A 112,866-nucleotide genomic window follows, 5' to 3' on the forward strand; every position below is an offset into this window, starting at 1 on the left:
CTGACTGCTAAGGACATCAGTGCCTAGGAGTCTCTGGCCCTTGATTTCCTCACAGATAATATGGGAGAATGATGGTGTCTAAGCCCCCAGATGTCTTTCAGACATTCCAGAACCATAGACCCTTAGTTATTCCAGAATCCTAGGGTCTCAGTCATTCTAGAACCACAGACCTTCAAAAGCTCCAGAATACCAGACCTTCAGATTCTAGAATAGAAGGGCCTGAGATATTCTGGAAATCTAGGTCCTCAGATGCTCTAGAACCCAAGATGGTAAAATAGTCTAGAACCACAGATCTCTAAACATTCTAGAACCCTAGAACCTATCATCTTCAGATGTTCTGGGACCCCCAGATAATTTGGCTTCCCAGCCTAGAAGCTATTCTAGAACTACTTTGTCTCTTCATTTTGCCACAAATTCGTGCTCAAAGTCTTTGGGCTCACAGTGGGCCACAGCTTCAATTGAGCAGTCTCTGTTTATGGAGTGTTGGCCTTGCATTATCTCATTTATCCTTCTGACAGCCCCGTGAGGAGGTGTTTATTATGAATGGCTTCCTCCTTTTTTTTTTTTTTTTTTGGCTGTGCCGGCATGTGGGGTCTTAGTGCTGGCACGTGGGATCTTAGGTCCCTGACCATGGATCGAACCTGTGCCCCCTGCGTTGGAAGCACGGAGTCTCAACGACAGGACTGCCAGGGAAGTCCCTCCTCCTTAATATAGAGGAGACTGAGACCCAGAGGGGGGCAGCACAGCAAAGGTCACGACAGAGGGTGGGAAGAATCCAGTGTCTTTGGGAACACCTAGCTAGTTTGTTCATCTCCACCCCTAGAGGCACCTCCCTCTGTTGGAGCCGGGTGGTGGTGAGGGGTGATCATAACGAGGGCTTCCCGGGTGCCAGGCTAAGCGCTTTCCATCAAGATCACACATGCTCCTCCCACCAGCCCACACAGGCAGGTATTGTAACCGTCTCCGTGACACAGATGGGACTCTGAACTCACGCCAGAGCGCAGCCCAGGCTCTTACCTGACCTGTGCGCAGGCTCCTCGGGAGGGCGCCGCGCCTCGCCTTGTCCCCGACACGGTGATGTCAACGCCCCTCCCCCGCGCCGCACGCCCAGTCTGGCCGAGTTAGACTTGGGTGACTGACGTCCTCCTGGGCATCTCCCCAGACGTCCTTCCCCTCCACTAAGGCCTGAGTCCTGCCCTATTCCTCCTCCTGGGAACACTCCCTAGAGCCTTTCTTTCATCACCTCCATGGTTCAACCACCAACCAAGCAGTTCTCCTCCATCGGACCCTGAATTCCAGCCTTGGGCAGCCACCTGCTCCTGGGAGACACCCACCCCTGCCCGGGGTCTCCTCTCACTCACTGTGACCTAACACATTTCTCTCTTTCCCCAAACTCTCCTCCCGCTTCCTCCCACGTTTCCCATCCCACAGCCCCCACTGTCCACTCAGTCGTGTGGCCGGATCCCCGAGGGTGCTGTCTCCACCCCTTCCCTCCCCTCATCCCCTACAGCCCAGCGGTACCCAGCCCTGTCCCTCTTCTCTGTCCCCTCGGTCTATTCCTGGACCCTCACCCCAGCCTCCACGGCGGCCTCCCACCTTCCGGTCTGTCCCCTCCTGTCCACCACCAGTTGGCTTCAGAGGGTCTCTCTATACACTCAGAGCTGACCCTGCCCCTTCCCTGCTCACAACCCTTCCATGGAGATGCCCCATCACCCCCGGACAAATGCCTTCGGCCTGGTGTTTGAGCCCCTTTGGATCCCCCTGCGGGAACAAGCCTCATCTGGAACTCTTGCCCCAGGGAGACAGTCACTGCATCCTGCCCACCCTGGGAGGGGGACTGGACTCTTGATGCCCCAGGGAACTCCTCGGGTAGTGTCGGCCCTCCTCTAATTTCATCTCACCACAACCCCCCCTCCCCCTTCATTATGGAACCAGTCAAAAGTGGAGTTTCAAGGGTCCTGCGCTCAGACCGCTGCTCCACTACTTGATGTTTTGGAAATTCTGGTAAGTGATTTCAGGTTCTCATCTTTAAAATCAGATAATTTTTTTTTTTTTTTTTTTTTTGCGATACGCGGGCCTCTCTCACTGCTGTGGCCTCTCCCGTTGCAGAGCACAGGCTCCGGACGCGCAGGCTCAGTGGCCATGGCTCACGGGCCCAGCCACTCCGCGGCATGTGGGATCTTCCCGGACCGGGGCACGAACCCGTGTCCCCTGCATCGGCAGGCGGACTCTCAACCACTGCGCCACCAGGGAAGCTCCCTCTGGTCAATTTTTATAAAGGCTGTGCAAAGTTTTTTGTTGAGGTATATTTTTAAAATTGCAGTATACACAGTGCAAGGTATAGATTTCAAGTGTGCAGTCCAATGAGTTTTGATAAATGCATGCACCCAGGTAACTCTCAATCTTGTCAAATTATAAAAAATTTCGGCCTACTGTATAGCACAGGGAACTCTACTCAATACTCTGTAATGACCTGTATGGGAAAAGAATTTTAAAAAGAGTGGATATATGTTTATGTATAACTGAATCACTTTGCTGTACAGCAGAAACTAACACAAATTTGTAAATCAACTATACTCCAATAAAAATTAAAAAACATTTTTTTTGGTCATATCACTTCCCATTGTCTCCGCATCTACTCTTCCCTTCCCATCCCAGCAACCAGGCAACATTGATTAATTTTGCCTGTTCTAGAATTTCGTACATAAATAGAATCATAGTATATATTTTGTGTTTGGCTTCTTTCACTCAGCATAATGATTAAAAATTTTTTAAAAAAATTTTATTTATTTAGGCTGTGCGGCAGGTAGGATCTTAGTTCCCTGACCAGGGCTTGAACCTGCGCCCCAGGCAGTGGAAGCGTGGATTCTTAACCACTGGTCCGCCAGGGAAGTCCCTATTCACGTCATGATTTTGAGATGTCCTTAGATTGTTGTGTATATCAATACTTCTTTGTATTACTGAGTAGCATTGCATTGAGTGGATAGGTCATAGTGAGTTTGGCCATTCACCCCTTCATGGACATTTGGGTTGTTTCCAATTTGGCTGTTGTGAATAAACCTCCTATGAACACTTCTGGCCGGTTGCCCCCTCCACCATTGCTCTAACATGAATACCTAGGAGTGGACTTGCTGGTCATGGGATAGACATATGTTTATCTTTCTAAGAAACAGCCGAACTGTTTTCCAAAGCGGTTGTACCATTTTATACTCCCCCCACCCCCCAAGAAATGTGTGAGAATTACAGCTGTTCTACATACCAACCAATACTCAGTGCTGTCCATCTTTTTAATCTTAGCCATTCTGGTAGGTATTGTGTTTTGACAAGATTGTATATTCTTCAGATACTGGGTGCAATGTTCTATATATGACCATTAAGTAAAGTTTGTTAATCATATTGTTCAAATCATCTATGTCCTTATCCATTTTTATCTTGTTTGTTCTATTATTTTTTTGAGTCACCTTAAAATCCTCTTTTTAACATTTTTTTCATTAAAAAAAATTTTTGGCCACATCTCGCCACTTGCGGGATCTTAGTTCCCCAACCAGGCATCAGACTTGCTCCCTTGGCAGTGAAAGCACCAAGTCCTAACCACTAGACCGTCAGGGAATCTCCCAAATCCTCTTTTATGAGTGGGGATTTGTCTATTTTACTTTTAGTTATTTCACTCTTTATATATTTGAGGATACATTAAGAGATACATAAAAATTTAAATATTTCCTTAAGAATAGATTCACAGTATATTTATGAATATATTTATGAATATAAATTCTCATCAGTATATTCTGTTTAGTATAACAATTATTATGGTATAATAACAATTCCTTATATTCTTGGGTCCCCAGTCTCCCTTCTTTCTGTCCTCAGACCCCCCCTTCCCCTCCACCTCCCAGATTCTTCCCACTAGTCTCCAGCTACAGCAGCAGGGTCCTGAGGCAGCTACAAATCAAGAATTCTTAAAATGCATTTAAGAAGACCAAACCAAAATAAGTCAGTGAAAGCTACATAAACTAAATAAGTAAATCCCATTAATTTGCCGTTTGCTGATTTGACTTTTCAGAAATTGGACAGCATCCACAGAATCAGTTCTCTTAACCTTCCAGCTATGTCTCGTTCCTTGGGGATCCTGTGGCGCTCCTGGTCAAGGCTCCCATTTCCCGGATGGGGAAACTGAGGCACAAGGAAGGAAAGCTATCTGCTGGAATCCCTTGGATGGGAAGGGAAGTAAGGAGGAGAGTCTGAGCCGAGCCCGTGCTTCTCTTAGACTTTATTTCTAGGCTTAGAGGAAGGGACAAATGACGGTGAAAACCCAACTTTCTCTACCAATGGTAAGGCGGGGTCAACATTGTGCCACCAGGGGGCACTGTGTACAGGAAGATACTCTTAGCAGGACTGGACTACTGGGGATGGGGGAGGAGGGGGTCTAGACTCCTGGGTCTGAAAGAGGAAGGCACTGGGAACCCAGATTCCTGAATCTCTTCAGCAGCTTATATTTGGGGGTTCAATTTCATGGGTCCCAGTCCCTGGAGTTAACTGGCCTGGATGGTTTTCTGTATCCAGTCTGTGAACTTGCAGAGGTTGGTGTAGACGCCTGGCACGTTGGGCTGGCCACACGGGGATTGTCCAAAGGTCACAAGGCCCTGCAGGGACCCGTTGCAGACCAAGGGGCCCCCAGAGTCACCCTGTTGTGGAGAGACAGAGAATGAGAATCCAAAACACAGAGAGATGGAGATAGATGTGAGATCAGAAAGGAACCAGATGAGGAGAAGAAATGCAGGAGAGGGGAAAAAAAAAAAAGGTAGCAACATATTCCTTAAACGTTCCGTTCTAGAGCCCTGACCGCACCAATCCTGCTCCCCTACATCCTAACAGCTGGTAGATTCTCTTGGGTTTGTTACTGTTCTGTCTCTGTTTGTGTCCCTCCTTCTTTTTCGCCCCCTGTAGCTTATTTCTCTGTCTCAACGACTCCTGGAGTCTCTGTGCCTCTCTGCATCTCTTTGTATATTCTATTTTTGGTTTTTTTTCCTATTTCACTTGGCATTTCATCTCTATGTGTCTGTGTATCTGTTTCTCTCTGGGTGTGCGTGTGTGCATGTGTGTTTCTGCCTGACTGAATCTGTCTTTCTCTATTTCTGTTTCTGTCTTTCTTTGCTTCTCTTTATTCCCGTGTCGATTTCTCTCTTTCAGCCTCTCTCCCCGTTTGTCACACTATCTTCCCGTATCTCTGTTTCTCACCACGGTTCCCTGTCCCCTCCCTTCTCCATCTCTCCCTGGATCTTCTCCCCTCTTCCCTTCTCCCGTCTCTCACATGGCAGGAGTTCTTTTGGTCCTGGCCTCCACCAGCGCAGAACATGCTGGGGTGGTACACGGGGGCATAGAGTTCACTGCAGATCTCCTCCGACACCACTGAAATATTCACGCATTGGAGCACTCTGGGCAGTCCGCCTGGGACGCAGAGCATCGGATTAGCCTCTCTGGCTGGGCAGAGAAACCCCTCAGAGAAGCCGGACACAGCCACACTCCCGAGCTCACCATTCGCTAGCCGACCCCAGCCGGAAATGAGGCAAGAATCCCGAGCGGTCGGGCACTGTGAGGCGATGCTGATGCTCTGGATGGTGTCAGACTGGGGCACCAATTCTTCCAACTTGATGAGCATGAGGTCGTTGGCAAAAGATGCTCTGTTGTACTCTGGGTGCTGGATGGAGAGGTGAGCCTCCATCATCTTACAGCCTGGTTCATGGTCGTCCTCAAGACTGTGCAGGCCCAGCCCGATGGTATAGGAACTGAGGGCCACAGGGTGGGGGTGGCGTGGGGACAGAAGAGCTCTGTGGCTACTACACCGTTATCTCCATTCTTGCCTTCAACCACAGCCCCATCTCCAGCCCCTTACCCTAGCCCCGTCTTCCTTGCTAAGCACTGCGCTAAGAGCTACCCAACCTAAGGCACAATCAATAATCCAGGGACAAGAACTTGCCTTAAGTCACTAGTAACTCAGCAGTTGAGCTGGGATTTCAACCCAGGACTCTGGAGTCCTTCCAAAGCAACACATAGCTCCCGCCTCCCTCGCAGAACCTTCCTTCACACTGGTTTTCACTTTTAGTACCCAGAGATTGAACCTATGAAGCGCTTCCCCTCAGCTCACCATACATCCGGGTCCTCCCTAGGACCCAGGCCCCGCCCCCGTCCCCGCCCCACCCTGCACTCACTTCTGGAAACAGTGTGCGGCTGACAGCACCCATTGAGGATGCACCAGGACGCCCCCGCAGAGAAATTCCTTTTCCAAGAACAGTGCCGCCTGCCAAGGCTGCGAGTGCGGGTGGCAGTCCTCGCCGTTTATGATGTGGCTGCCTCCACCCCAGGCGAGGGATCCTGAGGGCGGATTCAGGGTTGGGGGACGGGCTCAGAGGGGAACGGGGGCTTCTGGGGGCGGGGCTCGGTGCAGGGGCGTGGTCAGGCCTGGGGAAAAGGCCCAGAAGGCTGGACACTTACTCCTGGGGGCGTGGTCACGGCTTTCGGGGGCGTGGCCACAGACCAGGGGCGTGGCCACGGTGCAGGAGCTAGATCAGGGCTTCCGAGGTCAGGGGGATGGGCTCAGGGTGGAACCAGGGTGAGAGCTTGGTGGGGGGTGGGGGGGAAACCTCGGTCCAGGGGGGCGTGGTCAGGGCTGGGGGACAGATTCAGGAGGCAGGACTAGGCCACTTGGGGGCGGGGTCACAGTGCAGGCGGTGTGGTCAGGACCGCAGGGATGGAGTCAGGGATCCTGAGGGCAGTCAGGCTCTTAGGGGCGGAATCAAGAATGAGTGAGGAGAAGGGGGCGGGATCACAGCGCAGGCCTTTTACTCCACGGATCAGATTCCTTGGGGTGGGTTAGGATTCAAGAGGCGGAGATCAGGGTATAGGAGGCGGGGTCACTTGTCAAGAGGAGACTTTCAGCTGTAAGTGTGTCACATAGATCTCTGGGACCCACATGTCACCTCTCTCTCTCTCACACACACACATACAGACACACGCGCGCGCGCCTCGACAGTGCACTACTGGGGCTACGAGCCTCCCAGCACAAGTAGACCCCCTCACACCTCACAAGGTGGCAGAGGCAAGGCGACACAGCCAGACACTCGAGGCCGTGCCACACTCTGTGGCCCTCCAAGTCTCTCCTTCCCTGGCTCAGCCTCCACCACAGCAGCAAAAAGCCGGCTCACACAGAAACCCTATCACACCGTCCCGTGATGTGGCTGTCTGGGGGCCCAAGGATCGGAGACCCAGGAAGCAGGCACAGATTGCCAGCGATGGGTGACTCCCCCAGAAGCACCATGTCCCTTTCAGCGGCACCCCAGGCTCCCCAGGTCCTCACAGCATCAGCACTCAGGTCCTCACAGCATTGCCACTCTGCAGGGTATTCAGAGGCACAGATTGTCAGAGTTGTTCACCCAATCACGCACCGACTCTCACGGGCACGACCACACACCGTGTCATACTATGTCCCACACAGAGGCATGCAAAGCCACACCCACCCAGTACACAGGCAGCACACATGCAAACTCCCTGTGATACAAGGAATCCCAGGTGTGCATCTGGAGAGCAACGGTCACACAGTACTGTCACCCACGCAGCTTCAGGCACATCCAGCAGGACACTGAGTCATGGCTGCACCGTAACAAACACTGCGCCTCAGGCACAGACAGACAGACAGACACACACACACACACAGATACCTGTGACACTGAGGAGGAGGTGGCCCAGGAACCAGCCCCAGGGCTTTCCTGCCTTGGACATCCTTCAGCACCTGCATGAGGGTCAGTCTCAGGTGAGTCTGGGGGCCGTGCATGTGTCTCTTTCTTTCTCCATTCCTGCCCTCCCAGGATATTACTGGGCAAACAAGGACCTATACCACCCCTCCCCCGACACACACATGCCATAGGGTCTGTGATCATGGCCCAGAGACCCACAGCCCAGAGAGATTTAGAGGCTGAGAGAGAAAAAGAGAGAGGGAGAGTGAAGTGGAAAGACAGAGAGAGAGAGGACTAGGTGGAGAGGAAGGGATGGAGAAAGTGTCTCTCCGTCTATAAACGGGGCGAGGTGGGAGGATGGAGGAGACTGGACTCTCAGGGATGGAGGGAAGGTGGAGCACTTCAGAGAGATCATCGGAGACAGGCTGAGAGGCAGAGTCAGGGAGAGAGAGATTCAGGGAAGTAGAGAGACCAGGGGAGACAGAGAACTGGAGAGACACTCCTAACTGGAGACCTGTTTGGAGAAGAGACCTGGAGACCCAAGGTCCGGATGCTGAGAATCACAGGGGCACGAAGCTGTAGAGACAGTGGGTCACAAAGACCGCGTGCTCTGAGGGGGCGGTGAGGGGGGGCCTGGGGGCCACTCACCTGGCTCTCTCTGGGCTCCCGGATCCTGCTTTGGGCTGAGCTCCTGCCCGCTACATCCAACAGGGGCCCCGATGGGGCTTATAAGCATCCCCAGCTGGGCCGGCCCGTCCCCCAGGGACACATTCCTGGGGTCAGGTGCTCCCAGCTTCCAGCTCAGTGTTCTCAGGCTGCCTTGTGCCCGGCTGCGGCCAGGGAGCCAGAGGGGCTGGGAGACCCTGGCCTCACTGTTCCCTTCTTTCTTGGTTCTCTGTCAGGTTTCTCTCTCTCTCTCCCTCTCTCCCTCCCTCCCTCCCTCTCCCTCCCTCCTTCTCTCTCTCTCTCTCTCTCTCTCTCTCTCTCTCTCTCTCTCTCACACACACACACACACACACACATTCTATCTCTCATTTTCTTTTTTTCTTATTCTCTCTCTCATTAAATCTCTCTCACCCTCCCTCCCTTCCTCTCTCTCCCGGCTGTGCTTCCCCAGCAAAACTTCCCGGATTCAAATCCCCAGCATCACGTTCTACCTTTGGAACCTTGGGCCGGTGACTGCACCCCTGTGAGCCTCCGTTTTTCCATCTGTAAAATGGGAGTTACCATTTTTCCTCTCTCCCAAAATGCATCCAAAGAGATAATGCAGAGAAAACGCCCGGACAAAGTGACAGGAGTGTCCTAGGCGCCCAGTCAGTGGGAGCAGGCTGAAGTCTTTGCTCAACAAAGAGCACCTGTCACGCTCTGAGCTCTGCTGTCCGCGCTTGAGATGCGGGAAGGGACAAGCAAATTCCGGCGCTCCTGGGGCTCACGTCCCAGCGGGGGAGAATGACAAACAGAAAAACTACAGGGACAAGCAAATATCTGGTAGTAATGTGTGTGCAGAGACCACGGGTGATACTAGAGAGTGACCGGGATTGGGTGGGGTGGCTGCAGATGAGGGGGTGGTCGGGGAGTCTCAGAGGGGTCGACTTTGAGGCTGAGAGGCAGTGAGCTTTGCAGGAAAAAGAGAGAAGTTGGAGGAATTCCCTGGAGGTCCAGTGGTTAGGACGTGGCGCTTTCACTGAGGTGGACCCGGTTCAATCCCTGGTGGGGGGAAGTAAGATCCCGGAAGCCTGGGGAAGAGGGAGGGAGAGAGAGAGAGAGAGAGAGAGAGAAAGAGAGAGAGGAGAGAAAGTTGGTGTGTACGAGACAGAGTAAGGCGAGGAACGGGGCGGACTGTGCAGGGATTTGCATGCCAGGGGAAACAGTTTGGGTTTATTTTCAGTGCAATGGATTTTAAGCACGAGGTAGGAGGGGCACGATTTTATTTATGTTTCAAAAACATCCCGCGTGGAGAATGATTGTAGAGGGTGAGATGGAAGCAGAGAGACCGGCGCGGAGGTGGGAGGTGGCAACAGCCTGGGTGGGAGATGCTGTGGTCCAAGGAGAAGAGAAACACATATGCCCAGGACTCGTGTGGGGGAGGGGCGGGAAAGTCAAGTACCAGCCGGTGGGTGGAAGGTGGGGAGGGAGGAAAAAGGAGGTAAGGATGGTGTCTCGGAGGCTGGGTCTGTTGGCGGCTCCATTTGTGGCGCCATTTGTGCGGAGGAGCGAAGTGGTGTGGGGAGAAGGGCTGAGCTGGAGGCGCCTATAGGAGCCAAGTGGTTGAATGTGTGAGCACCACGGGGCAGACAGAGGTCAGGGCTGGTGAGAAACGGTGGGGAGTCATCCTAGGAGACGTTGTGTCTAGAGCCATGGGGTTGGATGAGATCACCTAGGGAGCAGGTGTGGACGGTGTTGATGAGGGGTTGTGGGGACAGATGACGGTGCTGCTGGGGGATGAATGTCTGTGTCTCTCTGTCTCTCTCTGGCCCTGTTTCTCTCTGATTTCTCTGTCTCTAGCCCTTTCTTAGTGTCTGTCTGGTTCTCTGGCTCGGTCTCCATCTATCTGCCTGCATTCGGTCACCTGGGGGCACAGAGACCCTTGACCTTGCCCCTGGGACCTGCAGCTCTGACCGTGAAGATGGAGGAGGCCAGGAGGAGGGGTATGGGTGGGGTGTAGAGTGGACTCAGGCCTCACAGCCGCCCAGGCGTGACTTAGGTCTAGACACTGGGAGGAGGCAGGTTGGGGCCAGAGTGAGGGACAGGGCTGGGGCAGCTGGAATGAGGGAGGAGAGAGTGGACGTGGCATTCCTCCGCCCTGTTCTGTGGCCTCACCTAGGTCTTATCCTGCTCGAGGTTAGGCAGACGTGTCCCAGTTATTTGGGGATGAATCCAAGACAGAGTGTGTGTGTGGGTCACGCCATGGAGATGCTTCCAGCCTGGCAGGTGGGAATGACCCCAGGAGTGGGGATTCTAGGGTGAGAAGAACCCAGGCTGGGGTGGGGGATGGAGAGAGGCAGAGACCAAGAGATACAGAGATGGGCAAAGAGATTGGGACCAGAGACAGAAGTAAAACCACAGCAGGATATAGATAGAGACACAGAGAGAACAGAGAAAAGAGACGAAGGCAGAGAGATAAGAGACAAAGAGAGACACAGAGAAAGAACAGGGAAAAGAGACGAAGACAGAGAGAGATAAGAGACAAGGAGAGACACAGAGAGACAAGAGACCGAGACAGAGAGAGATAGACAGAGAGACAAGAGACAAAGAGAGACAGAGACACAGAGAGATGGAGACAGAGACACAGAGACAAAGAACAGAGACACAGAGGTTGACAGGAAGAAAAGACAGAGAGAGACAGAGACCAAGGGACAACAGGCATAGAGGCCCAAATTGAGACAGAGACAGACCGATTGGGACACAGAGGGAGGCAGGGAGATAGAGACACAGAATAGAGGACAGAGAGATGGGCACAGACACAGGCAAAGACAAAATGACACACAGAGACATTATTTCAACATTCTGGAAGTCAGTTTTAATTTTTTATTTATTTTTAATTTTTTTAAATTTTTGGACTGCATTGGGTCCTTGCTGCTTCACACAGGCTTTCTCTAGTTGTGGCGAGTGGGAGCTACTCTTCGTTGCGGTGCACAGGCTTCTCATTGCGGTGGCTTCTCTTTTTTTTTTTTTATTGCGGTATGCGGGCCTCTCACTGTTGTGGCCTCTCCCGTTGCGGAGCACAGGCTCCGGACGCGCAGGCTCAGTGGCCATGGCTCACGGACCCAGCCGCTCCGTGGCGTGTGGGATCTTCCCGGACCGGGGCACGAACCCACGTCCCCTGCATCGGCAGGCGGACTCTCCACCACTGTGCCACCAGGGAAGCCCCTCGGTGGCTTCTCTTGTTGCAGAGCATGGGCTCTAGGCGTGCGGGCTTCAGTAGTTGTGGCACATGGACTCAGTAGATGTGGCTCGCAGGTTCTAGAGCGCAGGCTCAGTAGTTGTGGCGCATGGGCTTAGTTGCTCCATGGCATGTGGGATCTTCCCGGACCAGGGCTCGAACTCGTGTCCCCTGCACTGGCAGGAGGATTCTTAACCACTACGCCACCAGGGAAGCCCTGGAAGTCATTTTAAAATAGAGACAAAAGACAGTTTTAATTTCCCCCAACTTGACCCAACCCTACCCCCCCGATAAGTGTCCCCCCATTCACAGGTCCCTTTTGATTCTTTTCTTGATTGCTCTAGCTTGTCTGCAGGTCAGGCACCTGCACCTATCGTCCTTTGGACGACACCTCCAAAAAGTAAGTCAGACCTAGCTAGGTCTCCCCACCTTGACTCCCCCTCTCCTGGCCCAGCCCCCTTTCTGGGCTCTCTGCTTCCACTCTTATCCACCCCAGTCTATTTTCTAGAGGGATGTGGCTCCTGTGAACAGCTCTGGGCAACTCCCCAGCTTCCCTCATCCTCTAGGCCACCCTGTGGTCTGTTCCATGTGCCTCCAACACTCTTCCCTTCACTCCCTCCCTTGACCACTCCCACTCCTCATTTTATCTTTTTTTTTTTAACATCTTTATTGGAGTGTAATTGCTTTACAATGGTGTGTCAGTTTCTGCTGTTCTCCATCGAATCTGAATGAGATCCTTGCTGGGTAGAGTAATCTTGGTTGTAGGTTTTTCCCTTTCATCACTTGAAATATGGCCTGCCACTCCCTTCTGGCTTGCAGTGTTTTTGCTGAAAGATCAGCTCTTAACCTTATGGGGATTCTTTTGTGTGTTATTTGTTGATTTTCCCTTGCTTCTTTTAATATTTTTTCTTTGTATTTAATTTTTGATAGTTTGATTAATATGTGTCTCGGCGTGTTTCTCCTTGGATTTATCCTGTATGGGACTCTCTGCACTTCAGAGCATTGCTGGGGAGGGGATGAAGTGAAGCCACCTTCAGCCGCCAGCACCTGCTCTTACCACATAACTGGAAGAGCAAGCCCCTCCTCCCTCCCACAGACTGACTGAGCCAAAAAGAGAGTCTTAAATCTCCTGGACACGGTGGAGGGTGGCCGCCCGCTTAGGAATGTCATCTGCCCTAAGGCCCAAGGTGGCCCTGACCATGTTTCCAGGGGTGTCTGACCCAGCCCTTAGGGAACTGACCCCTGAGTTCTACCTGGTAAACTCAGGAAACGCCTTCAGGCTGGGTTTGAACAAACTTGAGGCTGGGGGGAGTGGCTGCCCCTATATTACTCAATAACTAAAGCTACTTTGGGATAGATTATATTACCCGAAGAGAAGCGTTTTCTTTCCTTACTAAGGGCAATGGGGCAGTAAGAAAACTGCCTACTGAAGGCATGTCCCCTTCCTGCTCCTCTCCCAGGGGATAGAGCGGCCAGCACCAGGGGGTCCGCCCAGAAGCAGGGACAATGGAGAGAAGGACTTGAGGAGGGATTTCTACTGGAGAGAGAGAGTTGGGGCTTATCCAGCCTGGAGAGCTACAGGGAACACAGCCTGACCACTTGCGAGCTGGGAAAATGGCTGTGGGCTGTGGGGACCACTACGGGGGCATCTCCTAGCCACTTAACAGGGTTTGGGGCCTCAGCAAATATCAAGGGAGCAGAAGTTAAGGTAGTAGACCCCATGGACCAAAGCCCTGGACATTCCCTCTTTTTTTTTTTTTTTAAGCACCAAGCTGAGTTATGTCATCACCCTGCAGAAGAAGATGGGACCCTCTAAGTGGCAGACATTTCCTGCCAGACTGGGTTTGGGGTGGGATGGGGTGAGGGGAGGACCAGTGGACTTGGGGCAGATTAAAATCCACTTAGATCTTCACTGTCCCAACAGCAACCACCGTAGGTGGCTATTGAGCACTTAAAACGTGGCCAGCGTGGTTGAAGAACAGGCTTTTACTATTTAATTTCATCTAAGTTAAATGTAAATACCGACTCTTGATTCAGTTATTGGGAAAGTTTTAAGTTCCTTGGAACCATCTGGGTACCTGAATCTACCTTTTCAATTCTGAGTTTTATAGGCTCTAAAATAAAGGTCAAGAATTCCTGATGAAAATTTAGCATTCTAATGGAGATGCTGCTGTAGGTGTGAAATAGTCATCAGTTTTTTAAGGCTTTGTATTAAAAAAAGTAAACTATCTTTTTCAAAAAAATTATTTATTTGTTTATTTATTTTGGCTGCACCGGGTCTTAGTTGCTGCATGCAGGATCTTTAGTTGTGGCATGCGGGCTTCTTAGTTGCGGCATGCAAGCGGGATCTAGTTCCCTGACCAGGGATCAAACCTGGGCCCCCTGCATTGGGAGCATGGAGTCTTACCCACTGGACCACCAGGGAAGTCCCCAAAACAGTAAACTATCTTATTAATAATTTTGTATTGATTACATGTCAGAATGATCATAATTTGAATATATTGGGTTAAAATAAAATATATTACTAAAATTAAAATTTTACTTGTTTCTTTTTCTTTTTTTTTAATGTGGTGTAAAAAATTAATGAACAGAAATCCCCATTAAATAGCGTCGGGAGACCAGAAGGGGGAGCTCTCACCCCCTGTGATGATAGTAGAGCCCAACAGGAAGAAGAAAGACTGCTCTTCTTTCCTGGCAAAGACTCAGCCAATGAAAAGCCAGGGACCCTTTGTTGACTCTAGCCCCTAACTTCCTTTTCCCCTCTATAAAAGCGTTCTCCTTCCCTTGTCATGGGGGGGGACTTGCACATGGCTCTGCATGGTGGCCGACTCCAAGTTGCAATTCTCTGCTGATCCTGAGTAAACATATCTTTGTTGGAAAAATATCTGGCAGTCGATTTGTTTCAGGCCAACAGTGGCTACCAGAAAAATTTTAAATACGTATGCAGCTCCTGCTATATTTTGATTGGGCAGTGCTAACGTGGAGGAAATAAGAAATAGGAATCATTGGCCCACAGCTAGTTGACTTCCCTCATTACCTGCCTGGCCCCAGGAAGCAGAAGACTTTGTGACCCCAAAGAAGAAGAAAAGTGGAGACATGGATGCGGAAAGATGTGGACACAAACAGATCAGAGAAAAAGCAAGTCACAAATAACAATACTATTCATACACCATCATCACTGTCATGAAGAGTACTTACATATAGACTTACTTGTAGACTACTACATAGAGAGCACTTATTTTGTTCCAGAGGCTATTCTAGGTTCTCCACGAATGTTAACTCAGTCGCCTCAACATCCTATGAAATAGGAAGTATTGTCACCCCGACTTTACAGAGGAAAAATGAGGCACACAGAAGCTAAGAGTCATTTACGATTGACCAAGCTGGTAATCGTTAGAGATGGGATTTGGACACCACCACTCCCAACTCCAACGCTGCCTCTGTGCGCCTAACTACTGTGCAACACTGCCCCCTTGTGGATCCAGAGAAACACACAGGGAGAGAGTTAGAGGTGAAGGGTGAGGGACAAAGGAGGGGCCCCAGGTTCTCTTGGGTCAGTCACCCTGGAGGCCTCAGCACCCAGCCCTGGACCCAGATGTGGGAACAGAGGAGGCAGGTGCAACCCGGGCTTGTGACAGGAGCCGGGGTCGCCACCTGAGCTTTGCACCTGGCGAGCTCAGGTCTTGATCCTGACCTTGGATCTCTCAGATACTAAAAGGAAGGGTTGAGAATGGCACCTCTGGAGTCAGACCCATTCCAGTGAGACCTTGGGTGAGGGGCTGAGTGTTTCTAGCCTCAGACCTCGGCCACTGTTATCTCCAATTATTGCTACTAATATAATGATTTACTAAGTCCGAGAGGTCACAATAATCTCTGTTTATTCTTTTTGTTTTGTTTTTTGGCCACGCCATGCATCTTGTGGGATCTTAGTTCCCTGACCAGGGATTGAACCTGGGCCCATGGCAGTGAAAGTGACGAGTCCTAACCACTGGACCACCAGGGAATTCCCATCTCTGTTTATTCTTGGATCATGGTGACCTTGGGGGTGTCTTCCAGAACCATCTCCTCTGTGCAACCAGTTACCCCCCCAAAGGATCATGCTGATAATAATGAACTCACTCACATGATTGGTTATAGTCATCGTTTCACTTGTGCTATTGTTCTTAATCTCAGGGAATAAAATTATGAGCCTGTCTTTAAAAAAAGCAGAGATAGATTCAGAAATGTGACTTTCCCCATTATAAAAGGAAATCAGTTTTTCTCAGTAAAATCCTCGCTGGCTATATTTGTTAGGGTGGCAGGGGGAAGTGAAAAGAAAACCCTTTTTTGTTTTGTTTTTTTTGCGGTACGCGGGCCTCTCACTGTTGTGCCATCTCCCGTTGTGGAGCACAGGCTCCGGACGTGCAGGCTCAGCGGCCATGGCTCACGGGCCCAGCCGCTCCGCGGCATGTGGGATCTTCCTGGACCGGGGCACGAACCCGTGTCCCCTGCATTGGCAGGCGGACTCTCAACCACTGCACCACCAGGGAATCCCCAAGAAAGCCCTTTTTTGTTTTTACTTACCATGGGGAGAATGTTAACACTAATGGCTAACATATGCTGCATGCTCTGTAAAATTGTTTTAACGGCTTTACACAGATTAACTTGCTAATATTCCCATTAACCTTAAGAAGTTGCTACTATTACTATCTCCACTATAAACAGGGGGAAACAAGGCAAAGAGAGATTAAGTCATTTTCCAAGGCTACACAGGAAGAAATAGCTGGGTTTGAACCCAGCGAGAATTGCATGAGAATCTCTGTATGTGTATGTGTGTGTAACATCATTTCTACTTTATTTTTTGAGTACATGTTATTTCCACGTGGTACAAAAACAAAGTATGTTTATAAAAAATGTGCAGAGTGATAAATCTCCATCATGACCTTGTCTCCCTTCTGTCCTGTCCTCGACCCGTCTTCCGAGCATAACAACTAGGATATATTTCTTGGGTCACCTTCAAGGGTTTTGCTGCACATGAACAAGCAAATGCAAAGATGTGTTCTTATTTTTCTCTTGCCTTTAGCCACCAGGCTGGGCTTCTTGAGAAGTAAGGTGTCTCCTGGTGTTCAAAACATTTAGTGAATTCTTTTTCCTGTTATAAGCATCAAAGAACCTGTAATGCCTGGTTAGTTTCAAGGTTGGTGAAACACTGTTTAGATAATGACAAAAGTTATAAAACAATGGCTGGTATGAAAATTACAGATGATCCATAATTATATCTATGAATATAAAGCTCTCTGCTGGGAAGGTTTCAAGTCTGGGAGAACTCACTGGGAGGCATCTCCCCCCAACCCACACACAAAGGGACCTTGTTACTCATTTTGTGGTGATTAGACCTGGCCAAAAAAAGAACATTGAAAATAGAGCAAATAAGATTGAGTGGAAAAGGCACATAGGGATATCTAGGACAGTGACAACCGTACACTTCCAATGTAGAAATATCAAATCACTACGTTGTACACCAGGAACTAACACAGCATTGTACGTCAATTATACTTCAAAAACAAGTAAACAAAAGAAGAACTCATAGAAAAAGAGATCAGCTGCAGCTAAGACCTGGCGCAGTGAAAATAAATATAAATAAGTAAATAAAAATAAATCTTAAGGACTTCCCTGGTGGCGCAGTGGTTGAGAGTCCACCTGCCGATGCAGGGGACACGGGTTCATGCCCCGGTCTGGGAAGATCCCACATGCCGCGGAGCGGCTGGGCCCGTAAGCCATGGTCTCTGAGCCTGCGCGTCCGGAGCCTGTGCTCCGCAACGGGAGAGGCCACAACAGTGAGAGGCCCATGTACTGCAAAAAAAAAAAAAAAAAAGATTTTTGATGTGGACCATTTTTTAAAAGTCTTTATTGAATTTGTTACAATATCGCTTCTGTTTTATGTTTTGGTGTTTTGGCCGCAAGGCATGTGGAATCTTAGCTCCCCGACCAGGGATCAAGCCCGCACTCCCTGCATTGGAAGGCGAAGTCTTAACCACTGGACCACCAGGGGATTCCCTGACATGCACATTTATACACATACACACATTCACACATACTCTCTCATGCTCACTCACACATTAATGCTAACACACTCTCATGCACACTGAATCATTCCCACACATCCATACACACCCATGCTCTCCTTCACACTCACACTCACACACACACACACACACACACACGAAGACCCACAGCTTTCAGAACCAAGATCAGCTTTCAATTCAAGAGTAGAATCAACCCACCTCTTCCTTCTGTCCTATTTCCAGAGGTCTCCAGGATTACGCCTGGGCTGAATGTTCTATTTCCTTTTGTCCCCAAGGAAATAGAACACTATAAGCTTCAAATGCACTTTAAGCTTCAGCCTAAATTGCAGTGAAAGAAAACCTCAGGCCACATGGTATCGTGGGACCTAACGAGAACATTTAGGAAGAAAAAGACGACACAAGTGCCTCTGAGAATACAGAGCCCTGATGTAGGCGTCCTCCTCTGTGGGAAAGATAAGGTACACAGTTAAAAAAATATATTCCAATCAGTTATAAAGGTGTGAAGAAAAACCACAGCAGCAACACAACACTAATTTTGCCCAGCGGGACAAAGTCCCCGGTTAAGCCAAGTGTATTCACCTCCAGTGACTTAACTCCTGGATAGTTTATCTGCTTGAACCTCTGCAGGTTCTTTATTAGCACCTATAAAATGTGAACCTTTAGTGAAGATGATTGTGCAAGCTCCGTGCACATGTTCGCTCTGGATGACTACAGCTGTTAGAATGATCGTTTTAGAATAGTTCATGTCTTCCGAAAGTTAAAAGCTACATTTTTAGCTAGCAAGCAGGTGGAGAAATGCTCCAAATCATTAACGATTGGAGAAACGCGAGTTTAATATGGCAGGGTATTATTTTACACCTATTCGATTGCCGTGGAAAGCTGAGTAATGTTAAACAGCAGCAACGTGAACTGCAGGAATCCTCGGGTTTTGCTGGTGGGCTGAGGGGGGTGCAGCCGCTCCAGAGCGTGACCTGCCTCTACTTGGTCAAGTTAACCATAACCCGCATGATCATCCAGCAGGTCCATCCCCATCACCAAACTCCACGGCAAGTTCAACTCAGCCTAACAATCAATGCTGTTGATCCGCAGAAAAAAAAGCACCTCCTTCCCTGCACAGCAGTGCTTACCCTTCTCTGTTCGCTGTGATGAAGGACAGAACAGGGCAAAAGCAAACGCAGAGACCAGTGCAGGGAAGCAGAGGTGTTTACAACAGTGCAGTGCATCTGTGTCTGCATCAGCCGCGCATCCTGGAGCCTTCTCTATGCTCTCTGTGACTCCCTCCCTCACTGTTTCTGGTCTGTGATCTGAGTTACCTCTCCTGTACAGCTGATGGAAAATAAGCCACCCCCTTAATTACTCTCTGTCCTCTTACTCTGCTTTATTCACCTTCATAGTATTTAATGTCCTCACTGAAATAGTACATATTTATACATGTTTGTTGTCTTTCTCCTCCTCTAGGGAAAAAAAAAATAAAGCTACACCAAACAGACTTTCTCTGACTTGTTCAATGCTATGGTCTGGGAACCTAGAACAGTGCTTGGCACATCATAGGTGCTCAGTAAGGATTTGTTGAATGAATGAATGAATGAATGAATGAATGTTTAGGAAAGAGTGGTTAGCGACTTTGGCTAAGGTGGTGGCACTGAAGATGGTGAAGAAATCAGCCATTGCAACGGACACAAGTCCTACTTTCCCCCTAACGCTTTTATTATGAACATTCTCAAACATACAGCAAAGTTAAAAGAAATTCATAGCAAACACCCATTTACCTGCCACCTAGATTCCACCATTCACAATTCACCATACTTGCTTTATCACGTCTGTTGACCTTCCACCCATCCATCCATCCATCCATCCATCCACCTGTCTTGTTATTGATGTGTTTCATGGTAAGTCACAGACATTTGTACACTTCATCCTAAACTCTCAAGTATATATGTATGTCATTTACTATAAGTTAAACTCTGTTTATGTTTCTTTTCTAAGGGAAAATTCATATACAAGGAAATGCACAAAACTTAAGCTGTACTTTTCAGGGAGCCTTGACAAATGCACACACCTGTGTGACTCAAACCCCTATCAGTATGTAGAACATTTATCATCACCTCATGCCAGTTCCCAGTCAATCCCCACCTCCACCCAAGAGGCAAAAAGCATTCTGATTTCTTTCTACCATAGGATAGTTTTGCTTGTTCTTCATATAAATGGAGATATAGGTATGTACTGTATGTGTAAGGATTTTTCACCTTGAGATTCACTTAGGTAGCAGAAATTTGCTCTTTTTAATTACTGAGGCATATCCACAGTATGTTTACCCTTTCTCCTGTTGCTGGACACCTGGGCTGCTTCCAGTCTGGGACTGCTACAAATAAAGCTGCTATGAACATCTGTCTGATGGTGGTTTTAAGTTGCACTTCTCTCATGATTAAAGATGTTGAGATCTTTTCATGTTCTTATTGGCCATTTGTGTATCTTCTGTTGTAAAGTAGACCTACCTTTGATTTCTTCCTCTCAAGAAAAGGGATCTTGATATATTTTCTAATGCCCTTATCTAACTTCCATAGACGATCAACCTTCCCATGTGTATTCATTTTCTAGGGCTGCTGTAGTAAAGTACCACAAACTGGGTGGCTTAAAATAACAGAAATCAGTTCTGAAGGCCAGAAGTCCAAAGTCAAGGTGTCTGCAAGGCTGTTCTCCCTCTGAGACTCTGGGTAGAATCTTTCCTTGCCTCTTCTAGCTTCTGCTGGTGGCCGGCAATCTTTGGCGTTCCCGGCTTGCAGCTGCATCACTCCAACATCTGCCTCCGTCTTCACATGGCATTCTCCTCTGTGTGTCTGTCTTCACATCATCTTCCCTCTTATAAAGATACAGTTATATTGGATTAGGGTCCACCCTACATTGGTTTGAACTCATCTTAACTAATTACATCTGCAAGGACCCTATTTCCAAATACAGTCACATTCTGAGGTACTGGGGATTAGGACCTCGACCTATCTTTTGCGGGGGACACAATTTAACCCTAATACTATGGATTCAGTGGCCTGCCTCCTAAATTATGTCTAGGCTCTGTCTTGGAAACAGGAATGCATCCTCAAAGTGGTAGAATGCTTTTTTCTGCACCAACTCTGGGGCAGGCACTGTGCAAGAGGAACTGTCATCTCGGTGATACACGTAAGAAGTCTGATCCATCCACGGCTCAGACAGGTCGGGTAACTTGCTCAAAGTTAGCCCAGAAACTGGCACCCAGGGTGGTGGGACGCCAAATGTCCTGCCACGTTCACGGCTTTCCCAAGTCAGTTCTTCAATGGGCCTGAAGGTGGCGCCATGGAGCAAATGGTGGATTACAATACCTCGGGTTTAAAATTCTTTCTTCCTGGAAGCTTGGTGGCGCACCTCAGACTTCATCACGCACATGAATCACCAGGCGATGTTGCTAACTTGCAACTCCTGATTCAGTTGGTCTGAGGAGGGGCCAGGATGGACTTGAGGACACGGGGAGGGGGAAGGGTAAGCTGGGACGAAGTGAGAGAGTGGCATGGACCTGTATACACTACCAAATGTAAAACCGATAGCTAGTGGGAAGCAGCCGCATAGCACAGGGAGATCAGCTCGGTGCTTTGTGACCGCCTAGAGGGCTGGGATAGGGAGGGTGTGAGGGAGACGCAAGAAAGAGGAAATATGGGGATATATGTATATGTATAGCTGATTCACTTCGTTATAAAGCAGAAACTAACACACCATTGTAAAGCAATTATACTCCAATAAAGATGTTATTTAAAAAAATTTTACTCTTAGAACAGCACCCAGGGGATGCTGATAGGCGTGGGCTTAAGCATCAATGACTGTCTTCGCAATTGTGCGGGCAGCTTAGGGAACTCCAGGACAACAGTAGTAATGTTTATAATCATTACAGAAACAACTATTTTTACATGCTCCTTCTGTGCCAGGCTCTTTGCACTTGTCTTTATGTGCATTCTCTCCTTTAATGCTCATGGTAGCCCTATGAGATAGTCCCAAGGGTACAGAACAGGAAGCAGATGCAGATCTGCAGCATCCGTCACCTCTTTCCTGCGGGACGGACACTACCCATGGGGTACTCAGCCCAGGGCCTGGGGGAAAAGAGGTGGGGGCTCTGGAGGTCTGGCGGCAAAGCCACAGGGTTCGGGGGGCACTTAGGCATCTGGAAGTGCAGGGAGAGCTAGATCAGGGTCGGCAAAGGAAATCCGGGGTCCAGGATTGCCCCCATCCTTAAAACTCTCACTGTAGGAATACTTCCTACCTTTCTCTCTGTCTCTGTCTCTTTGTGTCTGTTTCTGTCTCTTTCCTCTAACTAACCATCATCTGTCTGTCAATCTACTGTCTATCTATCCACTATCTATCTATCTATCTATCTATCTATCTATCTATCTATCTATCTCTATCTTACTGAGACTGTCTCTCCATCTCCCTAAGTCCTTCTTCAGGACTTTTCTCTGTAGTTCTGTTTTAGTCTCTATTTAAGGTTCCCCAAAGGGCTGGCTTCTCTCTCTCTCTCCTCTTTAATCTGTGTATATCTGTCTTTAAATCTCTTCTAGCCTCTCTTTCTTTAAAGCTCTCAGTCTCTCCCTCCTCCCCTCTTTCTCTCCCCCATCTCCAGCTTCCTCCCTCCCCCCTGCCATCATCACACTTCTCCCTTGCTTTGGCCTTATGTCCCTCTGCTTTTGTTGGCTCACGCGCATTGAGGTTTCAGGCATCACCTTAGGACTCTTACTCCCTTGATTCACATCCCGGCTCTGCCAGGTACCAGCTGCAGAAATTGGGCCAAATTCATCCAACCTCACTGCCCCTCAGCCTCCTGACTTGTTGAGAGCCTCCCTCCTGAGAGGCTCTTGTCAGAACCGGATAGATAAGGCATGCAGTGAATGCAGTGAAGTATCCAGTGCTCAATAAATGGTAGCTGTCGCCCTCATCATTATCATTCTTATTACTAATAAAAGGTAACCCACTGCCAGCGTCTCTGTCGCCAACAGTTAGATGCTCATTTGGTGTGTGGAATCCTCCCAACACCAACATTGGGGCCACACCCTGACCTCGGTTTCTAGATAAGATCAAGCACCTCAAAGAGTGAGGACACCGGGTGGAGGACACACCAGCTTTCTGAGACACACCCAATGACACTTTTCGCCCTTAGTCTCGGTCTCTCCGATATCCTGAGCCAATGCTGTGCATTTGGTGTGTGTGTGTTTTGGGGGGCAATCAAGCAAGAATCAGCCGTGTCGGGTTAGATAAAGCATCTGATTTAACAAGTTAGGGATATACAATAATATCAGAAGGTGGCCACAGTGAGGAGAAACACACAACACACAGCTTCCCTAGCCTTGCAGAAGGGGCTCTGCCCCTGGACAGTGTTCATGCAAGATGTGGCTCGACAATTTGACAAGGTTATTTTTTACTCCCTTTAGACCTCGGGTCAGAGGTTGAATATCATCTATGCATCATTATCAACTTTAGCATCACTGGTTTGTACACAGTCCCTCTTTTATCCTTCCTTCCTTCCCACCCCCCCCTTCCTTCTTCCCACCCTCCCTCAGTCTTACAAAATATATAGTGTGGTTTTTATGTGTGTGTAATTTTATTTATTATTATTTTTTTTGCGGTACGCGGGCCTCTCACTGTTGTGGCCTCTCCCGTTGCGGAGCACAGGCTCCGGACGCGCAGGCTCAGCGGCCATGGCTCACGGGCCCAGCCGCTCTGCGGCATGTGGGATCTTCGCAGACCGGGGCACGAACCCATATCCCCTGCATCGGCAGGCGGACTCTCAACCACTGCGCCACCAGGGAGGCCCCGATCTGTGTTTTTTTTTTTTTTTTTTTTTTTTTTTTTTTTGCTGTACGTGGGCCTCTCACTGTTGTGGCCTCTCCCATTGTGGAGCACAGGCTCCGGACGCGCAGGCCCAGCGGCCATGGCCCACGGGCCCAACCGCTCCGCGGCATGTGGGATCCTCCCAGACCGGGGCACGAACCCGTGTCCCCTGCATCGGCAGGCGGACTCTCAACCACTGCGCCACCAGGGAAGCCCCCAATCTGTGTTTTTGAAGTCTTAAGATGTTGTTCCCTGTCACAGAGATTCAAAGATATTCTCCTTGATTTTTTTTCTATTGACCTTATAAGTGTATCTTTCCCATATTGGTCTTTAATACTTCTAGAGTCCACTTTCACGTGTGGTGTCAGAAAAGAATCTGCATTGAGTTTTCCCCTCACAATGAGCCAGTTTTCTTTCTTTCTTTCCTTCTTTCTTCCTTTTGCAGCTCACCAGCTCCTTAGTTGCGGCATGTGGGCTCCTTCATTGTGGCTCAAGGGTCCCTTAGTTGTGGCTCACTGGCTCCTTAGTTGTGGCATGTGAACTCTTACTTGTGGCATGCATGTGGGAGCTAGTTCCCTGGCCAGTGATCGAACCCCGACCCCTGCCTTGGGAGCTCAGAGTCTTAACACTGCACCACCAGGGAAGTCCCATGAGCCAGTTTTCTCAACACCATTTATTAAGTGTACCTTCTTTCCCCCATTACTTTGAGTTGTTACTTTAGCATATTTTATATAGAGTATATAAAATTACATTGAGTTCCCATGGGCCTCTTTCTGAGCACTTGCTCTGTGTCCCTGATCCATTTGTCTGTCCTTGCACTAATACCTCACTTTAAAAAATACATTAATTGGGCTTCCCTGGTGGCGCAGTGCTTGAGAGTCCGCCTGCCGATGCAGGGGACACGGGTTCATGCCCCGGTCCGGGAAGATCCCACATGCCGCGGAGCGGCTGGGCCCGTGAGCCATGGCCACTCAGCCTGCACGACCAGAACCTGTGCTCCGCAACGGGAGAGGCCACAACAGTGAGAGGCCCGCGTACCGCAAAAAAAACAAAAAAAACAAAACATTAATTTTGTTTTGTAGTGTCTTAATGTCTAGTAGGGCAAGAAGCTTATTTCTTGCACCACCACAGCCCTATTCTCACGGCTCACATCACCATGCAGGAAACACACTGATCCTCTCCACCCTTAATGGAAGCTATTTACTGACATCTGTCCCAATCCTGCTTCTGGAGCCAGCCTCCTCATTGAAAAAGACACACCCTCATCCAGGAAGAGAAAGTCACACCTGCCAAGGAAAATCTGCACAGTGTCTTAGCTCAGCATTTAGTTCCTAGAAGCTTTATTTCCCCCACCACTTCCTCTGTATCAGCATACTGAAAACCAACTCCAGTAGCCCAGACACTTGAGGTTTTATTCTCTCTGTTTTGAGCCCAGATATTGGAAGTCCATGCCTGGAGCAGGCACTTAAGTAAGTCGCCAACAATGCAGGCTTCCTCTTGCTTCTTGCGATCTAATCTTTTTTAAAAAATAAGTTTATTTATTTATTTTTGGCTGCATTGGGTCTTTGGTGCTGTGAGTGGGTTTCTCTAGTTGCAGCGAGCGGGGGCTACTCTTCCTCGCAGTGTGTGGGCTTCTCATTGCAGTGGCTTCTCTTGTTGTGGAGCACGGGCTCTAGGTGCACAGACTTCAGTAGTTGTGGCATGTGGGCTCAGTAGTTGTGGCTCACTGGCTCTAGAGCACAGGCTCAGTAATTGTGGCGCACAGGCTTAGTTGCTACGTGGCATGTGGCATCTTCCCAGACCAGGGCTCGAACCCGTGTCCCGCGCATTGGCAGGCGGATTCTTAACCACTGCGCCGCCAGGGAAATCCCACAATCTAATCTTTATTTGTGGCTTTTATCCTCAAAGTGGCTGGTCTACCTCGGGCATCTACATGCCAGGTGAGAAGAGAGGGAAGGACCAAACATAACGCTCTCCCTTTTATCAGCAAAACAAAAGCGTCCCAGGAAAACCCAGCTGCTAGGTTTCAGCTCATGTCTTTTTTTTTTTTAAACACTGATCCATGCATGACCCTCTTTTATTTTACTTAGTTATTCATTCATTCATTTCAACAAATAATAAATATCTGTGAACCCAACACCCAGGCCAAGAACTAGAACACTGACTATTGTTTACATGTATCTTTTGTTGTTGTTGTTGTTGTTGTTGCGGTACGCGGGCCTCTCACTGCTGTGGCCTCTCCCGTTGCGGAGCACAGGCTCCGGACGCACAGGCTCAGCGGCCATGGCTCACGGGCCCAGCTGGTCCCCGGCATGTGGGATCCTCCTGGACCGGGGCACGAACCCGTGTCCCCTGCATCGGCAGGCGGACTCTCAACCACTGCGCCACCAAGGAAGCCCAATTGTTTACATGTATCTTTACATTCCTCCCCAGTCTGTCCGCCTGTCTATAGCTCCAACCCAAGTTATCTATCATACTTCAGCTTACGTCTTACTGCTTAGAACTGGATCACGTGGCCACCTGGTGAACAGCTTTATTTAGGTCACGTGCCACCCCGAGCAACAGAGGGTCTCAGGTGGTAATGCAGGGCAGAGAAAGATGGCTGCGTCTCGTCTCAATTTTGCCCAGCTTGCTCTGTGCTGAGTCAGACAAGTTCACAATCCACAATTTCTGCCTCCTGGCCCACACACTCCCCTTCTGATCTCCTGCTCACCCTTGAGCCTAAACCCGATCCAGGATGCTTCTGGGTTCTGTCATCAGGAGGAATAAGCCTGGGAATGGGGTGGTTGGAGCATCAAAGTACACTGCTTCTCCTAAACCGTTTTCACCATAGTTTTAGCAAACGTTACATTAGGAAAAAGTCAAATGGTTTAAAATTGTTGAAGAAACTAGAAACTATTCAAATGCTTATTCACAATTAAAATGGGTAAATAAATTGAAATACATTTACAAAATAATATACCTGGCAACAGTGAGAAGGAAATGTTTACAACTCTAGATAAAAATCTGGGTGACCCAAACAAATAAAATATTGACATCTGGATGCTGAAGACTAAAACTCGTGTCTCCGGATGTGTCCTTTTCCTTGACTTCCCGCTGCTGCTGCTGAAAGGGTGACTGGAGGCTCCACCTGCACTAGGCGGCCCCACCTCCTTGGCCACAGCTGATTGGACCCAGAGTCAGCACCTCTCGTGAGCAACCAATCAGGTTTTTCCTCTCTCTCGACTGTGAACTAAGACAAGCCAATCACTGGAGCCAGTTATCAGGGGGATGATGGAAAACAGAGGATGCCCTTGCAGGAAATGAGAAGAGAGAGAGGCCGGCCATGGAAGCAAGGTCACGTGGGGGAAGAGTGCGGGAGCCCAGAGGCGGCTGCTTCTGTCCTGACATTTTCCAACTGCAAGTCATGGATAGTCTGTTGTTAACGCACCTCCCTTTTCAACTCTGGCCAATAAGCAGCTCCATTTTTTTCTCCACCGACAGCCAGAATGATCTTCTTAGCTCACGTCACCATCTGGCTTTAAAACCTCTGGTGGCTTCCCAAACTTTTAGGAAAACAAACCAACCAGCTTCCAGGTACATGGGTCTTCTTTGCGTTCTGAGAAATGCCCAGCCTGTCCCCATCTCAGAGCCTTTGCACTTGTCCTCCTACCTGGAACACCATTCACGGGGCTGGTCCCTTTTCACCCCAGACGTCTCAGCTCAAATGACACCTCCTCTGAGAGGGCCTTCGTGTTAGTCTCCTGTTGTTGCTGTAACAAATGATCACAAATGTAGTGGCTTACAACACAAATTTACTCTTATTGTTCTGGAGGTCAGACGTCCAAAATGTCGTCTCACCGGGCTAAAATCAAGGCATTGACGGGCAGGGCTGAGTTCCTTCTGGGGGCTCTAGGGGAGAATCCATTTCTGTGCCCTTTTCATTACCTAGAGGCCACCTACATGCCTAGGCTCATGGCCCCTTCCTTCATCTTCAAAGCCATCAGTATAGCATCATCCAATCTCTCTCTCATTTTGACCCCCTATCCTGCCTCCTTCTTATAAGGACCCTTTGGATTCTACTGGTCTCTCCCATCTCAAGATCCTTAATTTAATCACAGCTGCAAAGCCCTTTGCCATATAAAGTCACATGTTCACAGGTTCCAGGGATTAGGATGTGGACATCTTGGGGTGAGGGTGGGGATCAGAGTAGCTACTGCTCTTCCACACCCTTCGGACCTTCCAGTGTAAATATACATCCCCCCAACGTTCCTTCTCTTTCCTCATGCCCTGTTCTCCTTTTATTCATATCACATACTTATTATAGTAGATAATGTATTTGTCTATCTTTTTATTGTCTGTCTTCCCCTACTACAGGGGGAGCTTCACGCAGCAGGAATTTTCCTCTGTTTTGCCCGTTGCACTATCCCCGGCAACTGGACACATTCCTGGCAGTCGATCAATTATTTATGAATAAAATGAAAAGCAGATCGAGTGAATCTCTGTTTGCTGCAAATGACCTAACAGAGTAAACACAGCAGTGCCGAGGGGTGAGTGACTTGCTCCTGGCTGCCCGGCCGTTCAAGGAAGAGACCACACACGGAGCCCACTTCTCAGACGTTTTATTTCTGGGACCAAATTTGGGTCACAGCTGCAGAGAAGGTGGACTCTGGACCCAAAGAAGGAAGCACTGGGGAGACAGAGGTGCAGTGCAACTCTCGCCCCGGTCATTATGGGAACTGTCCTCAGGATCCGACCAGAAGGACCTGTCCATCCACTGTCTGGGAAGGGGGACCTTGATTCCAGGAGACTGGGGGTGGGGCACTGGAGAGATGAACCACCTCAACATTTTGGGGAAGGAAGTGGTGTCTGGAAGGAGTGTTGGGGTCCCTGCAGGGGTGGGGACTTGCAGGGGGCGAGGGAAGCCAGAATGCCGGGTCCTAGGACGACTCATGTATTAGACTGGATGGTGCCCTGGATCCACTTGGAGAACCGGCAGAGGTTGGTGTAGACGCCGGGTCTGTTGGGCTGGGCGCAGGGAAAGTCTCCCCAGGACACAAGGCCCTGGAGGGAACCATTGCAGACCACGGGGCCTCCGGAATCACCCTGTGGAGGAGAGCGAGGGGCACAGAGAGGCAGCGATGTGGGGAGGTGAGGGAGGGAGTCATACAGATGAAGCCTTCTTCAGGGCAGCAATAGAGACACAGGGGTGGGAAGAGTAGAGGGATGAGGAGACACAGACAGTGACAGAGAGGGAGACACACGTAAAAAGAGACACAGAGAGAGAATATTAACATTTCACCCCACGTTCACCCTTTAGAAACCCCCTTTGTCCCTCTCTACCCAACCCCCAACCTCTTTTCTGCCTGTCTTCCTCACTGTGTGTCTCTGTGCTTCCTTCTATTCCTCTCTCTCTCTCCCCTCCAACCTTTGAATATTGTGTTTCTCCTCCTGGACACCCCTTCCTTTCCCTTCCTCACTCTTCACCCATCCTTGACACCAATCCGCCTTGTAGGTATACCTCACTTTTGCAGAGAGGCAATTCTCAGCCCCTGCATGAGGGGTTCTCAACCTGGACACCGCCGACATTGGGACCAGATGATTCTTTGGTATGGGAGGGTGTCCTGTGCCTTGTAAGGCATTTGGCAGCATCCCTCTACCCAGTACCTGCTAGGAAACCCCTCCCTCCCCACCAGACAGCTGTAACGATGACGAAAAACATCTCCAGGCATTGCCATACATGCCCTGGGGGGTCAGAATTACCCTGGGGTTGAGAATCACTCCCTTGGACTAATGTAGGTTGCCTGTGCTTAGTTCCCCAGAGCTCCCTGTAATTACCCTTCTGGAATAATATTCAGCACTCTTTACTGTCATTTCTTATTTATGTTTATGCAGAATACCTACAACCTGGCTTCTTTCCCCCATTATAATGCAGACACTCTTTCCCAGGCAAGAAAAGCTTAGCTGCCCCGATCGCTAAATTTCAACATTTCTCTCATCATTTTTTGTTCGCCCTTGTTCAACATCCCTGCAGAGTTTCTTTTGCTCGGCAGGAAGTTAACTGCTCTGAGCCTTGGCTACTCGTCTGTAAAACAGAGTTAATAATAAAGGTTAAATGAGTAAATTGAGCTGATGCATCTGAAACACTTAAAAGAGTGTCTGGGGGCTTCCCTGGTGGCGCAGTGGTTGAGAATCTGCCTGCCAATGCAGGAGACACGGGTTCGAGCCCTGGTCTGGGAAGATCCCACATGCCGCGGAGCAACTGGGCCCATGAGCCACAGCTACTGAGCCTGCGCGTCTGGAGCCTGTGCTCCATAACAAGAGAGGCCACGACAGTGAGAGGCCCGTGCACCGCGATGAAGAGTGGCCCCCGCTTGCCACAACTAGTGAAAGGCTTCGCACAGAAACGAAGACCCAACACAGCCAAAAATTAAAAAAAAATTAAAAACAAATAAAGTTAAAAAAAGAAAAAGAGTGTCTGGCAATTAGTTAACTGCTATTAGTGTTACAGGATTAGTATTATTGTTATTATTTCTTGCTTTTAGCAGCCACACCCAGACCACACTCTGGTATGAAAAAGCCACTCGAGTTCTAGGGAAAGAAAAGCAAGGTACTACCCTTGGCTACAGAAAGGCTAAGTGGTTTAAAATGTTGACATCCAGGGCTTCCCTGGTGGCGCAGTGGTTGGGAGTCCGCCTGCCGATGCAGGGGACGCGGGTTTGTGCCCCGGTCCGGGAAGATCCCAAATGCCGCGGAGTGGCTGGTCCCATGGGCCATGGCCGCTGAGCCTGTGCGTCTGGAGCCTGTGCTCCGCAATGGGAGAGGCCACAACAGTGAGAGGCCCGCGTACGGCAAAAAAAAAAAAAAAATGTTGACATCCAAATTAGATGTGCTTTCTTCTGATAAAAACCCCTCCACCCATCCCTCTCTCCAGATGTGGGTGCTTCCAATGTTAAGTGGGGACAGAGATTAAATTGGGAGATCTGGGGAGTTGCTGCAACTGTCACATTTGTAAGATTTGCGGGGGTGAGTGGGGTGGGTGGGGAGATTTTCCCAGCCATCAGAATGGGACTGGAGGGCTGTCTGAGCCCACAGCTTACTAAACACCAAGATTACTGAAACATACATCCTGCCAGCAGAGAGCTTGTTAATTTACATTCCTCTAGACCCTTGGGGGACCTGAATACAGGGAAGGGTCCTGAGCTGTAACAGTTTAATTTCTGTCATCCTCAACAAATAAAGCTCCCATGAGAATATAAAGAAGGTCTGTACTGGGGATGAAGGAATATTTGCTGGACATTGGGTCCCAGTCATCTCTCCAGCCTCAACCCCGGTCCCCCAAACATGCTGGCTCTTTTTTTATTCTTTGAATCAGCCGACCTCCTCCCTACCTCAGGGCCTTTGCACATGCTTTTCTTGCCCTTAACCTTTGCGAGGCTGGCTCCTTTGTGTCATTCAATCTCTGCTCCAATGCCACCTCTTTGAGGCCTTCCCAATCACCCTTCCAAATACTGCCCCCCCATCACTTGCTTTCATAAAACTATGTTTTATTTCCTGCACAGCCCTTACCACTTTCTGAAATTACCCTGTTTATGCAGTTTCCTGACCATAGGATTTTTTTTAACCTTTTTGCTATTCCAACAACTTTGTGATCAATCCTCTCTATTAAATATTTTCGTTTAAAAATACCAACCATGGGTTTCTGTTTTCCTTCTTTAAGACATTTTACTAGCATTTGTCAGAAAACTTTCACACTACAGTTTTTATGGGAATGAGACACTTAAGACTGCATCTGCCTGAAATGTGCCAAAATAAATAAGACAAAACTGTGATGTATATTGTATGAAGGGTGGCCCTTAGATGTCATATCTTTATTCAGGGCACATCCTGCCCTTCTATACAACACAGCCTTGATCTCTCCCTTGAGACCTGTGCTGTCTAATACAGTGGCCATTAGCTATATGGGGCCCTTGAGCACTTGAAACATGGCTAGTCCAGATTGAGATATGCTGTCAGTGTGAAAATACTCACTGGCACAAACAAACCAAAAACAAACAAACAAGGAAAAAATAGAAAAAAAACCAAACAAAAAAATACACACTGGCTTTCAAACACTTACTGTGAGAATAAAAGAATGTAAAACATTCCATTCATAATTCTTTTATATTAATTACCATTTGAAATGATGGTACTTGGGATACATGGGATTAAATAGGGTGTATTATTACAATAGTCAATTTCAGCTGTTTTTTACTTTTTTTTTTTGTGGTACGCCGGCCTCTCACTGCTGTGGCCTCTCCCGTTGCGGAGCACAGGCTCCGGACGTGCAGGCTCAGCGGCCATGGCTCACGGGCCCAGCCGCTTCGCGGCATGTGGGATCTTCCTGGACCGGGGCACGAACCCGTGTCCCCTGCATTGGCAGGCGGACTCTCAACCACTGCGCCACCAGGGAAGTCCCTGTTTTTTTACTTTTTTTACATGTAGCTACTGGAATGTTTAAAATTACATGTAAGGACTTCCCTGGCGGTCCAGTGGTTAAGACTCCGTGCTTCCACAGCAGGGGGCACAGGTTCGCTCCCTGGTCATGGAAGTAAGATCCCACATGCCCCACAATGGGGAAAAAAAAAACCCACAAAAAAACAAATAAAATTACTTGTAAGGCTCACATTATATTTTTACTGGACAGCACTGCTCCAGAATATGAGCTCTGTGAACATCGATTTGATCATCGCAGGGTCCCCAGCACATAGCAAGGCTCCAGGTTACATGGTTGGTTTCAATGTGTATCTGCTGAATGAATGGAGAAGTCTCTAGCCTTACCTTGCCGGCCTGGTCACCAGCACAGAAGATAGTGTCATCTATCTGATTTGGACAGGCCATCTTGCACCTGTCATCACTTAGCACAGTGATGTCCAAGCACTGGAGGACTTTGGGGAAGGTGGCTGTCAAACAGACAAATGCAGAGCAGGGCCACAGTGAGTGGTGGAAGAAGATGGGAAGGAGCAGAGACAGAGAGGGGGAGAAGGCAGACACAGGTGGGCATCAACAGAGCCCTGGACCCTCACCCTGGGGACTGCTGGCTGTTTCCCAGCCAGACACCAAGCAGCTGGTCCCAGCAGATGGACAATGGGAGGAGATGTTGATGGGCCTGACAGGTTGAGTCTCACGGATTCTCTTGTTCAGTTTGATTTGCATGAGGTCATTGGAGTGGCCGGGGTGGGAATAGCCAGGGTGGGGGATGGATTTGATCCCCTGAAACAGCTGCTGCCTGGATTCGTATATGGGTGACAGGGAATGGTGGCCAAGACGGATCCTGAAAACTCTGAGGAAGATGGTGCTGATCACGACCAACTCTGATGCTTATCCCCATAGCCAACGTCAACCCCAATGCCAAACCTATTCGCAACCCCAATCTCGCCCCTATCCACAAATCCATCCCCAACACCTTCTTTATCTTCAACCCCATGCCTAGCCCCATCCCAGCCACAACTCCAAACCCATCTCCATCCCGTCCCCAGCGCTAACCCTAATCCTTTCCCCACACAGAAACCACCCACATATTGCAGTCTCAACCCCAACTCTATCTAACCATGCCCAACCTCAAAGCCAACCATCTCCAACCCCACTCATAACTCTAATCCAAACCCCATCTTCAATCCTACATCCATCCTGAAGGCCCACCCTATCCCAATTCCATTTTTATCTCCACTCCATCCCAATCTCCACCCACCTCTAATTCTAGAGCCAAACCTAATTCTGTCTTCATCCCAAACCATCAGCATATGACCAAACCCAAATCCAACTCATTATCGACCCCAAACCCCACCCTAACCCCAGCCCCAATCTTTTACCCACCTCCAAATCATCAACATGTGCATTCCCAACTTCAAATTCAGCCCTCTCCCATCCCGTTCCTGTCTCTAATCCAACACCATCCTCATCCGGTCCCATCCCACCTCCAATTCTAAAGCCAAACCAAATCACATCTCTATTCCTAACCATCCAGCATTTGCATTCCTAGCCCCAAATCCAATTCACCCCTAACTCCCAGCCAGTACCACAACCTCCTCCCCAATCTAACCCCATCCCCACCCCAACCCTCCTCCCCAGCTCTACCTCCCCCTGCTTCCTCATCCCCGTCCCATCCCCCCCACCTCCATGCCCCATCCCCCATCCAACCTTCCCCCCTCAGCCCTCCTCTCGGAGCCCCCACTCACTGCTTTCGGCAGTGAGCAGCCGTGAGCAGCCACTGCGAGTCCACCAACACGGCCCCGCAGTAGAGCTTGTTGGGTCCCAGCAACAGCGCCCCCTGCCACAGCTGGCTGTGCCTCTCGCAGTCGGTCCCATTCACGAGGCGGCTGCTGGTGCCGTCAGACGCCCGGGTGCCCCAGGTCCGAGGTCCTGGGTGCTCCCGGAGGGCCCGACGGCAGAGGAGTTGTCGCAGGAAGCAACATCATTTGCGAGAACATGCTCTGGGGGCAGAAAATGGGGAGGGTTGTTGCCGGAAATGGAGCTCGGGGGCGGGGCTTATAATCAAGAGGGGAGACTGATCTCCGAGGGGCGCTTTTGTTGCGGGGGGCGGGGTGGGGGTGGGGGTCGGGGGCGGGCAGGCAGGACTCTAGGGGCGGGACCTGGTTTTAAGAAGTGAGGGTGGGGGGATCAAGCCTTAGCGAATGGGGTCTGGGCTAGAGTCGGCAGAGCCTGAGATGTGGGAGGGGCTTGAAATCGACTTGGGCAGGGCCAAGGCCAGAGTCCTGCGGAGGAATCGATCCTATAAAGAGCCCTGACTTTGGGAGAAGGGGCAGGGCCTGGGTTCTAGGAGCTGTGGTCCGGATAGGAGGGGGAGCCTGGCCCAAAGGAGGAGAGCCAAAGAGGCTGGGCCTTTCTTGGGGGAGGGGCACAGCTCAAGGATCCCTGACTGTAGATCGAGTCTGGACTTGGGGTATGGATGGGGAAAAGGAGCAGAGTCAGAGCTTGTGGGCTGGGCCAGAGGTGGAGAAGCAGAACCGGGAAAAGTGCTCAGACTGGGGTGGGGCTCCCGTGGGGTGGGGGGGTGGAGAGCAGAGATATTTTACGAATTCTCGAACACAAATGTGCCTCCTGAATTATCCTGCTAATAGCCTTCTCCCTCACACAGACCTGCAGATAGGGGCCGAGATATCCTACCCCATCACCGGTTCCCCCATCGTCTGTTCACGCGTTCACTTGTTTATTCTTGCTGAGGACCCGGACAAGTGAAACCCTTGCTGCTGTCTTCATTTATGCACACAGTCCAAGAAACAGGCGCACAACGGCTGTCACAGACGTGCACACGCACAGTTACACAGGGAGACGTGCATCGTCTCCATAGGGACAGTTAAACACACAGCTCTGCCTTGTGGTACACACGCTTCCCAGGTACACACATTCGGGGGCAGCCTTACATGATCTCACTCACTGACACACAGTGTTTTAGTGACCAGTGTATATATGCCTCGTGTGCAGACAGGTAGAGACTGCCACTCACTTCTGCACACAGCATGGTGGCATGTGACAAGGTTAGACTCAGTGGACCAAGCATGACACAGGGCAAGTCACCTAGCATCATCCACCTTCACACAGCCACTGTGTTGTGGTGACAGCCTCTTCTGCACACTCAGTCACAGGAGGGGTGGGCACTCCACACACACACACAGCGCTGCACCATCACACATACAGCCCCTACAGCCACACAGTCACATACAGTCACCCATACGTAGACCCTCAAGCAGTCACATGTTTGCAAAGATAGCCACACAAAATCCTGCACCCAACCACAATCACACAATCACAAACAGCTACCCGAAGACACCTAGCCACACATTTTCATGGTGCCAAGCACTTTTGTCACACACAATCCTGTCACGCAGGGACAGAAACCAGCAGTCATACGTACGCAAAGCCAAGCAGCCACACACAGTAACACTCACTGTCAATGATGCACACACACCATCCTAAATGCACAAACACCCGGTCACACAATCACATCTACAGCCTCAAAGAGTAGTCACACCTGTCACAGATGGCCACTCAGTACGGGAAAAGGCACCACACACACACACACACACACACACACACACGGTAGCAGTCATACAGCCACACACAATCACAAGCAAAGACAGACTCACATTCACCCAGCCTTGGAGCCAGAACTAGTCACATGTGTCCCCCAGTGCCACATAGAGAGCCGACAGCCCCACGATGCACAGTTACCCTGCGTGCACACACTGGGATTCTTGGTACTTGTCACCCCCAGAATCAATGCTGTGATCAGTGCACCGAGCATCCGTGCCCAGGGGTCCAGCTGTAGCCAAGGTCATTGCACCTGGCGGGGGTGGGGCGGGGAGGAAAAGAGAGTGGGGAGGCCCAGGTGATTCTGGGAACCCTTATCCCACCCCCACCTTCTTCCCTCCCCTGTTTCTCAGAGCAGAGAGGGACCACGAGGACATGGCCCACCCAGAGCGCTGAGATGAGTTGAGACTCAGGGCTTATAGGCGTCAGAGGAATCAACATCCGGCATCCTCCTGTCTCCGAGAGAGGATGGAGAGAGGATGGGAGATGCATCCCAGACCAGAGCCAACGCAAAGACATCTCTCCCTTCCTATGCGCCCCCGCCCCGCAGCCCTCACCTTCCACGTCCCCCAGGTAGGGGGTGGGGAACCCGCTCCCAGCGCCGCCGCCGCTGTCCTGCAGCCGCCTACGCCTCTGCTCCCAGCACCCGGCCTGGGTTGCAACGACCCACTGATCCCTGGGGCGCATTCCCGGGTAGTGAGGCGCCCTGCCGGGCCTTAGCAACCACTCCTCCGGCCTCCCCCATCTCCACCCCCAGAGCACCCCCCACCCAGTCCCGAAGGCCACTCCCTACCTCCCTGGCCCGGGGATGGGGAGGGGTCTCCGGAGGGCTGGCGTCTCACCGGCTCTGGAGCGCCCTTGGCGCAAGTGTGTTTCTGTCTTCCCCGCGCCTTCACTCGTTTCTACCTCCCTCCGCCCCCCTTCTCCGTATCTTTGCTTCTCTCTGTGTTCCGCTTCCCTCGGAATCTTTCTGAGTCTCTCTCAGTATAAGGCGCCCACTCAGTGTCTCTTTCTGCTGTATTTTTTTTTTTACAGCTTTATTGTGGTAAAACTGAGGCACAATAAATATACCAAATTTAATGTGTACAATGTGATGAGTTTTGGCCCACACACTTCCAACCATCACCCCAGTCAAGATAATGAACTATCACCCCAAAAGTTTCCTCGGGCCCCTTCATGTGTTTCTGTGATTCTCAATTCATCTCTCTTTCTCTACACCCCTGGGTCTCTCTCTGTATCTTTTCTTTCCTGTTGTCTCGCTTTTCTCTGTGACACTACCCTTCTCTGTCTCCCTGTTCTCTGTTTCTATCCCTGCATCATCTTCTTCTCCATCTTCTTTCTTCTCCTTCTCCTCCCCCCAGCCTTTGTCACTGGCTCTGAGTATGTGTATCTTTGTGTCTTTCTGTTCCTCTATCTCCCTCACCCTCCATTTGGGCCAGGAAGACTCTGGCCACTTTGCTGAGGGACCCCTCTCAACCTCTTCTCTGCCCCTCCCCCTGTGACCAGGGCCACCGGGCAGAAAGGGGCGGGGATCCAGTCTAGGCCCCCCGCAGGTGCCTTACACAGCCTGCGTGGCACAGCCAGGCGTGGGTGAGATTTGGGCAGGGCCACCTGTCAATGGAGAAAGAGGCCAAGAGGCCAGGCTAGGGGGTGGGTGGCTCCTGGCCTCTTGGGAAATGGGGCACTGGGTAGGGAACCCAAAAAGTGCCTCCTCCCTCCCCGGTTCCTGGGCCATCCAGGGCTGCCTCTTCTGACCTCTTATCCATTCCAGCTCTTCTTTCTGTCTGCCCCCAGCTCTATGTATCCACCTCTAACTATGTCTCCAAGTCTCTGTCTCCGCTAGAACGTAAGAGCCAAAGACTCATTTGACACCTGTTTACTGAGCATCTACAGTGTGCCAGACTCAGATCTGTCTGTGAAGAAAAATAGACAAACATGCCTGGAGATGCTGCCTTTGCAGAGCTCACATTCCTTGAGGGCAAAAACAAAGCTGTCTTGTTCACTTCTGTAATCCAGCACCTGTTGAATGGGAGGTTTTAGAGCCCTGAGACTCATTTCAGTGTATAGGGAAAAAAACTTAAAAACATAAAATTCTGAGGTTTGTTTTGGCTATTGCAATGAATATTTCATGCATTAAGGTGACAAATCCAGCAGCCTACTTCTTTTAAGCCTACAGTCTTTTAAGTTTAGCTTACAAACCTTTTTATTCCAAATACGTGTTTTGATTACAGGCAGGGTTTTGTTGTTGGTTTTTGTTTTCATTTTGCATTTTAATTTTTTTAATTGAAGTATAGTTGATTTACAAAGTTGTGTTAATTTCTGCTGTACAACAAATCGTACCAATGTTTTCTTTTTTTATCTTTATAAGGATATGGCTGAGTCTTTTTTTTTAATTTATTTATTTTCTTTATTATTTATTTTTGGCTGCATTGGGTCTTCGTTGCTGCGCGCGGGCATTCTCTGGTTTCGGCGAGCGGAGGTTACTCTTCATTGCGGTGCGCGAGCTTCTCATTGCGGTGGCTTCTCTTGTTGTGGAGCATGGGCTCTAGGCACACGGGCTTCAGTAGTTGTGGCACGTGGGCTCAGTAGTTGTGCCTTGCGGGCTCCAGAGCACAGGCTCAGTAGTTGTGGCACATAGGCTTAGTTGCTCCGCGGCGTGTGGGATCTTCCCAGACCAGGGCTCAAACCCGTGTCCCCTGCACTGGCAGGTGGATTCTTAGCCACTGAGCCACCGGGGAAGCCCCCAATGTTTTCTTAGGTCAGTCTCCCAAGGCAATAGAAATAAAAACAAAAATAAACAAATGGGGCCTAATAAAACTTAAAAACTTTTGCACAGCAAATGAGTTAAGTCTTTATAATAATGTTGGGTCCCATTTACATACTAAGTTAATTAAATATCTTCAAACATTTAAAAACTACATTTCTAAAACCAACACACTCCATCTCTTCTGGAAGTCCTTCAGTTTTTAGGCAAACCTTACAGAGCATGTAAATAAATTTATACATCTATGTATATTTTACTTATAAATATGATCACCTGGGACTTTGCTGGTGGTCCAGTGGTTAAGACTCTGCACTCCCAGTGCAGGGGGCCCAGGTTCGATCCCTGGTCAGCGAACTAGATCCTACATGCTGCAATCAAGAGCCTGCATGCTGCAACAAAGATCCTGCATGTCACAACTAAGACCCGGCACAACCAAATAAATAAGTATATAAATAAATAAATAAATATTTAAAAAAATGATCAACATTGCATTCTGTCAAGTATCTCAACACTGAATATAAACTTGGGATCACTCTAACTTAAAAATCACAGAGCAGGGCTTCCCTGGTGGCGCAGTGGTTGAGAGTCCGCCTGCCGATGCAGGGGACTTGGGTTCGTGCCCCGGTCCGGGAAGATCCCACATGCCGCGGAGCGGCTGGGCTCGTGAGCCATGGCCGCTGAGCCTGCGCGTCCGGAGCCTGTGCTCTGCAACGGGAGAAGCCACAACAGTGAGAGGCCCGCGTACCGAAAAAAAGAAAAAAATCACAGAGCAATGACCCATTCCAAGCTGAAGTCACAAGACTATCCCCACAGTAGATAAAATTCTAGTAGACATACAAACACCTTAAACACCAAACGTGCAGAGATTCTGCTTCCAACAATATTCATGTTAAGGGTTGAGCCTTCAAACATTTCTATGCTCATTTTGAAAACATATCAGAATTGGAAGAACATGTTCATATAGCCGAGCAGTTAGGAACCCAAACTCTGGCACCAGCCCCCCGGCATTCAACTCTGACTTGACCACTTACTGTCTTCGAGACTCTGGGTGAACCACGTTACCTCTCTGCTTGTTATTGTTGTTAGTATCCATTAAGGAAGATGATTTCCTCTCAGTTAACTGAAGTTGATTTTGGTCTGGACGTTCATTGATTGGGTTCTTCCTGGTGACCCCAGTGAATTTCATGCCCCTATTTATTCTCCATAACTTCTAAAAGGGGCTGGTCAAGGTGGGCCCGGGCCATCACATGACTTGATATTTTCATGCACTCATAAAAAGTCAATTACTCCCTCCCATCGCAAAAATTTCACCTTTGGTAAATTTCACCTTGATAAAATCTCACCTTTCTTTGGTTCTTGAGACATCTAAGTGTGCTTTTCCTCAAATCTAAAGATCTTTAGGCTCGAGAGACACTGTTCTTTTCATATACTGCCTCTGTCTCTGGACCACATAGCTCTTCTATCATAAAATGACACATGACTGACTTTGAATATCTCCTATGGTGTGGCCGCTCTGTGTAACAATTTCCAACTTCATTCTACTCTATGCTGGGCAAAAATAAGGTTGCGATAAATGTTTGTGAAGCAAATGGACCATTGTGTCTGATCCTCCCTCTGTTCCTAAATATTTCTCTGCTCTCGAAACTTCAGCTCCCATGTTGGACCCTCTTTTCCCTTTCTCCTGGGAGCCACTTACTATCCCATTCATCTTCCTGGGAGGATGCCTGGCTTAGATGTCGTTTTGTCTTTCTTGGAGATGGTGCAGTGGGGGTCAAGAGAGGATGGCCTCTCTGAGGACAGGGACTGACCTGGGGCTTGGGGATAGGGGTGCGCGCATCAGTGCGGGATCACGCTTCGTGCATGTGGGTGGAAGAACCCCAGAAAGCATGGAGAAGCCTGGGTCCTCATCCAGTTCTGCCTGTCTGCCCCCCTCATTTCGGGGAGGGCCTCCAGTCTCTCCACCTCCCTGCCCATCCCCCTCTCCTCAAATGGACTGCAATGAGATCTTTCAAATACCCACATCTGACCCTGTCCTTCCTTTTCTCAAGGCCCTCAGGATCAAGGTCAAGTACTTCTGCCTTGTACTCAGGGCCCAACGCCATCTTCCAGTGACCTACTTTCCCAGCCATGTCACCTATTTCTCTGGCCTCAAACCCCAGCCCCCACCAACCTGGATGATTTGCCATCTCCGGAACACAGCAGATGTTCTCACACTCCCAGACTTTTCTGCAGGTCATTAGCATCTTGAGTATGCCACCCCCCCACACTTCTCCACACGGTGAGCTCATCCTCAGCCTCCCTCTCCAGCTGTCCCAGCCCCAGCCCCTGCTCAGCCCTCATCTTCTCTCCCTGCACCATCATTTCTACGCCCCCCTGGCCTCTGGTCTTTTCTTTCTGGTCCATCCTGCACATGGCCCCAGAGCTGCTTCTGCTCTCATCCCTTCCATGGCTCCCCTCTGCTCTCAGGAGAAGCCCTAGCCTCTCAACCTGGGGTCTGGGGTCTTTTGGGATCTGGTCCCTGCTCTCTGTATCTCCCATCACTCTTACCCACACACAGTGGCCTCCCAGCCCTCTCATCTCCCTGCTTTTGCTGCTACAGGGGGAGTTTAGTGGAGAAAGCCACCCCTCAGGGCTAGCTAGGTGGAGGAGACGGGGAGGTCTTCCCAGGGAGGAGAAAAACCAAGCTGGGCTGTAAAAGGGAACTAAGGGTATCTGGGCTTCGGAGAGGCAGAGGTGGGATAAAAGCCAAAGGTACCACGAATAATAAAATTCACTCTTTATTGTTCACACGGGTGTGCCAGGCACTGCTGTATGTGTCTCACATGTTTACAGCCTTGAATCTCCGCAACAACATAGCCACCGCCTTATGAGGGATATACGATTATTATCCTTATTTTAGAGATGAGAAAATTTACACGCTGAAGGAAGGCGCTTCCCGCGGTTGCACGGCTAAGCAAGTGGGGGAGCTGGGAGCCCAGCTCAGGTTTGGCCAGACTTGGGACCACTTCTCTGTAGGAAGAAGTCGAGCCCATGGAGTAACTGGGGAGGGAGAGATGCTCGGAAGGGACTTTCCTGTATTCTCTTAGTGGCGGGGTTGGGACCTTAGCTGGTGTTCCCATCACTCCTAGTGATGCAAGGAAGGGGCTGAGGTAAAATCAGGGAGGATTTGTGCTGTGGTGTCACCACTTTTATTAAGCATTAAGGGTCGGGTCTGGGCAGGTGGGGGGAAGGTCAAGAAGTGGAGGTCACATATCAGGATCAGTGGGCCTGAATGGTTTTTCCGATCCAGTGGCCATATCTGCAGACGTCGGTGTAGACGCCTGGCTTCTCCTTGGATCCGCAGGGGATGTTACCCCATGACACAAGGCCTCGGAGACGGTCGCCACACACCAACGGACCCCCAGAATCACCCTGTGGTTAACGAGGGAGAGAGTCAGATACAGACTCGCAGAGAAGGAAAGACAGACAGAAGGAGACACAGAGACATGTAGAGAGGGGGAAAGACACTCAGAGATGGAGAGAAAGACACACATACAGAGAGAGACAGACAGACAGACACAAAGTCACAGATAGGGAAATAGAAGAGACTGAGGGAGACTCAGAAACACAGAGATCTCTAAAGAGAGGACAGACGGTCTCAGAAATGGGGCTCATCTCCTGCCCTTTCTTTGCATCCAACTCACTGTGTATCAGTTTTCTCTATCTTTGTCTCTTTCTCCCTCTTGGCTGGTCTCTGCAGATCCTTCAATGCACAGGGTTCAGTTTTGGCATCAAAAGGAGAAATCCAATGGACAAAGGTGGCAGAAACCCAAGTTAAGAGTATTTGGGAGTGGGGATGGAGCCCCTTCTCTCCCCAGCTATGGTCCCCCTTCTGCACAGTGTGGTTATTTCCAAGCAGAACTTGTGGGGGTTCTGTTGGAGCAGGGACAGTCTCCTGGCACCATCTACCTCCCTACTGTGTCTCTGTGGTTCTTGATCTCTTCATCTCCATCCTTGTCTCTGCATTTCCTGTCTCTGCTGACTGGCTTTTTATCTCTACCTGTCCCTGATTGTGTTTCTGTGTATCAAATTGAGTCTCTCTCCCTTATCATGCCTCTGATTTTCACCCAGCCTGTCTCTGTAAAGCTCTAGTTTGGTCTGTATGTGTCTGTCTCTTCCTGCCCATCTCTGTCCTTGGCTATGTAACTGGTGGGCCCTGGTGTCCTCACCTGGCAGGAGTCCTTCCCGTGTTTCTCATCCCCGGCACACACCATGTTTTGGGTGATCTGGCCAGGGTAGGCACGGTCACACTCCTCATGGGGCACCAGGTGGAGGTATGCACACTGGATGATGTTAGGGAAATCACCTGCACAGACAGATGGGCCAGGATCACTTCACAACCCACCCTTCCCATTGATCCTCCAACACCTATAAATCCTCCCTCCCCTATTGGACCCTATTTCCCAGTGGTTCCCTTTTTCCTATTTATTGCTCATTCTCAAAACCCACTTCCATCACCTGACTCCTGATTGGTCCCTCTTTCCGTCAGTCTTCCCTCACATTGGCCTGTCTTCCTCACTAATTACCCCTTCTCTACCGGTTCTCATTTCCTATTGGTTTTCCTTCTCTTCGTTCCTGCCTTCACTTGTCTCTCTTCCATTGGTCCCACCTTCTTCAGTAGTTCAGCTGACCTCTAGACTCTCTTCCTCTCTTAGTCCCTCCTCTGTTATAGCCCGTCCTCCTTCATTGGACCCTTCTTGCCCATTGGCTCATCCTGATTGGTCACCACTTGACTTTGGGTCTTTCCTAACTGGTCCCTTCTTTCCCCATTGGTTCTCCCTTCTATTGGCCCTTCATCCAAAGGTCTACTCCCTCACTGCTTCTTTCCTAAATGGCCTCATCCTCCCGCATTGGTTCTCCCTTCCTTTTGGGCCCTTCACTCACTGGCCTACCCTCAATGGTTCCTGCTGATCTATTGATTCTTCCTCTAGTCCTTCTTCTAGTGACCCCTCTTGACCACTGACTCTTCTCAATTGACCCTTCCCACATTAGCTTTCTCTACACTGTTCGCTTTCTCAGTTCACGTCCTTCAGCTGTGTCCCCTGCTTCTTCCATTAGCCCCTCCTCCATTTATCCTTTATTGATCATCAGGGCATCCTGGTTGGACCCTTTTGACAACTGGCCCCCTTCCTGATTAGTATCTCCACAGTGACCCTCCCTCCTCATTGACCCTTCATCTTATGGCCCACATCTCCATGCCATTCACCTGTTGATCTACTCTCTCCATTGGCTGTTCACTTATTGGCCCAACTCCCATATTTGCCCTCCCTCCCCACTGAACTTTCACCCACTGATACACTACCCCATTGATTCTCACCATTAACCCACCTCCCCATGACCCATCACCCACTGATCATGGGTCACCTGCATCATTTTCCCCCTACTGACCATCTGCCATCTTGCCCCAGCCTAGGATGTGGCAGCTGGTGTGGTTGGCTGAGCAGTCTCTTTCCAGGGACAGGGGCTGTATGTGTGCAGAGAATTTGGCTGGACGTGACAGGCGCAAGAGCATGATGTCCTGGTCATGGGTGGCGGCGTTGTAGCCAGGGTGGACCACGGTCCGGACAACAGAGCTCTCCTCCTGGAAACTCTCCCTTTGCTGAAGGTTGTGCTTCCCCAGGTAGACCTGAAGATTCCTGGGAAAGAGAAGGGCTGGGTCTCACCTGGAGCCCTTGGGCTGCAGCTGAGACTCCAGAGGGGGCTACGGTGGGAGGTGGGGTAGCCTGGAACACCATGAACCATCCGGTCTTCTCCCCTCACTGTCTTCCCAGGTCAGTAAATGACAGCTCCACCCTTCCAGAATAACCTGGAGACTATTCTTGACTCTTTATTTCTTGACTCACCTCCCAGCTGTCCAGAAATCCTTTTGTCTCTCCAAAGCATACCCAGACTCTGACCACTTCTCACCTCTCCCACTGCTGCCATCTTGGTCTGAGCCACCATAATCTCTTACCTGGACTACAGTCTCACTGGACTCCTGGCTTCTATCTTTGCCCCTCTATGGTCTGTCCTCCACAAAGCAGCCAGAGCTATTTTAACAATATAAGCCAGCTTTGTCCCTCCTGTGCTCAGAACCCTCCTGTGACTCCCATCTTGCTCAGAATAGAGGCCAAAGTTCTCACTGTGGCCTACAAGGTCCTGCACGATCCGTCCCCATCACCTGTCAGTTATCTCCCGCTCTCCCCCTTCTCCTTCTGTTCCAGCCACACCGGCTTCACTGCCTTTCCTTGAACACAATAGTCATCCTCTCACCCCAGGGCCTTTGCACTGGCTGTTCTCTCTGCCAGCAACTCTTTCCCCCAGATATCTGCATGCCTCACTCCCTCACCTCCTTCAAGTGTCACCTTCTCAGTGAGGCCTTCCCTGAAGACCCAATTAAAATGCAAGTATCCACCCCAACAGGCAAGTCCTAGCTCCCTCTCCTGATTTCCTTTCCACCAGAGAACCTAACATCACTGTCTGACACACTATATATGTATTGTTAAATAGTCACTTCTTTTACTGTCTCTCCCTCTGCCACAGCCGTGCTATTCGATAGAAGTTTCTGTAAGGATGGAAATATTGTCTATCTGCACTGTTTGAAACAGTGACCACTGACCACAGGCAGCTACTGAGCCCTTGAAGTGTGGCTAGTGGATTTGGAAATTCGTTTCATTTTTATTCATGTAAATTTAATTGGCCATATGTGGCTAATGGCTACTGCATCAGATGGCACAGTTCTAGAATATCAAGGTGGGATTTTTGTATCAGTCAGATACATCCTCCTCGGTGCCTAGACCAGTGTCTGGCATATGATAGATGTTCAATAAATATTTGTGAAATGGATCAAAGCATTACTCCCTTGCTCAGAAACTTTCCATAGCTCCCCATTACCCTCAGAATAAAGCCCAAGTGCCTTATCCCACTATCCTCTGACCCTCAGTGAACCAGTAACTTTCTTTTCTTAGAACTCTTCAGATTGTTCCCACTTCTTTTGTCCTTGCATCTCCTCTGCCCTGGATGCTCTGCCCGCTTCTTCCTTTGGCTACCCTTTCTCATTTTCCATGCCTCAGTTTGAATTTCATCTCATCAGAAAGTCCTTCCTGACACCTTCTTCCATCTAAAGCAGGTACCTCTGTTCTTTTCTCTCACGGAGCCATCCCTGGTTTTTTGCTTTCATTGGACTTAGAGTAATTTGTAAATGTGTAGTTTTTCGAGGATTCTATAACTGTCTTCCTGCACATTTCTGCTCCTGTGTTCCCGAGGGCAGAGACTCTGGGTATCTCCCCGTCTCAGTCTTTGCTGAATTCCCACTGCCCAGCTCAAATCTGGCTGTTAGTGGGTGCTCTCGATCAATGTGCACTGAATGAATGAATGAGGATGGTGGGAGTGATGCCAGGTTTACCAGCGCTTGGGGGAGACCACCCTGGGGGGTCCATTGTGTCCATGACCCTGCAAGGTGAGACCCCTGTTGGGGTCTCTCCCCGCTCCCACTGGGATACGGCACCTGTTGGTTTGTCACTTGCTACTTCTCTGAGCTTCAGTTTCCTCAGAAGCAAAGAGTCCCTTATTGTGGGGGATTCCAGGAAAGGTATAGAAACTGCCTACCTGGGTACGTGGCCCATAGTGAGCGCTGAAAAAACTGGTGGTTGTTGTTCATCAAACTAGCGGTGATTAGTGCCCTGAGGATTAGTCCTGGGTCCTCTATGGTCCTCTATCTATGCCCACTTTTTGGATGATCTCATCCCATCCCATAGCTTTAAATACCACCTGTGTGTGGTATTTAAAGCCGTAATGTTTACCTCCATCTCTGGCCTCTCCCCTGAGCACCAGCAGCCAACCTGGCATCCTTCTTGAACATCAGCCAGGTACCTGAGACTCACCTAGGCTAAAACAAAATGTCTGAGGCTCCGCCACCCATATCCAAACTGCTCCTCTTTCCCTCTCCCCTGACTCAGAGAAAGACACATCAAAACAGCCAGTTGTTCCAGTCCCATCCCCGGAAGTCAGCCCTGCTTGTTCTCTTTCTCTCCCATTCCACACCACCAAGTCCTGCTGACTCAGCCTCAGAACACTTCCCCAGGTTTTCAACTTCCCTCCATCCCCAGGGCCACCATCCTGGTCCGTCTCAGGACAATGGCAACAGCCTCCACATGCATCCCTTCATCTCCCGCCCAGTTCACTTTCCAGAGTGCTCTTAAAAATGTAAATCAGATCATGCTGCTTCCCTGATTAAAACTCTGTGTGGCTTCCCCCAGCCCTTAGAATTAAATCCATCGCTGCCTACAGGGCCCTGTAGAAGGTCAGTTCATCAAAGCAGCAGTTTTGCTTGTTTTCTTCACTGTGATATCCCCAGGGCCCCAAACACTGCCTGACACGTATTTAGTCATCAGTTAAATACTGGCCAGTTGAGCCTGATTATCAGATGGCCTCATGATCGGACAGGCGGACGTGTGAAGTGTGCAAGACTCCCGCAGGGTCTAATTGCAACCACTCCTCATTCACAGGGTGGAGACTCACGGTTTTTTGCAGTGGGCAGCGGTGAGGACCCACAGTGGATGAATGAGGACTCCCCCACAGAGCAAGTGGCCTGAGCTGTAAAGGGCAGCTTGGTAGGGGTGAGATGTCTGCTCACAGGGTCCACCATGCAGCACCTTATTCTGTTCCTCTGTCTGGGCTGAGGGAGGGAGGGTCTGAGTCAGAGAGAAGGTCTGGAGACATCAGGGGCCTCCCCCAAGGTGAACCCCATTGCTGTTTAATCATCAGGATCATCTCCATCCCCATGTCCCAAACCAGCCCCATCCTCAAACCCTTCCTCAGACCCACTCCTTCTTCATCTCAATCCCCATCCCCAAAGCCAAATCCATCCCTAAGCGTTCTTATCTTTAAACCCACCTCCAACCAATTTCCCCGTCTCTAACCCCATCTCCCAAACCAAGCTCATCCTCAAACCCTTCCCCATCTTCAAGGCCACCTCCCACCGCTTCCCCATCTGCATCCCTCATCCCTCATTTAACCCCTGTGTCTTCCTCATTTGAGACCCACCCCCCTCCGTCCTCCTGTGTATCCCCATCCCAGTTCCAATCGCTTCCCCATCAACAACCCCCACCCCATGCCCAAACAGCCCCCTGCCCCGCCCTTTTGTGCCTACCTGCAGCGACCAGAATCAGTGTTACAATCAGCCTCTTCATGGCCATTCCTGAGAGGGGAAGCCAAATGCTGGATCAGTCCCGGCCTCAGACTTCGCCCAGTCCCCTCCCTCTTCTCCCTCCTCATCCTCTCCTTCCTCCCTGGCCTGCCCTGCTCTCCTGACCCTTGACTTCTGTCTTTCCCATTTAGCCTCCTGATTTCTTGTCTCCCCGACCCATGTCTTGCATCTGAGGGTCCCACGAAGGCGGGTGCCAGGGAGGACCCAGCACCTGCTGTTCACGGTGCTTATTTTTCTGTGCTCGCCTCTAGTTGGCCTCTTAGTAACAGGGGGAGGGAGGGCCCCTGACATTCTTCCCTCTCCGTGGGATCGCTCCTCCTCCCCTTGGCTCTGGGCTTACCTGTTGCTCAACCCCACACCTGTAGGTTCTGGTGGGAGGTGTGATCTTACCTGCTGGGGGCCGGCTGCCTGGGGGTCGACTCTTGGGTTGGGGGCAGGGACAGTACGTGTCACGGGCAGACAGAAAGGGAGACAGACAGAGAGTCAGAAATGCAGGGAACCGCGGGGAGAGAAGGGACGCTGAAAACACAGAGGACGCCTCAAGAGTCAGAGACGGAGGGCAGAAAGCAGAGAAGGTAGGGGCTGTGGCGCCCAGGGCCTGGCAGACAGACACCCTGAGCTCCCTGACCCCCCCTGGAAGAGGCTGGTCCTGTCCTCAGGTGCTCCTGGTGTTTCCTTTTAACCTCTGCCTCCCCAGGTCCCTGAGGCAGGAGGGAGACCCGCCCTTTTCCTCCTCACCCAGGCCTCCCACACATATTCCTCCCACAGCTCCGTGCCTGATGGCCCCCCTGACCCCGGCTTCCAGGGAGGGCAGTGCAGGTCCCTGAGTGCACTGGGCGCCCGGGTTCCCAGGTCTGAGGGGGGAGGGGGCTGGGGGCTGAGTATTCTGGACCTTCAAGGAGAAAGGAGCTGGGAGTCTGCACACCTGCATCTAAAGGAAGGAAAGGCAGGAGCTTGTTCTCCTCAGTTCCGAGACTTCTAGGTCCTTGAGCAAGAAAGGATCTGAGGGGCTTCCCTGGTGGCGCAGTGGTTGAGAATCCACCTGCCAATGCAGGGGACACGGGTTCGAGCCCTGGCCCGGGAAGATCCAACATGCCGTGGAGCAACTAAGCCCGTGCGCCACAACTACTGAGCCTGCACTCTAGAGCCTGTGAGCCACAACTACTGAGCCTGAGCGCTGCAACTACTGAAGCCCGCGCGCCTAGAGCCTGTGCTCCGCAACAATAGAAGCCACCGCCATAAGAAGCCCGCGCACCGCAACAAAGAGTAACCCTCGCTCGCCGCAACTAGAGAAACCCCGCGGGCAGTAACAAAGACCCAGGGCAGCCAAAAAATAAATAAATAAAAATAAATTAATTAATTTAAAAAGAAAGCAAGAAAGAAAGGATCTGAGGACCCAAATGCCTGCATCCCAGGCAAACACACAGAACCCCCTGTCCTCCCACCTCTTCTGTGAGCGCTCTGGGGCCTGCAGGCTGTCACTCCTGGGTTCAGCACCCTTGGGCACTGGCAACCAGGCCTTATGGGTTCAGTGGGGTTGGGGTGATTCACGCACCTGCCTGTAAGTCCCTCTGTGGATGCTGGAGAAACTCAGTGTCCTCACAAGACACAGCAAAACCAGCCAGCAAGGAAGCGTGTGGCACCAAGCTGGTACCCGCCCCTGCCCCAGGCTGTGGTGCAGACCCAGGCACTGTGGGGAAAGGGCCTTCGAACAATCGGGCTTTGTCTGTCCCCAGCACCCAGTGCCATGCTCTTGTCAGTTCCATTTCTCAAGCTCTCTTCCGGGCAGGTGGACGGCCAGCTGCATCAATAGCTTCCCTTTATCTCTATCTGAGATAAAGTCCTGTTGCTGTCCTTTGATTGTCCACCCACCTCTGCCCGGATATCAGGACTCTTGACCCTCCTGGTCCCCCTCCTCCAAGTCTCTCGGTGTCCAGCGCTCTCCCTGGCCATGGCGGGGGGTGCCTCCGTGTCTGCCTCTGTTTGTGTCTCTCCACCCCTCTGCCTCTTTCTCCATACTTTTCTCTGTATCTCTGTCTTTCTCCTTGATTTTCCATGTCTCCGTTGACACTCTCTAAATCTCTCTTCTTACCTCTCCTAGGTTCCACCTGCGTTTCCAGGAGAAGCGTGTGTAGGCACAGAGGGGAATTAGCTCCTGCAGAAGGGATGGCATGGGAGAAGGCAGCAGGGAAGCTAGTGGGACCCAGGAGGATCTCAGGACTTGTTGATGAGATTTAACGTGTACAGAGAGACACAGAAATAAACAGGAATGCAGGAAAAGTGTGATGAGAAACGGGGGTCCAGGAACCTATGGGGGGATCCAGGCAGATTTGAAGAGGTGTCTTTAAACTTGGGCTTTTTAGTCAGGAGGAGAGAGGTAGTTAAAGGGTCTGGTGCATGCAGGGAAATGGCAGACTGGCATGAGCCGGAGGAATGGGTGTACGTGCGGCGCCTGGAGGGAAATGGGTGTGATGATCACACGGACAGGCAAGATGGGAGATGGAAGCTTTTGGGAAAGTCATTGAGCAATAAGTACAACTGATATGAATAATGTCCACCTCAGCACCAGCTTGGGCCTGGCACTATGGGTAGCATTTAATTCTTGCATTAAATCTAATTGCTCCCACCTTTGCTTGTCCCCTGTCACTCCTGGGATGAAAACCACTTTGGCCTTTGATATATTCTCTGGGGCTGCTCCTCTTGCCCCCCGGTTTCCCCCAGGCCCTTCTCACTCATCTCACCACTGAACTCAGCATCTTCCTCTCAGGACCCACCTTCCTCCTAGGTACCAGTTTGGACCGCTCATGGCCCATTGATCCCCAAGTCCTATCCCACAGCCTCCTCTCTCTGTGTGGTCCCTTCTCTCCATCCCTACGTCCCTGGTCCCACCTCAGACCTGCTTCTCTCCCACCTGGACCATTACCCCAAACTCTTCCCCTTCTCTGTATCCTTCACTTGACCTCAGAGGCATCTTCTTGTGTCAGAGCTGACATTGCCTCTGTCTGGCTCACAGCCCTGGCCTGGGTCCCCCAGCATCTCCAGGACAAAGTCGCAGCCCTTCAGCATCCAGAGCAGCACTGGCCAAAAGAAATATAATGCCAGGTACACACGCATTTTTTAAAAATAAATTTATTTATTTTTGGCTGCATTGTGTCTTCACTGCTGCGTGCGGGCTTTCTCTAGTTGCGGCGAGTGGGGGCTACTCTTCGTTGCAGTGCACAGGCTTCTCATTGCGGTGGCTTCTCTTGTGGAGCACGGGCTCTAGACTCGCGGGCTTCAGTAGTTGTGGCACGCGGGCTCAGTAGTTGTGGCGCACGGGTTTTGTTGCTCCGCAGCATGTGGGATCTTCCCAGACCAGGGCTGGAACCCGTGTCCCCTGCATTGGCAGGCGGATTCTTAACCACCGCGCCACCAGAGAAGTCCCCACATGCACTTTTAAATTTTCTAGTAGCCACAATTTTTTTAAAAAGTAAAAAAAAAAAAAAAAACCCAAAAAACAAGAGTTCATTTTAACATCTCATTCAGCCCAATACATCCAAAACAATATTATTCCAATGCGAAATCAAAATACAATTTTATTTTTAAAGATTTATTATTTATTTATTTATTTATTTAATGTATTTTGGCTGTGTCGGGTCTTAGTTGCAGCACACGGGATCTTCATTGAGTCATGCAGGATCTTTCGTTGCAGCACGCGGGCTCTTCGTTGTGGTGCGCGGGCTTCTCTCTAGTTGTGGCATTAGGGTTTTCTCTCTCTAGTTGTGGCGCTCGGGCTCCAGGTCGCATAGGCTCTGTAGTTGTGGCGCACGGGTTCCAGAGCGCGTGGGGTCTGTAGTTTGCATCACAGGGCCTCTTGTTGAGGCGCGCGAGCTCATTAGTTGTGGCCCATGGGCTCAGTTGCCCCGAGGCATGTGGGATACTAGCTCCTTGACCCGGGATCGAACCCACATTCCCTGCATTGCAAGGCGGACTCTTAACCACTGGACCACCAGGGAAGTCCCCAAAATACAGTTTTAAAGAGGTGGTTTGCTTTCTTATTTTTTGCATGATAAGTGTTTGGAATCCGATGTGTCTTCTACAATTACAGCACAACTCAGTTGGAGCTGCCACAGTTCACGAGTCAGGAGCCACCAAGGCGAGTGGCTGCCATATTCTCAGTGCAGCTCTACCCACTTGTCTTCTTGTGCTCCAGCCATGGAGATTACTTGAAGCTTTCCTGAACCGTTCCATGTCTTCTAACCTCTAGGCCTTCGCCTATGCTATTCCTGCCTCCCAGAATGCTCTTCCCACCTTCTCCTGGTAACAACTTGTCCTCCAAGTCTTTGCTTAAACATTACCTCCTTCAGGAAGACTTCCCTGAACACCACCCAACTTCCAACCCTCTGCAGATGGGTTAGTCACTCTCATCTAAGATTCCACAGCAGGTGCCTCCTTCATGTCACGCTGGATGGTGACCATCTGGATCCACATCCATCTCCCCCACTGGACCATGAGCTCCTTGAGGGCAGGCACTGGTTCTCACTCACCTCTATGTCCCAAGCACCAGCACAGGACTCGGCCCAGAGGAAGCCTTAGGAAATGTTGACCAAATGACTAAATGACTTCATTCCTTCCACTCCTGTTTTACAGAAAAGAAAACTGAGGCTCAGAGAAAGGAATTTAATTGCTCAACCTTAAACACCCAGGAAACGGTGGAGCCGGAATTGGAACTCAACTTCCAACATGGCGGTGGACATGGCCCATCTCTTGGGGCCCCCTCTGGTTCCACCTTACTATAATATGGGATGGGTGGATTTGGGAGGAGTTATTGAGAGCCCTGTGGGAAAGGAGGGAGGTGGTAGGCAGTGGAGAGTGGAAGAACCTCTAAGAGAGAGAATGAAGTCCCCAACTCTAGGCATTTGCCAGTGGCCTTCATGGTTTTGCCATCCCCACATGCTTATTTATGGGATGTTTTTCTCCAAAGTGACATGCTCCGCAAAAGTCTTCAATAAAGAAAATGTTTTACAAGAAAACTTTATGAAAAGTGTAAGCAGGGAAGAGAGCCAGAAGTCACAAACAATAAAAACTAACACTCAGGGACTTCCCTGGTGGTCCAGTGGTTGACTCCAGGCTTCCAATGCAGGGGACGCGGGTTCGATCCGTGGTTGGGCAACTAAGATCCCACATGCCACGTGGTACAGCCAAAAACAAACAAACAAACAAAAAAAGCCCAACACTCATTGCAGGCTTATTCCGTGTCAGACAATGTTCTAGCACTTTCTGAATATTAAACTTATACAATCTTCATAACAGCCCTGGGAAATAGGTGCTATTTCTCTCATTTCAAGGATGAAGGAACAAGGGTGGGGAAGTGATGTGCTCAAAGGTGAATAGCTTGCAGCTGCCAGAACTGGGATTGGCACCCAAAAAGAGCAGTTTCCAGAGTCAGTGTCTTTAACTATTACACTTTATCAGCTACCCAAAGAAAAAGGAAGTTGTTTTTAAAAAATTCAACAAGAGTAAGAGCTCAAGTCATTGTAAACCAATCCACCTCCAGACGTGTATACAAGAGCTGCCAAGAGGCATAGCCAACTGTCTATAGGCTGACCTAGTGCAACTGTCATGTTTTGTTACTTTTTAAATTTTTAGGTTGAATATGGATTTAGGGTGGCTTGCTGGAGAAAGGGGAAGTTGATGGAGCTTCATGAGGGTGGTGGCCAAATACTCTTGACATTCCTTAAACTTGACACAGATCCAGAGGCGGGAGGGGCTGGGGGCCTGGACTCCTGGGTCTGAGGGAGGAGGGGACTTAGCTTCCTGTGCACAGGAACACCAGAGGAAGTTAAGAAATTCCACGGTGGCTACAGAATTCCTGCAATATGAAGAAGGGTGGGAGAATAGGAGGCTAGGAGAGCGGGGAAGATGGTGGAGCTTCAACAAGAAGAGAATGTTGACCAGTCAAGAATTCTGGGGGAGAAACTGGAAAGACAGGTAGGAGAGGTGAGTCCTGGGCATCGGAGAGGCTCCCTCTGTCAGCACCTTCTGAGGTATGACTGACTGGGAGACTTGGGTGGCAGGAGTAGGGGCATGGCCAGGCTGAGCTACTGGGACTCCTACCTCCACCCTTTCTGAGGCCCCTTCCCTGCCTTCTTGAGGACAGGAGACCACCTACTTGGGTTCCCAGCCCCCAGCCTCCCCTGGGCCTCCCCTGGCATCCAGGAGGCTGGGGGCTCACTTTTGGGGGGCCCCTGTGGGACCCAGGTGTCCTGTCTTCCTGCCAGCCCTATGCTTCTCCCAAACCTTCTCCCTCTCTCCTAGTTTGTCACCCTTGGACATGTCCAGAAACACTTTCACACCCCTTTCCGCCCTGAGGAAGTAGACATATTCTCTCCTCCCTCCCTTTTACTCTCTTTACCTTCCCTTTCCCTCTTTCTCTTCTCCATTTCACCGATGAGGAAGACTGAGACCCAGAAAATGGAGAAAAATATGCCACTGGGCAGGGAGGCAAGGCAAGGGACCAAAAATCAGATACATTTTTCTTTCCTGTCTTCCTCTCTAAGGGTCTCCTCTCCTCCACCTTAGATCTCCAGAGCTTTTCCACTGTTGTTTTTCAGGTTATAAAAGTGCATACCCACAGAAAAGTAAATGGAAGGAAGCAGGCTACCTTCCCATGACTACCGCTGTATGCAGTTTGGTACACATGATTTCAGGTTTTATTTTGTGAATAGTTTCATTTTACATAGCAAGGCTCACATACACATGTATTTCTGTATCTTCCTTTTTTCATTTAACATCACATAGCATAGACATCCTTGCATAACACTATCAATTCTGCATAATTATTATCCTGAGCAGCTTCATAATATGCTTGTCTCAAGCTAGCCTATCGTTTACTTAAACACTCCACTGATTCTGGACATATTCAGTGTTTCCACTGTTTTGCTATGATAAATAATGTTGTGATAAATTCAAACCTTGCTCCACATTTTGGATTTTTTTTTTTTTTTTAGTAGTCTCTTCCTAGAGCTAGAATTACTGGGTCAAAAGTGGAGAACAAGGGTCCTGATTCACGTTGCCAAATCAACTTCCATAAAAATCGTATGAATTTACAGTTTCAGTGGCCGAGAGTGCTGGTCTCACTCCCTCTTTACCAGCCCTGAGGTTTTTGTGTTTCTTGTTTTGGTTTTAAGTCCTTGCTGATCTGATTGACTTACACACATGGCATATTGTTGAGGTTTTGATATGTCTTCGAGGAAAAGTAAAGTCAAGTATGACTGGAGATCATCGATGTCCTTATTTCTGTGAATGTCCTTTTCATGGTGTAGGGATGGAGAGATGGGAGTATGGAGCGATTAGCAATACTTTTTCATGGTGTCGTTTATCCAATCGATGTACTTACAGACCTGGGTATAGACACCTGGGTAGTTGGGTTGGCCGCAAGGGTAAACTCCCCAGGACACCAGGCCTTGCAAAGAGCCATTGCACATCAGTGGTCCCCCTGAGTCACCCTGGAGGAGACAAAGCAAATTAGCTTCAGCTTCAGAATGAAGTCCCGCCCCCACTTCTGTCTCATACACCCCCACGGTTGTCAGCCTTTGTCTTGCCAGACCCCGGACTTACACCCTGGCCAATGGGGAGAGACTCATTGTCTCTGGGGACCAATAGTAGAGCAGGAATTAGGGCCATCATGGAGAAGACAAACCACGTTCTCTGAAGACATTGGCTTGAGCCCTGGCCAATGGGACCAATCACAGGGAAGGGGCAGGGCTTCCAGGGGGTCAGAGCCCCATTTCTTCCCCATCTTTGAGGACTCAGCGCCAAGCCCGTGGAAGAAGGAGCCCTATCTCCAGGGAATGGATACATGGGCATGAAAGAGGGACAGGGTGGTCTTGGAAATCAGGGGCCTAACCGATGACACAACTCACGAGGCCCAGTGCAAAATGAAAGGGTGGGCTCCCTCGCTCAGAAAGTATTAAGAATTTCAAGACAGCAACAGGAGTGCTTTAAACCAAGGGTGGGACTCTCCTGAGCGTGGGACCCTGTGTCACTGTACAACTTGCACATTCATGAAGCCGGCCCTCACGCGGGGAAGAGAAGGATGCCCCATTCTCTAGGACACACACTCCTGTCCCATCACCCCATCCCTAACACTTACCCTCCCACCACCCCTGACAGCTGAGGATGCAGGTGAGAGCAAAAGGAGTGGAGGTCCGGGGAGAGAGACAAGGAAAGGGGAAGGGTCACAGAGAAGAGGAGGAGAGGTAAAGCAAAGCATGGACAAAAGAACGGTGCAGGAGGAGAAGGAGGACAGAGAAACAGTAGTGCAGGGGCTGGAGAAAGGGGCAGGGAGGTGGACAAGTGAAAAGGGGGACAGGCTTCCCTGGTGGCGCAGTGGTGGAGAGTCCGCCTGCTGGTGCAGGGCACGCGGGTTCGTGCCCCGGTCCGGGAAGATCCCACATGCTCGCGGAGCGGCTGGGCCCGTGAGCCATGGCCGCTGGGCCTGCGCGTCCGGAGCCTGTGCTCCGCAAGGGGAGAGGCCACAGCGGTGAGAGGCCCGCGTACCGCCAAAAAAAAAAAAAAAAAAAAAGAGTGACAGAAGCAGACAGCCAATGGGGGCGGGGGTGGGCGGCCACACTGATGCAAAGAATGAAATGAAATCAGGTGTAAAGGGAGATGTGGGCAGATAATGTTGAGAGACGGGGAGGGGGTTACAAAGAGGAGGGAGAGGGGCTTCCCTGGTGGCGCAGTGGTTGAGAGTCTGCCTGCCAATGCAGGGGACATGGGTTCGTGCCCCGGTCCGGGAAGATCCCACATGCTGCGGAGCGGCTGGGTCCATGAGCCTGTGCTCCGCAGCGGGAGAGGCCACAACAGTGAGAGGCCCGCGTACTGCAAAAAAAAAAAAAAAAAAAAAAAAAAAAAAAAAGAGGAGGGAGAGACAGTTCTTGGCCCAGGACCAGGACCCAAGGGAGGTGAGTGAGACGTTAACTTCGGGCACACAGTCTCAGTAATTGCAATAAATCGTATTTTACTGCAATACCTTAAAATTGAATTTAATATGAAAAAGTCCATGATGAACACAGTATCCCAATTTTAGATAAAGGGTCAGTACAGGGCTGTGCTGAGACTTATTGAAGCCTGAGGTAAGTGGGAAATTCAGTAAAACTGATGGCTCTTTATTGAAAATTCTGACATTTTGTTCATCGTGGACTTTTGCATAGATTTTTTGAAAAATGTTGCATTAGAATGTGATTTATCTTGATTACTGAGTTTTCTGGGCACCCCCTCCCCTTTAAAGGTTGGGTTTGAAGCCAAGGCTTCACTCGCCTTCCCCTAATCCTGGCCGCATGTTGCCCATCCCCAGCCCCTCCCATTCACCTTTCTGCCTCATCCTCAGGGCCATACCAGCCCCCATTGGGCTGCCACTACTGACCTGAGCAGAGAATGGGGTAGAGAAAGCTAGGAAAGCTGGGCCTACGGTGGGGCGGGGGTTGATGAGGGAATGCTCAACGCCAAGGTCAGGTGCAAAGATTCTGGATAGAGGGGGAAGGAAGATGGGGCTCTGTGCTGAGACGAAGCAGCCAGGGACCCAGGGCAGGGAAGGAAGGAGGGCTCACGTTGCAGGCATTGGTGCTGGAGTTGGGGATGGCAGCACACAGCATGGAATCTGCCAGCAAGTCCTCGTAAACCTTCTTGCAGTCTCTAGAGGAGACGATGTCGACGTCTGTGCACATGAGTTCCACTGGAAGGGTCACTGCAAGATGAGGGTGGGGGAGCTTGTCAGTCAGAGGCCTGGGACTGTGGACCCGTGGGTCCTGATGGGGAGAGGATGGGGGTCCAGGATCCTAGACCCTGAAGGAGGAGCGGGCTGGGGCGCTCAACATTAGGATCCTGATTCCTGGTCTCCGGGGTCTGAGGGAGGAGGGTGTCAGGGTCTGGGGCTTCTGGGTCACTGAGGGAGCCTCACCAACAGGGCTGGTGATGGCGCCCCAGCCAGAAACGGTACATGTGGTCCCAGGGGGTTCACAGCGGGAAGGCAGGTTGACTTTCTTCACGCTGGTTGACAGCCTGGCCCGCTTATCTAGCTTCACCAGCATGATGTCATTAACCTGGCTCTCTGAGGAGTAGCCGGGGTGGCGAAATGACATTGTGGCTCTGATCTTCTGGCCTCTTCTCAGGGATTCACTGCCCATATGCACGCTGTACGCACTGGGAGAAGGAAGCAACATTCATAGAGTCACTGTGAGTGAGAGAGTGGGACAGGGACCTAGAGAGAGAGGGGGAACAGAGACCCAGAGAGAGAAAAACAGAGATCCTGGGCGGGGGTGGGGGGGAACGACAGAGACCCAGAGAGTGGGGAGGGCAGAGATGGGGGGCAGTGGAACAGAGACTGCGGGGGGGGCAGGGACCCAGGGGGAGAGCTGGAAGTGCTCAGAGCAGCCCTGTCCACGTACTTCAACATGCAGTGGGCAGCAGTAAGCACCCACCACTCGTTGACCAGCACGCCTCCACAGTAGATCTGATTGCCTCTGAGCAGGGCCACCTGCCAGGGCCGGGAGTTTTTTCCACATGGGACTCCCCCAATAATCTTTGTGCCGCCTTCATCCTGGGCTGGATAGAGACATGGAGAAAAACATGGGTAGTAAGCCTCAGAGGAGGGCTGAGTCAGCAGCACAGGGATCTGGAGACAGAGATGGAGACAGACAGAGAGACAGGGAGAAATGCAGAGGCAGAAATGGAGAGCAGTGCAGAGGAAGCAGGAGATGCAGATGGAGGGAGACAGAGGCAGCCCACTCAGAAACCCAGGAGGAGCATCTTGTCTGTCTGGGGGTGACGACAGAAGCTGATAGGAGAGACCCTGAGTGCAGAAGACAGGGCCTGGGGGACACAGAGACCCCAGGAGTCAGAAGGAAGCAGGAAGAAAAGAGGCAGAAGAGTCTTGTCTTCCGAGGCAGGAAGCTGCTGGAGCAGAGGGAGGTCCTGACTCAGGGACCCCTTGGAGAGAGGGGCCCTTGAAGAGGGTCACTGGCGATGATGGGAGGTCCAAGGGTTAGGGCAGCCCTCCCAGACTGGTCCTCACCTTCCTGTGCAGCAGATCCCAGGGCTAAGGACAGCAGTAGGGTCAGCAGGGGTGGAAGAAGAAATCCTGCCATCGTGGCTTCTCTGAGTCGCTCAGGGGATGTGCCGGGCAGAGGAGGGGTCTCTTCTGCTGGGGCTGAGAAGGACAGAGTTCAGGAAGCAGGAGTCCTGGCCCCCAGCCCCCTCTTCCTTCAGACCCAGGAGTCCTTCCCCCTGGGACCCAGGAATCTGGACTCCCAGCTCTCCCCATCCATAAGTCTGTATCCCTAGTTCCTTTTCCCCTAGGAGACCCAAAATTCCAGACCTCCAGCCCCTCATCTGTCAGAGCCAGGCGTCCAGCCTCCCCACTGCCCCCTCCCCTCGGGAACAGGACTCAGCTGTCCAGCCAGCCTCATTCCCCCACCCTATATGAGGCCCCTTCTCACCTCCGCAGGGCCTGATCTGATGTGGGGTGCAGACTCGGTTGGGAGTCAAGCTTCTCCAGACCTGACCAGGGCGGCAGTCTTATACCACGTCCAGCCCCCGCCCCCGCCCCCGCCCCCGCCCCCGCCCTCAGCGCCCTGGTATGCAGGTGGAAAAGGCTCTGAGACACACTCTTCCTGCGCTTCTGGTTATCTCAAACCTCCGAGGCAGCTAAATCACTTGTCAGCAGTCTACTTTTTCCACCCTCCCGCCCCTGCGCATTCTGGGCCCAGCATCCCCGATGGCCGCTATGGAGGCGGGAGCCACAGGTGCTCTGGCTCCGAGGGGCAGATTCAAGGAGCGGCTGAGCTCAGGAAATGCGCTTTGACTTGGGTCCTCCTTTGGGGCCATTTCCTTGCCCCAATCCCCTCTCAGGGATGACCTAGAGCCCATACGGTAATTCTGACGAGCTTGTGATAATTTTGTTCAGGCTGGAACCCAGTCATGTCTTTTGAACCTAATATAGGGTATGAATGAAAAAGAAAAGGCTTTCCCTCACTTCACCCTGAGAAATGCTTACTGTTATCAATATAGTCTGTGTTCTCGTGTTATGCAGAGATTTCTATACGTATTATGTATTTATAACAAAAATGTCTGTACTAAACATTATCTAATATAACCTTTTTCTTTACAAATTACCTTGAACAATTTTTCCTCCTAGTATATTTATCTATTTAAAACATTTTTGGAAATATTTATTTATTTGGTTGTGCTGGGTCTTAGTTGCGGCAGGCAGGCTCCTTAGTTGTGGCATGTGAACTTTTAGTTGCGGCATGCGTGTGGGATCTAGTTCCCTGACCAGGGATCAAACCCGGGCCCCCTACATTGGAAGCTCAGAGTAGCCACCAGGGAAGTCTCTCCTCTTAGTGTGTTTAAATGGGTTCTCCTTCCTTCTTAATGGTTGCATAACATTCTATATTATAGTTGTACCCTGGCTTACATAATCTGTTTCAAATTGGAGTATTTTTGGATAGTTTTAATTATAATAATGCTGGGTTGAACATCCTTGTACTTTCATCTTCGCTAATTGTGTTCATTCAAGAAATATTTACTGAGCAACTATTCTGTGCCAGCAGTTATTCTGGTTCCTGGGGACAATGTGGTCAACAAAGCAAACAAAAATTTCTTCATGCAGCCTCTTGTTCTAGTGGGTGGAGACTGTGAATACAAAAATAAATATATAAAATATATAGTTTGTTAGACGTTGGTAAGTACTACAGAGAAAAATAAAAGCAGGGAAGAGGGTATTTAAATCATTGCCACCATTCAGCCATTAAACAATCATTTAATAAATATATTTTATAATTCCTATGTGCCTGCAACTTACTATTATGCATCAGAAGGTCAAAAAACATCTTTGTTACACCACCAGACTGTATGAGAAAGTAACAGACCTGTATTTATTTCAGTCACCTTGCAACTAATAATGAACAGAAAGTAGAACTCTATTCTCAGTATATTTTCAAGGTAAACCAAGCAGTCATCCATGATTATTTTTCACATCAAATATTTTAGGCAGTATCGACTTGCTTTGTTGCAGTTTGTGCTTTTTCAAAGCAAAAGCTCTGCCTGAAAAATACAAGACTGAGAGAAATGTGCATTGAAAAGGAAAAAAGCAGAAATGTCATGTGGAGAACCTGGGAACAAGAAAGAATATCATGGGGATTGTCTGAGTTATAGTGTACCTTCAAAAGCTGAGTGATAGGTTTAGAGTGGCTCCTGGCTTCTTAATTATCTGGGCACTGTTCTAAACCAAGGATAATTTACTGTATTCTATAAATACAATTTAAAAAAAGAACAGGGAAGAGGGATAGGGAGTTATTGGTTTCCTCCACTCTCAGGGACCCCTGGGGTTATAATACTAGGAAGAGTCCACATGAAGATGACATTTGAACAAAATCTTAAAGGAGATGGTGGATTGATCCATGTAGCTACTTGGAGGTAGTGAGTCCTAGGCAGAGCAAATGGACAGGTAAGTTAGGCAAGGGACATGCTTAGAATGTTCTTGCAGGGGAGCCCTTTTGACTGGAGCTGAATGAGCAGGGGGACAAGGGCAGGTAATGAGGTCAGAGAGGTAATAGGACTAGGATGACATAGGACCTTAAAGATCAGTGTAGGACTTTGGTGTTTACCTTGAGTGAGATGGGAACCATTATACTTGAAGGCACGTTCCTAAAAGCAGAGTTGACCCCAACTTCTAAATCAGACCCCAAAAATGTGATTTGTTCCTCAGCCCTGAGCCCAAATCTTACCTCAATCCTGACCCCTACCCAACTCTATTTTTGTCCCATAGTTTGGCCCATAATAGACATTATTGTTGCCTACTCAAACATTCATTCCTTCTGTCTTTCTATCAGAACCCCAATTTTGTTTGGATAATCTTTTATCCTCATCATGATTGTAAACGTTACTGCACCAAGCAGAAAAGCCATTTCTGCCTGCCAGGGATTGGTTTAGAAATGAACATGTGATGCAGTTCTGTCCAATGGGGAATGAGGGGGAAGACCACTGGGGCACTTCTTGGAAAGGCTTTCTTATTTCCAAAAAGAGAAGACACCGGAAGAATTCTCTTTTCTTCTTCAAGATGGTGGTACCATTCATTGAGAAGACACGGCTGGATATGATCAAGTGCCTATGACAGAGTAAAAAAGACCCCACTCTTTTTTAACAAAATGCTGAGGAGGCAGTGGGTTGAAGAGAGAATCCAGGGACTTCATGCATAATTCTAACTCCAATCCTTACTTTGACACAATTCTCAACACCAATCTTTTTTTAAAATAATACAATTATTTTATTATAAGCCTGAATATCACCTGACACATATTCCAAAACTAAACAGTGTTGTATGGGAAACAGAATAAATAAGCATATTGAAAGACGGTCGTCTATCTTCTCATCCACCCCTAACGCTGATAAAGGATACAGTCAAATTATAAAAATTTAAAAAGGTAACACATAGGTTTCACTTTGAATGCTGACTAAGCTTGGTACCTGATGGTAGAAGACACATATACTAAAGGCTCAACACCAATATTGATGCAAGCCTGAGTCTTAACCCGAAAACTTAACTCGTACCCAACCCTAACCCTCAATTCTGCTCTATCCTTGACCAATTCTAAACTTTTACCTCAACTTGGAATCTAGCTCCTGACCAAGTTCCTGCTTCCAAATGTCAACTCAGACTAGATTTCACCCCTCAATCAACCTTAACCCTGACTCTTGACTCAAACCCTGGATCCCTAACCATAACCCAAATTCAACCTTGACCCAAACACTGAATGTCACCATAGCCTCTGCCCCAAACCTGACCACATGCACAGCTCAGACTATAGTCTTCATCCCTGTCATATTCCAGGAAGACCACACTGACATCCTCCCCATGAACCCATCCCCAGCTCACACCAATCCCAACACTCTGACTCCAGTCCCAGCCCTACTCTCATCTACAACCCAATTTCTACATGAGATCCCATCCCATTTCCATGCCAAACTCTTTCCCTCACCCCATCTTCACTTTTCCAACTCCATACCCCACCCGACTCCATACTTCCTTTCACAGACTAAAATAAAGTTCACCACTTAACACCATACAGTTGATCCCACACTGACTAAATTCAAGTGAAGTCCCCAAAACTTCTGAGACACTTACTCTCATCAAATCCCAAATCAGACCCCAGAATTCGGACCCCCGACCCCACTAATTCCACACTGGGACCCTGGCCATGAGGTGTGTCAACCCTCTTGACTTGGGCTCCCAAATCAAGTAGGGGCAGATGCTAGGCCACTCGACCTCACAGCACCCTGAGCCAGCAATCTGTATCTTTCCCACCTGGCTTCCCAAACAGAGGAATTTTGGCAAGACTTCCAATCTGTTATCTGTTGTCCAAATCTTCATTCCTGGATTCTCTCTTCAGCCCCCTGCCTCCTCAGCATACTGTTAAAAAGAGGAAAGCAGCTACGCTACCCTGGAGCCCTGCTATTCTCTCCTAAATCACCAGAATGTCTCTTCTGCTGTGCTTGGCATATATGTCTTTCTTTTTTTTTTTTTAAGATTTAATTTTTTTAAAAATGTATTTATTTATTTATTTATGGCTGTGTTGGGTCTTCCTTTCTGTGCGAGGGCTTTCTCTAGTTGCGGCGAGTGGGGGCCACTCTTCATCGCGGTGCACGGGCCTCTCACTATCACGGGCTCTCTTGTTGCGGAGCACAGGTTCCAGACGCGCAGGCTCAGTAGTTGTGGCTCAGGGCCTAGTTGCTCCGCGGCATGTGGGATCTTCCCAGACCAGGGCTGGAACCCGTGTCCCCTGCATTAGCAGGCAGATTCTCAACAACTGCGCCACCAGGGAAGCCCTAAGATTTAATTTTTTATTTATTTTGGCTGCGTTGGGTTTTTGTTGCTGCGAGCAGACTTTCTCTTGTTGTGGCGAGAAGAGGCTACTCTTTATTGCGGTGTTCAGGCTTCTCATTGCGGTGGCTTCTCTTCGTTGTGGAGCACGGACTCTAGGAGCATGGGCTTCAGTAGTTGTGGCATGTGGGCTCAGTAGTTTTGGCGTACGGGCTTAGTTACTCCGCAGCATGTGGGATCTTCCTGGACCAGGGATAGAACCCATGTCCCCTGCGTTGGCAGTCGGATTCTTATCCACTGTGCCACCAGGGAAGTCTGGCATATCTGTCTTTCTGTTGTTGTGGGGTTTTTTTGGTTGTGTTGGGTCTTAGTTGCGGCAGGCAGGCTCCTTAGTTGTGCCATGCATGTGGGATCTAGTTCCCGGGCCAGGAATCAAACCTGGGCCTCCTGCATTGGGAGTGTGGAGTCTTAACCATTGCACCACCAGGGAAATCCCTGTCTTTCTGTGTTCTTGACTATTTAATCTGACTTTATTGCTAAACACTGGTCTTCACAAGCAGAGGACATGTGTCTGGTGTTCAAAGGTGTTTTTATAAGCACCCAGCCCAAACCAGGGAGCATTAGAGGTACTTAAATAAATACTAGTTTGCAAACCACTGTCATCCACAGATCAGTCAACAACCCAGTCCTTCCTTGTTCCCTGAGCCATTCAGCAACAGGGCGTGATAGGAAGACCTTGACCTACAAGTTAGACAAACCCAGGTTTGACCAACCCTAGTTGCCCTCCTCAAGATCTCAGGTAAGTGATTTAATTTTTCCAAGCCTCACTTTGTCCCTCTCTAAAGTGGAGGAAAGCAAACTCTACTTCTCAAGGCGAGTGAAAGAATTAAATAATATTGGCTGCCTTACCTCATCCTACCAGGAATGAGGCAGCTTCCATTTCTTATGCATCTACGATGTGATGTGTTGGATGCTCTGCAAACCACATCTCTATTCGTCTCATGGGACCAAACGAGGACTGCCTTCCCCATTTTATAGATGAAAAAAGGGAAGTTTAAAAGAAGTTAGAACCCTTGTGCATAATCAACAGCTAAGGAGGCAGAAGGGTCAGAATTCGAATGCTGAGGATTGCCCATAGTCTAATCATTGTACAAACCCACAATCTGAGAAGGAAGTTTCCTTGGGACACTGTCACATATGCTCAGAATCTCTTTTGGCTAAAAATGAACTCGGAACCCCATAGGCTTACTATTAATGATGCATGCCCCCACCTTGACGAGAGCCCCAAATCCCCAGTCCTCTCATGCCCTTTGGGTTTAATCCTGTTTCTAAGTCCCACCCAGACGCCCAGCTTCATACTTTCTTTGCACACAGACTTATGTCCTGATCCTTTGCCAGATGACTCATCTTCCAGCTCATGATCACACCTGAGAACTGGTATCTTGCTGTCCTGCATCTGTGCCTTACTCTGAGGGATCCTGGACATTGCGATTCTGGAACCTCCTGCTTCAGCTCCTTGGGTTCTGAAGGCCCATTGTTTCTGACTTCCAGGACTCCATTCCCCCCTTTTTTCAAGAACAGCTCCCACTTCTTTCAGGAATCCGCCCCCTCATTTCACATAGATCTGGTGAAACTGTCAATCATAGTTTTCCAAACCCTCCCACCCACTGGGATGGACGCATGACCCAGTCAAGCCAACAAGATCATGGTTTCCTCCCTAGAAATAATGATTAATCCAGTGGGTGGGCTCATTTCAAGCTGGACCAATCAGAATTCTTCCCTGGGATTAATATCAAGATGTTGGGAGAAAAGAGATCTTTGTTTCTGCTGGGTTTGCTTAACTGGGCTGCTATGTTCCCTCCACCTGAAGAAGTTTGTCTACAGAGGCTAGAATGAGATCCATAGGAGAAGGAAAGAGACAAGCAGAGATGAGAAAGAGTTCACACATATGAGAGAGAGAAACAGAGACAGAGAGAAGCAGGCAGAGTGACAGAGAGAGAAATTGTCACAGAGAGACAGAGATGATTGGCTTAAGTCACCAATACACGTACTTGAGACTCATACCCATGTCACTTCTTCTAACATTATGAATCAACTCCAAGGCCTTCCTAGGCACCTGCACCAACCAATCCCCTTTTACGCATAAGCCAGTTTGAACTGGGGCTCTGCCACTTGTATACAAAAGCTCCCTGATATAGGTGGGTCCTTCCAGCTTTTGTGCATGACTGGTGTTGTGATCTCCTGCCAGACTCCACAACCCATGATACTATTCCTGAATTTCTGGTTGACCTTGGACAAGTCCTTTCCCCTCCTTGACCTCAGCTGCCCTCCTCCTTCATGCCATAAATTAATCTTCAAATCCTTTCTGGGTTCACATTCCATTGGGGATATTTCAATATCAGTTGGGTACTGGGATATTAAGTAAAGTGTTTTTCGGGAGGAAAAAAGTACATGTGAATAGATGCACACAGGCAGGCTCAGAGAAAGAGTCACGCCTTCGTGGTAGTTTAAATCACCTATATGGGGCAGTTCTTCTGAATTTCGTCTGGCCAATCATCTTGCTTTGTCTGGCTCTGAGTCCATATTTGGTTTAATTCAGGGTCCTCCCCTGTGTGTGTGCATCTCTTAGCCAAGGTGGATTCCAGAGCACAGGCCTGTGGGAAGGTCGACACCACCTATTATGGGGTGGCGCCCCCTCCCTTTTCAACCTCCAAGGAGCCTTTCTGTACATGTGTAGTTGGGAGGTCTCCTTGACCTCGAGAATGAGAAATACGTGGTCTCCTTATCTTTTATCTGGGCAGGGCTCAGCTCCTCTCTCCTGCTATTGTCAGTGGCTCAGCCTGGGGCCCTTCTGTCTCCTGCCTCAGTTTCATGGATGTTCACGGGTACATATTTAAGCTATTTCTATATTTCCTGCACCTTACTCTGCATATCTCACAATTTTTATTAAAAATTTTTTTTTGTTAAAAGTATCTTTTTAAAAAAATATTTATTTAGGCCACACTGGGTCTTAGATGAGGCATGTGGACTTTAGTTGCAGTATGTGGACTTCTTAGTTGCAGCATGTGAACTCTTAGTTGTGGCATTCATGCAGTATCTAGTTCCTTGGTCAGGGATCAAACCCGGGCCCCCTGCATTGGGAGCGTGGAGTCTTACCCACTGGACCACCAGGGAAGTCCCCATATCTCACAGTTTTTAAGGAGAAATCTCCCCCCAAAGCTTAGATACAGTTTAGCTGCTCAGAAAAACTAAACAAAAACCCGTTCAACCACGTCTTTTACAGGCTAGCCCATTGGATATTTGAAAATCCTTATGTCTTCTCTCCCCTGAAATTAACCTCCCATTCCTCCAAGTCTTTCCAGAAAAAAAAAAAGGGGATGACTTTGGCCAGTGGTGATGGCCCGAATGGCCATGCAGGTCCTGATCTCTCTCGATCTCCCATCACACCTCCCAGCAGGGTTCAGACCCTCCGCTCCTCCACCCCTCTCAAGAGGGCCAAAGCACACACAGGCAAGGAGCCAGGCTGATGTTGTGAGTTTACTGAGGGAGATCTAGAGCTCATCTTGGGATCAGCCCTTGCTGCCCATGGTCTTCTTAGTCCAGTCCAGGTAGTGGCAGATGTTGATGTAGATGCCAGATCTCTCAGGCCGCCCATAGAGGTCTGATTCCCAGGATGTGATGCCCTGGAGAACGCCACCACATACCAGTGAGCCCCTGGAATCTCCCTAGAAGGTGAGAATAGAAGACTTTCACCTAAGATGCCCTGCTGTACCAGTATTTAGTACCAGCTTTGTAACGTGATTGGGTCTCTTGGGATAAGAGCATTGTATCCTGGGATGAATGGTGAGAGAGAGCGGTGGGGCTTCCATGTGCGGGGGATGCAGACAGGATGTCTAAGGGCAATGGAGGAAATCCTGACCAATGAGGGAAGAGAATGCTGTCTGGAGGGTACAATCCAGAGAGAAGAAAGTAGGAATTACATGCAAGGGACTGAGTTCCTCCATTCCTGGCCAATCTTGAAGAGATCATTGAATCCAGTTACAAAACATAGGAGAAAGGAGCAGCGTTCTTCTGGATACACACACACCCAGGGGACAATGGCGGGAGTATGTGGGAAGAAACCATTGTCTCCAGGGAACCCTCCAGAAAGATTAGATTCCATGGCCGGATCACTAATGGAAATGATCCTATTCCTGGTCAATAGAAAAGGAAGCGTTGGTGACAAAGGGAAAGAGCGGCATGGACATATATACACTACCAAACGTAAGGTAGATAGCTAGTGGGAAGCAGCCGCAGAGCACAGGGAGATCAGCTCGGTGCTTTGTGACCGCCTGGAGGGGTGGGATAGGGAGGGTGGGAGGGAGACGCAAAAGGGAGGGGATATGGGAACATATGTATATGTATAACTGATTAAATTTGTTATAAAGTAAAAAAATAAAATAAAATTAATGACATACTTAAAAAAAAAAAAAGGAAGCGTTGAAGCATTGTCTTCAGGGACCAATCATAAGCAAAGGGGGTGGGGCTTCCATGAAGGGGACAAATCCAAGGGGAGCCGTGGGGACTGAAGTTGCAGCCAATAGGAAAGAGAGTGTTATATCTATGGCAAATCTCAAGATGTGTCACCTTGGGGTTGGGGAGCTCACTGAGGGAGCATTGAAGTCAATGGCGCCATTCCCTGGCCAGCTGGGAAGACAGCATTGCTCCCCAAGGAACCAAAATCATAGGAGAAAGCAATCATGCTAGGGAAACCAGTCAGGACTCGAAGAAAAATAGCTGACTACCTGATCATCGGTAAAGTCAGCACAAATTCCAGGCACTGACACTGAGAAAGAGGGCAGGGAGCTTGCGTACCCTCTGGACTCAGACTCTCTCCTTCATGGACTTATCCTCTCACTCCCTTTAATCCCCACCTTGTCCCTGCACCCCACCCTGCAGGCAAGCGTTCCCAAGAAAACAACAAGGACAATTCAATTATTCTGATTCCTGGGCTGTGTAACCTGCAGGGGGAGTGTGCCTTCTCTGAACCTGCTTCCCACTCTGTAGAGGTAGGGGTGCTGACTCTTGGGGATCGCCCCACTGCCAAGCCTCCAGTCTCTACAGGGCGAATGAGGGAAGAAGAGAGTTTCAGAAGTCACTCACCTGGCATGGATCAGCCCCACTGCTTTCATTTGCACAGACCATACTATCTGTGACTTGCCCAGGGTAGGCATCTTCACTCTGCTTCTGAGGAATAATTTTTACTTCTGTGCAGTTGAGGGTGTCAGGAAAATTCTCTGAGGGGGCCGAGGTTGCAAGTTCCCAGAGACAGCAACACCTTCCCCTCCATCCCTGTCTGTATCTAACCTCCCTTCTGTGTAGCCACAGCTGCACAGGGTTTTCTGAAACATTTCACAGGGCACATCACTTCTCACCACATGAAACAAAGCCATGGCCCCTGCTGTTTCTTTTTCTCCACCTAAAGAAGGACCTTTGGACCCTACCTTTTGTTTCTTGCCCTGAGTTATTTTCAAATTAAGGATCAGGTGACTGGGGCACATGGATGTGCCCCCTTGGGACACCTCTGACCCTTTCTAATCTTTCCATTCCCAGACCACCAGGTCTCCAATCTCAGCTAAATCCTACTTCTTCCAAATGTCACCTCTTCCTAGAAGCCTTCCCTGACTATTCTAATTAAAACAACACATCTCGGGACTTCCCTGGCAGTCCAGTAGTTGAGACTTCTTCCAATGCAGAGGGTGTGGGTTTGATCCCTGGTCGGGGAGCTAAGATCCCACATACCTCAGGGCCAAAAAAACCAAAACATAAAGTAACAAATTCAATAAAGACTTTCCAAAAAAATGGTCCATATCAAAAAAAAAATCTTAAAAAAACCCCAAAACACCACATCTCCATCACTCCCTATTCTCTTCCCCCTATGATATTCCATTATAGCACTTGACTCTACCTAATATTTCGTTTTACATGTATTTGTTTATTGTCTATTTCCCCACCTAGCATGCAACTCCATAAAGCTTTGTACACTACAGTACCTGGGGCATATCAGATGCTCACAAAATAAGTGTTGAGTTGGTGATTGACAGTGGAATTAATCTTTCTTATTAACCTTTGAAGAATAGACTTGAGAGGGAAATGATTCTATCTGGTACCTCTACATGTCAGAAGCTAGAGGCCCACAATCTCATTTAACCCTCACAACAGCTCTTTGAAGGAGGGATGCTTTCATTCTCTCATCCATGCGTTCTTTCAACAAATGTTTATTGAACACATACTGTATACCAGTCACCACCCTGAGCACTAGGAACACACAATGAAGAAAATAGATATAACCTGAGCCCTCATGGAGCTTAAAAATCTATTGGATAATTATCCCAGTTTTGTAGGTGAGGAAAGTGAGGACAAGAGATGGGAAGGGACTTGCCCAGAGAAAATGGGCAGAGCCGTGGTTTGAAATGACCTGCCTGATTCATGAACAGCTAGGTTTCCACAGCATCCCATTATCTTCTTAGGAGTCAGACAGGCAGGGGCCTGAATCCTGACTTTGATTTCCTGGCGAACCACATCACCTCTTTGAGCTGAGCCCCAATTTTTTCATTGTGAAGCAGGGCAAGGGGCTACCTGAACTCTGAAGCCCCAGAGGGAGGACCTCCATGGAGGTCCAGACTTTTGGGTCCAGAGTGAGGAGGGAGCTGGGGACTTAGACTGTGAGTCCTGGAGGAGGAAAGGCCTGGACTCCTGGGTGTGAGGGCATCTGGGGCGAGGAATCTTGGGTTCAAGAGGGAGAAGAGGAAGCCTGTTTTCCTGGGCCACTGAGGAGCCCATGTATCCTAAGTCTGTTGTGAAGACTATGTAAAATCCTGTACCCATAAAAGGTCTTATAACTCTCCACCTTAAAGGAGGGATGCATTCATTCATCCACTCATTCATTCATCCATCCACTTTTTTGAGCCCTGTTAACAATCTGTTAATTTGTTTCCTTTCTCCCACCACTCCTGTTAATATTCTGGTCTTTAAGGTTTCTGACATGGACCACTTGTGAACTTCAACGTCACAATCACTTTCCTTTATCTCCTCTCCAGACAAAGCTTTGCCAATGGCTTGGGGTCCACTGGGCCAACCAGCTCCTCCTGTCCCTCCCACTACCTTGGGGGCTGGTGACACAGCTCCAGCTTGAGATGGTGCCCTTCTGGCCAACTTGAGGGCAGTGATCTGCCAGGTGGATGGGCTTCACTTGGGGCCCCAGGGATGCCCGATCACGTGGTCAAATGAGCATCAGATCACGGTTGTGGTCCTTGTTGCTGCTGTTGTAGCAGGGGTGAGGGAGGGACTGAGCCACAGCCGTTTCTTGTTCTGACCCATCCTTATTCTGCAGACTGTGATCTCCCAGGCGGACTGTGTATTTCCTGTAATGATGGAGGTAGTTTGGGACGCAGGCAGAGATAAGGGCTCCCAGCCCCCTCCTCTCTAAGACCCAGGAGTCCAGGTCCCCTCTTCTCTCAGACCTCCATTCTCGGGGACCCTGTCCCCAGCTCTCGCCTCCTGAGGCAAAGCCCCAGCCCCCTCTTTCCCCAGGCTCCAGCCCACCTCTGCCCCCGGAATCCACTCACAGTTTTTTACAGTGGACTGCTGTGGGGACACCGTTGTCATCTATGAGAACATCCCCACATACTAGCTGGACACCCTGGAACAAGGCCGTTGGCCAAGGCTGTTCATGGGGCCTGCACTCCTGGCCCTCCAGCATCTCGGTCTCCTGTGCTCCCAAGTGTCCTGCAGCAGGAGGGAGAGGGTTGGATCACCATCCACTGGGTCAGTGCAGGGGCCAGGAAAACCACTGTGGTTTCCAATGGATACACACACACACACCCCCTCCGGTGTTTGCCTCCCAGCTTGCACATGCTGCTGCACAGATACACATGTACACTCATGGAAGCCCAAGAGTCATCACACACAGAGTCACACACCTGAGCATGTGTCCAGGTGCCCCGTATACTCCTGTGTGTATCTGTGCCCCTCAGCAGGCAGCCCTGCTGGCTTAGTGCACTCATGCGATACCAGCAGAACTCAACACGTTCCTACCTGCTGCCACGTGCCCCGTGCCTCCCGCCATCCCACAGAAGCTCCCACATGTAACTGCGTGCTTCCCATCTCCCCACATGCCACCACACGCACCCTCTTAGCCACCACCATGGTATTCCCACAGGCTCAGGTGCTCCACCGATGACTTCTGGGCCACCCCCGCCCCCCACCAGCCCGGGATTCCAACAGCAAGAGCGGGAACATCCAGATCCAGACTCTGCAGCAGGTGTGGGATGTCCCATGGTGGGGTCCGGGAGACAGAGAGGCCAGGGCTGAGCAGAGGAGGAAGGAGACCAAAATCCTAGGGATCTTGGGATTGGGGAGGAAGCAGAGCTTCTGGAGCAGTTCTTCTGGGTCCCGCTGGAGGAAGGGGTGGGGCCCCAGATTCCTGAATCTGAGCAGCTGGGAGCTCGGGCGCTGGATTCCTACATTCCAAGGAAGGAGGGAGTTAGGATCCCCAGACCCCCGGGTCTGAAGGGAAAGGGAACTGGTAGCTGGGACTCCTCAGTCTTGGAGAGCAGGTGCTGGGGTGCTGATTCCTCGGTCTCAAAGGAGGAAGGGATCTGAGGTTGAGGTCCTGGGCCCCGGAGGAGGGGGCTCAGGGGCCTGATGCCTGTGTCTGAGAACTTTGGCCTCTCACCTTACAGAATTCAGGGGGCGGGGTTACCTACTGATTCGGATCCAGAGGAAGAGCACCCCGTACTTCAGCTCTGCCTGCCTGGTACAAGATTCTGGAACCTTTTAACTGGGACCACCAGCCTCGGAAACCATCTCCTCCCACTTGGGGGCCGGCGGAGCAGCAGGGAACTGGAACCCTGGTTATGAGTGAGGCGAGGCTCAGGGGCTGAACGGAGAATCTTGAGGGAGGAGGAGTTGGAATCTCTAACTTTCTTTTTAAATTGGGGTCTAGTTGTTTTACAATGTTGTGTTAAGTTCTACTGTACAACGAAGTGAAGTGGAGTTGCCCGTGCTATACAGCAGGTTCTCACTGGTTATCTATTTTATACATATTAGCATATGTATGTCAATCCCAATCTTCCCATTCATCCCACCACCCTCCCCTCTTACCCCCTTGGTGTCTATACTTGTAAATTGATACAGCCACTATGGAATCTCTAACTCTTGAGGGCTGGGAGTGAAGGAGCTTAGTGCTGTGACGCCTGGGTCTGAAACAGAAATGGCTGCGGGCCCAGACGTCCTGGTCCGAGCGAAGAGCGGGTGAGGGCCCCTGACTCCCGGCTCTGAGGGGGGAGGGGGCTGCGGCCCGGATTTGAGGTCCGAGCGAGGAGGAGCTGGCAGCTGGATTCTTAAGTCTTTCTGGAAGGAGTCATTTGGAGCCTGGGTTTTTGTGGGAGGAGGGAGCTGCCAGTAACCTGGAATGGAAGACAAGCCAGTCTTCTTGGTCCCGACTTCTGAGGGCGGATTGGCCCGGCCCACCCCCTGAGAGGTCCAGATTCCGGAAAGGCAGGTTTGGGAGGCGCTGTGACCTGGTTTCCCCTTCCCCTGGGGGCGATGGGAGCAGCCCAAGCAGAACCCAGGAGCCTTGCTGCAATAGGGCTGATGGAGACAGACTTAGGCAGGACCTGCTCGGGGCTTATGGGGAATTGCAACGCGGTGGTGGTTCCCTCTCTGCCCTCCACCGCCCACCCGTTCCCCAGCCTTTAGCTCACAAAACAGGCAGTAGGAAGGCGCGGCTCCGCACGTTTAATGTAAAATCATCCTTTGGATCGGAGGGGACAGAGAATCTCTCCCAACTTCTCCCGGTCAGGCCCCCGCCAGGATTCAAACCTCGGACACGCCTAGAACCGGTTCAAACCCTGGACACGCCTAGAACGGGGCCAGAGCGGGGCAGAGACACGCTGCCTGAGTTCCACGTGGGGAAGCTACCCTCCCGTGAAATCACGAGGCTGGATCTATGACGAAGGAGGCGTGGCCACAAGGGGTAGCGTCCAGAGGGGAAATCTCATTGGGCAAAGCTCGGAAGGGAGGAGCTATTTAGTGGATGTCTTTACTGCGGTAGAGCCAAAGGTGATGCCGTTCCATGGGGGCGGTGGCAGTTCTGGTGACGTCATAGATATGGGGCCAAGAGGGGCGGAGGTGTCCCTCCTCTCCTTTCAAGGGGGCGCGGCTCTATAGTTCGCGGGGGCCAGGGTCTGAATATCCAGAAGCTGGGAACTTGAATATCCAGAAGGCGTCTCCAGGCCAGCCGAAGCCAAAGGCGGAGACCATTGAGGCTGGAGTCTTGCAAACCCTCCTACCCTGCGCCCACCCTCCCTTCCTCCAAGGCGCGAGGTCTCAGTTGTCCTCCATGGTTTTTCGAATCCAGTCCAGGTAGTGGCACACACTAGTATAGACACCAGGGCGCCGGGGGCTGGAGCAGGGCTCCGAGCCCCCAGACACCACACCCGCCAGGGCCCCATTGCAAACCAGGGGGCCCCCAGAGTCACCCTGTGCGCGGAAGAAAAGCAGAGAAACCGTTAGGCCAGTCTACTCAGGACAGGACACAAGGCACTTTCTCCCTCTCAGGAAGCTCCCACTTCCCTCCTCCTACAATACCCAGGAGTCCAGGTCTCCAGTCCCTCCTCCCTCAGACCCAGGAGTAAAAGCTCATAGCCCCCACCTCCCCCTAGGACCCAGCAATGTGGACCGCTCTTTCCCCAGGACATAGAGTCCAACCCCCAGTCCCCTCCTCCTTTAGATTCAGGAATCCTGGCCCTGGTCCCACCCCTTCCCAAGACCCAGGTTTCCCAGCTCCTTCCTTGCTCTGATCTAGGAAAGTCTGGGGCCCCAACTCCCTTCTCCTCCAGGACCCTGGATACCCATCCCTCTCCTTCCCAGAGGAGGTCTCACCTGGCAGGAGCCCCGGCCACCCTCCCAAAGGCCGGCACAGAGCATGTGGTGGAAGATGTGGTCTGGATATGCCCGATGGCAGAGTTTTGGCTCCAGGATGCTGATGTTGGCACACTGCAGCGTGAGTGGGTACTGCACTGTTGGGGAAGGAGGTCCAGAAAAGGTCAGCAGCTGTCTCCATCACACTCAGCACCGCCCCCCCACTTTCCTAAGATGGAACCATGGAGCCACAGCATAAGACTCTCAAAGACAAAAACAAGAGAAAGTGACAAAGCAACAGAATCACAGCATGGAAGAGAAACAGATGGATATGACGGGGAGAGGGCCAGAGAGAGAGAGAGAAAGATGCAGAGAGTCAAGAGACAAAGAGAGGGGCTTCCCTAGTGGCGCAGTGGTTGGGAGTCCACCTGCCGATGCAGGGGACACGGGTTGGTGCCCCGGTCCGGGAGGATCCCACATGCCGCAGAGCGGCTGGGCCCGTGAGCCATGGCTGCTGAGCCTGAGCGTCCGGAGCCTGTGCTCCGCAACGGGAGAGGCCACAACAGTGAGAGGCCTGCGTACCGCAAAAAAAAAAAAAAAAGAGAGACAAGGAGAGATACGTACATAACTCACACAGAGAAAAAGAGGGACCTTGGCAGGAGATAGAGACCTCTTAAGGGGAAAGAGATTCTCAGAGGAGGAAATGAAGAAATAGGGAGAAACAGACCCAGAGATATCCAGGGAGAAGCAGTGAGATAAAGGGGGAGGAGACATTTATAGGGAGATGGTCACTGACAGAGACAGAGATACAGATTTAGAGAGACTAGATAGAAATAGAGGGAAAGTGGGGGGAGGGGGCCTTGTAGGGAAACAGCAGCCCTTGGGGTGCACTGCAGTGGACCACAGAACCCGTATCTTGTTTGAAGGGGGCAGCCTCCACTGAATCTGCCCAATAATGGTCATTATTTTAGAAATATGAACCCAGCATTGCCAGTCTTGAATTTTTCAAGCGAATCCAGAAACTTGGCTTTGATGTAAAATCTCTCAGGTTTTAAATGTTGGCAGCAACAAACTGAGGGTTTTTTCTTTTTTTCAAGACATTTTGAAAACCAGTACTGCTGTGGGAGGCCAAATTTGACTAATGGATTTGTTGATTCTGAGTGACGTAGACCTTATTTCAATTCTAAGATGCATATATTTTCACATTTAAACATCTCTGAAATCAGGATGTGCCTTGAGTAAATGATGTCATACAAGCATAGATGGGACCTTTTTTTTTCCTTTTCTCGTTTTTAGCAGGTTGTAGAATAATGATGCATCTTATAATTTATAGCATTTAGATCTGATGAAATATATGGATAGATAGATAGGTGATAGATAGATAGAACACAGAGATGCAAAAGCAGAGACAGAAAAAGAGAGGGGATTCAGAGCCCTGAAACATAGGGTGTGTGTGGTGGACAAGGCTGTACCGTTAGGACTGGATGTGGCCCCCCAGCCTGAGATTAGGCAGTCGGTGCCTGGGGAGACGCAGGTCTGGCTGAGTTTGAGGGGCTGCACGGCAGGTCCCAGAAAAGCCTTCCTGGGCAGACGAATCAGCATGATGTCATCATTGTGGTCTTGGGCACTGAGGTCCTTGTTGAACCCAGGATGAGGGAAGAAGTCTTTGGCCCAGAACAGCTGCTCTGGACCCTCCCATTTCCAGAGGTGGTGCTCCCCGAGTCGGACCCCCAGAAACCTGTTGGACAGGTCCCAGAGGTCAAGGTGGGATAAAGGTGAGGTGTCTTCTCAGCCCCTGTCCTCTTTTCTGTCCACCAGGATGCTATGTGACTCTCCACAAGCCACACACCCTCTCTGGGCCCCTATCATCTTCATGTGACATAGAGTGCTGTGTGATTTTAAGCAAGGCACACACACCCTCTCTGGGCCCCTATCATTTTCGTGTGACATAGAGTGCTGTGTGATTTTAAGCAAGGCACACACACCCTCTCTGGACTCCTATCATCTTCGTGTGACATAGAGTGCTGTGTGATTTTAAGCAAGGCACACACACCCTCTCTGGGCCCCTATCATTTTCGTGTGACATAGAGTGCTGTGTGATTTTAAGCAAGGCACACACACCCTCTCTGGACTCCTATCATCTTCGTGTGACATAGAGTGCTGTGTGATTTTAAGCAAGGCACACACACCCTCTCTGGACTCCTATCATCTTCGTGTGACATAGAGTGCTGTGTGATTTTAAGCAAGGCACACACACCCTCTCTGGGCCCCTATCATCTTCGTGTGACATAGAGTGCTGTGTGATTTTAAGCAAGGCACACACACCCTCTCTGGTCCCCTATCATCTTCGTGTGACATAGAGTGCTGTGTGATTTTAAGCAAGGCACACACCCTCTCTGGGCCCCTGCTTCCTACTCCATCTCTTTGTCTACCTCTAACTTTGTAGCTCTCCCCCAAAGCTCACACCTCTTCCTAGCCCCATGTCAAGTAAAACACCTTCCTCTCTGCCCCACCTGGAGCCTTAGTGGTGACCTGAGTCCCCTGGAACCATGGAGACAGGTGGAGGCTCCACCTACCACCCAAAAACAGACCCACCCCCTGCCCCCACAGGTCTGGTGGTTTCTGTAGGGAGTGGCTCTGTGTGCTTTGGTTTGTATGGAAGGGGTGAGATATGGAGAATCCCCAAGTTGGGGGTCATCTGTAGGCTCAGGCTTTCCCTGTCTGCCAAATCCCTCATCTCTCAATGTATTTCTTCCTGAGGTCTAGCCTCAAGCCCTCTCACTGCAGTCCCAGTCCACTTGTTCTACTCTGGGTTCATGCCCTGGATAGCTGGGGACCCTCAAGGGGTCTATATGTCCATCCCCCAGACTCTGGCTCTAACATTAGGGACGAGGCTAATGACTGAGAACTCAGGGTTTGAGGAGTATGAGGGGTTATTTCTACCTTTTCCCTCTCTGTCAACTTGTTGCCTTGCTTCTGTGTCTGGGAAACCAGTCCCAAGCCCACCTCCCAGCCCCAACTTGTCCCTGTTCCTGAATCTCTTGTACCTCCATATTTCTGCTTCTCCCCTTCTTTGTCTTTGGGGCTGAAATCTGAACATTGTTTTCCTAGCCTGATGTACAGGCCTGAGCTAAAAGAGGCTCCAGCATAGAGTGATGCATGATGGGAAATTCTCACACAGCATCCTGTATAGCCTCTGTGCTTCATTCCTAGAGGGAAGAATATCAAACAGGAGGGATGGCCCCTTTCCCCAGATAATATAAAAAGGATTTCTGCATCAGGTAGATTGTAGAATTCTGTTAGAATGCCCAGAATCTAAGATTCTGGAATTCTAAGATTCTAACACCTTAGAAATCCACGATCTTAGAATTCTATGAAGCTCAAGTTCTAGAATCTTATGGATTCGAGATTCTAATGTTTTCGATTTCTCTGGATCAAAAAGTCTAGGATTTTGGGGACTTCCCTGATGGTCCAGTGGCTAAGACTCCACGCTCACAGTGCAGGGGTCCCAGGTTTGATCCCTGGTCAGGGAACTAGATCCCACATGCATGCCACAACTAAGAGTTTGCATTCTGCAACTAAAAAAAAAAAAAAAAAGATCCCTCATGCTGCAACGAAGATCCCTCATGCCTCAACCAAGACCTGGCTCAGCCATAAATAAATAAATAAATAAATAAATAAATAAATAAATAAATGTCTAGGATTTTTTAATTATCTGAATGAAATCTAGGAAACAAAGAACCTAGACTTCTAATATTCTGGGATAATAAGACAAGAATTTCATCATTCTAGAATTCTAGAAATCTTTGATTTTAGAAGTGTAAGGATTAGGATTCGAATAGTTTGAAACTCTTGAATTCTCTTGGTTAAAACTTTGGGGATTTTAGAAATCCTGAATGATAGCATGCTGGGATACTAAATCCACCAGATTCTAGACATGTATGAATATAAGCTTCTAGAATTCTCTTGGTTCAAGATTCTAGAATTCTACAGATCACAGTATTCTAGGATACTGTAATTCAGAGATTCTAAGATATGGGCTTCTGTACTCAATGAACCTAGCTAGAACAGTTTGAATCTAAGATTCTAGGGTTGCGCTATCCAGCACAACTATTGAGCACTTGATATCTGTCTAGTCCAAATTGAGCTATGCCGTACTTGTAAAATACATGTCTGATTTCGAAGGCTTAGTATAAAAAAAAGAGTAAACTATGTCATTCATAAATATTTAAAAATTGATAATTACATGTTGAAATAATGTTTTGAGATGGCAAGTTAAATCTATTATTAAAATTAATTTTACTTATCTCTTTTTTACCTTTTTTAATGTGTCTACTAGAAAACGTAAACTTTCCTGTGTGATTGGGGCTATACTTCCATTGGACAGCACTGCTCCAGGCTTCTCAGAGTCTACCAGTCTCTGAATTTAGGATTCTACAATTTAGTGAAGCGAATGTAATATCTCCTGGATCCAAGATTTTAGGGTTCTACAACTCTGGATTTTTCTGGGTCAGAGTCTAGGCTTCTAAGAGTCTAAGTTGCAAAATTTACACTCTTAGCAACAGATTCTTTTGGACGCTAGAATTTGGAGAGTGGGCATTTTGTCATTCTAAAGAGTTGAACTTTGGGGAACAGAAATGGAGGCTCAGCCCTTCCTGTCCACAGCTCCCTCCCTCCTCTACGAGGCTCCTTGCCTTCTCTCCCTTTCCTGACCTCCAGCCCCTCCCCAGAGTGGCCCGCCCAGGTCACTCACAGCTTGCGGCAGTGGGCAGCTGTCAGCAGCCAACGGTCACTGATGAGGGTCGCCCCGCAGAAGAGATGGGTGAGAAAGAAGAGCCCAACCTGCCAGGGCTGCGAGTTGGGGCGGCATTCCTTGGCCCCGATGGCTCGGTTGTCTGCCCAGCTTTGCCCTGGGGTGGGGATGAGAGGCAGAAGGGTTGGTGAAGAGCCAGGTGGGAGGGCTGGGGACAGATGCTGGGATGCCTAGAGGGCAGGAGTGGACGCCTGGGGGACAAAGAGCATGGTAGAGGGGCGCTGGGGAGCCATGGAGGGGCAGCATGATGGCAGTACGGCAGGAACCTCACCTTCCAGGAGAGAAAGCAGAGCACAGATGAATCCCAGCCTCATGACCTCCAGGGTGCTTTGGTCCTCGAGCCTGCTCTCCAAGTCCGTGCTTCTTTATGGTATACCATACTATATTCCTCCTCCCTGGGGCCGCCCCGGTGATTAATCTGGGTTGGGAAATACCCCAGGGGAGGGGGAAGCCCAAGAGCCTTGACTGGGGGCCTTGGGAAGGAAGACAGTACAGAGGGGCCACTTGTCGGGATGAGCTGGTGGCCTGCAGCATCAGGGAATCCCGTGAAATGGGGGAGGGGCTCAGGGATCCTGCTAAATGGGGGAGGGCCTCTGGGTTGTATAGTCCTTCTGGGGTTCACCAGAGGAAGGGGCCCTCAGTAACCCTGACTTCTGGTTACAGCATCTACATACAGGATATTCTGTGGCCTGGAGGAGGAAGAGGGAAAGGAGGAAGATCCCTACGGTGGAGTCCTGGGGTGGAAGCAAGTTTATCTTGAATGTAGCTGCAGTGGGCTGGGACCAAGGCACTGGGCAGGCTGGAGGTTTACATAGAAAGACCTCCCAGAAATCAGGCAAGGAGTGGAAGAAAGAGTCAGGACTCAGAGCAAAGAAGGCAAGCAAGAAGGCAGGATGGGGTGAGGCAGGGAAAGAGGGAGAAAGAAAAAAAAACAAAACAGGGAGATAAAGACATTGAAGGATGCAGGATGAGATAAGGAAAGAGAGACAGAAGCACTGTCTGGAGTGGCAGAGACCACAAAGAGAGCTGCACATGTGTACACACCCACAGAACCCTCCCTGCACTGGGGATTTGGGCCCCTTTCCGTGAGGACAGAGGCCTCTCCTAGCACGGTTCCAACTGGGTTAACTCATTCTTTTTTTTTTTTTTTTCTGGTATGCGGGCCTCTCACTGTTGTGGCCTCTCCGGTTGAGGAGCACAGGCTCCGGACGCGCAGGCTCAGCGGCCATGGCTCACGGACCCAGCCGCTCCGCGGCATGTGGGATCTTCCCGGACCGGGGCACAAACCCGTGTCCCCTGCATCGGCAGGCGGACTCTCAACCACTGCGCCACCAGGGAAGCCCCTTTTCTCTCTCTTTTTTTTTTTTTCAAGGGTTAACTCATTCTTGTCATAACCTACTTCCTTTTTCACATCCTCACCACTCCAAGGATCCAGGCGCCCAACCTAGGTGGAACTAAGCACTTTTCCCATTCTCTTAATGCCACCATATCTTGACTAAGTCCTGAGAACATGGTCTTGTTTTTTCCGCCCATCTCCTCCCTTCCACTGTCCTTCCCATCACTTCATCTTTCCTGCCTCTCCCCCATCCCTCCTTCTCACCAGATGGGCAACCCTTGGAGGGCCAAGCCCAGATCTGACTCATCTCTGTGTCCCTCACATCACCCTGTTCAGGGCTGGGATCATGGGGGGGGTGCTCAGGAGATGTTAATTGAATGAGTGAATGTCTTTCTCCACATCTTTCTTTTTCCAGTGAACTCCAACTCATTCTTCAAGATCCAACCTAAATGCCCCTTCCTCCAGGAAGCCTTCTCTGATTTCTCCAGGCAGAGTCCATCTTTTCCAGCCTGGGCACTTCCAGGCTTCTTCCACTTTCTGTTGCTGTAAGCCTGGTTATCAGGCTGGGTCTGGGCTCCCCTTGAATGTGTACAACTCACCATGATTTAGTGGTTTGGAGCATGGACCGTGGAACTGGACCATGTGGGTCCAAACCTCAATGCTGTTAATTATTAAGTGTGTGACCTTGGGTAAGTCACTGGACCTCTCTCAGTTGCTCCATTTATTAAGCAGCAATAATAACTGGGGTTGTGGGAGGATTATGTGAATTAACACATATGAAGCACTTACAACTGTGGTAGGCATTCAATAAATATGTTTGTCCCTCACCTATAGAGCCCTGCACTGCCACCATCATAATACATATTATCCATGGCTGAAGTTGCCTTATACCCTCTGCAGACTGGGAAGTCCTCGAGACCAGGGACTGAATACCCACTATGTGCTAAGTGCCATACTAACTGCTTTATAGAACGTTTTTTTTTTTTTTTTCAGTACACAGGCTTCTCACTGTTGTGGCTTCTCCCATTGCGGAGCACAGGCTCCGGACGCACAGGCTCAGCAACCATGGCTCACGGACCCAGCCGCTCCGCTGCATGTGGGATCTTCCCGGACCGGGGCATGAACCTGTGTCCCCTGCATCGGCAGGCGGACTCTCAACCACTGTGCCACCAGGGAAGCCCTACAGAACATTTTGATTGCTAACTTTATTGACTGTTTACTCTGTGCCAGGCAGCTGGCTAAACATTTCATGTATGCTTTCTCATTTAATTCTCTAACCAATCTCTATTTCATAATGGGGATAATTGTGGTAGAGAGAGCATTCAAGCTTTTTGCTCAAGTCACACAGTGAGTTACAGAAATATATTTTCTTCCTGGTGAACTCCTACTGATCCTTTAAAACCCCATGCATATATCCCCTCACCTGAGAAGCCTTCCCTTATTCCTTCAGGAGGAGTCCTTGGGCTCTCTTGGGGCACCCTATGCCTCCTTCTGTTACAGCACTGATCAATTTGTTTTATTTGTTAATTCAACAATGTGTTGAATGCCTTCTGTGTGTCAAGCATCAGACCGGGTGCTTAGAAAACCACAGTGAATAAATCAGAGTCCCTGCCCACATTGACTAGGTGAGGGGAAGTAGGGGACAGACCATTATGGAGTAAACAGATACATGAGATCACTTTTGCTATAACAAGTGCTGCAAAAGAAATAAACAGAGCAATGGATTAGTGGCCATGGAGGAGGAGTACAGGGGGAGACCCCTTTAGCCAGGGCAACCCTGGAAGGCCTCCTTGAAGAAGTGACCTTTAAATGGAGACCCGAATGACAAGAATTTAAGGCTTCCTGACCTGACTAGCAGCTTCTTGAAGGTAGGGCTCACTCTGATTCATCTCCAAGACCTGGCATAGGACATGGCTCAGTAAACATTTATGATGTGACTAAAGGAATGGGTGAATTGCCTTTAAAAATGAATCGAGTTTTTGAATTCCTACTTCGCTTAGTGAAGTTCCTACTTCACTTCTGATTCTTGCATAATGAACTCAGCTGATAAGCCTGATAGATGTTTCCTGGGTGTGCTAATAGGAGTGGGGGGATAGTCAGCAGAAGAGAGCTGTGTAGTCTCTGCTCAAACCCTGTGCCCCCGTCTTCTGTGGGCTCTGTGGGGCAGGGACCTTGTGGTCACCACTGTGTTCCCGGTGCCCAGCACCGGGCCTGCCATACAACAGGTGCTCAATAAATTGGTGTGGGCTTCCCTGGTGGCCCAATGGTTAAGAACCCACCTGCCAGTGCAAGGGACACGGGTTCGAGCCTTGGTCTGGGAAGATCCCACATGCCACAGAGCAACTACGCCCATGCGCCACAACTACTGAGCCTGCACTCTAAAGCCTACGTGCCACAACTACTGAGCCCACGAGCCACAACTACTAAAGCCCACGCGCCTAGAGCCCATGCTCCTCAACAAGAGAAGCCACTGCAATGAGAAGCCTGCGCAACGAAGAGTAGCCCCGGCTCACAGCAACTGGAGAAAGCCCACACACAGAAACGAAGACCCAACGCAGCCATAAATAAATAAATAAATAAATATTTAAAAATAAAAATAATAAAATGAAACTGAAATACTGTATTTTAAAATAAATAAATAAATTGGTGTTTGAAAGGGGAAACAGGGAAGTAGTTAGGACCCCACGCTCTCACTGCCAAGGGCCCGGGTTTGATCCCTGGTCAGGGAACTAAAATTCCACAAGCCTCACCAAAAAAAGAAGTGGGGGCGGGGGCGAGTGGACAAAACAACCTGTGCTGGAGGGAAAATTTCTACTGTGCTTGTGTTCTGCTTATGTTACCACTCCAAAGTCTGGGCTAAGTGGAGCCACTGAAACTTCTGTTAGCTTTGCCTGGATTCTGTGTATAATAGCCCCTAGCATGGGAATATTTACACAGGGACAGTTTCAGGGAGAGGACAAGAACCCCTCCTCCTAATTTTCAGGACAAAATTTCAAAGCCAATTTGGGATGGGGGTGGGGATGGAGTTGGACTTAGGGTGTCTGGGTGTTGGATCAGGGAATGAGAATGGAGATGTGGTAGAGCTGGAATTGGAGCCGGTAGTAGGTGAGGGGATGGGGATGGATCTAACAAAGAAACCAAAAAATTTCCTCTAAATTTCAGAGGGCTTCTTTGCATAAACTTAGCAACTGAAGTGGGGTGAGGTGCTCTGGTCTTAGAGGCTGAGATGGATGCAGGGTGAGGTCCCTTGAGTTCCAGTGGCCCCAGGAAGGCACAGAAGGTACCAGATGACTCAGAGACAGCCCAGTTCCTCCTGGGACAGAAGGAACAGATGTTGGGTAGACCCAGACATGGGAAACAGTGGGAGGGAAGAAGGAAGTGGTTAAGAGGTGCTTCATGGAACTTGACAGGAGGGTGAGGAATGTAATTCTCCCATCAGCCCTGAGGGATGGGGATGGTACGGGGGGTTGGGATTGTAGGGTACCCCTGTGCTTTTCTCCCCAGGACACAAAATCACACACATTCCCACCAGGACCTGTTGCCATTTAATCAGAACTCACTACCCACTGTGTTAGTACTTTGCATGACAATTACCATAATGATCTACACACACGTTATAGTCTCTTCATAACACGTTTATGAGGTACACACTTCATTGTTCCCATTTTCCAGGTGAGGAAACTGAGGCTCAGAGAAGATGCTTGGCTAGCCCAAGGTCACACAGCAGGGAGTGGTGGAGGAAGCCAGGTTGGGTGATTGATAACTTCTCTCAGAGACTAGTGACCACCGGCTTCCTGGTTTCTCATGAACAAAACTTTGCCACCACTTTCTGCATCTTGGCTTCAACGCGGGCAGAGAACAGCAGTGGGCAGGAGGCATGAGGGAAGACGAGAGATGTTAATAGGTGTGGATGGGCGACAGAAGTTTGAGTGGGGGAGGGGGAGTGTCCAGCTGTCTGCGGGGGAAGGAGGGGAGGAAGGAGGAAGAGGGCAGATGGCGAAGCAGTTGCAGGGCCTTTGGGTCACTTGGAGCGGATGGTTTTCTCTATCCAGTCGCGGTATTTGCAGATCTCAGTGTAGACAGCTGGTTGCTGAGCAGAGCCGCAGGGGTAAACGCCCCATGAAAGGATGCCCTGAAGGGTCTTATCACAGACCAGAGGGCCACCTGAGTCACTCTGGGGGTGGGAGGAAGGAGAGATCAAATAAATACACCAGTGGAAAGGCTGCCACTTGGGGGTCTGGGGTAGTGATGGGGAAGGGGGGTGTTGGGTAGGGTTGGAGCTGGGTTGGGGGTGGGATGGGGTTGTGATGGGGTTGGGGGTGGCGTGGGGGTGTGATGGAGTCGGACTTGGGGTTTGGGGGCATTGGGTGGGGGATGAGAATGGAGAGTCGATGGAGCTGAGATTGTAGCTCTTGGTAGGTGAGGGATGGAGCTGGATCTAGAGATAGGGCTGGGGTAGGGGTTTAGGCATGGCTTGAGGATGGGAATGTGGTTGAGGATGGGGTGGGAAGGGGGTTTAGGGCTGGGGATTGGCTTGAGAGTAGACTTGGGGACAGGGCTGAGCATGAGAAGGTGGACCCAAGGAGGTAGAGTTGGACATGGGGTTGATGTTGGGGGAGGAATGGGATAGTGCTGGACGTGGGGATGAAATTGGGCTGGGAGTGGCTATGGGGTTGGGGATGTCTGTTTTCCCATAACCTCCCTATGCTGCTCCCATGAGTCAGAGACCCCCTCTGGCCAGTTCCTACCAGGCAGGGGTCCTGACCACCGGTGAGTCCTGCACATATCATGTTGCTGGTGACCACGCCAGGATAGAAGACCTCACACTCTTTGGAGCTCAGGACAGTGACCGTGGAGCAACTCAGGCTCTTGTTGTACTTCACTGATGGGAGAAAACATCAGGTAATCCTGGGGTCCAGCCCCCAATCCTCCAGGATCCAGGAGCCCAGATACCCAGACTGTCCCCAACCCAGGCCTCAGGTTCCCAAACCCCCCTCCCTCAGGCCCAGGAGTCCAGGCCCCTCGTCCTCCTTCCCCAGGATACAGGCCCCAGGGCCCCCAGCTCTTGCCTCTTCGGGAGGCTGTGGTGCCCCAGCCGGCGACCTGGCACTGGTCTCCGGGCTGGGCACAGCGATCGGGCAGGCGTAGAGGCTGGATTCGAGACCCAAGCACACCGGGCCAGGTCAGATGCAGGAGCATGAGGTCATGCTCATCTGTTCGCCCGGGCAGGATGGGGCCCGAGTCCTTGTACTTGGGGTGGATAATAGGAAGAGAGGTCCTGCGGAGCTGCTCCCCCTGGAGAAGCAGCAGGTGGTCATCCCCAACTCGAGCCCACAGACGCCTGGGGAGGGAAGAGTCTTATGGATGCAAAGCCTTCACTGGGACTGAGACTGAAGCCTGAGTCCCTGGGAAGGAGGGTACAGGCAGTGGGGTGGGGATAGACACTTGGGTCCTGGCAGGGGAGGGACCTGGGGGCTGGGACTCCTGGGTCTGAGGGAGAAGGGGCTGGGGGCCTAGATTCTTGGATCTGATCGAGGAGAGGGCTGGGGACCCAGACTCCTGGGTCTGAGGGGGGAGTGGGTAGGGGAGAAGGAGCTGGAGACCTGATCTGGGGGAACATGGGGAAGAACGATCAGGTGTTTGGGTCCCTAAGTTCTGCAGGAATTGAGGGCAGAGGGTCTACCTTGGTAAACCTACCCTTTTCTTCCTCCCTCAGTGGGGACTCACGAGAAGAACAATTTCTTTTAGTTCTGAAGTCCTAACCACACCAGATCCTGACTTCTGTCTGCTGCACACAACTATCTACAGCTAAATGGAACCCTAGCAGAATCAGCTGGTCAGTGGCTCTGGATGGGCCCAGAAACGCTGAGAAAGACCACACTGCCCCCTCGTGGCCACAGCACAACCCCACCTCTCCTCTTACAGGAAGCCCTCCAGGACCGACCCCACATCGAGCTGGCAGTTCCATACCCTCAAGTACCCCAGCCCTTCCTGCCCCCTCCCCGGGGCCTGCCTCCATAGCCCCTCCGTAGCATCCCTGAGGAGCTCTTCCTACTTATTGTTCCCGCAGTGCGCAGCCGTGAGCACCCAACTCCTGTCCACTAGGACGCCGGCGCAGTGGAACGAGAGGCCATCGAAGAGGGACACCTGCCAGGGCTGCGACCTGTGAGGGCAAGGGGCGCCGGAGGCCAGGGGGCTCGAGGGCGTGTCGGCTCCGGGGAGCCGCAGAGCCTCCGCGACTGGAGAAAGAAAAGAGGTGGAGATCAGAGCAGGCAGGACAGCAGGGCAAGCACTGGGTGTGGGATCCGAGTGGGGCTATGGGACGGGGCTTCGGGGGGGCACAGCCTGAACTCGAGGGTGTGTGTGGAAACTGGGGATCCCGAAGGAACCGAATGGAAGTGGGCGGAGAAGAACGGCGTGAAAGGGCAAGGAGGCGGGGATAAGAATGGAGTAAGGAGACCTAACAGGTTAGGTCTGGAGGAGCAGGGACGCTGCAGAGAGCTTCACGAGGTCAGGAAGGCAACAAGGCGGGGCAGAAGGGGGCGGGGATAGAAAGCAGCTCCTGGTGGGTGAAAGTAGGGGTGGGAATAACGCAACTCGCCGGAAGAAGGGGCGAGGGCAGAGGACGCTAAGGCAAGACTTGGGGTGAAATCGGGCGAAGTAAGAAGGGGCGGGGAAAGGGCGCAGCGAGGAGAAAGGGGGAGTACGGATCCCGGAAGAGTGAAGGGGGCGGGATACCTAGGGCGGAGCTAGAAGAGGGGCGGGTCTGACTTGGGGCTGGGCTTCTCCGGACCTGTGGGTGAGTGCTGGGGTCCCAAGGCGAGGAGAAGTGTGCGGGGTTTGGTGATAAAAGCCCACTCTGCCATCGCCCCCGGTGTCCGGCGCCTCCCGCCGGGCCCTGTCCCCGGCCTTACCCCAGAGTTGCGCCATCAGTAGCGGCAGCAGAAGGTTCTCGAGGCCCCAAGGGCCGGAGGCGGCGGAGAGGTGGAGGTGTGAGGGTCTCATGGCCAGGACCTAGGCTGGGGGGGAGGGCCGGGGGACGGTTCAAAACACTTGCCGGGTCAGAGACCCCAGCCTGCCACTCCCGTCCGCCCATCCTGGGCCACCCCAACCCGCGGGGACCCGTTTAACTTGCGGCCGACAAACGCAGGGGTGGGCAGACGTGCGATCGGGGCCTGAACAGGCGTAATGGGCGCAAATACCCTAATGACGCCGCTCTGGCGTCCTCCTGCTGTCCCTACGCCCGAGGGGAGCGCTCTCCTGGCCAGGGCTGTCCCGGCTGCCAGCCTCTCAGCGCTTCGGGTTTCGCCTACCTTCACAGGTGGGCTGGGCATTCGAGGCTCCGAAGTGCGTCCCGTAGGTAAGGAAACTAAGGCTGGAGCAAGTCTCCTGCCCGCTACCCGACGGTCCCCACCTGTGCTCTCGCGACCCACCCCAACCAAGGTGAGGTGCACGCCGCTCACGTGGGAGTCGTGGAGGGGAAGAAGTGCCTCAGTCCTGCCGTGTGGGCCGCCGGAATCCTCTGCCCAGGGACCCCTTCCGGGCCCTCCCTTTTAACGCCGAAGAGCCCGTTTCCCCACCCTCCCCCCAGGGATTTACCTCCTCCCTTTCCCTCTTCCTAATTATACCCTGGGAGAGGCTGGCACCCAACCTGGGCCCCAGATTCCTGCTCTGGGAGGGGCCCGGGAATACAGGCTTCTCCCAGTGCCCGAAACACCCTTTTTAGAGATGGATTTCATGGAGATTCCCCAGGTCCCTGTTCCAAGAAGTCTTCGCAGATGGGGAAAGAGGGTGCCACATCCCCAGGGGCCGTGGGGATCGCGGGGATAGTGTCGGAGACAGATGACTGTAAGCGAGAGAGAGGAAAATAAACAGGGACGTGCATACCTCGAGTGGCATAATGAGAAAAGCCAGAATGCTGACCCTGAAAGAGGGAGGCAGAGAGATAAGATAGACGGAAGGAAAGAGTAGGAGCAAGAGATGCGCACAAACCAGGGAAAGAAAACACAGAGAGGGAAGCAGCAGATGCAGACCCAGAGGGATGCTCTGTGCTTGAGCCCTCATCCACGGCCAGAGCAGCGTCCTGTGTGTCCCAGCAACTAGCCCATGTGTGGTCACTTCACATACTTCCTGCCCTCTGCATGTCTCCAGGTGACACACAGGCCCGTGAATCACAGGAGGCCAAAAGCTACAAGGGGCATCAGTGTCACTTCAGCCAGCTCCCTCATTTCAGGTGAGGGATGGCAGGCTCAGAGAGGGCAGTGCCTCACAGGAGGTCACACAGCAAGTCCATTTCCCAACCCAGAGGCCCAGTTCCAGCTCTGCTCACGCCAACTACCTGCCCTGCAAGGTGAGCAGAACATCAGAAGAGACCCTGAGTTCTGAACTATTTGTGAAGCATCTTCTCCAGCGAGAAGGCAGTTAACTCTAGAGGTTGTCCAGCACAGCGCCGTTCAGTTGAACTTTTCGCCGTGATGGAAATGCTCCGTTTGTGCTATCCAACACGGTAGCCACCAGCCACATGTGGCTATAGAGCTTTTGATATGTGGCGAGTGCAACTGAGGAATTACATTTTTTTTAATTAAAAAAAATTTTTTTAACATCGTTATTGGAGTTTAGTTACTTTACAGTGGTGTGTTAGTTTCTACTGTATAACAAAGTGAATCAACTATACATATACATATATCCCCAAATCCACTCCCTCTTGCGTCTCCGTCCCACCCTCCCTATACCACCCCTCTAGATGAAGAATTACATTTCTGATTTTAGGCAGTTTTAAGTTAAATAGCCACATGTGGTTAGTGGCTACTGTATTGACCTGCTCAGGTCTTGATGAACTACCTATTACCTATTGCAGAGGTTGGAAAGAAAACAATGATAGCTCCCTTTTATTGGGTCTTAGCTATGTGCAGGCTGACTGACTTTGTGTGCTATCATACTTTTGCATGCACGATTTTACAGATAAGGAAAGGAGTCTTTTTTAAAAAAAAATAAATTTATTTATTTATTTTTGGCTGCGTTGGGTCTTCATTACTGTGCATGGGCTTTTTCCAGTTGCGGCAAGCAGCGTCTACTCTTCGCAGTGGTGTGCGGGCTTCTCGTTGCGGTGGCTTCTCTCTCTAGGCGCGCCCATTTCAGTAGTTGTGGCATGCGGGCTTCAGTAGTTGTGTCACACGGGCTTAGTTGCTCCACAGCATGTGGGATCTTCTCGAACCTGGGCTCGAACCCGTGCCCCCTGCATTGGCAGGCAGATTCTTAACCACTGTGCCACCACGGAAGTCCCAAGGAAAGGAGCCTTAATCAAGGCAGTATTGCTTGTCAGTTAAGAAGTCACCTTGCTTCAGATTCCTTGCTCTTCTACTTGCTGGCTGTGTGATCGTGAACGGGTGACTTCGTTTCTCTGCGCCTCAGTTTCCTCAGCTGCAAAATGGGTATAATAATAATAGTACCAACCTTGTAGGGTTTTGTGAAGATTATGTCAGTCGATACATTTAAAAGCCCTTGGACCAGGGTCTGGCACGTAGTAAGCATTCAAAAGATTCATTTGTTTAGTAAATATTTATTGAAACCTTGGTGTGTGCCAGGAATTGTGTTTGAGACTGGAGGTACAACAGTGAACCAAACGACTATTTTCACTCCCAGAGTCACAAGTTAGCATGAGGCAGGAGTAGAACCCAGGTCTCCTAACTCCAAATTCCAAATTGATTATTAAGGTACAGCATCTCTCATAGTCAACAAGGCCCCCAGAAAAGTATATAAAGGGGTCCTGGCTCAGGCTGCATTATTAACAGAATGAACAGGTACCACAGCACCAAGTAGGGATCAGGGGATCGGGCCGTGATGAGCTGGTCCTGGCTAATTGTTCTCTATAGGCTTCTGGCTCCGGTCCACATATTTGCAGACCTTTGTGTAAACCCTGGGCTTTCTGCTGACAGCACATGGATCCTGGCCCCAGGAGATGATGCCTTGAAGAGACCCATTATAGACCAGTGGGCCCCCAGAATCACCCTGGAGATGGGGAGGAAGAGAACCAGTCAGAGAGGAGGGGAGGCCTCAGGAGAGGGGAAAGGGTTGGACATGGTGTTAGGGAGGAGGGGGGAATGTGTTGGAAGTGAGGTGGAGGTTGAAGATGGGGTTGGCAATGGGATTGAGGATGAGGTTAGAGTTTTGGGTGAGAACAAAGATGGCGCTAGGGTCGAAAATTGATTTGGGGAAGGTTAGGGTTGGAAATAGGGGTGGGACTGGGAATGGAGCTGGGGATTGTGTTTATGTTAGGCATGGGACCTGGGAGTGGAGATGGCTTGGGCGTTGCAGGGGGAAGTGGTGTTGAGGTTGGGGATGAGATTGTGGATGTAGGTGAAGACACAGTTGAGGTTGGGGATGGGAGTGGAAATGTGTTTGGAGACCCAGGCCCTGCCCTCTGACCTGGCAGGAGTCCTTGCCCTCTTCTCGAGCGCTGGCACATCCCACGGTGTCTGTGATGTTCCCAGGGTAGGCGACCTCACACTCCTTGTGCTCGACAATGGTGATGTTGGGACATCGCCAGGTGTGGGGAAGGTGCACTGTAGAAATGACGTGAGGGGATACAGAAAATTAGATCCCTTTGTTCCCCTTCCCCACACTGCAGGGCTTACTCTGAACCCAGCAGAGAACCAGGGACCTTGCTCTAAATCCAGTTCCTGTCCTTCTTGCTTGCAGTCAACTCACCTCTCTGCTTGTAACCATAGCAACAGTAACGCTATCAAGTAAAATTCTTTATGCCAGTTGCTCTATAAACATTATGTCTAATCCAGCTCTAGTAGGTGGATGTGATTATTCTCATTTTATAGAGAAGAAAACCAAGGTTCAGAGAGGTGAAGCCACTTGCCTAAGGACCTACAACGAGCAGGTTGTGGATCTGAAATTGCACATCATGTCTGCCTGAATCCAAGGCCCAAACTTTGGTCTCTGCCCTCCCCAGCCCTTACTTTTCCACTCTTCCTTTCAACTTATCCCACTATTGATACCTCCAGGTAGCGCCCTCTTGTATCACTATGAATCTCATCTTTGAAGGTTCCTCTGGTTCCCTATTTCCTTCCACAATCATAAACACCTTCCCCCACCCCACCCCCCATCATACTCCTCTCCGGAGCCCCTACACTGGGGGATGGACGTGGTGCCCCAGTCGGAAATGAGGCAGCGGGTGCCAGCAGTGACACAGTGTGATGACACACTGTGGGTCGCACAGCCCAGATAATGAAGGCTGGGGCCACCATATTCAGCAGCATGATGTCATTGCAGTGAGCTTTGTTGGGCAGCCTACTGTTGAAGTCTGGGTGGAGGAAGGACTCAGTGGCTGCTCCGGTGCGCTCACAGCCATCCCGTCACTGGAGGTTGTGTTCTCCCAGATGAGCTACATATCAGTTGAAGTGAGAGAGGTGGTGGTCAGAGATGGAAGGGGAAGGAGAGACAGGAAATGGAGAGTGACATGGCGGGGGGGGAAGGGGCGAGATGAAGAGAATGAAGAAACATAGCTCCACTTCCAAACTCATCCCCATCTCCCACCAAAACCTTATCCCCAGCCCAATCCAACCCCATTCCCAACACCATGCCAGTTCCAACATCATTCATCCTTCCATCTTCAATCCCAACCCAATCCCCATCATCAGTGCCCATCTCTGACCCCACTTTCCCCACCCCATACACATTCTCCCCATCCCCAAGCCCTTCTCTATCCACCTCTCCATCTCCAGCCCCCTCCCAGCCCCGCCCCTGCCCCTGCACTCATGGCTTGTGGCAGTGGGCTGCTGTCAGTAGCCATTTGAGGGCGATGAGGGTTGCCCCACAGAGCAGCCTTGTCTTCTGGAACAAATCTGCCTGCCAGGGTGGCTGGGAACGAGGAGAGAACTCATATCCTTTGTTGATCCTGGTCTCTCCCCCTACATGCCCTAGGGAGGGTGAGGGCAAAAGAGGGGGCTCGGGCATGAGACGGCTCCCAGAAATGGGGGAGGAGGACCATAGCCTGGTGTCCTATGGGGATGCACTGAATGGACAGGCTGGGGATTAAATGATTGAAACCCTTCCACACCCGTTAGTCAGTAGCCACTTTTCTGAGCTCTCTGAATGCCTCCCACACCACCCCAGCTGCCCCAGCCTCTCCTCTGGGACCCTCTTTGACCTCTCCCCATTCTAACTCTAAAGAGATTACACCTTTAGAAGGCAAGGGGCATCCAGGACCTTGTTAAGGCTCACATATCCATTCAGATGCCCTATGGTTGTTCTATATTTTTAATATCAGCCCCGTCATTGTCTAGACATAGAGGGTTGGGAATCCTAGAGATTTGAGAGGGAGATCCCTGGCCATCCCCGTCTTCCACCGTACCTGTCACCAGAGCAAACGTGATTAATTGCAGAATCACCATGGCCTGGAAGGGGGGAGGGCAGGCCCCAGGTTCTTCTGGGAGCAAGGAGGGACAAGGGGCCAAATCACTCCCTGGGGAGATTTAGGGCTGGTTCACGCCCTCTCTCTCCCCCATGCCTGCTCTGGCTCCCCCCAGGGAGAAACAGCCAGGTGTGAGGAATCCCTTGGTTCACACAGCATCGCAACCTCCAAACTTTTAAAATAAATCTTTGGTATGGAGGGTGGCCTTGCAGGGGCCTAATCCCAGTTAGAACCTCTCATGCCCAAGCTGCTGGGAAGGCATTGCCCAGGGCAAGCGACAGGCTGGCTCTGTTTAAGTCAGCCACGGGACCTCGTAGGTGCGGTTTGGAGAATGTTTTCCTTCTTGCCCACCTGAGACCTGGGGCCCAGCAACTTGGGGTGGGAGGATAAAGGAACCAGGCTCCATTCAGTAACCACGCCAGGGTGATATGAGCCCTTTGAAGGCTACCTGGGGGACAGTAGGGGGCTCAGCCTGGGACATCATTCTGGTCCCCACCCTGCTGAACCCCTGCCCCTCTGAAGAACAGTGAGTCAGAGCAGGGCAGGGCTGGTCACTTGAAGGGCCAGTGCCCTTAGCTGCCCTGGCCAGCGGGCGTGGGGCTGGAGGGTTGGACTCAGTGACCGAAGGTGGGGGTGGAGGACACTGAGGTTGGGGGACAGCTGCTGGAGATGCAGATCAAGGCAGAGAGACACAATCCCCCCACCCCAAGAAGTACAGAGCAGAAGGAGAAATGATGCCGGGGCAGAGGCCTGGCACACTCAGCAGGGCAGGTGCCTGGAGGGGAGCCCTCCCTTCCCTTCTGGACTCACGGGCTCTGGGGCTGGAGCTCTGGGGGCCTGGCAGTGGTTGCAGATGCAGCAGGCTGGGTTTCGGAGCGGGAGGCACCAGGAAGGCGAGCAGGCAGGGGTGCCCCCTCACCACACACACCCCCTCCCCAGCAGGCCCAGGATGACTGGGCTTCCCAACCCTGCCTTATTGCCCTGGGGGCGGGGTGTGTGGGAGCCCTCCCCAGGTCAGCCCTGGGCCTTGGAGGTGCTGCCCACCTGTCACTGTCACCTCCCCAAGCCCCTCTTCTCTCTGCTTCTCTGTTTCCCCCCACCTCTGTGTCCGTCCGTCTGTCTGCATCCTTCCCTGTCTCTCTTTACCTCTCCCACATTTCTATAATTCCTTGTGTGTATGTGTGTGTGTGTCATTTTTCTTTCTGTTCCTATGTATCTCTGGGCCTTTTTCTCTTTGTCTAACTCTGTTCTTCTCTCCCAGTGTCTCTCTGCACATCTCCTCTAATTCTTTATATCTTTCTTTGTGTCTGTCTCTGCCTGCCTCCATCCCTGTCTCTTTCTCTCCCTCCCTCCACTTCTGTGTCTAAATCCCTCTCCATCCTCCTCATCTCCCAGTCTCTCTGTGTCTCTTGTCCCAGCCCCTCCGTCCCCACAGCCCGAGCCCAGGTGGGACCCTGGCTCCTTCTGGGCCCCTCCCTTCATCATTCCAAGGAGCAGGGTTGCGGAACTGCGACGTCACACAGGTGGGGCTGCTGCCCGCCGAAGGGGCAGGCAGGAGGGTGGGGAAGGCAGGTTGGGGCCTGTGGGATTCAAGGCCCAGGAAAGGGAAGTCAGCCCTGGGCAGGTACCACAACCCCCAGAGTTCCTCTGGGGCTTCACTTCTCTGCCGACCCTTCCCTCCACTCCCTTCTGCCAGCCTCTTAGGCTGCCAGGAACCCCAGGGTCCTCAGAATCCCACTGTGGCACTTACTTGCTCTGTGACGTAGGTCCGATGACTTCCCAAATCTGAGCCAACTCAATTTCCTCGTCTGCAAAACTCAAGTGACGATCCCTACTTCTCCCAGCTTGTTTGTTATCAGTTAGTTCTCCCTCTGTCTTACCCTCCTCTCTCCCCTAACGAGATGTGAAGCAAGACTATGGGGTAGGGGCTTCCCTGGTGGCGCAGTCGTTGAGAGTCCGCCTGCCGATGCAGGGCACACGGGTTCGTGCCCCAGTCCAGGAAGATCCCACATGCGCGGAGCAACTAAGCCCGTGAGCCATGGCCGCTGAGCCTGCGTATCTGGAGCCTGTGCTCCGCAACGGGAGAGGCCACAACAGTGAGAGGCCCGCGTACCGCAAAAAAAAAAAAGACTCCGGGGTAGGCCTGGGTTCTGACAGCAGCCAGCCCTGGCCCCAAACCCTGGCACTGCCTCTTCCTACCACAGTGATGTGGGACGAGAGACTCCACCCCGGCGAGGCTCAGTTTCTTCATCTGTGAGATGGGGGTGACAGCCCTGCCTCAGGGGGTTGGGATGAGGACTCCAGGAGAGCCAAGTACAATAGGCAGTCAGCAAATGCTCCCACAGCTGCCATAGTCACCCCTCACCCTCTCCCACCTCAAAGTTCCCTTCCATTCATTGCGGAGAAGACATTCTCTTTCCAGTTCCTGGAGAAGCTGTGAAGACAGAACCTGAGAGGTGGGCAGAACTATTTTAAGACCTAGGCTGGGTCCTCTTGCCTTCCAAGGCTGCACCCCACCCTCCATCATTGCAGATGTATTAAAACAAACCCGCACCCACATTAAATATAATACGTGCTCAACTCCAGCTGAGCCAAGTTGCAGTTGGCTAGTTGGAAGAATGTTACGTTTTATAGACACTTAATTAAATGGTAGTGGATTTTGATTTTGCAGTTTTCATTTGGTATTTTGGAGCCAACAATCCTGTCCACACACACCCCTCCCCCATTTCAGCTTATAAGCTCTAGGCAGTGTTCCTGTTGCGGCAGATGGAGAAAAACGGCCTTAATTTTTTACTGTTATAAGTAACTTTCTCTAGTCCATTCCTGTGTGGCCCCTGAGGGAAAACCCTCACACTCTCTGATCTCTATTTCTACACCTGTGGGTAGGGTAACTGATGGGTAACTCTCCCTCCAATCTCAACCAGCAGGGGGATCAAACAGACAGACACAGCCCCTCCTCCAGTTATATTTATTCCAGATAGTTGCATACTCCCTCCTCCCCCAACCATGGGTCTTAGAAGGGCTGGCTGGAGTTGGAGTTCCAGGAAGAAGATCCCCAGTCCAAGAGTGGGAGCTGGGGGTGAAGATAGAGGAGGTATTGGCGCTCTGAGGGTCAAAGTGGCCCCCAAGCTGAGGCATGAAGGTGGAGGGAGCAGGTCAGCTGTTCCTCATGACCATCCGGATCCAGTCCACGTATTTGCAAATATTGGTGTAGACCCCTGGGATGCCTTCTTGCCCACAAGGCTCCACGGATCCCCAGGACACCAGACCCTGAAGGACTCCTCCGCATACTAGGGGACCCCCAGAGTCACCCTGGAAGGCAGAGGAGAAGGAGCATGGTCTGAATATGGGAGAAATCCTTTTCCAGTTTTCCTCTCCACAGCCTCCTGCCCCCTCACCCATTCCTGGGCCTTGAGGACCGTGGCTCCAAGCCTCGTCAGCAGAGAAAAAAGAACACACAAGTTCCCAGAGGACAACAGCAATGACTAACAGAGAAGAACACACTGTCCCTAGGGGCCAAGCCCAGGGAAGGCGGGCGGGACTCTATGCTGGGTAGAGGGTTCCCTCAAGGACAATGGGTGGGCCCTGACCAATGGGGAAAGAGAGCACAGGCACCAATGACCAATCCCAGCGAAGGAGGACGGGACTCCGTGTCAAGGAAAATGGCTGGGGCCCTGACCAATGAGGGAAGAGAGCACCTGTACCAGTGACCAATCCTAGAGAAGGAGGGCGGGACTCCTTAAGAGATCTCTCCAAGACAGTGGCTGGGGCCCTGGCCAGTAGGGAGGGGCAGCCTCCTCTGTGAAGGACCAAGAGGATAAGGTAGCAGAATTACATGGTGAGAGAGTCCTCCAGCCCCCTTTCCTCCTCCATCCTGGAATGTCTCACTCTTACTTGGGCCAGCACCAGCTGGATGGTATGGGGAAACTCAGAACTGGAGAGACAGCCGGTTACCTGCCTGAGCTCCAAATGCCCGCTGCCTCTTTCCCTCCCCCGTCGTCTGTCTTTGTCTCTCCCTCTCCCTCCCTTTGTGCCCCGCCCATCTTTCCTTCTCTGTTTCTGCCCCCCCGCCCCGCCCCGTTCTCCACTCCCTGGCTCTCCTCCCGCATTCTGTGCCTCTCCTTCTTCCTGACCTCATCTCTCTCCCCATCTCCTTTCCCTGACTTGCCTTCTCCTCCTTCCCACCTCCCCAGTTCTCCTTCCCCTACTTTCTGTCCTGGATGTTGCCTGCAGTCGCTCACCTGGCAGGCATCCTCCCCAGCGGCGCCGCCAGCACACACCATGTTGTCCGTGATTCTCCCGGGGAACGCTGCCCGGCAGGTGGCATTAGAGACGATAGAGAGGTTAAGGCATTGGAGTCGGTCTGACAACTGGTCTGGGGATGGAAGATGGATGCTGCAGGATCCCCCGAAGCTTCCCTCATCTCCCCAAAGAGGCCACATCCCTCTTCTCAAGGAAACCCAATACATGTCTATACCCCACCCCCTCCCTGTGACCTCCACTACAATCCTCCAAGCTCTAAATTTCAGATTATGACTTGATTACACAGTAGCTCTTTTTTTTTTTTTTTAGTTTCTGCTTTATAACAAAGTGAGTCAGTCATACATATACATCTGTTCCCACATCCCTTCCCTCTTGCGTCTCCCTCCCTCCCACCCTCCCTATCCCACCCCTCCAGGCGGTCACAAAGCACCGAGCTGATCTCCCTGTGCTCTGCGGCTGCTTCCCACTATCTATCTACCTTACGTTTGGTACTGTATATATGTCCATGCCTCTCCGCGCTTTGTCACAGCTTACCCTTCCCCCTCCCCATATCCTCAAGTCCATTCTCAAGTAGGTCTGTGTCTTTATTCCTGGATAAAGAAGATGTGGCACATATATACAATGGAATATTACTCAGCCATAAAAAGAAACGAAACTGAGCTATTTGTAACGAGGTGGATAGACCTAGAGTCTGTCATACAGAGTGAAGTAAGTCAGAAAGAGAAAGACAAATACCGTATGCTAACACATATATATGGAATTTAAGAAAAAAAAATGTCATGAAGAACCTAGGGGTAAAACAGGACACAGTAGCTCTTGATTTCAATTCATTGGCCCAGTCTCCCTGACCTTTAGCCTACGACTCAGACACAATGAATCCAGACCCGACTTTCTCCTTCAATCCCAGCTACTGTGACCTTTGACCTTCAATCTTATTGCCCTTTGATCCCAACTTGGCCTCATGTCTTCTCTCTGTCTCTTGGCCCCATGTTCCTTGTCTTCACCTTAACCTCCAACCTCAGCTCTGAATCCTCCAAAGTGACCTCTGATCCTAGTTTATTTGACTCCAGACTCCATGACCCCTAACCTCTAGCTCCACACACCAAGCCCTGTGGCTTCCAGTACCAGACCAGTGATCCTTGATCGAATGCCAATTTCCATCCTCGGATTGTGGCCAGCATCTGGATCCCATGACCTCAACTCTACAATGACTAACATCAGGGCTTCCCTGGTGGTTCAGTGGTTGAGAGTCCGCCTGCCGATGCAGGGGACGCGGGTTCGTGCCCCGGTCTGGGAAGATCCCACATGCCGCGGAGTGGCTGGGTCCGTGAGCCACGGCTGCTGAGCCTGCGTGTCTGGAGCCTGTGCTCCACAACGGGAGAAGCCACAACAGTGAGAGGCCCGCGTACCACAAAAAAAAAAAAAAGATTACAATGACTAACATCAGAGTACCTGACCCATGACCCCAAGATCCTGTTTACATATGTCTTTTGCTCCATCCAGTCCGATAACATCACTCTGACCTCTAACCACATCCCTGACCCATGACTCCTAACTCCATACACAGCCACTTAACCTCTTTAACTCCCAAGACCCCGACGCACCATGATCTCAGACCCCAAAGCATGAATCCTGATGTGTGACACTTTACCCATCCTTCCTCTGAGGTGGCATGACTCCTGACCTCTCACCCTATACCACAAACTTTTGCCAATCCTGACCCCTGACCCCGGGACCCCCTTACTCCCTGGGTGGTTGGTGGTGCCCCAGCCCGAGATGTGGCACTTGGTGCCAGCCACTGCACAGGTCGCAGGCAGGGGCAGGGGCTGGATGCTGCGGGTCAAGAGGACAGGAATGCCCAGTTGCAGAAGCCGGAGGCCATTGTCATGGTTCTGCAGGGCTGCCTGGTAGCCAGGGTGGGTCACGGAGAGACCACTGTGCCGGATCTGTTCGGTCCAGTCCATCTGGCTGAGGCTGTGTTCCCCCAGGCTCAACCAGTACCTGCTGGGGGTCACAGAGGCTCAGCAGGGGCAGGGTGGGCTGGCCTGGGGCTCCCAGACCCGCCCGCCTCTCTCTGCTGCTCTGCACCTGGATGGCTGTTCAGTCCCTTGCTCTCGTTCTCTTTGTCTCTTCCCATCTCTTGGTCTCTATTTCCATTACCATCTTTCCATTTCTAGTGTTGGTCCTATTTCTCCTCTCCATGCTACTGCGTCTGTGTCACTTTCTGATTCTCTTAGCTGGTGATGCCCATGGGGGCAGGGACATCCATTAGTCCTATTCACTGCCCTGTTCCCACCACCCAGAAGGTGGCCTGGGCCATCAACACTGTCAACTAAATGAATGGGGGAATAATGAGTGGACCCTGTCCTGCTGGTGTCCCTCTCTGTCCCCAAATATCTCTGTCTCTCCATGTCTGAAACTTCTCTTTCGGAAAAAAAAAAAAAATCCAGAGCATCAGACCTACAAAGCCCAATCCCCTCATTTTACAGATGGGGCCACTGAGGCCCACAGAGGTACCAGATGTAACCTTTGAAGTTGCACAAAGAGTTTGGGTCAGACATGGGTCCACAGCTCAGACTGGGTCAGGGGATGCTGGACTGGTGACACCATATGGGAAGGAAGAGGGACATGAGGGAACATTGGGGGGGCAGATTCCAGAACCCTCCCCTGCCCTCCACCCCACCGACCCCCACCCAAGTCCACCCCAGGCCCATTGTGAAGAAGTCCTACTTCTTGTCTAACCTCAGACCCTCTTGTTGCAGGACCATCTCCTTACTCCTGTGAGCCCCCTCCCGCCCAGTGCTACCCTCCCCATCACCCTCCCTTCCCACCCTGAGTAGGCAGGGACCCAAGTGGGGGGCTTACCTTCTGCTGCTGCAGTGAGCAGCTGTGAGAATCCACCTGTGGTCAATGAGGACTCCCCCACAGCGCAGCTGTGTACCTTCAAACAGCCCCACCTGCCAAGGCTGAGAGTGAGGGATACACTCTGTGCCTTTAAAAATCTTCTGTGTGTCCTCGTGGCTGAGCCCTGAGGACAATGGCATGGGCCAGAGAGACACAAGTCAGGAACCTAGAGACTGTGGATCAGATAGAAAGAGAGATACAGAAAGAGCAAGAAAGAGGCAAGAGAAAGAAACTGAGAGAGAGAGAGAGAGAGAGAGAGAGAGAGAGAGAGAGAGAGAGAGAGAGTCACAGGCAGGGAGACACAGACCCAGTGATATACAAAGACACAGTGAAACACCCAAAGGACACAAAGAGGAAGAGAGATGCTTAAAGATAAGCGAAACAGAGATTCAGAGAGAGAAAGGACAGAGACATAGTGACAGGGAGAGACAGAGGGGAGATGGATCGTAAGATACAGGGAGAGAGAGGTGCATAGGACCCCTGGAGATGGAGGTGAACGGAGGCTTAGAGTCAGCCAGTCTCCCTCCCCTCCTCAGGGTCAGGCATCCTCATGAGGGTGCCTTGCCTTCTGGGGAGCTCACCAATAAAACACAGGAGAAAAAACATGCCGGACACCATGGTGGTCCACTTCCAGATTCTGGGGAAAAGGTGAGGCATCTCAGAGATGGCAACTGGACCCTCCCTTTCTCCTCCCCTTCCACCAGCAATTCCACGAGGAGGGGGTGGTCCACAGGCCCATCCCTCTCTGTGCCCATCCCCCGAGTGTTACCCCCTCACTGGTGATGGCCTGCCCGCTCCTCACCTTGTTTCTCCGCCTGCCGGTTCCTCCATGTAACTAACTGTTGCAGTCTCGGCCTGTCGGTCTCTCCGCTATCTGTCTGGCCACCTGCCTGCTCGTCTTTTCATCTGCCAGCCACCCTGCCAGTCACCTCTCCTACCGTTCACCTGGCCTCTCAGCCACCTGTCATGCTGCACCACCTGTCTTCTTCCTCCCGTCTGTCTGTCCCAGGCCAGCAGCTGATACAGCTTTTAACTCTCTTTGTCCCAGCTCCTGCGATTTATGGGTTGAGGGAAGGAGACAAGGTAGACATGGGGCGGGGCACCCTCTAATCCCGTAGAAACTCTTCTTGGCTAATGACACTTAATGAGATTTACAGTTAAATGGGGGGCGGGGGGCCCAGTATGGCTCTGGAGGGAAGACCCAGGCCCTCTCCTTCTCCTGTCCTGCAAACTAGCCCGCAGCCCCGAGGCCAACGACTCAAGGTGATCTGGGATCTTCCCCAACTCCAGGAATGAAGCCTCAGGGGGGTGAGGCAGGTAGACACCTGGGACTCTTCCCTGAGTGTTTCATGGAAGCGGCAAGAGGGTGGACGTGGGAGTCAAGGGAACCAAGGGCAGAGAGAGCCTGAGACAGAAGAGGAGGAACGGGAAGAGGTTCCAAACCAGGGGAGACAGAGGAGTTTCCAAACTGGGATCCAAGGAAGCCTGGTTCTAATTGAAGGTTTTAAATGCACGATCAACTCTGTTGCCCGCTTTCAGAGCACAGGTCTTATTATATATGAGGTCGATTTATCTAACTCCATGAAAGTTGTTTTGCATAGGGACTTCCACTGAGAAAGAAAGAGACAGGGGACAGGAAACAGAGAGAGGGAGAGTGAAGGAGATTCAGGACAGAATCTCTCTCTTTCTCCTCTTATCTTTTTGTTTTTGTTTTTGAAGTAAAATTTATATAACATAAGATCCAGCCTTCGAACCAGTTTAAAGTCTACAATGCCGTGAACTCCACTGCACTCAAAATGTTATGCTACCATCACCACCAGCTAATTCCAGAACATTTTTGTCACCCCCAAAGGAGACCCCATACCCGTTAAACTGATGTTTATCAAATGATGAATGGACAAATAAAAGGTGGTCTATCCATGCTGTGGACTACTATTCAGCTATAAAAGGAACAAAGTACTGATGTGTGCTACACATGGATGAACCTTGAAAACACTATGTGGAATGAAAGAAGCCAGTCACAAAGGCCCACAAACTGTATGATCCCATTTATATGAAATACCCAGAAAAGGCAAATTGGTGGAGACAGCAGGTTAGTGATTGCCTGGGGCGGCAGGGAGTGGGGCTGGGGAATGACTGCTTAGTGGTTCTCTTTTTTTTTTTTTTTTTTTTTTTTTTTGCGGTAGGCGGGCCTCTCACTGTTGTGGCCTCTCCCCTTGCGGAGCACAGGCTCCGGAGCACAGGCTCAGTGGCCATGGCTCACGGGCCTAGCCGCTCTGCGGCATGTGGGATCTTCCCAGACCGGGGCACGAACCCGTGTCCCCTGCATTGGCAGGCAGACTCTCAACCACTGCGCCACCAGGGAAGCCCAGTGGTTCTCTTTTGACACACAGACTTGCAGCTTGTGGCTTCTGGATAAAGTCAATCCCTTTTTGTAGCTGGGGACCCAAACACAACAGACCTCCTGCTTTCAGAAAAAGCTCTGAGCACCTTTGCCACCTCATCCAGGGAGCCCCTGGAACGCTCAAGTCCCTGTACCTCATGCTTTACTCTTGGGCGTCATCATAAGCTCACTATGAAGCCCATTCCCTAAAGACAACTCAGGCATCCCAACACGTGGGGTGATGTCTCAGGGCATGGATACCATCATAGGTGTGGAAACTGAGACACAGCTAGATGGAGCCACTTGCCCAAAGTCACACAGCTGGTAAGAGGCAGAACTGGAGTTTGAACTGAGGCAGACGGGCTCCAGAACTTGTATTGTTCATCATTCTCCAAATATGTGAATGAGCAAAAGAATGACTAACTGAGGGCTTCCCTGGTGGCGCAGTGGTTGAGAGTCCGCCTGCCGATGCAGGGGACATGGGTTCGTGCCCCGGTCCAGGAAGATCCCACATGCCGCGGAGCGGCTGGGCCCGTGAGCCATGGCCACTGAGCCTGCGCGTCCGGAGAGGCCACAACAGTGAGAGGCCCGCGTACCGCAAAAAAAAAAAAAAAAAAAAAAGAACAACAATAATACTAATGACAGCCACCACTTAGTAAGCATTCACTCAGTACCAGGTGTTCTTCTCAGGGAGCACTCTCACGTATTACCTCGATCCTCCCAAGAGCCCTCTAAAGTAGGTTCTATTTTTTTTAAGTTTATTAATTTACTGAGAGACTTCTTAATCCTCAGATGGAGGGAACTGAATTCGTTGGTGGCACCTTATCATTAGCACAAGGCCTTTCTTCTTATTTTTTTAAAATTAATTTATATACTTTTGGCTGCCTTGGGTCTTCGTCGCTGCACGGGGGCTTTCTCTAGTTGCGGTGAGCAGGGGCTACTCTTCCTTGCGGTGCGCGGGCTTCTCATTGCGGTGGCTTCTCTTGTGGCCGAGCACAGGCTCTAGGCGTGCAGGCTCAGTAGTTGTGGCGCACAGGCTTAGTTGCTCCGCAGCATGTGGAATCTTCCCGGACCAGGGATCAAACTTGTGTCCCCTGCAGTGGCAGGCGGATTCTCAACCACTGTGCCACCAGGGAAGCCCAAGGCCCTTCTTTTGTTTTCCTTCTTTATTTTATTTCCTTTTACCTTCATTTCCTTCTGCTGTTGTCTTTATTATTGTATATCTTTTGCTATTATTTCTGTTACTATGTATCTTTTGCTGTTGCTTTTATTATTGTGTATCCTTTGCTATTATTTTTGTTATTGTGTATCCTTTAATTATCTTTATTGTTGTGTATCTTTTGCTACTGTATTTATTATCATATAGCTTTTTCAGAAAATTAAGTTGAAGTTTACATGTTGTACACTTAACCATTTAAAGTGTATGGTTCAGGGCTTCCCTGGTGGCGCAGTGGTTGAGAGTCTGCCTGCCGATGCAGGGGACATGGGTTCGCGTGCTCCGCAATGGGAGAGGCCACAACAGTGAGAGGACCGCATACCGCAAAAAAAAAAAAAAAAAAAAAAATAGGGCGAGCCCATCTGAGCTGGGAGAGGGTCTGGGGTCGGTGGGGAGAGTGGACTGACCCCAACTGGGACACCAGGTCACGCAGGGACAAGCAGGAAGCTCTCATGTGTCCCGGTGGGACCCGGCCCCCTAGTGGGCGGGGGGCGGAGCTCACGGTTCCCACGCCCCCTCCCACCCCTCCTACCATGGTCTGGAGTGGCCACCCGGCCTCCACCCCCGCGCATTCTTACCTTCTGACAAGGCCACCGTCAGGAAAGCGATTGCGGGGGCCAGGGGCCACGTGGTGACTTTGTGGTGGGGGGCAGGGCGGGCGGAGCCTGAGAAGTTGAACAGGGTGTTAAGAGCTGGCCTGAACTCCCATCTCTGGACACTCCCTACCCACCCTGTTCCCCAATCTTGAATGTCCTCTCCTTTACTCTGAAAACCTTGACGCTGGAATCTGCAAGCCCCTCCCCAAGGTCCGTTCTTGGTGGGGTGGGGGGCGAGTCCCAGGGACGTGGGGGGCGGGGCAGCTTGCACACCTCCCCCCGCCGGGGCTCTGGCTTGCAGCCGTTCACACGAGGGGGCTAGTCCCTCCATCCCTGCCCTCCAGCGAGCTAGGCCCCTGGCGCACCCTCCCGCCCCTCTCTACCCTCCCCGTGTCCTTTCTTCCCTCTCAGGGTGGGCCCCAGGCGCCTGGTCTAAAGCTGAGCATCTTATCTTTCAGCTGCTTCCCCCTCAACATCTCCGCAGATTCTGTCTCTATACCTGAGCCTCCAGCTTCCGGCTCCATCTCCTTGACTCCGCAGCCTCCCTCTTTCCCCTACACTCCCCCCTCCCAATGCTCCTGCCCCTACCTTAGGCTCACCCTTCCTGGGTAAGAGCCCCGGGGAAGAGCTCCCACGGCCAGCTGCCTCAAACTTCAGCCTCGACCCATGGCTTTTAACCCCTGAACTCCCTCCCCCTTGCGCCTTCAGCATTTCCCTGGTGCTGGCCGTCCCCTCTCCACCCCCAATGGCTCAGCTGGCTGTCGCCATGCACCCCACCACCACCCCCGCCTGGGCTTGGCCCATCGTCTGGGGCAGAGCCACCAGGACAAGCTAGGACTCAGCTCTGGCTCCACCCAAGCTCAAGTTGAACCCACTGTGAACTTGCAGGCAGCAAGACCCACCTGGAGGGAAGGGAGAAGCCCAATCCCTTCTCCAGGCCCACCCCAAATCCCTAGGGCCCTCCCTAACATCAACCCATTTTTTATGCCACTCTCTCATCCCCCCTCCAACCCTATACATATTCTTAATATACATCGGCTCCTGGTTGGCCATTTTCCACTCTATTCCCACCTCCCAGCTAATTTTAATGGTTCCCCTTACCTTCAGCCTATCCCTCAGACCCATTCCCATCAACAGCCTTATCTCAAGTTTATCTCTCTACAGCAAACTCAACACATCTAAGTTCCAGTTCTCAGCCTCATCTCCAGCTCCAACTCCATCTCCAGCCCTATTTCTTCTGGAAAACACAGGGATGCCCAAATTTATTCTACCCTTCCCTCCTCCCCCAGTCAGGCACAAGAAAGGAATCTTCAGATAGGTGGATAGAAAGTCAACTTAGACTTGGCTGTGGGCAGGGGTTGGACCTGGGAAAGCAATATTTTGGATAAATGGCCTTTTAAGAGCAGGGCCAGATGGGGTGAGGCAGTCCATGGGGACCTAGGTGGGGAGGGAGAAGTAGGAGTCAGGAAGCTCTGGGGACAAGAGGATGAGGAAGAAGAAGGAGGAAGAGTGTTTTAGGAATGAGTAGGCGTCTCCTGGAACTGTGACTGGGTGGGGACATGAGCTAATCCTAGGGGGTGGAGGGGGTAGGACTAGGGATTAGAGAGGACAGAGGTGGGGTCAGAATTTGAAAGAAAGCCAGAGATGGGGACCAGATGATATTTGGAAAGAGAGACAGCCATGGTGTCGTGATAAGGAGAAGGGGTTGAGATGGATGGAGTGAGGATTCATCTCAAAACTGGTGTGGTCCATATCGGGGAGTTAAAGTTTGGATATAAGGGTCAAATCTAGCGTTAAAAGATAATTTTTTTTTTTTCCGGTACGCGGGCCTCTCACTGTTGTGGCCTCTCCCGTTGCGGAGCACAGGCTCCGGACGCGCAGGCTCAGCTGCTATGGCTCACGGGCCCAGCCGCTCTGCGGCATGTGGGATCTTCCCGGACCGGGGCACGAACCCGTGTCCCCTGCATCGGCAGGTGGACTCTCAACCACTGCGCCACCAGGGAAGCCCATAATTTGTCTTTTAAAGTATCTAACCGTGACTCCCCTGCATCTATAAAATGAACGTATGTCAAAGATGTTATTTGGATTTGTTAATAAGCGATGGGGCTAGCAAGATGTTACAAAGAACCACACATGTATAGGCGATAAGAAGCGCTAACATGAATTAACAAATAGATGCAAAACTGGCTTATTCTATATGGAGGGGAGAGAATTGTACTTCCACCTGACACAACTCATTTGCACGGTTATGGACAAGAATTATATGCACTACTATCCACTATTTATCATTTACAGAGTTGTAAAGTAGCTCAAAGACAGTAAAAGAAGCTGAGACCCCATAGAATCAGATAACCCACCTCGTTTTCCATTGATGACCTCTGTTGGGTGCATCTTAAAGTCTTTCACAGTTTTTCCCTACACTAGGAAGAAAAGTTTGTGGTCGGGTTTAAGATGGTGGTTGGTGGGGGGTGGGGAGGGGCTCTGATGACTGCACTGGGAATGCAGGTGAGTTTGGGGAAGAGAATGGACCTAGGGTGAGGATGGGGTTGGAGTTAGTTTGGGGGATAGAATTAAGTTGTAGATGGGAGGGATCTGGAGATAATGTTGTTGACAGAGTCCAGTTGGGTTGGGGCTGGAGATGAGGCCAAGATTGAGTATTTGGATGGGGAGGTGTTGAAATACAGTTGAGTTGGTGGTGTGCGTTGACATTGAGAATGAACACTAGATGTGAGGTCGAGTATCTGTGTCAGGCTAGGGTTTTGGTAGGAGTGGGCTGGGTCATAGATGTGAGTGCCTCTCAAGGTGACAGAAAGGCTACTGTCCTTCCCCACCTTGGAATTACCCCACTTCCCAGGACTGGACCCAGAGTAGGGACCGAGTTCACTCTTTTTGAGTTGAGTTGTGTTCAGGCTGAGTGGCAGGAGGGAGGATGTGGGTTAAGTGAGGTGACAGGTGTGTGTGGGAAGTCGGGGTACCTGTGCTCTCTTGTGGCCCAGGTCCACACTTCCAGAAAAAGCCTTTCCCCCTTGGCAACGGCTGGAACTTGGAGTGGGGTGGCTGTCTTTGGTATTTGCTGAGGGGTGAGTGCCAGGTCAACACTGATATTAGGGTTTATGACTGGCCGACTCTTGTTGAAGTGAGGTCATGGACCCACCAAGAATTGGGGGTATTCTACCTCCCCACTTGATCAATAAGGCAACTGGAGCCCAAGGAGTTCAGTGAGCAGCTGAAAGTCACATGCCAGTTAGACCAAATCCAGGGGTACTGTCTCATAGATCAGGGTCTGTCCCCCTCAGAGAGAAGGGCTAGAGAAAGAAAGAAAAAGGACTAGAAAAAGAGACAGTGTTCCTAGTGGTTCAGAACTGAGTTCAAGTGACATGGCCACTCTGTGCCCCCGTAAAATGGCACTATCGATAGCACCCGCCTCATAGAGCAGGGTTAAATGAGCTAATATTTGAAGATGCTTAGAGGAGAGTTTGACACGAGCCAAAGGCCACAAACATGCTTGTTAAATAAGTAAAGCTGGAGATGGAGGCAGTCTGAGGTTCCCGGGGGCCCCACCCTATAGCTTGGCTTCAAAATGAGGTACTTTGTCAAGTAGGAACTGGAAGTTCTGGTTGGAAGTGCTGGCTGGGATGAGAAAGTTAGCCCTACACCCATGCCCAGAGCAGAGGCCCTGATGCAAATGTGAAGGGATGGGGAGACTGAGAAAGACCCAAAGGGATAAATAACAGAAACAGAAAAACAAGGTGGATGGGAGAGAGCAGAGGAAATGCGGGGAGAGACAAAGGCAAGACGATGTAAGAGGTAGAAAGAGAGACGCCTGGGGAGAAGTCAGACATGGTCTTTTGGAGAGAAAGATGCACAAGAAATTGAGACACGTGACTTCTTCTTTAGAGCTGGATCCATGTTATGAAGGATGCTGGTCCCAGTCATCATCTTTCTCACACATCAACGAAATACCACTTTTCACCCATCAGAATAACGAACCCTAGAAAGAAAGATCAGTCTTGCCACCCACCTGCATCTGTGCCCACGGGCTCCGCCTCCTCTCCCATTTCTATAGATGAACAATCTTCACCTCCGTCTAAGAAAGACACCTCCACTCGTGCGAGGTACCCCCTGCCCTCTCACCTCCTCGAGGACACTGTTCCGGCCAGCGGTCCTCTGCCGCCTTGCCTGCATCATCCATTTTTTCCTTCTCCATTAACATACAAACATGCTACCATTTCTCCCATGTTCCGTGAAAAGAATTTTTTAAAAACCTTCTCTCAACCTTTGTGCTCTCCGTCAGCCCCTGACCCACATTTTGCCCCCTTGGACTGCAATACTCCAAACTGTGGGCTACACGTCCTGTCTGGCGTTCCTCTCCTCCTGTTCTCTTGAGCCCACTCCATGCAGGCTTCCACGCCCACTGCTCCACCAACTGTGCCTCTTTTAAGGGCACCAATAAGGTCCATGTTGCTGAACTCAGTGGCCAGCTCTTTGGGATTCATCTTAGTTATCAGCAGCATTTAACAAGCGGTTCACTTGTCCTCAGCTTCTGAGACACTCCCTTCCTCCTGGTCGTCCTCATAACTCACTGACTGCTTCTCGTTCGTGACTGGTGTTGTTTCCTACTCACGTCCCTGATCTCTACATGCTGGAGCATTTGGCCCTCTTCTTTGCTCTGTCTATGCTCACTCCCCCGGTGATCTCACCTGCTCCTGTGGCTTTAAATACCATCTACATGCTGATGACCCCCAAATTTTATGTCTCCAGCCAGACCTCGCTCTTAAACTCTCGACTTGACATCCAACTGCCTACTCAATAGATTCACGTTCAAAACCAAACTCTTGTCCTTCACCTCTCTCGTGTTCCAGATGGGCTTGATCTTCTCAGTAAATAGTTTCTTCGTCCTTTCATTCCTCAGCCAAAGCCTCAGTCTCGCCCTTGAATTCCTTTTCTCACACACCACACATCCATTCTGTTACCAAACCCTGCCAGCGCTACCTTCAAAAGAGATCCAGAATCGGACCGTTTCTCAACATCTTCCATCCTCGCCACCCTGGTCCCTCCCAGCCACCATCATCTCTCATCTGGATTATTGCAAGTTTCTTATCTGGTCTCCCTGTTTCTGTCCTTGTCTGCCTACACTGTTTACACACAGCAGCCAGAGTGACCTTTTATTATAAAATGTAAGTCAGGGCAGGCCACGCCTCTTCTGGAAAGCCCGCAGTGCCTCCCACCTCACTCAGAGTGAAAGTCAGGTTTCCTTATGGTGGCCAACAAGGCTCTAGACCATCTGGCCCCAGTAGTCCTCTGATGTCACCTACCGTTTCCTCTTCTCCTGCCCCTCTCATGCCAGGCACAATCCCATCTCAGAACTTTAGTACTTTAATTCCCACTCCTGGACCCCTCTTCCAAACCAGATGTCTGCCTGGTTTCTTCCATTCTTATCAACCTCTCCATGAAGACTTCCTTGACCATTGTAGTTGGAGATCCCTGAGATGGGTTCAGGGAATCACTAGAAGGGCTCACAGAACTCGGAAAAGCTCCTGCACTCATGATTTTGGTTTATTACAGCAAAGTAAAAAGACACAGGGGGCCAAGTCCAGGAGAGACCAGGCACGAGCTTCCAGTTGTCCTCTCCCAGAGAAGTCGTATAGACAGCACTTACTTTGCCCAGCAACAACGTGTGACAACACGTACAGAGGATTGCCCACCAGGAAAGTCCACCTGAGCCTTGCTGTCTATGTTTTTTATTGGGGGTCAGTCACATAGGCACATGGCTGTCTGCCTGCATGGCTGACCTTAGTCTCCAGCTCCTCCTCAGGTCAAATATGCCCCAAGACCTCCATCACAAATGATCCTATTAGGATAGACTATCTGGCATGGCCCAAGGCCCCCAGGTAAAGAAAGACACTGTTATGAGGCAGAATATTACAAAGGTTTAGAGGTTATCTCCCAGATGCTAGGCAAGGGCCTAACTTTTTTTTGTAATGTGCAGGGTTTGGACAACATAGCCCTGCTGAGTTAACCACCCACTGCATAACCCACTTAAAATTATAACCTTCCTCTGACATTCTCTATCCCCTTACTCTGCTTTATTTTTCTCCAAAGCACTTTCTCCCATCTGTAATATTTAATGTTGTTTTTTTTTTTGGCAGCGCCATGAGGCTTGCAGGATCTTAGTTCCCTGACCAGGGATCGAACCTGGGCCATGGCAGTGAAAGTGCTGGGTCCTAACCACTGGACTGCCAGGGAATTCCCAATATTTCATGTTTTACTCATTTATTTGTCCCTTGTTTGCCTCACCTCCAGAAGTGAGTTCCTCGAGGGCAACAATATTAGCTGCTTTGTTCCTAGAGCAGTAACTGGCACATAATAGGATTCAGTAAATATTTGCTGAATGAATGAATGAACTACAGGCGTTTTTGAGGGTGTGGGGAGATATGAATCCTTCTTATCCAGGCAAAACCTTGCCAATACTTAGTGAAATTGATTAAAAGTAAGGCTTTTGGCCCAGTGCTCCTGCTCTTGTGATATTCCAGAGAAGTCTTCTATAGTTATATAAGGGGCCTGACCCCAAATGGTCATTGCAGTATTGCTTGGGTAGTAGAAGGAAACTAGGTGCCCATCACTGGGGGACTGCGTCATTAAACCTGGTGGATGTATACCATGGAGTGGTGCTTCTCAATCTCTAATAAGCATTGAGTCCCCTGGGGGTCTCGTTAAAATGCAGATTCCGGTTTAGTTGGTCTGGGGTGGGGTCCAAGACTCTGACTTCTAATAAGCCACAGATAATTCTGATACTGCTGTCCCCTGAACCACACTAGGAGCAAGGGTATAGACTCAAGCAGTCCTATCCAACAGAACTTTCTTCAATGATGGAAATCTATTTATCTGTGCTGTCCAATATGGCAGCCACCAGCCACACACGGTTATAGAGCATCAGAAATGTGGCGAGTGTGACCGAGGAATGGAATTGTAATGCATATTCAATGTAGGTAATTTTAGTTTAAAAATTAAATGACCACATGTGGCTAGTGGCTACCATCTTGGACAACACAGGTTGAGAAAACACCAACACCGTGGCAGTAAGCAGTAATAAACCAGATGGGCAGACAGCAACATGTATAGGCTGTTAACACAGTATTTTGGTGTTAAATAGCGTCACACCATCTTTGGTGGAATAAGATCGCCTATTTAATACTGAAACCTGACTCCTCACCCACACCCACCTGCCTGCATACCCTATTTCATCAATCTAAAATGCCTCAGTTGTATTGGCACTATTATTTTGTATACCACTGAGAAAGAAAAAGGAGCCATCGATGAAATTAGGGCATAATGCTAAGACATAACACCATCAGCTAATTATAAGATGCCTCCCACTTACAGAGGTTGTAAAAATGGGAGAGGGATGTGCATCTAAGAAGCAATAAAATAGGGTACGTAACCATCACAGCTGGGAATATGAGTTGGAAATCAGATTAAAGATTACTTTAATCTAAACTATTTTTACTTAGCTTTATAGTAGGATGCAGGCCAAGAATTACAGGATGGTCCGTGTCTTCATCTCTCTGGGGGCTCAGAGCTACTCAAGTACACAGCTGCTTTCAACTCCTTTCCTCCACAGAGCTCGTGTGGTTGCCACACAGGAGAGCCAAGGTGTGTCTGTGTCACCATGACAAAAGGTGCAATCTCCACTTCCCAGCAATCTTCTTTTTGTTTTTTTAATGCTGCATTGGGTCTTTGTTGCTGCACCCGGGCTTTCTCTAGTTGTGGCGAACAGGGGCTACTCTTCATTGCGGTGCATGGGCTTCTCATTGCCGTGGCTTCTCTTGTTGCAAAGCACGGGCTCTAGCATGTGGGCTTCAATAGTTGTAGATCGTGGCTCTAGAGCTCAGGCTCAGTAGTTGTGGCCCTGGGGCTTCGTTGTTCTGCGGCATGTAGGATCTTCCCGGATCAGGCATCGAATCCGTGTCTCCTGCATTGGCAGGCAGATTTTTAACCACTGTGCCACCAGGGAAGTCCCCCCAGCAATCTTGTTTTCACCTCTTTTTTCTTTTTCTTAATTGAAGTATAGTTGCTGTAAAATATTATATAATTTCCAGGTATACAATATAGTGATTCACAATTTTTAAAGGTTATGCTCCATTTATAGTTTTATAAAATATTGGCTATATTCACCCCAGCAATTTTTTTTTTTTTTTTTGCGGTACACGGGCCTCTCACTGTTGTGGCCTCTTCCGTTGCGGAGCACAGGCCCCGGACGCGCAGGCTCAGCAGCCATGGCTCAGGGGCCCAGCCGCTCCACGGCATGTGGGATCTTCCCAGACTGGGGAACGAACCCGTGTCCCCTGCATCGGCAGGCAGACTCTCAACCACTGCGCCACCAGGGAAGCCCTCACCCCAGCAAGGTTTTGAGCTATTGTAGTAAGGCGGGTTCCAGACCTGCCACCTCAGAACTCTCTGATCCTGGGCTTTCCCCAACAGAGGAGGTGAACACATGTGGCAGGTGAACCGTATCTGAGCTCTGCGGTACCCAGGCACAGAACCACGAGAAGATGGACATGGAATCGGGAAGGGATGCCCAGATGCTCA

The 112,866-nt window shown here is 50.6% G+C and overlaps 8 protein-coding genes and 1 pseudogene across 14 annotated transcripts; all 9 read right to left on the reverse strand.

Moving 5' to 3' along the window:
- Positions 1 to 4,529: 4,529 nt before the first annotated feature.
- Positions 4,530 to 7,773, reverse strand: KLK4 (kallikrein related peptidase 4; the record flags this gene model as incomplete). Its single annotated transcript, XM_079723078.1, has 5 exons — positions 4,530 to 4,682; positions 5,309 to 5,445; positions 5,533 to 5,783; positions 6,207 to 6,369; positions 7,713 to 7,773. The coding sequence occupies 5 exons, from the start codon at positions 7,771 to 7,773 to the stop codon at positions 4,530 to 4,532; spliced, it is 765 nt and encodes a 254-aa protein (XP_079579204.1).
- Positions 7,774 to 28,116: 20,343 nt separating this feature from the next.
- On the reverse strand, positions 28,117 to 36,275 carry KLK5 (kallikrein related peptidase 5; the record flags this gene model as incomplete). Its single annotated transcript, XM_079724131.1, is given in 9 exon segments — positions 28,117 to 28,680; positions 32,165 to 32,205; positions 32,319 to 32,440; positions 32,564 to 32,820; positions 33,716 to 33,884; positions 33,887 to 33,970; positions 35,760 to 35,815; positions 35,817 to 35,841; positions 36,146 to 36,275. Coding segments are annotated over 9 exon segments (1,116 nt in total). The 3' UTR covers positions 28,117 to 28,448.
- Positions 36,276 to 41,116: 4,841 nt separating this feature from the next.
- On the reverse strand, positions 41,117 to 48,021 carry LOC307066019 (kallikrein-6-like). 2 transcript variants are annotated; one of them, XM_079723068.1, is made up of 7 exons: positions 47,969 to 48,021; positions 47,522 to 47,569; positions 46,891 to 47,047; positions 43,780 to 44,027; positions 42,561 to 42,697; positions 42,036 to 42,094; positions 41,117 to 41,763 (listed from the first exon to the last, which is right to left on the reverse strand). In XM_079723068.1, exons 2-7 carry the CDS (start codon positions 47,565 to 47,567, stop codon positions 41,598 to 41,600), a joined length of 813 nt encoding a protein of 270 aa, XP_079579194.1. In that variant the 5' UTR covers positions 47,568 to 47,569; positions 47,969 to 48,021; the 3' UTR covers positions 41,117 to 41,597. The 2 variants fall into 2 exon arrangements, with proteins under 2 accessions (XP_079579194.1, XP_079579195.1); XM_079723069.1 differs by lacking the exon at positions 42,036 to 42,094.
- Positions 48,022 to 54,242: 6,221 nt separating this feature from the next.
- Positions 54,243 to 59,093, reverse strand: LOC307066020 (kallikrein-7-like). 2 transcript variants are annotated; one of them, XM_079723070.1, is made up of 6 exons: positions 59,059 to 59,093; positions 58,635 to 58,769; positions 58,009 to 58,165; positions 57,522 to 57,763; positions 57,172 to 57,308; positions 54,243 to 55,065 (listed from the first exon to the last, which is right to left on the reverse strand). In XM_079723070.1, exons 2-6 carry the CDS (start codon positions 58,705 to 58,707, stop codon positions 54,910 to 54,912), a joined length of 765 nt encoding a protein of 254 aa, XP_079579196.1. In that variant the 5' UTR covers positions 58,708 to 58,769; positions 59,059 to 59,093; the 3' UTR covers positions 54,243 to 54,909. The 2 variants fall into 2 exon arrangements, with proteins under 2 accessions (XP_079579196.1, XP_079579197.1); XM_079723071.1 differs by having other exon boundaries at positions 58,635 to 58,760; positions 59,059 to 59,074.
- Positions 59,094 to 67,009: 7,916 nt separating this feature from the next.
- Positions 67,010 to 71,758, reverse strand: KLK8 (kallikrein related peptidase 8; the record flags this gene model as incomplete). Its single annotated transcript, XM_079723079.1, is given in 7 exon segments — positions 67,010 to 67,165; positions 68,583 to 68,716; positions 70,584 to 70,701; positions 70,705 to 70,843; positions 71,048 to 71,207; positions 71,687 to 71,732; positions 71,735 to 71,758. Coding segments are annotated over 7 exon segments (777 nt in total).
- Positions 71,759 to 73,202: 1,444 nt separating this feature from the next.
- On the reverse strand, positions 73,203 to 79,472 carry LOC307066024 (kallikrein-9-like; the record flags this gene model as incomplete). Its single annotated transcript, XM_079723077.1, has 5 exons — positions 73,203 to 73,964; positions 74,367 to 74,503; positions 75,818 to 76,083; positions 79,099 to 79,255; positions 79,430 to 79,472. 5 exons carry the CDS (start codon positions 79,470 to 79,472, stop codon positions 73,812 to 73,814), a joined length of 756 nt encoding a protein of 251 aa, XP_079579203.1. The 3' UTR covers positions 73,203 to 73,811.
- A 4,554-nt stretch (positions 79,473 to 84,026) lies between these two features.
- LOC307066017 (kallikrein-10-like) lies at positions 84,027 to 88,076 on the reverse strand. Of its 4 annotated transcripts, none has more exons than XM_079723064.1 (6): positions 87,958 to 88,076; positions 87,409 to 87,513; positions 86,550 to 86,733; positions 85,564 to 85,835; positions 85,243 to 85,376; positions 84,027 to 84,668 (listed from the first exon to the last, which is right to left on the reverse strand). In XM_079723064.1, exons 2-6 carry the CDS (start codon positions 87,497 to 87,499, stop codon positions 84,516 to 84,518), a joined length of 834 nt encoding a protein of 277 aa, XP_079579190.1. In that variant the 5' UTR covers positions 87,500 to 87,513; positions 87,958 to 88,076; the 3' UTR covers positions 84,027 to 84,515. The 4 variants fall into 4 exon arrangements, with proteins under 4 accessions (XP_079579190.1, XP_079579189.1, XP_079579192.1 ...); XM_079723063.1 differs by having other exon boundaries at positions 87,808 to 88,027; XM_079723066.1 differs by lacking the exon at positions 87,958 to 88,076 and adding an exon at positions 87,928 to 87,946.
- A 2,273-nt stretch (positions 88,077 to 90,349) lies between these two features.
- LOC307066028 (kallikrein-11-like) lies at positions 90,350 to 92,895 on the reverse strand (annotated as a pseudogene). Its single transcript has 5 exons — positions 92,856 to 92,895; positions 92,258 to 92,421; positions 91,633 to 91,886; positions 90,920 to 91,056; positions 90,350 to 90,502 (listed from the first exon to the last, which is right to left on the reverse strand). The product of its transcript is annotated as a kallikrein-11-like (transcript).
- Positions 92,896 to 95,942: 3,047 nt separating this feature from the next.
- LOC307066912 (kallikrein-12-like) lies at positions 95,943 to 104,801 on the reverse strand (the record flags this gene model as incomplete). The annotated part of the gene is made up of 6 exons (XM_079724132.1): positions 95,943 to 96,227; positions 97,157 to 97,290; positions 98,923 to 99,179; positions 100,044 to 100,206; positions 104,260 to 104,346; positions 104,777 to 104,801. 6 exons carry the CDS (start codon positions 104,799 to 104,801, stop codon positions 96,072 to 96,074), a joined length of 822 nt encoding a protein of 273 aa, XP_079580258.1. The 3' UTR covers positions 95,943 to 96,071.
- Between the last annotated feature and the right edge of the window lie 8,065 nt (positions 104,802 to 112,866).

The sequence above is a fragment of the Hyperoodon ampullatus genome, assembly GCF_949752795.1.
Source record: "Hyperoodon ampullatus genome assembly, chromosome: 18".
NCBI lineage: Eukaryota > Metazoa > Chordata > Mammalia > Artiodactyla > Ziphiidae > Hyperoodon > Hyperoodon ampullatus.

Excerpts from the sequence above, each read along its gene's own strand:
- LOC307066020 (XM_079723070.1), bottom strand. The coding sequence starts at position 58,707 with ATGGCAGGATTTCTTCTTCCACCCCTGCTGACCCTACTGCTGTCCTTA. Across the intron at positions 57,764-58,008 it reads GCTGCCCACTGCATGTTGAA|TGCGTACAGCGTGCATATGG; the intron begins GTACGTGGACAG and ends TCCTTCTCCCAG. Across the intron at positions 55,066-57,171 it reads CCAGCACCAATGCCTGCAAC|GGTGACTCAGGGGGACCACT; the intron begins GTGAGCCCTCCT and ends TGTCTCCTCCAG.
- LOC307066017 (XM_079723064.1), bottom strand. The coding sequence starts at position 87,499 with ATGAGACCCTCACACCTCCACCTCTCCGCCGCCTCCGGCCCTTGGGGC. Across the intron at positions 85,377-85,563 it reads CACCACAGCCTCCCGAAGAG|TGAAGTACAACAAGAGCCTG; the intron begins GCAAGAGCTGGG and ends TTCTCCCATCAG. Across the intron at positions 84,669-85,242 it reads GTGGTCAGGACCCCTGCCTG|AGTGACTCAGGTGGCCCTCT; the intron begins GTAGGAACTGGC and ends TCCCACCCCCAG.
- LOC307066019 (XM_079723068.1), bottom strand. The coding sequence starts at position 47,567 with ATGGCCATGAAGAGGCTGATTGTAACACTGATTCTGGTCGCTGCAG. Across the intron at positions 42,698-43,779 it reads CTGGGGCAAGATGGCAGATG|GTGATTTCCCTAACATCATC; the intron begins GTCAGTAGGGGG and ends CTGTCTGTGCAG. Across the intron at positions 42,095-42,560 it reads ACGGGAAGGACTCCTGCCAG|GATCTGCAGAGACCAGCCAA; the intron begins GTGAGGACACCA and ends TGTGCATTGAAG.